We start from the raw sequence: 144,179 nt of genomic DNA on the forward strand, positions 1-144,179 counted from the left end.
CATTTTGTAATTTCTCTCTTTTGTCCATTTAAACTCTGAAATGTTGCAATTCCCAGTCAGCATGTCCATGTGGGCCCCTCATGGGTTAAATGTGGGCTAAGTGGGTACTGAGTGGGTATGGGCTTCAACTGGGCTAATTTCACGGGTCCTACATGATTTATGTAACATGGGCCCCACATGTGAAGCTCATGTGGGCTGGCCATTTAAGGTCCATTCTGATCCCATTTAGACCCCATATGGGAAAACATATGGGGCCTACATCGGTCTCACCCAGTTGGGCATCTGAAACCCAGTCAGAACCCAGGGGTCATATTTGCAGCCCAAATGGGGTACATCCACATGGACATGCAGGCTGGGTTGTAAACAGATATGTGGCATTAAGATGAATTGAAAGGAAAACATAAATTACTAATTTATTACAATTGCCATTAAAAGCATGAGTGTAAAGTGTGCTAGGCTTTACTCATACAGCGAGCATTTGAACAGAGCTGTTCAGTCACTGAGTTCATTCATTCCAGGTGTACAGTATCATTATATTAATGCACACACGGCCTAGAAGCAGCAACACACAGCAGATCTTCACAATCCGCACAGCAAAGAAAGCAGATATGATCTTTGTGCAGACAGAACAGTTATTATTTGAGATGTGAGGAATACAAACAACAGGGTGATACACAGGGAGCACACAGTGGATGATAGATTCAGTGTGTATCAGCATACAACGTGCAGGGACACACATTTGTTTAAAGCCAAATATTTAGAGTTTATGCTTGATTAATGATACGGCATGCTATTTTATTTAGAATAAGAACATGTTAAGAAAATGACTCATGTGAACAAGTTACACTAAGAACACTGCCTGATATGCACCAAGGTTTTTAAGTTCTATAGATAAAATTAAATCAAGAATTCTATATTTATAAAACAGTGAAAGGAGAATATTATATAGAAGATATTCTCTGCTCAGCTGAAGTAAATGACAGCCACAGTTTGAGCATGTCCACTGAATGAAGCACTGTGTTAGTTCATGCTCCACAGCTGTAATCAGCTGATAGCTGCTGATTGAATCAGCACACCTATCAGTCACACACCAATCACGGCCATTCTCACCACGAGGCTCTGGCTTTAAATATGACTCTCACCTACACTGATCCTTGCTACACCAATGCTGTCATTCACACTGCTGCTGCTGCTGCTGCTCCTGCTAGCGAAGCTTGCCTCCGTCAGCCCATCCTCCACCTTTCTGGTTCTGGCTCCCATCATGGTTCAAGGGTCAATCTGAAATCCATGTCTTGCTTTCACACACTCTGCATGGGGGTTTCACACTGTGCTCCCTACATTTCTATTTGTTGCAATAAATGGTCTGATCTCGGATGAGGCTGTTCCTGACTCAACCACATTTGAAGGATCAAGTATGTTCATGAGCAATATATGTAATAAATGTACATATAGGTTTTTTTTGTAGTGCTTTGTTATTTATAGGAATTTATTATAATCAAATTCCAAGTGGTGTTCACTGTTTCAGTGCATCAATGTTGTTTTATACAATAAAGTTTAGAGTTAATCTGTAAAATATCATTTGTCACAAGTGTTTGATAACTGCATTACAAAAATGGTGCATTTTATGTTGATGATTGATTTTTGTTTTTTTACTCCCTAATGTTGGTATTGGCATCAGCCCCAAATATCCAGTATCAGTCAAGCTCTAGTAGAAACAGAACAGAATGTGACAGAAATGTGTTTTTGCATGTAAAGATCAAAGTGGAGCTCACACTAAGGATCTGGTGTTATTATAAACCTAGCGTACTAAACACAGCTCCAGTTCCTCATGTTGTTACTGAAGGCACACACTCTTCCTTTCCCAATACAGCGAGCACTAAACAAGGATGTCCTCTAGCTCCATTTTTGTTGAATATCAAACCACCAGTTCACACACTGTCATTTCTCTATGCTCCAGTGTCTTCGTCAGTATTACCACTAGAAGCCTCCACCTTCACAAATGTTCTGATCCAACACATGAAGGGGCTCGAAGTGAATTCAGCCCTCCTGAAGCATTATAAACCTGGATTATCCAGCTAGACCTACATTATAAATACCTCTCTTCCAGATAGCAGCAGTTGTCTCTGAGTCATACATCTGATTCACCTGCACTTGGCATCAAATGCACTGTGAGAAATAAGAACACTCTACAGTAAATGTAGCATCTGACTAGTGGGTGATGGGTTTAGAAAGCTGGTTCAGAAAGCCTGGCTTAAATAAACCTTACAAACTAAACCTAACTATCAACTTTATTTCCAGCTGTACTACACTACCTGATTTATACAAGTGAGATAATAACATCCATATAGTGTCAATTCTCTTTGTCTGGCATCTTGTTTCATTTCTGTCATTTGAATTACATCATCTTCTTTCACTATAAAGATACAGCCATTGCTCTGAATATATATTCCAGTACATCCAGTACATCGTCCACTGTATTTGGGAGCACATGTGTGGACTACAGTAGTGTGAAGTAGACAGAGCTCTACACTACACTGTATGTTAGTAATAACTGCAGGCATTGTGATTCATTTGTTATGTGGCTAAGAAGGAACTGGCTGTAACACCTGTTGTTGCTGAGCCTGGAAATGAGCCTGACTGGGACCAGGTTAGTCCAGTTAAAGGGATTAGTATCCATGGTAACCAATGCCATACATATTTAAACAAAATATCTGAACCAATAAAGCTCATTGTCTGTCATTAGGAGGATGATGTGATGTTTGAGCTTTCATATCACAGCTGGCACAAATGGGAAATGTTCATTCTTTGTTGAAAATTGTGAGTCACGCCCCCGTCCTCTTTTCCCCTCTGCTCATCTGTTCATCCTTTCAACCCGCTAAAAGGTCATCTTCAAAGCTTGTTCAACTTTTAAAGCACAATGCCAACCCCCCTTCCCCCAAAACACACACACACACACACACACTCACACACACACACACACACACACACACACACACACTCACACACACTCACACACACATACACACACACACATACACACACACCTCTCCACTGTTAACCTGGGGTTACACTACTGTCTCTCATCTTCTGACCCTTTAATCATCATCCTATTTTCCTTCTCCTCTTTCTCTCTGTTCTTTTCTTTATTACTGCTTTATCTGCAGGAAGGCTCACAAACAATATCGCTAGAACACCAGAACCAATTAACTTTACACCACATAAATCTGTGTGTGTATACGTGTGTGTACAGTGTGTGTGTGTGTGTGTGTGTGTGTGTGTGTGTGTGTGTGTGTGTGTGTGTGTGTGTGTGTGTGAATATCTCTGCAGGATCTGAGTTATTGTCTATTCAGCTCTTGGATACGAATTCTGCACTTCACTGTGCAACAGTACATTTTGTGAAAGAACTGAAAATAATAAAATAGTGCAATATTATTTACAAAATGACATGTTTATATATGACACCTTACACTAACAATTTATAAGTCACATTCCTCAAATTGCTACATTACATTTGCAAGGAGTACATTAAAACTTAAAGATGCAACTGAACATAAAAACTTGACTCTTTCTTTCATTCTGTCGACAAATCCTATAAAAACATCCCAAACCAACAATATTCTACTACTTTTCTAAATTCCAAAAACAGCTGGGGACTGTAGGTGTTAAAATATGTTACTCAAAGAGAAGGAAAGAGTATATGTATTGGGGATTATTTCCAGCAGCGGATGAATCCACATTTGGTGATCTAGTCAGTATGTCTGCTAGCAGGATGGTGTGTGTGTGTGGGATTGCAGTGTGTGTTCATGGTACTGTAAAAGGAACATGTCACCCAGTGCTAGTGTGTGGCTTACTGCAACAATAGAGCTCTACACCACAGAGGAAGAAAAATGCACCTTTGAGGTAATAAACATCTAATCAGTGAGCTGAAACAGTGCTGTCTTACATAATGAGTTCTACTGACTGTAGAAGAAATCCACCAGTTTGAATCTATTTGCTGTTTTGGAACAATTGAGCAGCTACAGTGAAGTGTTTAGTTCATGATTGTGGTGATGACTCAGTGTTACTACTCTTATTTAGCAGCATGAATTTTGGTTTTCTCCATGGCAACAGCTGATGAGGCTCGTGGGAACTGTGGTATTTAGTGTAACACTCTTACAACAGCCTTTAAGCTTTAAACTGACATAAAGTTCTGTAATGTACAACATGAACCCTCACATACAGTCACAGTATTCCCTCATAATTCATCTTTATAACGAACTTCTGAAGAACAAATCATTCAGAAATATCTCATCAGTCACAGATAAACATAATTAATCCTTAATGAAGCTCTGAGAGAGCAGAAAGAGTTTATTACCTAGTTTTTTATGAGGAAATAAAAATGTAAAAAAACACTTTATAATAGTCCAATGTATCATAGGACATGAAAACTAAACTATTTCAATGAATTATATTAAATGTAAAAAATGAACATTTTGGGAATGTTGGATGAACATGGATCAAACACGCAACAAAAATATTTTTAAAAAATTCAAATATTTCCTTTTTTGTATGTTCTGTGTCACATTAGGGGAAGTCATCAAATTTCAGGTCAAACTTGACCCTGAATAATATGGAAGGTGTTGTTGTTGTTGAGTGTATACTGATGTTGGTTCATACAGTTTGTTCCTCAGTTTTGGGATCATTTTTAACACAAAATGCACATTCAGTTGCTCACGAGTCAGCATGTGCACCAATAACCATGCACACACACACACATGCACGCACGCACGCACACACACACACACACACACAGGGCTGCACTATAATCTAACATAACAGGCATGTTCCTGGTAGGCCAGCACACCTTGGGGCTGATATAGATTGAATATTTTTAATATCGAAAAAAATATTCCAACCAGCCCTAAAGCAGGGGCAGCATTCTCTATACTGACAATAAGCTGGCTCTATTACATCTCCTCCTGGGCCAGCCCCACCCCTCCCTCTCATACTCTCTGTTTCTCACATCAGATACTGTGGCTCAGAGCCAAACATCTGTGGATGGAGGAAGATCTTCCTTTATTGTCAAGATAGATAAGCATAGAACAAAAAGGAGCGGGTGCGGAGAAGTTGCACTGCATGCCAAAAAAAAAAGAAGAATCTAGATGCAAATGTGCAAAAGCCACAGATATGTTTGGTGCAGGGGCTGCAGCAGTAGCATCAGCCACAGCAGTAACCGCCATTATGCAGCAACAGATGGGAGGAGGAGAGGTGGCTGCTTATGGACACTGTGAGGCAGAGGAACAGGAGGAGAAGCAGGGACTCTCAGGGAGGTATATATGTGTGTCATGCCAGGATACTGATGAAATATGATGATTCATTCAATTGATGACATTGATATAAGATGAAGCTATCATAAAGTGAAACCATCATCTACTACTGGTTCTCACTCAGTCCATCATTGCCAAATAACATAAACATATACTAGCATAAACTATCTGGTGCTTGTTTTTGCAGTCTAGCATAGTTCCCTAATGCTGCACAACTTTGGCTGACTATCCTAATGTTGACTAGCAACGTTAGTGTTTGATTGACCTAGGTTCATATCCTGTCATAATATTATTAAAATGATCAGGCTGAGGGTTCCCTTGTTAAACATGCTTTAAAAGGCTACAGTAGGTTATATCTGGAGCTCTATTATGTTAAACACTTATACAGGGGAAAACATAGTTTCCAATTGTTATGTTGAGTTATGTGGTAATGATTGTCATATGCAGTATATAGTATGGATTAGTGTTATTACTGTCTGTGGGGCGCAATGCATCAACTGTAGTTCAAACTCCACCCAAACAAACAAGCACATACACAAGTCTATCACTCCTCTCTGAATATTAACATAAAGCAAAAAGGTGATGTATTACCTGTATAAACACCTGATGCAATAGTCATCATCAATCAAGTCATTATGAATGTATGAATAGTTGAAATCTGTATGACCTGAATGAGATGGAACAGCTCCATGCATTCATTGAGTAAACACCTATATATGGTATTTAGAGATCATTTATTGAATATAGTTTTTTTTATCACTTATTACAAGAATACTGTTGTGTCAATTTAGAATTTCAATAAAGTTTACCCTTATCTTTACCCTTATAATCACCAGTATGGCTGTCTATTGCTCTTTATTATCAACTCTTTTCTCTTTCCTCTCTTTTTTCCATTAATAAAGAGCAATATTGCATCTGGAGCTGATGCCAATACAGATATTAAGGAATAAAAAAACTCTGATACTGATGTATCGGCCGTAATCTTATTTATACAGAATATACATAAAAGGCACATTTTCTGTAATGTGCTTATCAAACACTTGTGATAAAGGAGTCATGATATTTTAGTTTAACTATTAATTTTATTGTGTAAAACAACATTAGTGCATTGAAACAGTAAACTTCACTATTTATAGGAATTATGAATTCCTATAAATAATACAACTTGAATTAAGAAAAAATATACATATACATAAAATGCTGCCTAACTTAAAAAATAATATTGGTGCATATCAGACAACAAACTGTGATAGGCCAGTATCGGCCAATAATACATGGGGTGGCTGTGGCTCAGGAGGTTGAGCGGTCGTCCTCCAATTGGAAGACTGGTGATTCGATTCCCGGCTCCTCCAGTCCACCTGTCCATGTGTCCTTGGGCAAGACACTTAACCTTGTGTGAATGGGTGAATGACATGTAATGTAAAGCGCTTTGAGTGGTCACAAAGACTAGAAAGGTGCTATATAAGTACAGTCCATTTACCATTTACTAGCTGACCAATACATGTGTCTGGCTCTAATCTGGTCTTAATAGTACACTCATCTTTGCCAGGGAATTCCAACAATTCCAGAACTTATGATCACTTCATCCTGTCAGCTTATGTCATTGTCTAGTAAAGCCAGTCAAAAGCAACTGGGAACACTGGTCCACTTCCACTTCCTTACTACACTCACTGCTTAGCTCTGTAGTGGTTTGGGTGAATAGTACAGGATGTATCATTTCAGGAGACTGCATGATGGTGTGGGCCAAACATGCCAGAGCCCATTTTTTGTCCCAGTCCAAAGTCCAACCCTGCACACACACACACACACACACACAAACACACACACACACGCACGCACGCACACACAAACACACACACACACAAACACACACACACACACACACACAAACACACACACACACCTGCTTTAAATCACAGCAGTGTATAGACTGGTGTCTTTTCCAACATTAATTATGTATCTACCAATCAGTCTTACCACTCCTTTCAAATTATTCAGCAGCGGCATACACTGCTTAATTGAGCCTGACCAGACCTGAAGAAGCAGTCAACCACCACAGTGTGTGATTGACTGTGTGTGTGTGTGTGTGTGTGTGTGTTAGTGGGATTAGTGGAGGAGGGAGAACCAAAGAGACACAGCTGGCTGAGTCAGACACATACACATCATTTTTTAGGAGAACATCAAACTGAACAGTTGAGGTGAGACAGAGTGGAGAGAGAAACCAGTGTGCCGTGTCTTTATCTTCACTTCAGGCATTTAAATGACTAATACATCAGCAGCAGCAGTATTAGTTTATCTCAGGTATTGGTGTATATTAAATTCTCAGCTGAGGCCTTTACTTACTGCAGAGAGAAGCAGACCTATCAGAAACAGGCCTTTTCTTTGCTTTATAAGAATAAATGTACTATGGTTTAGTTAGAGGCTTCTGTGCATTCTGACAATAAAACTCAACACTTTCTGATGATGTATCACAATAAAAGCCTTCCAGTGGCTCAAATTGAATCATGTTCCTGATAGGCTTTTAATTTGAAGCAAGTGTCCAGTTTCAATGATGTAACTTAACAGCACTTGAAAAAAAACAGCAAAGTAGAAGCATTAGTGAGAATTAGTGAATGAAAATGAAATGATTGTGTTAACAGGATAATGAGACAGCAGCAGAGTGTGATGCAATCAGTGCTCTAGAAATGTACATGATTTTTGAATACCAGCCATTTTTTGAGAATGTACAATGTGTCTCTAATAAGTAACAAAAACTGCAGTCCAGACATGACAAAGATATATCTGAGGTCATTTACAAACAGTGTGTGCATTATAAACTACGTGTTGTGTTAATGTTCAAAATGACTGTCATGACTGTTGGTATCAAAAAGTTTCCAGATTAAAGTTCTGCAGGTATTTTACGGTTCACTCTCAATCACTCCATAAATACCAGTGAAACCAGTTTAGGTTGATCTTCAACATGCTTAGTCCTGTCACAATACAATACTACTTTTATTGGACGATATATTGTCTCGGAAATAATCGCATTATTATTATTATTGTCATTTGAAGATCATTTTATACCACAATGGAGGAAACTACTTGAATAGCCTCTTAATGTGAAGTGTGGCAATATTGAGGTCAAAACAATGATCAAGGTCCATGTATTATATAAGTCCATATATAGACATGATGATGTTGATTATTATGTTATTGTACAATAAGTTGATAATTATTGTGACAGGTCTAAACATCTGACCTATGACATCATGACAACAGGATGACATGAACATCTCTTCCATTTTCATTCCGGTTCCCAGTCGCCATAATATCTGGATTGATTAAACTCCAAAAGTGATTCACCAATCTATTTTTACATTAGTAAAGAGCAATAGGCAACGTATTAGGGCTGCAACTAACAAATATTTTAATCATCAATTTTTATTTGATGTTAATTGAATAATCGGATTTTAAAAAACATTATTTCAAATTGACAGTGGGAGAAAGTTCCAACATCCCTGAGCTGTTAAAGTAATATTAAATTACAACAGTTTGTGATTGATTCATAGTGAGTGACGCATTTATCGTGCGACACAACGAATCGATAATGAAATTAATTGCCAACACTTTTAATAATCAAATTTGATCAATTTTATCGAGTTGTTGTTGCAGCCCTACAAGATATAGACAGCAGCTTCATTTTCAGCTGACTCTGTTTCTATTTGAAATAAACATCACCAGCAACACCTTAAATCAGCTGTAGGCAATTCATTATTTTTGAATTGGATAAAATGGGATTGCCTATTGCATCAGTGACATCACTGTACTGTAGTGTGCTGTCTAAGAACTTAGTATTCTTTGGTTCATGTGTTCTTCTTTGCAGTGGCTGCTGGGTAGTGAGTGGGAGGACACATCACTCCAAGACACCATATATGACTGCCAGTGGTTTTTACAAAGGTTTCCATCCAAATGTAGCTCAGGTTTTAATAGAATTTCCAGAAAATCGGCAAAAGAATATTTGATTGAATGCATGTTTACGTACACTGCTTATGTGACTATTTAGAGTTCGATAGTTGGGATGGTGGAGCTGATTTTCAGAATGTAGAAGAAAGAGGTAGAGCAATCGTCCATTTATCGGAAGATTGGCGATTTGATTCCAGGCTCCTCCAGTCCTCATGTCCATGCGTCCTCGGGCAAGACACTTAACCCCATATTGATCCCAATGTCTGCGCCAACTGTGTATAAATGTGTGTGAATGTGACATGTAGTGTAAAAGCACTTTGAGTGGTGAGACTAGAAAAGAGCTCTATAAGTACAGTCCATTTACCATATGACAAGATGATATGATCAAAAGAGTGACAGAGAAAAGATGAAAGAACTATAGAATTTCTGTTTGTTTCATGCTTTCATTTTAAGAAGCTTCAGCTGTCACATACTTCATGCACATCATGATTTATTCACTGCTCTGTTTCCACTGCAGCAGTGACAACACATCACAGTACTGTAGAGACTTCTGAGTAGCATGTACACATAGAGGAATCACAGGTATAGCTCACCATAATACACATTCACCATATGTTCTCTCAGGATAACAAGTCATTCTGTGATGCAGAACATACTGCATCCACACTGAGTCTCTGAATACCTGAAGAGGAACAAATGTCCTAGAAATAGCAAAACGAGTTCTTTTCTGCTTTTCAAAAGGTAGTGAGAAGGAAGTGTGTTTACTCTCTGCTGTATGAAGGGATTTTACTTTCACAGAGGCTAACAGACAGCTGGCATCAAACAGCGTCTACTAAAAACCTATAGTCTCAGCTTTTTTAAGTGCACACACAGCAAAACATGCACCATCATTTAAATGTCAGACAGTCAGGAAATAGACACATCTGCTTCAAAGATGACATCACGTTACATCACGTTACCCCCACAACTCCTCCTCCTCCTCCTCCTCTGTCAGTAGATCGATAACTGTGATATTGAAAGCTGCTGTTAGTTGTTGGAGGCGTTCACTGTCTGATGGCCAAACTGCAGCTAAACGCTAAACCTGCTGGTCAACAGTCATTTCGCTCGCTGGTGCCTCGGATATGATGAGATCCACCTTAAAGCCAAAAAGATGGTGCACTGCACCCTGTCTGCCCCAATCACACACACCACATCCAGCTTCAGCTAACACACACACACACACACGCGCACACACACACACACACACACACACACACACACACACACACAAGGCAGAGTGTTTGGCTGATAGATAGTCAGGGGATTGTGTGGCTCAGATAGAGGACATAACATTTATGAAACTAGGAGGGAAGTAATTAAACTTTCATAGTGAGAAAAAGGGCTCATCAGTTTGTCTCTCTCTCTTTCTGTGTGTGTGTGTGTGTGTGTGTGTGTGTGTGTGCGTGTGTGCGTGCATGTGTGTGTGTGTGTGTGTGTGTGTGCATGGTGCACCGACAGCTGATGGAGGACTATTGAGTTTTCCACTGCCGTTTCTCCTCCTAATGCACCCCACCCTCACCCACCCAGTAACTTCCACATAGAGGGTCAGACTATACTGTTCTCCTTTGATTTAAAGGAACATTTCAATACTACTTTTTGTTCCAAAAGCCAAATGAAAGCACTCTCCTTTACTGAATCTGAGTGAAACATCAAAGTAGCCTCCACATTTAGATTTCTGTTTAGTCACAGTAAAGGACAGAAATGCAGTTCATCCCCAGTGTGCACACACACCCAAACAACATGAACCTGCAGTCTGTAATGCATGCAGATTGATGCATAACTTCAAGCAGTCAAGTGGCATTTATCAAGTAGTTCATTTCATTGTTGTTGACCTGCAGGAATTCATGAATACTATTTTATTTATAAGAAGAATTAAACTAAAAAAGCTTCTTAAAAGTGAATATTTTCTGCTTTCTGGAGTCTACTGTGATAGTAAACTGAAGATCTTTGGGTTGGGGATAATTCAGGTTGAAGTTTTCTGCCATTTTGTAGACCTGACTAATCGATTCATCAAGAAAATAATCAATAGATTTATCGATCATATGAAATGCAGCAGTCTCTTTGTGGAGAATCATCCTGTCCGGAAAAGTCTGCTTCAATAAGAGCGCTGTAAAAACTATAAATCATAGATCAGCATTATTATTGATGATAGTTTTCAGGTAAAGTACATGTGATGAATGAATAATACAAGTTCTATAAAAAGTTCCAGCATGGCTCAATGGTTGCAGTGTCTGTGGTTCATGTCCACCGCTCATTCATTCCAGAGTGGAGCAGCAAGAAGATGCATGAGTTCATTAGTTATTTAAGTGATGAAGCTTTCCATTAGAGTCTCACTGATATATTGGTCAACCCATATTATCTGCCGATATTGACCACAGACATATCAGTATCAGCAAATATGTTGTCTGATATATATTTTATACAGTTATATAAGCAGTATTTATGTACACTTTATAATTTTAGTATATGCATTGTTTTTTTTTGTTATGTCTTGGGTTTTTTTTATCCATAGCTAATTATAATTATTAAATTCCCAGCAGTGTTTACAGTTTCAGTCATTTTATACACTAAAGTTTATTGTTAAACTGTAAAATATCACAGCCTTCATTACATATCTTTGTCACAAGTGTTTGATAACCACATATGAGGGATCATTGCTAAACAATGTGTTTATCTATATATTCTGTACATGTAACTTATAGATTTTTTTTGCCCCCATATATCAGTATCAGCATCGGCCCCTAAAATCCAGTATGGGTCAGGCTCTACTTTCCATAGAATATATTTAACCCTGGTGTACTTTACAGAAAAAGTTCCCAAAGTCTCACACATGCAGTTTTATCTATTTCGGTGCTGTGACCTTACCCAAAAATACTGGACTCTATGTTCAAGATGTTACTGGAAAACAGTTTGCATTGACAGCAAGTCTGCATCAGCCCCATTTTACTACCCATGCTCTTTTTTTTCTTTTTCATTAGAAATGTGCTTTATTGTTATGGCCCATTTAAAATCTCCCCTCTGTTCTAATATGGACGGCACAGATGGCTGCCCTTATGCCACGGGAGCACCTCACCTATGATTGGAAGCAAAAGTTATGGAGGATTTGGGAACCACAACATTAGTTTTTTCAGACATTGCAGAGAGAATATTTTATGACTCCACCTGACTGATCGTGACTATCTTCACTAACTATATGAGCTATATTCTCACATTTCATATCGATCTTTCCATTGCACGCGGTGGCTATTTGCTCCTTCTAATGCTTTAAATAAACAGTTGTTTTTCACTCATTGAATTGTATACTGTCAGCTGTGTATGTTAATAAAAGCTTGTTTTGCCTGGCGGGCCGGTCAGCATGTCCTTAAATGGGGAACTGAGCTCCCTTGATGAATTTAGGACAGTGCTGAAGTGGCAGAATGGGTACAGTAAGTTTTATACTAACCCAAACAAGCTCCTCACCACGGCCTGCACTCCCTGAGCTGTTCCACATGCTCACATATCTGTCCACCACCTAATTACGTGCTCTCCGTTGTTCTCATAGCAGTAAATATCACACTGACGCTGCGTTCAGGCACTTCATTTGGGTCACAATGAGAATCTACTGATACTCAAAAAGATTTGATTTGAGCATCAGATATATTTTTTTGGCCAGACTCTCCCTTTAACTGACCTCCATTGGAATTCTCTGCTCAGTCCATTTCTACAGTGTGCAAACACAGACATTTCTTTGTAACTGAGATTAAATGAACACAATCACACGTCTGCTGCCATGCTGTTTGCTTTGTGCTGAGACATCAGCCGTCACCAGTAACCACGTATTGATCTGCATTCAAAGTGCACTTAGCAGGGAGTGCTGCAGGATTATAGGGAGGAGGGAGCAGGAGGAAGATGAAAGGTATAGAGATGGAACGGGAGGAGAGGAGAGGAGAGGAGAGGAGAGGAGAAAGAGATACAAAGCAACTCCTATTGGAAAATCAGCATTTTTAGATATGAAACTCGCATTTCTTAATAAAGGCGTTGCTGTTTTTAGTGTCCTGGTCACACCTCTGAGCAGCAGACAAACAGAGGCAGTAAAGCTGAACACTATCAGCAGCTACATTATCTGTTAAACAGTAAGAAAGCTGTGCTAACTTAAAGTAATGAGCTGCATTGGTTGATCATGTACCATCTAAACTACTGATAATCAAAAGACTTTATCATAATATTTAACATTTAACATAATATTTATTTAGATCAGTAAAGAGTTGATCTTAATGAGGATCCTCAGTGTGTACCTGTGTGTACAACCTAATCTGAAGACAAACACTGCGTCTAATAATATCATAAATATGTCTCTTTCTAAGATGTTGTTGTGCGTCTACACTTACATAGAATGAACATGTTACACTGTGTCTAATATAAGCAGCTGAAGACGCATTCTAGCAGTGGTGTTTGTTCCTGGTGTGCAGTGAATGCATGGATACAGAGGGTTGGACAGTATTGGCAAACCTGAGGATGGATGTGGAGAATGGAAACTCTGCAAGAACAACCAAATGCTGTTCATTCTCAAACAGCGTACAGGGAATGTTTTAACCTCCACTGCTTTATAAGTATATTTCTTTACATTTTAGTACTTCTGCACCTAATCTAACACTTCCTGTTCTCTTGACAACTTCAGTATAAAAAGGTACATTTCCACTAGAATGGTAACTACTCATTTAATTGGCAACTATTTTGACAATAGATGAATCATTTGAGTCACTTCTAAAACAAAAAATCCAAACATTGATTCCTGTTACAGCTTCTCAAATGTGAATATTTATACTTTGTCTGTTTCATTTCATTGCACATGGAATATATTTGAGTCTGTTGGTCACTGCTGGAATAAACAAGCAATTTGAGAGCATCACCTTAGTTCAATCTAATGAAGTACAAACTAACTGGAGCTGAGTGGTTACAACACATGCCACATAATGACAGTGTCCCTGGTTCGATTCCTGCAAGCAACCTATGCTTCAAGTCATTCCCCTCTCTCTCTCCCTGTTTGGGTTGTGTTTCCACAGTGTTCTCCACCTCTGCCATGTTGTTTACATCTATGCTCCCTTAGCAGTGCTGTAAACCAGTCTTTGCGGGTGACGTAAAAATGCTACCGCAAAGTAGTAGCATTGCTGCAGTTACATTATCCTTCATTCATTGTTCATATAACATGAACTCACATGATACATTTGGATAACGGTCATTCCCACGTTGAGTTGTAGTGAATACCTAAACCACAACCGTAGTAACCTTAACATTGGTTAGCCGTTAACGTTGTTAGCCGCTAACGTTAACGTTGTTAGCCACTAACGTTGTTTACGTTAGTGTAGCAACAGAGCTAACCCAGTACTCCACATTTTAAAATTATGATATAAACGATTGAGGGTTATATCATACAGTGGACATTTTTATATCACACTACGATATATATGTTAATATCGCACAGCACTACCTTCTATTCTTTGTTTTTTGCCAGCACTGTTAACGTGTTCAATGAAATTCAACATGTCCAGTATTCACATTAAAGACACATTAAGACTAACAGAGCAGCACAGTGAGTATGACACACTGGATTTTTGGGGCTGAATATATCGGTTGGCTGATGTATGGATCAGGCTCTAATAGAAATGTACATTACACTGTGTGAGCCAACCTGCTTAAATCTTCTTTTTTAAACCCTTTTAGTCTTTATTTGTTCATGGTTGCTTAATGTGTGTGTGAGCAGCATCTTTTTGACCTCTCTCTGAGGCTGAAACAGGTGCCAAAGATCTGGAGGACATCCTGCATAGTCCCTGTGCCCCTGTGCTACTAAGATGAACACTGAAGGTGCTAGTATACTTCATCTTGTCCAATACTAGAACAGCTTCTGAAATTGTGGCTGACATTTAGGACTGGGTGACATGGACAAAATCACATATCACAATATTTTTGACCAAATATCTTGATACCAGTATTGTAGGAATGACTATTGATGCTTTCACAAAATATTTACATAATACGATTTATGATGAATAATCATCAGTAATGTGGATAAAGGCAGATAATAGAACAGTCTGTTAAGATCAGAACATTATATGTTTAGTGTGATGCAGCCTTTAAAAGCAGGAAAAGACACTTATTCCATATCATCATATTACAATACTCCAAATCTAAGATGATATCTATGAAATATCACAATATCGATTTATTGCCCAGCCCTACTGACTACATCTGTAACTTTCCAAAACCGACATTCTGACATTTACACCCTCTTCAAGCTGTGATTGGTCAGGTGTGTGGAGGTGACAAAGTCTTCTGTGTTAAGCTCTATTCATTCATCATTCTTTATCATTCCTCAGATAATTATAGTAAACTATGCATGTCTTCAAGGAGAGACTGCTTTACACTCCACTGTCCAGCTGGTCATTGCTTGATCATGTACATCTCTTCATGATCATTTGAATCCATCTTGTGTGAAAAAGTGAAAAAAATCTCTTGTGGTGACACAACCAGAAATCAGAGGCACCAAAAAAAGGTTCAGCCTCTAGGAGCCATGAATATCCATACCACAGCACCTGTCTGTGGACAACAGGGACACCTGTACAGCTTCATAGCAGAGGCTGGAGTAAAGACCACCTTTAAGAACATCTGAACAAATGAATACACTAATGGAATTCCACAGTAATCTTCAGGGTAGAGCGGAGGCACTGGTCCATGTGAAACCTCCAGAGCAAACGGCTCAGTCAGTGATAATTAGCAGCTCTTAGGGACATTACAGTACAAATCAATTTGAAGATATTTAATCATGGATTTCTCATAATGCATACATATGTGATATTAGATAACCTTGCATGACCTGTTGAGTAATATATCTGTCCACCTCTAACACTAGTATCCCACTGAGACTGTCCACACAAGTGTATTAGTCCGTTTTCCATGCTGCTGTCATTTGACCGTAATGAAGAAAGAGTTCCTCTCTGCAGTTTTTCTGTCTTTGCTGCGACACTGTATTGTCCTGTCTTCTTGAATGAGTGTTGCTATGGTACTGGCTTTTACTCTTGTCTCTGCCAATACAGTTTGACTCTGATGAAGATGCAGTGCACGTCCTAACGTTAGTCGCTTGCGCCTAATAAAGTATTAAGTAAAGCAGAGTGCTGTGGTGCCTTCCCTGGGTTCAGTTTGTGTGAAGTGGCCCTCACATCCTCACTGTCCTCTGAGCGCCGTTCCACTGCAGCCTTAAGATGCTGTGAGGCCCGCACATCCATCATTTAACCTGAATTACTATCAGTGCCACTGATACAAAAACACTCTGCGCTGACAACTCTAATAGTGCTGCAGCACATTACTGTACTGACAGGACATGATACAGTAACATCACACTAATACTGAGGAAACTATGCATGAGGAATACTGCAACACATCTACAGATCCTACAATTAGACTGATATAATCTCAGCTGATGTGGACAAACAAGGTGTTGATGGTGCAGCAGTGCTTTGGCTACCTGAAGCCCATGTAGAAACTAAGTGGATGAGACAGTCCAACACAACACAGATTACCTCTGCTGAAAACCTGGAAACACCACTAACTCAGTGAGGAATCTATACATCCATTCATCCAAGCGCACAGTCTCAAACTCCAGCAATTAGACATATCCGCTGGAACTAGCAGCAAGGACTTTAAGACATCTCACAATAAAAATAAAAACATGTTTATAGACACATCGCACATTCTGTCACTTTTTAATAATTAAAGACATGAGTTAGACTTCACAGAGTTAAACTGTGACTATATGTGTGTCTCAAATCTCATACTTCTGTTATTACACTTAATATTCTGAGTGCACAAGTGTGTTCACACTGAGTATGGAAAACGCAGTGCACTATAAGTACCTGGATGGTGCACTCAAAACGGTCAAAAAGTTGAGTGTGGAACTATGGACACTTCTGACCCTCAACGGTCACCATCTCGGCTCCATAGCAGAAGGGGAGGGACCACTTTTCAAACAGGAAATGGTGGCTGAGGACATTGTAATGCTAATGCTAATTGTGCGCACCGGAAGTGTACTAATATAAGTGTACTATACAGAAGTATACTATACAGAAGTGTACTATACAGAAGTTTACTAACAGAAGTGTACTATATAGATATGTACTAACAGAAGTATACTAATAGAAGTGTACTATACAGAAGTTTACTAACAGAAGTGTACTATATAGGTACTAACAGAGGTATACTAATAGAAGTGTACTATACAGCAGTATACTATACAGAAGTGTACTAACAGAAGTGTACTGTCTAGTTATAGTAAATTATGAGTAAAAACTAATTTGTCATGAATTCTGTATTTTAAGACTTCAAACAAAAAAAAAAACATGTCTGACTGAAGAAACACGTTAAACCTCACAGCTCCTGCCTTCTAGAATAATTGAACAGATATGAGGACATTTTACTGGGAATATTCACAAACGTGTGTAACCCCACAAAAAACTTAGAGTAGCATTAAACCTAAAGGCAGGACAGAGCTGTAGCAGAGCTGGGCTTCATGCGTCAGGCTCAAGGCTTCTGCTAAGTCGTCAGTAAGGACCAGGATAGTTTCCTGATGACGTCCTCACTGCTGTATATTTCCAACAGGTTACTGCAGTCTCTTAAATCTCCTTCCCCTCTCTTAACCCACTCCACTACAAGGTTAGCAAACCACAAACTATGGGCCATCTCTCTGTTATGTCATTTGAAGCCACTGATCAGCAGGTGTCACTGAGTAATCCCAGAGCAGAATTAAGACATGCTGAACCACAGAGCAGTCTATGGTGGCCTGTAGTGTCAAAATGTACAGTCAACAAGCTACAATTTGAACTTTTAAAACTTTTAACTGAGCTGAAATATGAGCTCACATGTGGGTAAGCTGCTGCATTAACAATAACATGATTTTTTAGGGTTGTTCTTTAGGATAACTTTTTAAAAAGACAATCTACAGTTCACATAATACCTGAAAATTGAAAATGATGGTACCCTCATGCCCAGATTCCTTAGGTCTTTATAACTTAGCAAGTATATGATTAGCTAACGTACAATCAACCAGTTACCAATTAGATGTGTACATGAGTATATAAACCTTCTGTGAACATTAATGGTCCTCAATAAGCATTCCCTTTAACTGATTGATGAGGCTGATGATGAAGTAAGAATAACTTGAATAACTGACTTTGTCTTTTCATGTATGTATTTTAGAAGTGCAACGATTATTTTCATTATTGATAAATCTACTGATTATTGTCTCAATCCATTGTTTGTTTGATAAAATATCACATAATATGAGCCAAGTTGATATATTTGAATATATTGTTGTGTCTGAGTAGTCCACAAGCTAAAGTATTTAAAGATTTAATCTATCAAATCTGCTATCAAAGAATTTGGGTACTTTTGCTTACAAATATACTGAATGATTGACTCATAACTCATATGATGGGAATCTGATGAAAAACACAACCATCTCTATCCTAAAACTCTCATAATACTACAAATGTCAATGTTTTGTTGCAAAAGCCACATCTACCATTCTTAAAAGCTTTTGCAAATTGAATTATGGGGTTTGTATTTAGGGTGAATATGTGGATGTATAGGACCTGCTGATGTATTTGGATGATACTGCCCTCATATTATCTATCAGCTATTGTTTACTGGGGTATTCATATGTGCACCAGTAGAAGATGCATGCTATAGTATGTGCAGGAATTAGATTTGATAGCAGGGTTTGCCAACAGAGCAGCACATCACACTGCCAGCCACAGCTCAGAGTTTACCACACGCTGAGATGCTACTGATACTGGAGGCCTGGTGGGAGCCAGTCTGTGAGCAAGGAGGCAGGAACCTCCACTGCAGCAGCTCTGTCCAACTGAAAACCAACTTATCCATTTAAAGAATGTATTTTAGGAAAAATAAAAAGGTTTTCAAATATTCATGATCTTTTATTTGCAGTTTATCTGGGACTTGGTCCTGGATGAGGTGAACTAAACAGAAACCTTGATCACAGCCACGTCCACCAGATCCTGCTGGGGAATACTAAGCAGTCCAAATCCAGGCTGGATATATAAACCTCCCATATGTTCTGGGTGTGCCTCTCACAGTCAGACATACCCAGAGAGACGCATCTGAGAAACATCCTGATGAGACTCAGTGAAAATGAAAAAGCAGTTCTACATCAGGCTCTTTCTGAGCGTCTGCACCTAGAAACACTGTGAAGGAAACTCCTTTTAACTTCACGTAACATAGATCTCTTTTTTTCTGTCACTTCCAAGAGCTCATGACCACAGATGAGGAGGGAATGTAAACTGAGTCTTTAGGCTCAGCAGCATCTTCACCACAAAATCTGCAAACCAGTAATTATATATTTAAACATGAAATTTAGCACTTCTATAGAGAAGATTTGGTTTGACCATACGGTTTAGAATTTTCACCAATTTCCACAATCTTGCCTACAAAAGCCATACTCCACTGTAAATGCACACACAAACTCACAGAGATACAACGGCTTGTGATGTATTAAAGTGAATCTGAACCACCCAACCCACAAATATATATTAATCAACTGCTCAAAGCCTGACCCGACCCACAAACTGCCATTTCTTTAAAACCAACCATGTTTACTAAACACCGCTAGGCTCAGTGAGCTGTGGCCTGGGAGCAATGCACTGTGGTTGTGTTGTAGAATATGTGCTTTGGACTACCAACAGAAAAAACTAAAGGGCTAAGTTATGTTGTGCTATCACTCTGGAGCTTGTTTCTGCTCCTTTGTTGAGGAATGTCAATTTAGCAGTGTGCGTGTGCTCTTGTCTTGACACTGCGGTCAGTGATGTGAAATGCACCGCGGTCGAGCTAGATGAAGATCTAACATCTGCAGGGTGTTTCTAGTCGGACAGCGCTGTGTTTGTTGTGTTGATATGCTGGTTGTTTGTTGACGTAAGAGAGAGAGCAGTCTGGAGCGCACAAAACGTCACATCTGAATTTTCAGAAACTCGGGCCGATTCCTTCACATAGAAATCTGACCACAGACTATTACAGACAACCAAGAAAGTCAGGGGGGAGGCTCATTTTTTACATTTACTCACTGACAAAAAACAACTCATTCATATACATTGCTTCATCATTCTGGCATATAGATCCTTTAATATAAAATATTGATTGATGCAGTTTTAAATGTAAGTCTACCTGCACCCCAAAACAAAAGACTCTCTAGAATCAAGTCACGGCAGCTTAGTACCATTGCAGCAATCTCCCCTCTGTGGAAGATACTGACAATTCAAACACAAGAAAAACTGCACTGCAACGATGGAATGTGATCAGCTCGGACACTATTTAAATGTCAAAAATGAGGATTTCAGTTTAAATGACATATGAACTTCTGTACACATGAATGCATATATTCAGAGATGTTTATTATAGATATATATATGTACCCCCCCCCCCCCCACCACCACCACCACCACCACACTAACAAAAACAAAAAAGCTCAGTTGCATTCACTTGTGACTATTCACGTGTGACTTCTTGTACAGCAACAGCTCCTCACATGTCCATTACTGATCTGACTTCATTATGTGACAAACAGCACACACACACACACACACACACACACACACACACACACACACACACACACACAGCAGAGAGATGAAGAGGCATCGGTTCACTGTAGAAGCTAATTGAAGTGAAGTGAAGCAGATGCAGCAGGCTTCATACTGCCAGTCTGCACCGCACTGCGCCCCGCATCCGCCCAACACACACACACACACACACACACACACACACACACACACACACCACCACCACCACCAAGCGACTCTACACACAGCCCGCATGCTGCTCAACTCCTCTTTTCTGAGACAATGACAGCAAACACCGGCTCCAACAAACCCCCTCCATCTCTCATCCTCTCTTTCCTTCTTTCTTTCTGTCTATCAGTATGTTTTCACACCTCTTTCCATCCTTCCATCCTTCCAGTCCTCTCTGTCAGCAGGATGCAGACTCGCTGACCAATGACTAGTATGTAGAGGAGCTGTCATCCTTAATGCGGTAAACTCCCCTGCCCACACACACATACACACACACACACATACACACACAGGCGAGCAGAAAGCCGCAGTAACACCCAGCAGCGCGCCGACATAGAGCTGAGAGGAGCAGAAAGATGACTTACAGTCCGCAGGAACTGGATTTCATCCTCTCCTTCTCCTCCTTCAGCCATGGTTAACGTTCACACGGAGATGCTCGCACTGTATCTGCGTGAGGAGTACAGGCTGGCTGTGCGTGCGTGCGTGTGTGTGTGTGTGGGTTGGTGTGTGTATGTGTGTCTGTGTGTGAGTATCAGGCGGCCAAAGGCAACGCAACTCGTCTCTCATTGGCGCGCGCTCACCGAGGGAGGAGCTGTACAGGTGTGAGCGAGAGTGTGCGCGCGAGCGGTTATTTGGGCGGTTTGCCCCCTCTCTCGGCCGTTTAGGTATGGAAGCTCATTAGTGCCAATACACTTTCATTTAAACCATGTTTAAATTGTGACAGTAAGGAATACAGCACAACATATAGGCTACCTTCATAATAATGCATTAGTATATAGTAGGATAGAAATCATGATATAGCATCTTAATATGGCAATGTGTTCAATATATAAACACAAAAGTCTACATTTATTTCATATTTGCTATACACACACACACAAATGTATACATATATATTAAGTTGTCACATAATGATGACTTCATATATAGGTATATAAACCATGATATAGCATCTTAATATGGCAATGTGTTCAATATATAAACAAAAAAGTCAGATATTTCTACCATTAATCATGTGTTGTGAATTCACAGCCTTATAACCTTAATAATGTTAAACATGCTTTGGTTGCCACAAACTTATATTGTAGATCAGTGGTCACCAACCCTGCTCCTGGAGAGCTACTGTCCTGCATGTTTCAGGTATCTCCTCACTCTAACACACCTGATTCTAATTATTAGCTTGTTATCAAGCAGCTGAAGCTTGTCAAGGACTTCATAACAAGTTAATACTTAGAATCAGGTGTGTTAGAGTGAGGAGATACCTAAAACATGCAGTAGCTCTGCAGGAGCAAGGTTGGAAATCACTGTTGTAGACATACAGTACCAGTGACAAAATTGGACACAGAATCAAAAGAAATAAAAGCTGCAAGCAGCGTTGGGCGGGACCTCGCCCCCTTGTGCACGCCAGGCCGTGGCGAAGTGGTAAGGTTTCCATTAGGAGCATATAGATGTCTTCAGGCCCGGGCTTTTATCGGACACTGTAATAAGTAGATCACTCACACACACACACACACACATATACACACTCACACACACACATACAAACAACTCTGTGTGTGTGTAGACATTTAGACTGAGCAACTGAAATTAACTGCCAACACTTTGATGAGTCAATCAGTAAAGGAATTTATTTCCAGTGAAACCTGTAGATATATTTGTAGGTCATGCTCTTGTAATTCGTGTTTGATCTAGACTTTGACAGCATTGTCACTGAAATAGTTGACAGACTGCACAGATATCTAAAAACATAATAATACAGTCAATATACTTGAACTAGAAACAGAAAACTGAGGCACCTTTTCCTCATCAGGTATGATGAGTCATTACAAGTTTTTTCCACTGGGTGGCACACTAAGACCACAAATGAATCAGGATGACTGCAGAGCACAAATGAGCCAGCTGCACACACTCACAGACATTGCCATGGTAGTTAAGGACTTGACAGCATGAGGACAGAGCATGCACAGACAGTATGGAGATTTAAACAGGAGAGGAACAAGGTGCACATGTGGGTCCGCAGATCAAGAAGTATAAAACATAGCCAGACCAAATTATGGCTACATTTTGACGTTTGAATGGAGTCTGTAGCTGAAAATGTGCAGGAATAATGTATATATTTTGAAATGCCTGAAAAATCGTCAAAAATCATACATTTAAAAGGCAAATTGTGCACTTCCTGTTGGATTTAGGTCAGGGGTGTCAGTGCGTGATTTGTAGGTCTTGATAAGACAAATAATTCAATTTTGGTTTGATCTCTCTACGACATTCCTATCAGGTGTAGTGGCCGTTTTAGAGTTTCTAGGTGGCGCTAGAGAGCACATTTTGGCACTTTTGGGGTTAATTTTTCCATTTTATCAAATTAATGGCCAGGCCTCATGTGCGTAGTGAATTTGGTCTGTCCTGGAGCATGTTTAGGTGGTCAAATTTAGGGTCAAAGTGGCATTAGACTCTCCTCCCATTCATTGTCTATGGGAGTGTTTTGGCGAGGGTTTTTGGGCACTTGACCTTTGAGGGATTGTAAAATCCAATCCGGACAAGTAATGAAAAAGTTGTTCAGAACTTTTGTGCAGCAGGGTGTGCTAAGTCAGCTATTAAAGTTTGAAGCCACCACGATGAATGCCCTCGGACAAGATAACGTTTGTAGGAAGCCAAGAATCGTCGAAAATCCCACATGTAACAGTAAATTGTGCACTTCCTGTTGGATTTAGGTCAGGGGTGTCAGCGCGTGATTTGTAGGTCTTGATAAGACAAAAAATTGGAGTGGCCGTTTTAGTGTTTCTAGGTGGTGCTAGAGAGCTTGACGCTGTTTGTTTTTCCATTTTATCGAATTTTTCGCCAGACCTGATGTACCTGCCAAATTTGGTCAGTTTTTCAAGCAGGTTTAGGGGGTCAAATTAAAGCTCAAAGAGTCGGTAGAATAATGGCGCTTTTCCACTACACAGTTCCAGCTCGACTCGCCTCGACTCATTTCTTTTGTGTTTCCACTAGGGTTAGTACCTGGTACCTGCTACTTTTTTAGTACCTGCTCTGCTGAGGTTCCAAGCGAGCCGAGCCGATACTAAATGTGACGTCAACAGACTGCTGGCCGCTGATTGGTCAGAAGAGTTGTCACTGGAGGAGTCATGAGACGTCCCACACAAGAATCAAAGCCGCCATTTTTAAATACCAGCAACAGCGTAACAGCCATATGGCTCAATTTTGTTGCTTTGTGTGTGACAGAAAGCCACATACAGCAGCAAGTACACCATCGCCTCTATGTCCTCCATTGTTTATGTGTTGGTGTCGCGTATAAAACGAAGTCACGGCAGTATCGCCCACGTTGAGTAAATACTTCTTTGTAATGGAAAAGGTCGTTCCCGGAACCAAGCCGAGTCAAGGCGAGCCGAGGTGAGTCGAGTCGTGCTGGAACTGTGTAGTGGAAAAGCGCCATAATAATTAAAAAAAAAAACGACACAAAAACAATAGGGTCCTTGCCTCCAGGCAAGGGCAGGACTCCTCTGGAGTCCTCGCCCTCTTGCCTTTCAGCTCGGTCCCTAAGAAAAACATTTTCCATTAAATCTTCTCACAAATAAGGTCATGATTAACACCTTTTTAGTATAGTGTGTGTATGTCATCTGTAATTTAGTGAGTCTGTGTTTTAGTAATCAAGTTATAAATACAAAAGCAATGTAAAACAAAAAAGATCTTAAAAAGATCTTATTTATTTAATTTTTTTTAATTTCCCAACATTAAGGTATAATAAATGAAGGTATAAATATGTAAAGTTGTCCAGTGTGAATATAATGTGTATTAAATACCTAACGTGTAAGTTTTTAAATGTAATGTAACCCTTGAACTGCAGAGTGCTTGGATTAAGCCTCCATCACATTTTACATTGCTTATATGTATATAATCTATATTATTTGTATATGTTTAAACTAATACAAATCTAAAAATCTGCAGCTCCCAGGTAAAAATGCACATGTGCTCAGTGTGCTGAATGGTAGCTAATAGTCCAAACTGTAGAATGATTATGGAACACAGTACTGAACACACACTAAGGACTACCTAATATTTCAGTGGAATTATAAAATAGCATGTAATACCTTTAAAAACATATTTAATTAAGATTACTAATATAAATCACATTCCTCATTCACAATCATCATTCCCATAATGCAACCTATAGTATCTTCTTTTAGCCCATACCTGCACCACAAGCTGAGTGGTTGTCCTCATGACATTAAACCTGTACAGTGAGGCTGACCTGAAGGGTTAAACTCAGAGAATGAACACGGATGTATGTTGAAGCCGTTCATTTTAATCACATAATACTGTCATGACACCACTGTTATATATTGTAACACCACCATCATTTATCTACAACTTTTTTTTCAAATGTAAGAAAGTACAACTGATTGATAAACTATTAAAGCTTCATACAAAGTGAGATGAGCCGCTGCAGCACATCAGGGCTTTTAAGACATCATGTGAAATGCTCTTCAACCAGCAGCTTACACAAAACTGACATTCAGGTTTGATTTAGATTGTGCCACATGTGTAGATGTTACAGGATCCTGGAACAGGAAGTAGGTAAGTACACTGTTCATACATGATAAATAATGTGTGGATACTGATTTTAGTAGTTTACTTCAAGCTTTTTTACTAACAGGATACAGTAGGTGAGCTGAAATAACCAAGGAACTCAAACAGTATGTTAGCAATACAGTATTATTGTACATCTTTTTTGATCATAGATAGCAGCAGATTTAGATGATGATCCAGTCATTTCTGCTGCATGTAATGATTCACTAAAGATTCAACTGTGCTCAGCTGTCTAAAGTCTTAAATAATGAATAAATCTCTGGCTAAGGTCAACAGGATATGGAAGCCACGTGTAACAAACAGAAAAATTAACGGAAAAGGTCTGAAGTAATAGTGTTAGTTGTAGCTTGTAGTCTTATTCAACATCTTCTATATATATATATATATATATATATATATATATATATATATATATATATATATATATATATATATACATATATATATATATACATATATATATATATATAGTATAGAAATTTTGGTTGGTTATTATCAAGCCTTTGAATGACATATAAATGACTGCATTTTAAATACATTACAAAAAGATTCACAGCAGAGTTTTACTGGCCTGTGGTTGTATGTTTCAAGTGTGTTACATACATATGTATTTGTACTGAGTGACAATTATTAAGATAATGACGTGGAGCATTTCACTTTTTAAGAATATTTTGAACCCTGTTTTTTTTTTTAAATGAATGGAACATTTAAAGGTGCAGTGTGTAGGATTTAGTGCCATCTAAGTGTTAAGGTTTCAGATTGTAACCAACTGAATACCTTTCAAACACATAGGTAAACCTACGGTGGTCACGAAACTATCAAAAAACCTGAAGGTGCCTCTCTGGAGCTACTGTAGGAACATGGAGGTGCAACAAAGCACTCACTCCCTATGTAGATATAAAGGGCTCATTCTAAGGAAACAGAATCGTAATCATTCTTATTTTCAGGTTATTATACAATTAATATTATATTCCATATCTGCAAAGTAGATTCCACTAAATTCTACACACTGCACCAAAATGATTGAAGACTCCATCCTCCAGGTAAACACAATACACAACAACAATAAAATGATCATAAAAAAAGAAAGATTCAAAACAAATAAAAACAGCCTGTATTCAAGATTCTAAACTTTCACTGTCACATAGAAACATAAAGCTTCTTTGAAATCAGTGAGAACATTCACAGACTACATGTGTCCAGTGCTTCCAGAAGGCTTGTAGTGTAGTGTAGGTCACTTTAATGATCCACATCCATTATCAGAGACTAGGACTGCACACTTATTCATACAGTACTGTCTCTATATGGCACTTAGCTTCTACAATAGATCAGCTCATTAAAAAAGTGAGCTGGCTTTGATGTTGTCTTTGTTTAAATGAGATTCTAATGTTTAAATGTTCTTTGTGTTTTGGGCTGTTTACTTTAGTAATGTGCGAGTGCCTTCAATGAGACTGGCTCTCACTGAATCTTTTTAGAAAATAAAATGTCCGTACCATGAACTATCACAGATTGAAAGTTGGCACTTAATGTAAAAAATGTTTTAAAAAAATTTAAAAAATCCCTAACCTTGACCCTTTCATCAGATGTTTTCTGATTCATAAAAACAATAATAAAAAATAAGGTTCTTTTCAAAAAAAAAAAAAAAGCTGATTATATGAAATGATTTGGGTGAAGAGTAACGTGTCACACAGTCGTCTGTGTGTGTGTGTGTGTGTGTGTGTGTGTGTGTGTGTGGAGTCAGGCCATGCTCAGCTCACTGAGTCATACCCACATTACACACTAAAAGCAAGTTTGCTTATTTGTTTGAAAAAATAAATACAATTAAAACGTCAGGAACCACATTGTTGCTGGTATTAAATGACTTTGAAGGATAAATAATAATCATCTCAACACTGAGCTCAATAACTATGATGATCATGTGAACTTGTTTGTGCAGCCATGTGCAGACCTAATCCAATCAATGTTATCATTACACACAATTACTGTGTGTGTGTGTGTGTGTGTGTGTGTGTGTGTGTGTGTGTGTGTGTGTGTGTGTGTGTGTGTGTGTGTGTGTGTGTGTGTGTGTGTGTGTGTGTGTGTGTGTGTGTGTGTGGTATCTGACAGCTTCTTATCCAGGGCTTAGAGACCCTAAATGAAATTTTCACAGACACTAGTGGAACTGTTTGTGACCCTTTCTAAAATGTACAGTAAAAAAACTAAATCAACCAGGCTGTGTGTTATACTGCAGTGAATAACACAGCGTGGGGTTTCTCTCACAGTGACAGCCTGCCTCAGCCACAGTGGAATGGTTGGACTGTAAACTTTAGATTCTCTGTTCATCGCTCTTAAGCTTCACTGTCGTAACCCAGTATGGGAGCCAGCCATCTCTCCACCTCCTCCACGCTCATCTCTTTCCTCCTGGCGTAATCCTCCACCTGAAGAACACAAGGAATCAGAATCTTTATCACTGTACTATGTTTTTTATATATATCTTCCTTCACTGAGAGTTTAATATTTATATATTAAACTTTAATTAGGAAAAAGGATTCAATAAGTATAAAATGCTGCCTATATATCTTTAAAAAAATCATCACATATCAGACAGTATGGACACAGATAGGATATATCTCTGAAAGGCCAATATCAGCTGATAATATCGGTTGATCAATATATGGGTCAGGCTCTACACTATAGGTAGTTTTCTTTATCGGTGGCTAAAAATATACACATACCTGCTCTTTGGTGATCTTTCCTACAGCAAAGTAGGAGGCCTGAGGGTTGGAGAAGTAAAGTCCAGACACTGAGGCGGCAGGTAACATGGCCAGAGACTCTGTCAGACAAATACCTGCACACACACACACACACACACACAATGTTACTATACATGCATAATGGTTAGAAAACACACAAATACACAAAAAGATGAGGTGGAAACATGCAGGAAATGAAATAAAACCGTAGTTCCACTGTTTCATTGTCACTATTTTCTGACTAAATTCTTCTGGTGTTTCTAGAAACATTTGGAATCTTTTTCTGAGCCTGTGAGTGGGCAGGCTTATGTAGGTGTTTGATTGACAGCTGAGCCGGCGGGGGGAACACAGACACAATGGCTGTGCTTCATTAGGTCGTGCTGCTTGTTGCACGGCGGTGAACGCGGGGAAGCTCGGTTAAATGGAGCGAGGCGACGAGATGTATAAAGCAGCGGGGAAGATGCTGAACCCTCCATCAGCTGATAAAACAGCAGGAGGTACAAGTGCTGGGTTAAACTTCTATTTCTTTTCAGAGCTTTAAAGTGTTGGGAGTTTCTATTTGGATTCAGCCACTGTAAGCAATGTGAAATATGTGTTGATGTTATTCACACTCATGTTGGCATTCCTGTTATTTTGTTTTAGGCATTAGTTTGTAGCATTTTGTGTGCTGAATGGACACGGAGTAGAAACTATGTCTGACTAACAGACAGTGTGCAGGTCAGGTTACGCCTCATGTTAACTACTGTATGATACAACAGTGACATTTCTGCTTTATGCATATACTGTTAAAATTAAATGGTTTAACTGACTGTATGTCTATATATTTCACCTTTATTAATATGGCACTTTAAACACAACACAGCTGATCCAAAATGGAAAAACAAACACAATAAAGAGAAATCAGAATGATGATAAAAATGACGAATAATAAACGTACATGGCCACACAGAGCACAAACACATGAAATACCTGAGCTGGAACTTTTATTTATTATTTATTTATGTATTCATAGTGTGATTGGCACAGGTGTGGGTGCCAAGAAAATAATGGCAAAAACATTCTTCAATTTAGGTTTATCTTTGTTTAGTTAATAAAAGCACAGGATGAGTGATTAACAGAGCTCATCTATATGCTGAAGCACTTTTTGTAGCTGTGTTTTCTTGGCCAGAACTAGCTGTAGACACATTAACAATGTATCACCTCATAAAGTTCTTATGCTCACACAAATCTTTCTTCAGGTTTACACACACATTAACATTTGGAGTAAGTGTATGAATGAATGAAGTCTAATTTTCATTCTCCTTCTAGCTGTTTTTTGTTTTGTTGTTGCTGAAAACAGCTGTTTGCTGCTGGATGAGAGCAACCGAACCAAACAAGTCCCAACACCACAACTATGAGCTAAAGACAGTAAAAGTCTATATAGAGCTGGTGATAATTCTGTCATCATGATCTACACCTTTCACGTTCCATCCGTTTCATCCGTTAATAGAAACAGATTAATGAAAAGATTACATTTTGAGAGCTGTAAAAGCATCAGATACATATTTCTTTTAACCAGACTTTTGTGTGAGCCTCAGTATACAAAAATGGAAATAAAATGCATCATCTTTTTTGTGTGCAGCTGATACACATTTTACATATGCAAATGTCCAAATTTAACCTGTGTTTATTATACAATTCAAAAATCAGTATTCAAACATGTTTTATTCATCATATTCTATAAAATGTTCATGGATGATAAAATCGTGATCATGAATGTCTTTTTTCCCATAAATAAATAGAATACAGTCTGTTTGCTCTCTGACTGCTTCATTAAGGATGAATCAACCATTTATTAATGACTGATGAACAATTTATGAATGGGAATTGCTGTAAAGACTAATTATGAGTCTGAATATGAACAGTATTTAATAGGGGTGGGGAAAAAATCGATTCATGTACATATCGCGATTTTTTATGGGGTGATTTTAAAAATTGATTTTTCCCCCCAGAATCTTTTTTTATTTTTTTATTTTACAGGCTCTATTTTGGCCAAGAGTTTTATTTTATTACCTAACAGCACTACCTTCTCAGCACCGCTACAAAAATGACCTGACGTTAACTCTGTTGATCACTTGCTCGATTTCATTAGAAGTTGCTAGCAGCTAGTAACCATATAACTTAGCTTTTGGCTTCATAACACAACCTGCCCCCTCCCTTCATAAGCTACTGAAGTGGGGGGGAAGGGGGGGGGGGGTAAAAGCAGGCAACACAAATCTCCTGGACGTTCTGTGAGTCTCCAGCATATTGATAGCCGCTCCTTGACGCCTGCAAATGAGACACAATCTCCTGGAATCTGGAGCAAGAGATGACTGAGCGTGTGTCTGTGTGTGTGTGACTATCAATGCAGCGCGTGCAGCGTCCTGATAGTGTGTGTGCTGCTGCTCATAAGACCAATCACACCTAAATCTTCTAAAGTGTAGGAGCAGTTCACACTGCATACAACTAGAAAGTGTGTGCTGTATCCTGTGCACGTATGCACATGCACAAAATCACACATGGGTTTTCTATGGCCTTTGCGCATCATATCAATGATATAATGTGACTATGTGGATCATTAACCTTGTTGCAGTGTGCTCCCTGGTTATAGTAAGTGAACTATCAGCTTCTACCTGCTCAGATCTCACAGTCAGCAGCAGCAGACGAGGAGAGCAGCAGCTAGTAGCTACGTATGGAAGCCTAATGATGGAAAAAGTAAAACTGGTAACTACAAAAATAAACCATTATTATTATTGATCTTTTATTTATTGATCCAACAGCTCAGGTCGACTGAACAACAGAAAATACCTCTTTATGTGCAGCATACATGTGTATGTTATTTTGTTAAAGCTATCAGACATTACACTACTTCAGAGAGCACTGAGTAGTCAGAGCACTTTACTTATTATTTAAAACATATTGGTTCATCTATTGAACAATTCATTACATTGACACAGACTGACTGCATTGTTTATGGGAATGTCATTCATGGTTCATCATCTCTAGAGTGTATGATTCAACTTTGTTTTTTAAGAAGGAAAAGACAATTGCAATTATTGATTATATCGAATCGCAATACTTGTAGAATCGCAATTATCGATTATAAATATATATAAATATAATTATAATCATGACACAAATCGAATCGACACCTTAGAATCGTGATACAATCGAATCGTGACCAAAGCATATCATCCCACCCCTAGTATTTAAGAGTTAAAGGTGATCAATATTAAAGTCATATTCAATCAAAATCTATATTTGACCCTCACAGATCTGATGTTGAAGAATCATTGCTATGAGAAGCTTAATCCTACATGGAGACACAAGCTTTCATATTCCATCTGGACTACACTGGGATGTGGTCCAACAACACATCCTGAGCCCCCCCCCCCCCCCCCGCCCCCCACTCCCTTCTATGTGCAGCCACTCAGACTGGAATCTGTCGGTGTGGTGATGACAACACTAAATCTAATGCTCTTCACTTGAAACAGTCTGATGAGTTTGGCAGCAGCTCGGCTGAGCCAGCGTCAGTCTAAAAAGGACAATGTGTCACCATCACAGACAGCTTGACTGATAGTTGTGGAGATATAATGACTGAATGATATTCAGCACACACCCTGCCTCCCCACACACACACACACACACAGCTTATTTGTCAGCCATAATACATCCCCCTGTTGCTTATGTTGTCTGAGCCGAGCAGATGCATTTACATTTTCTACATCTGAGAGGTTGGTGCATTCAGACAGAAGCTGCATGGAGTACATTGTGTGCACTGGGATTTGGTTTGGGGGGGGGGGGGGAGTTTACACATCACATGAAAACACAATGTTGTTTTTTGGTGCACCTTTCAGTCAATTTAAGTAAAACAATTGCCTTAATGAATAAAAGCCATAACACTAAATATTACATCAAAGTGAAATCACACCATAGTGAAAATGACAGCTTCCTGCAACATAATCCATTGTAACAGCAGTCTCACTTGTAGTTTATAGATGGGTCAGTAACAAGTAAGGCTTGGCAAGATGAGTAATTCAAAATTATGTTAAAAACTAGTTTTAAAAGCAGCACTGTCAAATGGTGTAACCACAAAAGAATGATACATATTTATTTCTCTCCAGCTAGCCATGTTGAAAGTGATTCGCTGTGTTGATCCTCTCAACATCGTTCAGTTCCAGGAGAGTTTCTACTACATGGGGAAGACTTGTCTGGCATTTGAAATATTGGACAAGAGTCTCCATGAAGGCACGCAGGTGGTCGAGTGGTTAGAGCGCATGCCATATACGCAGCCGACCCCGGTTCAAATCCCGATCGGAGGTCCTTTGCTGCATGTCACACCCACTCTCTCTCCCATGTTTCCTGTCGGCCTGAGAGAGAGATGTGGACCTCAGACCAATCACATAACAGGTATGTGGCTCTGATCATTCTATCAAAGAGCAGTGAAAACATTCAGAACCTTGCAGATTTGTAACTGTGGCATCTTTACTTCTTCTTCTGTCCCTGCAGATGGTGACTGTTGGTGTGATCCAAACAAAGATCACACCACACAACATCCTGATGGTGAACCACCAAGAGACACAGATCAGAGTCAAACTTATTGACTTCAGTTCAGCTGTCAAAGCTGCTGAAGTTGAGCGTGGCGTCACCCTGCAGCCTATTGCATACAGGTGAGTTATAGGTTCACAGATCCAGGTTGAAGGTGACTGTAATTGATATATTTAATGTTAGTGAACTACAACTTGGCTGATGTGATTTTAAATATTCTTTCTCCAGATGAAAACTATGGTGGAGACACTGTGTCAGCCAGAGGATGAGATCCTAGATGATGGGGACCACACTCTGCTATATTTCAGCTGGAAGCAGGACTCCACAAAGCCAGTATGGAGGCTTAAGGTAAGGAAACTTGCTTGAAACTTGAGAACTTGAAACTTACTTAAAGCAGGCTGGATATTGTTCCCCTGATTTAGTAGAAACTACAAAAAAGTACTTCACATACTGTATGTTCCCTGTTGATTTAGACTGAGGATGAACACAAAGGTGTGACTGGCTTCTGCCTCAAGGTCCAGGTTCAGCAGCCTGAATGACCTTGTGATGGTAAGTGGTCCTCAATAAGCAGACACACTGGAGGTAAAGAATCAGATTCATCTGAACCATAATTGACTTTGTTTCCAAATGCAGCTGTATCCAGAGGTGGAGAACATGAAGGAAAAGATGGCATTTGTTGAGCTGCTGTAACAAATGATGAATCTGAATCCTCAAAAGAGAATCTGCCCAAGTGAAGCTCTGAGCCACCGCTTCATCAACATGAGCCAAGAGGCTGAGGATGATGACACCAGCTCTGAGTGAGTGACCATGTGGTTCAGTTCATGCAGTTTGTAGATGAAACATGATGTTAGATACAAACTATAGTAGATAGACGGATTTTAAATTGATTGAAGGATTCATTCACTCATTCCTTTGTTGTCATTCTTCTTCCAGTGAGACCTCACCTGCTATAATGAGACATGAAGAACCAGCAGCAGTGGACACAGTTGCCATCCTGACCACAAAAGATGAAGACGCAAATGTGCAGCTGACAAAGCGACAAACACACCTCAGAGAGATGAACCAGATGTTCACAGCCTCCACTGCTTCCAACGATGCAGCTTTACCAGCACCTCTTCAGACTGACTTGAATCAAACTGATTCTGCTGACAATGGTCTAGAAGCCTCAGCTACAGAGACCAACATACAAGAAGCTGATACTGATGAAGAAAACACGGTCGTGGACTCTGATGGAGACTCAGCTACCAGCTCCAGAGAAAATCAGAGGAAGCCACTGAAAAGAATGAGGAGGTTCTTTGGCAGGCTGTTTAGGGCCATGTGCTGCTGCTGCTCTGCAGCTGCTCATCAATAACTCCATGCTTTCATTCTCTGTGCAATGTGCAAATAAAAAGAAGCTGTTATAGTATCCGCAGCAGTGGTCTTAATGGCAGGAAGCGCAGTGTTTTTAGTAGCTGGAAGTAACAGTAGTATAGGTGTTTTATTAGTAATGACAGTGTACCACAAACATATACATAAACATATATACATCTTGAATACAATTGTAAAAAGTGTATAAAAAGATCCAAGGCTGGATGTTACAGTAGAGGAAACTGGTACTTAAATGTCACTAAATAAAATGACAGAGCTTTACACTTGATGACCATAACACAGAATGTGGCAGACAGCCAATCTGAAGGTATTTTAACATTATTTTCATGCTATGGATGCTCCTACAGTGGGTTCAGAAAGTATTCAGACTGCTTAACTCTTTGTACACTATTGCAGATTTCACTTTAAATGGATATGGATATCATTTTTTGCCAATTTATCTACACTCAATCCATAATGACAAAGTGAACTGACGCTTGTCAACAGGCTTGATAATGAGCTAATCATTAGAATCAGGTGTGTTAGAGTGGGGAGCTACCTAAAGCATGCAGGACAGTATAACTCCAGGAGCAGAGTTGGAGACCACTGTTATATGAACTACCATTCAGGCTCACATTCACACCTACAGGCCATTTTACAGTGATAAATTAACCTAAGCTGCATGCTTTTGGTCTGTGGGAGGAAGCCGGAGTACCCAGATAAAACCCACGCAGGCACAAGGAGAACATGCAAACTCACACAGAAGGGCTGACAGGTTTGTACCCAGAAGCATCTTGCTGTGAGGTGACAGTGCTAATCACTGCACCACAATGTATAGGTCTGCTCCTTGAATATTTACAGTCCAATCTGCTACATGATTACTTTAATCTAAAAGACAGATGCTTTCAACTTCAAGACATGTTTATCTCTTTTTCTTTCTTCTTTTTTTTTTGCATGATCCCAGATGAGTGATACACAACACACATGCCTCTAGGTTCAGAATCAAGTCACATATGTTCTGGAAAATTTAAATTAACTCATTAATTCAAGTGACGTATGCAGGAAATAATGTGGACTCCTGTGACCAGCAACTTAATGACATGACAGAGAAAAGACATGATGTATTTGTTGGTATTCTCACCAGTTTTCTGCTTTATATCAGCCAGGTTCCACATGGTGATCTTCTCAGTGTGATCAGGTTGGCTTGGGTAGCCAGCAGCAGGTCTGATGCCTTGGTATCGTATCCTGTGAAGGTCTGAGGCCTGCAGTGTCTCGTCAGCGCTGTAACCCCACAGCTCCTTCCGCACACGAGAGTGGAGCTCTTCAGCAAATGCCTGGAGGGGGCAGGAGTGAGTTCATGATGAGAGCTGCTGAGAGTGCTGCAGAGCAATAACCTCTGCAAGCACTGTTGTACTCATGTTGTTCTTTGTTTGGGACTAACTCCTCCACAGTGAGCCAGCAGCATTACTTTCATTACTGTAAATATTCATCATGTAAATACATCAACACACTGCAGTATCATGATATCACAGAGGTCAGGTTTTCCTCTCTGTAATCATTCCTCCTGTTCATACTGAATATTAACAGATCTCCTTCTAATGTGCTTTCAATGGAAGTGATGGAGGATTAAATCCAGTCTGTCCACGCACTCATTTCAAAGTAGATGTGAAGCTTATAGATATAGTAACAAAAAGACTTTGCTAAAAACACTGTAAAACTGAAACATAGAAGATGAAGATTTGACTCATTTGGACACTGAAGCTTCATATTAGCTTCACATCAACTTTTAAATCCATGTTTACACAGAAGGAGGACTGTGGATTTAGTCCTCCATCACTTCCATTGTAAGTACATTATGAAGGGATCTTCTAATGGTCAGTATGAACAGGAGGAATTATAACAGCTGACTGTTGTTATTATCATTAATGCTATGTTGACACACCTCTATTGCCCATACTGTACCTCAGCCAGCCGGTCAGCCAGAGCTTTGACCATGATGCTGTTGTAGTCGTCTCCCTTTGACTGGAACTGCTGACTCAGCTCCTCAGCGCCAAACACGCCCACAGCAAACATACCGATGTAGTCTGCCACACCGCTGTCTATGGGAGCCACGAAGTCAGACATACACAGGTAGGGCTCTGAACTGGAGCTATCCTTCTCCACCTGCAGTGCAAACACACGCACACACACACACACACACAATATTACAGTAAACTATGTTTTAATAAAATGTTCTGTGATTTTCTGTATCCTCACTGTGTCCCTTACCTGTTGCCGTAAGCCGTGGAATGTGGCAATCGGCTTGGTGTCTCTGTGCACCTTCACGTCATCTTTGTACACCTTGATGTCATCGCCGTCGCTTTGCGCACGCCAGAACCCCACCAGACCCCGCCCCTTCAGACTGGAGCTGTCAATCATTCTGTTGAGCAGCCGCTGGGCGTCATCGAAAACTCGCCGTGCCTCCAAACCTGCAGGGAATTTTTTTTTAAATCACACGAGTCCATTCCACAAGTCGTTCTACTGTGTTTGACAGTTTGACAGAGTGTGAACTCGTACCGACTGTCTTGTCTTTGAAGATCTTGGGGTAACCTCTGTTGGGGTATTTTCCTCTCAGCTGCCACACGTCAAAGAAAGGCTTCCAGTCGATGAAGTCCACCAGGCTGTTCAGGTCGTAACACTCAAACACACGGCTGCCCAAGAACTGAGGATGCACTGAAACACACAGTCACAGTAAAACTTCTATGATATTGGACACTCAGTGTGCCGCATCATCTCACCATCAGTGTGACAGATGATACATACCTGGACGGGGCAGAGAGAGCCAGTCTATATGTAAAGCCTTCTCTCTGGCCTGGGACAGAGACAGATAACGACGATCCTGATGGCAAACCAGAGACATGCAAGATGAATGATATATAAGATATGATATACTAAGTATGCTTTACATTAAAATGGATATGCAAACATGTGCAAACCAAATTGTAAAAACTTAAAGACCTTCTAGTCATTGATATCATTAATACAGTTTTACAGATTTAGATGAGTAGGATGGGAAGAGAGGAGATACACATGTTCAGATGTGTGTGATCCACATAGCAATGACAGGAAAATGTGTTTATTATGTTTTCCTGCAGGAGCCAAAAGCTCTGTTTCAAGTAGTGACCATTGTAGAAATGTGTGTTACCGATTATCGGCCAAACCGGATTTGTTTCACAAGATACCAACATAATTAACGGGGTGACTTAAAGTCGTTGACTCAACTTTCACAATAAGAGCACTGTAGTCCCTCCCCTATCAGCTATCAGTGTCATCTTCAAAGTGTACTGCCTGCTGTCCATTCAGTTTGTAATACATCATTACATTTGTTCTGTTTTGGAAGCTAATTATATAATGCACTTTGTCCATATGTGTTATGGAAACATTCCATAACACATATGTTCATTTAAAGGCAGCCTTGTGTGGGTTCGTATTGCTGTAAGTATTGGGACAAAAATGTTAACATGTACTGCAACTGAATATCGGTGTGACAATAAAACTGATTCTCAATCTGAAGTGAAACTGTCACTGGAAGAGTAGATGAGCAGGTGGAGGAGTTCAATGACTCACTGCTCTTAACTTTACCATTTAACTTGTTCCTCTTCTGATGCCTCTGTTACCACTCTTCATAGCTCTAGTACACAATAAAATGTCTATATTTATACTGTCTTTAGAAGATACTCAGTGCATTATTGTTGTGTTAATGTCATTATTACTTTGAAAAAACATCAAATCCAAACACTTTGACAAAAAGATAATTAAAATATAATTAAAATATTATATATAATAAGCACTGAATAAGTATACTAACATCACATCTATTTCACACTCCAATACATACATGTTACATTAGTGTTTTAAAGAGAGTAGAGCAATGGTGGAACTGACGATCAATAAAAGCAATTATAAGTAATATCAAAAGGAATAATCAATTATTTAATGATGATTATGATGTTAAAGGATGTTCATGTGTTGATTTTCTATATTTTCCTAATAGTCAATTAATTTAATATGCAGATCCAAACCAACAATGACTTGATGTGTTAACAAGTATTGCGTGTGTATCAAAGCTCTATTTATCTTATGGGTCTTAAAGTTGAAGTATGTAACTCTGACACCAAGTGTTTAGAAATGGTACTGCGGCCCACGTTCAAAACACTGGAGAGAGCTGTTACTCCTCGCCCCCTCCCTGCCAGAGTCTACTTCATGCGGGTTGCCAGTTGATGGACGTGATCCTGCATATCCTCCTCCGTATCAGCGGGTGCAGCTGAGTGCTGTATGACGCTGTAACCGTCTCCATGTTTCAAAGGCATCTCATATACATACCCTTGTTTTGTTTCTCAAATTGTCACGATGTATTTGAGACATAATGAGGTTTTTTTTGGTTTTGTAACATCAGACATTATCTGCAGTGTTCCTAGCTGCAGCTCAGTGGCACCTGGCAACCTGGCTGCTGAAACACTACTGGCTTGGTGATTGGTAGATAGGTGGTGGGTGGAGCATCAGGCCAAAACACAGAATGACAACATAAACATTACTTGAGGGCAACTGAGCTTTTCAAATGTGAATATTCTGGCTGGACTACTACTGTCAGTGATATCAATGTTTGAAATTAACTTGATTCCTTAATGTCTGATGATATTTAGGGCAATTTTATGATTACTTGGAATATATTTTTTACATACAGCTACTTTAAATGGGATTTGTTGACAATAATATGAACACAGAATAACACCAAATGAATTAAGTAGGTTGTGTTTTTTTTAACTCTTCCTCTTCCAGCAGCTTCCATGTGCTGCAGCTTTAATGACAACTATAAAGTCATGCAGAGGGGATTTTTTTTATACTAAAGGGAATTGAACTTGTTATATGATCCACCCTACAAACTAAATACCAAACATAAGCAGCTTTGTAACTGCAGACATTTTCAAACGTTATATTTCCCCTCCTGCAGCTGTGCACAGAGGCTTTTCAGCAGCTGCTCGTACCTTCAGGGAGTCGTAGTGGTCCTGCCTGATGTCCTCATACTCCTCTTTCAGGTCTTCAAAGTACTCCTCCTTCACATTCTCATCCAGGAGCTGGGAGCACTGGGACAGGTGGGACATACACACAGTCAGGTTTTGATTAATCCAACCAGATCAACACCAAAACACTTTTCAATCTGTAGTAACATAAACTTATATAAACACTTCATTTATCTTTTCTTGGCTTGGTTACAATTACTGGTGGAAAAATGGAAGTTAAAACCACAGTTGCTCTGACTGTCATAGTGTTTGTAATAAATCTAGAGGATCATCTCTCAAGCAGATCATACTGTCGGTTCACTTTGTTTCTTTGTTAGTTACAGTCATATATTCACTTTTAAATACATGTTTACACAGAGGGAGGACTGTGGGTTTAGTCCTCCATCACTTCCATTGTAAGTACATTATGAAGGGATCTTCTAATGGTCAGTAGTTTAGTTTATTTCAGTCATTCAATTCAACTTCACATGTTTAAGTAAATAATCATGTGTCCTTGTTTTCACCATCTCCTTTAGAAATAGTGACAAACAAAAAGGAAAAAAATTCAATTCAATAAAATAATAAAATAAAATAAAATAAAATAAAACAAAATAAAATAAATGAATAAAGAAAGCAGTTTCTGATCAAAAAGGTGTAGGATCAAGCATTTTTACATTAGTCATTAGCTATATACATAATGCAGCTATATAATAATGCTCTGGGCCTTTTCTGTTCATCCACATTTATGTATATGGGACAAATCAAAGAAAGGCCATTTAATGTATTGCAAACTACTATAACACCATCACAGCCAGCACCATTTCAACTCATTTCATCTGATTTACAGAGTGGTTCAGGTAGAGGTAAAGTAGATGTTCTTACCACCACCACGCTTCTGGAGGCATCCAGAACATGGATAACAGGGCAAGTGTAGCGTGGGGCGATCTTCACTGCTGTGTGTGTTCTATAAAACACAAACACACACATAGTAACTTAAAGGAACACTCCAGCATATCACTTCCATATATCAATTACATATGATGAACATATTTCTTCAGTATAGTATTCTATAGTATAGTATATAGTATAGTGTAGTATAGTATAGTGTAGTGTAGTGTAGTATAGTATAGTATAGTATAGTATAGTATAGTATAGTATAGTATAGTATAGTACAGTTGATTTTGACAACAAGCACTATTCTGTGTGTGTGTGTGTGTGTGTGTGTATGTATTACTTTGATGTGGTGGCTCCTCCAATCAGCAGTGGCTTGGTCATTCCCAATCTCTCCATCTCTTTGGCCACATAGATCATCTCCTCCAGAGAGGGGGTGATGAGACCAGACAAACCAATGATATCTGCAGCACATAAACAGTGACATCATCAACTTTCTATAAGACATGTGGTCTAAACTGGGTCATAAAATGTGTCAGTGACTCCAGGATTAATCTTTTAACAATAGGTGTGTCCAATCAAATAGAATAAATGCTGCATGCTAAAAACTGCTGAGCTTTGCAGGATACAGTGTATGTAATATAATGGTAGCCACAGTAATGACAGTAATAGAGCAAACTTTCCATATGTAATCTATGTATTGTGTTCTTTATTGGTGTAATAATGTGGCAAACAAGGATGGACATGGAGACATGGTGACCTCACACACATTAAAAACAACAGACAGAGAATAGACATAACATAAGACAGTTTACTGAAAGCAAATGTAAGACCTACCTTTTTAATCTGGCTTTCAATTAAACTTTATTTGATTTATTCACCTCAGTCACCTCAGCTGTTATTCTATTTTATTTCCTGATTGTTTTCCCTTTCATAACCCAACTTTATATCATCACATTTCCTCTTAGTCATTTTATTATTTTATTTTCTTCTTATCTGTTCTCCTTTTAATACCCCTCCTCACATTTCTGATTTCAATCAATTTATTTTAAAGTGATTCTATTTTATTATTTATTATTTATTTATTATATTTTAGTTTTTATTGAGTAATTATTCATTTCTTCTTTTTGTCTTGTTTGATTTTGGAACAAAGTAAAGCACTTTGTGTTACATTATTATGTATGAAAAGAGCTATACAAATAAAGTCTGACTGACTGATTCACTGACTGAAATTAGATGGTGTAGAGTAGGATGTTACAAGTTTGGTGTGGTAGATTTTGTGTGTGTGTGTGTGTGTGTGTGTGTGTGTGTGTGTGTGTGTGTGTGTGTGTGTATGGTGGTATATAATAATAATAATAATAACAATGAGTATGGTGATGGCAACTATATGTTGAGCAACAATGTCATAGTAATAATAATGAAATACATATAATTGTGTATATAACAGACAGTACAATAATACTAATATTGTTAACCATTAGTGAGTAGTATTATGTTCATATTGCAAAGTTGGGGAGAGGTCCCACCAGACCCCCTTCTATATGTAATCTAAACTGTGCTATAGTACCTGCTTTCTCTTTGATGGCCTCTCTAAGGATCTTTTCACAGGGAACCATCACACCCAGGTCGATCACTCTGAAAAACAACAAACATCCTCAACTCAACCAAAAATACTGAGAAAACATCAAACTGCTGCTAGTGTTCTATGTATTTCAGTATCCTTCACATTAAGAGCACTGTGTAGCAATAATATCATTTTCAACCCCAAACGTTACACAATGTAAGAATAAGTACTAATAGGTAAGTATCTAACACACACACCCATGCACACAAACAAACAAACACACACACACACACACACACACATTAGTGGTATCTATCAGCAGTAATAGTGTTGGAATGGTGCCCAGGTCCTGGCAACAGATCAATACTGCCACTTATCTTCCATAATGTGTCACGGTGCTCTGCAGGGGATCAAAAAGGCGATCTAAGGTGAACCGGTTAATTCTCTGAACCAGTGTCCGTGCCACTCAGCCTAACATTTACCCTCAATCACAGGCCAGAAGCTGATGACGTGCTGGCAGTGTCTCACAGTGGAAAGTTGGGGAGTGTGCACAGAAGCTCCTACTATGCAATCATACTGAGAGTCTGATTTCTGACTGCTGGCTTTACAGCAGAGTCATCGTGAGTGTTAAGGCTGTTTTTGACTAATCCTAACTTACAGTAAATACAGTCTAGTGAAACCAGTATTGCAGTAAAGCAGAACTGTTCTTATTGTGGAATACTGATCAATTAAAAACTAATTTTACCTGAAGTTGTTGCAACCCAGCACCACACCTACGATGTTCTTGCCAATATCGTGGACATCTCCTTTCACTGTAGCCAGAACTATGGTGCCCTGGTAGGGATCCTGCACGTAAAGGAAAAAACACATTAGAAAGGCTGGAATTGGCTTTTTTTTCCTGTTTTTTTTTTTTTTTTTTTTTTTTTTTTTACATTTGTGGATATTTTAGTTTGTTTTAATGTTGATCTCTGGGCTACAAAGTGCACATTTAGGAAAGCAGGAAAAGCTCTTCTCAAACAGCCTAATGTTAGATTTGATACAGATGTGACACTTTGCAACACTCTAATCTTTGTTCAACACAGATCTATACTATGACAAAACATTACATTTCATGTATGACATATTGAGTTGAGACTGACCACTTCCTCAGTTGACCCTGATAATGCCATCATCTCCTCCCTCTCCTTCTCCATGAAAGGAATCAAGTGACCCACTGCCTTCTTCATAACACGAGCTGATTTGATCACCTGCAAACACACAAAGACCTAAGTATTATTACTGTTTCACAATGCTGAAATACACCAGTGACTATAGAAATGTATCATCCAAATCTAAAGGAACAAAACAATGGCAGAGAGAAATATACTAAAAATTGTTCTTGGAATCAAAGGCATTTTAAAAAGTGCAGTATGCTGTATGCCATCACTGACTTTTTAAATATTATATACATATGTATGGGATTTCAGCTTAATGGTACTGCTACCGGCACCGAGGCATGAAAAAATGTATATATTCTTCTCTTTATATATTATATTCTTCTTGCATATATGAAAAGGAGAATATCAGCAGTTATAGAGCAACTTGCAGATTGGCTTTCTTAATCGATTTATTTATTTACCTTTTTTTTTTTTTTTTTACCTCAAAAGACCATTGAGGAGGAATCCTCATTTAAGATGCAAAACAATATAAGGTAGGTAAGTAGAAGAGAATAAAATGATGAATAAATGTAAGTAAACTGATAACATTACGGTGAAGCTGAAAACATTTGCAATCAATTAAAACAAGGTCTGAGACCAGGCTTTTAAACAGCTGTAATAATTTCTACAGTTTATGTAAGTGTTAGGGAATGTTCCATATTTAGTAAAGGCAGTGCTATCATACTCTCCTTGAGACAGTGAAGGTAACTGTTTGTGGTGTTTTGGGGAAAGTAGGACTCACTTTGATAACAGTGGTACAGCATTACTGTGGTAACTAAGGTCAGAGGATATGACTGTCTGACTCCCTAAACACACAGATGGGTCACTGTGTTTCCTTCTTAGTAGAATAATCTCATATGCTGTAGATGAGTATGATCATGTATGGACATAGAGTATTCTTGGTAATAGCTGTGAAGGTTTAAAGACTATCCACAGAGGACAGTTTCCTCAGAATTAAGGTGGCATCATGCATCAGGTGTATTAATAATACTCGTCAGTGTAAGTAATGTATGATTTATCTAGTTAAATGAGACATAAAGACAGATAATCAGACAGTGTTTTAAGCAGCACCCTAAAAAGCACTTTTTTCCGCCAACATTTGGTCATCAGGACACATAAGTAAGCCTGTCTGTGTGTGACTGCTGCAGTACACTGTGTGGTAGTAGTATGTAGCAGGTACTAGTGAGTCAACAGCTGTTTTGCATTTTACCATTTTTCATCATCTTGAATAATTGTGTTTGTGTAGGTCACACAGACTCCAACCTGTCAGGACACTGAGTCTATTTCCTAACAGCTAGTTTTTATACCTGGCAGCGTTTTGTGGAGGTGTGAATGAGAGCCAATAGGAATTTAATGAGGGTGCCAACTTCATCTCGCCATGTATTCACATCTTGTGATGAAACTGATGAGAACATTTATTAGAGGATGTGAGCACACCTCACACTCATGATGGAAATCCATTAAAGCAAAATCAATTTTAGGATCCATCAGTGATGCAGCCTGTGAGGGAACAAAACACACTTCCTCTTTCATCATATCATTCAACTTTTCAGCTCAGCTCTATTCTGCAGGAGTGACAGCTGTCTCTCTGTGGACCAGCTGACTATATCACTGTGCTTCATCTGTGCTGCCATGTCTGAATAAAGCTGTAACCAACATTTACATAGAGGACCCCTCTGTCTGAGGGACAAAAAGCATCACTTTAACAGACAGAGACAGAAATCTTAAAGGGGTTTTATAACTCTTGGTATGTAGTAACACTCTGGCCATCATGCAGTAACTGACCAGATGAAGGAAAGAAAAGAAAAGAAAAAAGTAGAAGAGTACATTAAATACAATAGAGTCCTGTTGTCCTGGGGTCAATTTTGATGCGGGGGGTATAGCTTCATTTAAATAAGGCCTATTGACCATAATTCAACATGTGTAAAACCTGTGGTAATAAGTTGGAATGAAGATTGGAAAAAAAGTTCTAACACAGTACTGGTTGATCATTTATACCTTATGTTTTATAAACAGTCAAACTTCACCAGGTCATTTTGAACCAGAAGGACAACAGTTGCACAGTTAACAGTAAGATAACAGGAGGGTTACTAAACTTTTCAAATTAAAACCCCTGCCTACCTCCGTCTCCCCCTCCCACACAAAAAACAGTTGAATCTAACTTGATTGTCCCTCCCAGCTTCCTTACAGAGTAGATAGCAGTGAAGCCAACAAAAACACCTATTACTACTATAGTGTATCATAACATATCAGGTATGGAATTAATCTGCAGATGTTCCATTTCAAGATGAGACCAAACTTCCCTATGGATGTCAGTTTTTGAGGCATGAGAAAGGCAAAAATGTGACCTAGATCAGTGTAGTTAGGCCTTGTTTTGGCCTTTCTGACTGCCAGAAATGACTTTTGCTGCAGTTGTTGATCACTTGCAGCCCTTACCAGCTGGAGTGAGGAGACAGCTGTGAATCACTGCAACCATGTGAGCTCCTAAAACATACACTCATAAATATGCACAAAAGTATTGGGCTGATGGGTCCAGTAGTATACACACACATACACCCAAATGCATGATCCCCTCCAGGCTAATACCTGAGAGATAACAAATCAACCTCTAACCAGATCAGATCAGGATACAGTCCATGTGTCACTGGGCTGTGATGACACAGATAAACACATCAGAGCAGTGAGAGCTGAGCGCCTCAGAGTTTCATCCTACCTGTGGTAAGAACATCTTCCCAGCACCAAAGAGATCTCCCACCACCTTCATGCCGTTCATCAGGGGGCCCTCGATGATGTGAAGGGGTCGGGTGTAGCGGTCCACCTGGGTCCGACACTCCTCCACGTCCTCCACCACATACTTCTCTATTCCCTGATGATAAAAAGATGGAGCGTTACAAAGGGAAACAAGAGGAGTGAATGAAAATAGAGTATTGATGAGCCGTTACTGCTGTATGTTGTACAGAGAAATGAAAAATAAAAGCAGGCAGGTTCACTGGTGGTGTTGATTCAGTGTGTTGATCACAAGTATTTCACACACTAGTTACTGTGATGTTTCAGTATTTACACACCAAACTGACCCGAGTGACTGACATGTTGAAGCAGCTTTTATTGAGCTGTGGCTGATACACACTGTATGAGCACACATTTGTTGTTTTTCCACTGGATGGAACAGAGGATGATGCTTTGTTTGACTCTGGGACTGACACACAGTCTGAGGACAGTGAGCTTGGTGAGACTTAATGTGACTGATGAAGAGTTTCTGGGACTCAGTAAGCACACAGCTACACTCTGTATCAAATATGTAAAGTTAATGTGTTCTTTTAAAAGGTTTGCGATGGTCAAGTGAACTAAAGAGTGAATGAGGAGAGTGAGCAGTGCTGGCGAGAACAAAGCTGTGAATCAGATAAATAAAATATTATTTTATTGTTTGAAGGCGGTAACGTTCTAAAGCACAAATAAACACACCCACACCTCCACACAACCCTGCGGGAAGGTGCAGCAGTGCCAAATTTAGTAAGAATGCAGAGCTTCATCCTGTCTGCTCTGTGTGTGTGTGTGTGTGTGTGTGTGTGTGTGTGTGTGTGTGTGTGTGTGTGTGTGTGTGTGGCTCAGCTCAGCCCAGACCTCAGTCAACACATATAAACAGACCTGCTACTCTTTATGCATCCAAGACACAGAGAGAAGAGGAGAGAGACAGAGACAGAGATGCAATCTGGTTGCTACACTATGATTCCTGACCTCACACCTGCACGCTGTTATTGGCTGGAGGCTACACATTCACTGACCATAGGTTAACGTCCAGAAACATCCCAAACACAGCAAAATAACAAGAAAATAAGAAATAACACGCAGAGAGCAGAGTCTCTGTCACCATCACACACTTCTAGTAGGTCATAAATGATGATTTGAGGGAAATTACTTTTGTAGTATATTCTGAGTATATACATTGCATTTTTTTGGAAAATCCCGTATATTACACCTTAACTGATCTTGACCATTTATAGGGCACTCATTGAAATACTATAAATTCTATAAAATTCAACCCAGAGAGGTATTGGGGAGTAGTACATGACGAAATTTAAAATTTTTATGTTCCAAATTAAGGTCAGTGAAGTTACCATATATGGTTCCTCACCAGTCTAGGGTAAAACATTTACCAAAAAGTCTATATATAAAAAATCCACATGGTTCTTAAATCTCACAGAGAGGCCTGGTGAGGCTAATTTGGATGTTTATGGGATTTACCAAATGTAGTCATTCACCCAATAAAGGGTTAAAAAAAAATATATAATATTAATATAAATTATAAATATAAATATAAAAATAACATGTTTTTTCACTTGAGCAATAAAAGTATGATTTTGCTGAGTAATAAAGAGCAAACACATCATTCTGCAGTCATTATTCTCAAGTTAGACAAAGGTGTAGAATGCTCCATGAAGCTTTAATGCTTTAACATGTCTCTGCAGGTTTATGTGTTCCAGACAAAGAGAGCAGAGCTTCACCACTGTGTTTGTTTACTCATTAACGTGAGCTGATCGGCCTTAAACTAATTCTGCCTCCTGCTTCTGAGTACACTAGTCAAATATCAGAAGGATTCAGTTCAGGGCTGAAGAAAGTCAGACATTTCAGAGACTGTTAATGTGTATCAATGTGTAATATTTTTCATATTTTCTTCAAATTAATGTGTGACATGCATTTCTGGATAAAATAGAAACACGTGAGACTACATCCACAGTAAGTAGGCCACATGCAAAACACTGTTTATATGATTACTGCATCTCATCTGATCTATTCATCAGATGTCTCACCTTGACGAGAGCATACTCCAGCCTCTCCTCCACGTTTCCTTCCCTCCATTCGTCTGTCTGAACCACCTTCTTCCCTCCTTTCATGTTGTTCTGTTAACAGTGGAAACAATGTTAAAGACCGTGTAAAGTGAATTCAGACATTTTCTTCTAAACACATTAAATATGTCATAAATGTATTTATGAAAAATGTGTAAAAAGCATTTCAATCATTTAGATTTGAATTGTGGAGCTAGGCTTCACAAACTGTGTTTCAACATTTCTGTGTTCAGGATTTAGTGGGTGGGTCTGAAAAATTATGATTAGCATAAACCCGCCCCTGCTGCTGTAGAGGTATAAATACATTCAGCACACACTACTACTACAGTTAGCCAGTTAGCTGAGTTAGCCGCCGAATTAGCCGCCGAGCTAGCATCAGAAAGCTCTCAGACGTAGCGTCCATGTTTCTGGTAGAAGTGGTGACTTTGATTGACAGGTGACACTTGGTAGGGGGCGGGGTTTCAGCAGACTTGGCGGGCACTCCCACAGCGTTTGGGAGCAGAGAAAGAGGCTGATTTTTACACAACTTTGAAGCCTAATTTCATATATTTGGTGATTTATTTAATCATTCAAATTTGGCAGGGTGGTTAACAACACACTTTTCTGTGGTATGTCAAACTCAGAACACATATTTATTCTTACTTTACACTGACTTTAACCAAACTATAGCAACTACAGCTTGCTATACTGCATTTTATGTGTGTGTGTGTGTGTGTGTGTGTGTGTGTATACCTGTGCGTAGGTCAGTAGTTTATCAGTAGCTTCAGTGTCTCTGTTCCAGATCAGGTTTTCACACAGTAACAGCAGGTCTTTATCGATGTCATCGTACACCGGCAGGTTCCCAGCGTTCACTATGCCCATATCCATCCCATCCTGAGAGAGTGACACTGTTAGCATCCACACACAGGCTGCCTACTTCTAAAGGCTGATTTATACTTCTGCGTCAGAGTGACACCGTTGCTATGCCGTCGGAGTGACGCCGTCGTTGTCCTTTCGAAGTTCTGCGTTGAGGGAACGTGTTGCTTGGGGGTGTGTCTGTATGTGTATGTGTATGTGTGTGTGTGTGGTTTCAGAGGAGTCTCTATCTGTATCCGTTTATCTTCTGGTCACAGTAGCATGTAGCATTGCGCTATGTGCTCTAATAACAGAAAACACCTTTTGTTCATTATTAATAAATAAAGCAACTGCCGGAGGAACTGACGCTTTGACCGGACCAATCATAGTCCTTGCAGTCCGCCTTGCCGGCCGTGACGTGTAGTTTGGAGGTGCACGTCAGGCTACGGCGTAGGACGACGCAGAGAGCTCTGCGTAGGTACGCCGTCGTTCCGACGCAGAAGTATAAATCAGCCTTAACGCCTTGCATTCATAAAAAAATCAGTATGATTTATTATGACTATTGCATTCATTTCAAAGCTCTTGTCATCATTCCTTTAAAATCAATAGGGATTATTAGCAACATCTGACCTCCATATAAAGTGATTCAGATCATCTGGATAAACTGATGCTTTGTTTCCAGCCTGTGTGACTGTTCTGTATAATATTAGCAGTGATGAGAGTGAAGCCTGTGGATGGAACAGTGTGTTTACCTTGATAGCGTGATAGAGGAAAGCTCCGTGCATGGCTTCTCTTATAGCCTCCATTCCTCTGAAGGAGAAGGACAGGTTGGACAGACCTCCACTCACCCTGGCTCTTGGTAATGTCTCCTACACACACACACACACACACACACACACACACACACACACACACCCACACACCCACACACACACACACACACACACCATGTATTATGGAATGATTCAAAATCATTCACACAAAAACAATATGTCATACTAAAATGTTTCTGATAAGAATGAAAATGATGCTTTCCCATTACTCAAATCATAATATGGATGGTTATGGACAGCCGTGACTAATACTTGATCTATCTTACCATAGATTAAATGTTTAATGTATGTATATTACTTTTAATAATCTACCACTTGTTCTGTTGTTTTTTCCTAGTTTCTTATTATATAATTTTATATTACACTACATATACACTATTTTTATTTCTGATTCTCTGGGATGGTGAGGTGGGTGAATGGGGGGAATTATAAAAATGGATTGTATTATGGACTGTATTATAAACTTGTTATGTTGTTGGAAAAAAGGAAAATAATGTTTAAAAAAAAAAGAGATAATTATGATTTTTAGAGCATTACATTTTATTTTGCTCAGTTAATATAGGTTAATATGCAGTAATGAGCTCATGAGAGTTCCTGTTATAATTGGCATCCAGTCATTTGTGCATATACTGAAGCAAGCAAAGCCAGGAATTTCTTTGCCCTGAATCCTGCCTGTCAGGTAATGCCCCAAACAGGCTATGTAGAGCTCCAAACAACCTCCATATATGAAGAGGTTGGTTTCAGGTAGGAGAAATGAGACTGCTAAGGGAGTAGTCTGGAAGTAAGAGAAGCCTAATGGTGTGAAAAGAAAAAAACAACACTCAATAATTGTGTTTCTTCTTGTTACTTCACTTTGATGTTTCACTGTGCAGCATCATGTATGAGCCAAGATGTCTCCTCCTTTACTGTAAAGTTTATTCTCAGTGGACTATGATTGTTACACAGTGACAGAAACTTTGCTCCTTCTGCAGAGGAATGTGGAAACAAACTCATTCTGTACAGAGAAGAGAACACCATCCAAGTGTAGGAAGAAGAAAAAACACATTTTTTAGTGTAAAAACAGACATTACCTTGATCAGCTTGGTGGCCCTGATGAAGTTAACAGCATATTGGTTATGTTCCTCCATGCCCGTGCCGATGGTGAGGATGTTGGGGTCGAAGATGATGTCGTTGGGATCGAACCCTACCTTGCTGACCAGCAGCTTGTAGGCTCGAGTGCAGATCTCCACTTTACGCTCTGTGTCTGTGGCCTGGAGAGGGTGGCACATGTGTCAGGAGGATATGTGCGTGTTTTAGAGTGTGCGACTGACTGCGCGCGTGAGTGTTTGCCTTCTCACCTGTCCTTCCTCATCGAACGCCATGACCACCACGGCAGCTCCGTAGCGTTTCACAGTGGCAGCTCTGAGCAGGAACTCCTCCTCCCCTTCCTTCAGACTGATACTGTTCACTATACACTTCCCCTGACAGCATTTTAACCCAGCTTCAATCACTGAGAAGTTAGACGAGTCGATACACAGAGGAACCTGGAAAGGAGACAAGCTTTGTGAATTAGTAACAGGTTCATATGCTTAATGAGACACTTTCAGGAGAAACTATGAAGGAGAAGGTAACACCAGTTGGAAGTAATGGTTAATGTTGTATCTGGGGTCAAAGTGCAGACAAGTTTTAAATCTGACACTCTGAAATCAGTTTGTATTCACTGGCTGGGCGTACACACCAGCTTCTTATCAGACACAAATCAGATTTGGCAGCTAAGTATAACCAATGACTGTGGTGGTACCAAATCTACAATAAAGACTAGTCACTCAGTGTTTGCATTGCTTAAGCCTACCTATCCTATCAAAAAACACTTTCTAGCTTTATCAGAAGTTTTTGACTACAGGTGACCAATACATTTGAGAGCTTTAAAGACCATGTAAAGTGAATTCTGACATTTATATATCACCCTAGCTCTACATTCAGTCATATCTCATGGCCTTCTATAGTGATTAGAATTGACTTAGTTGTCATCACATAAGTGTGGAACTGTCCTCACATCATAACAAGTACTGATACATGAGTGGTTTTATCGTTACCTCTGTTTTCCCTTCGACAACAAGCCTTTTTTACAGCAGACGTTTATGAAATACGACAAGTGTGAACACATGAATGATGGCTGGAATTCATTTCGCTGCTTCAGTGTCAGGGTCCTGATATTGGACCCACACATTTCCACACTGTCATGATTTACTGGGACACTTGTATAGAACATAGACATTGTTTATGTTACTAGTAACACCTGTGTTTTTGACTACAATGTACATGGCCAGAGATACAGTTGAATATGTTTTGTTAAGTTTAAGTTTAAGTTTGAATGTGCAAAGTTACCCACATGCTATAGTCTCATTTCAGCGATCTAATGAACCTGAATAACCTAATTTTGGTCAAAAATATTACAATATATCGTAAACTGGATAGAACAGTTTATTGTATGTGTTGATTTCCCCTGTCATTAAACTTCATACCCTTGAGATATCTGGCTCAGATGCAATGAAGTTACAAAATCGGGTCATGGCTGCCGGCCCCTCCAGCATGCCCTCATCCATGTTTATATCCAGGACCTGCGCTCCCATCTCCACCTGGGTCTTAGCGATGCTTAGAGCCTCCTGAACAACACAGAGGGAAGAGCATACCATATAAATAGGTGCCTTGCCTTTCACCTACTCTCATAATTTGACCGTAAGGAATACCGTGTGTCTCACCTCGTAGTTTCCTGCCATGATCAGCTTGGCGAACTTGCGTGAGCCGGCCACGTTGCAGCGCTCGCCAATGTTTACAAAGTTGGTGTAAGGGCCGATCCTGAATGGCTCTAAACCTGGAAATCAAGGAGATATTTCACCATGTTAGTGTCCTGCATTTAAGATAAACAGGGATTACTAGCAGGGGGAAGCTCTCTCTTAGCAGGGAGTTGGGTTGTCAGCTTCAATATTGGGCTGCTTTAATTGCTAGTCATTAAAAACTAACAAAATACAAAAAAAATACAGCCTATTAGAAAGCAACTGGAAATAATGAGTCAAATGAAAACTGCATTAGAGTTAAATATAAAATGAGAGCAGCAGAGTGGAGTGTATGACATGACTGCATTCAATTCAATTATTACCACTATTTGGCCTATCATCAGAACAGGAGCTGTCAGTCTGGATGGACTCTGCTTCCTTTACTATCTGTTAAAAGGAGGACAGTCTGCTATGTTGAGTATCAGTGATTTTGATGCATGTATCAAAACAACAGGTCAAGTGTTGACTTTACATTGATAGAAAACATGAAAGCTTCTAATTACAACATAATAAATACCTCCTTATTAAACAGGAGACATTAAAATAAAAGCCTCTTTCTGATAAAAATAGAGCCAACTGATATATCAGTCAGCCAATATTATCAGCTAATATTGACCTATAACAGATATATCATATCAGTGAATATGTTGCCCAATATATAGCAACGTTTTTTCAGTTTTTATTCATAGCTAATTATAATTCAATTATAATTATAACTAAAATCCCAATTAAGTTTACTGTTTCAGTGCACTGATGTAATTTAATTATAAAAAACATTATGGTTAAACTGTAAAATATCATATTTCCATTACATATCTTTGTCACAAGTGCTTGAAAACCACATTTGAAGGATCACTGCACAAAAATATGTGTCTATCTACATATTCTGTATATATGATATTATCGGCCAATATATCCATATCAGAATTTCTTTACTCCACAATATTAGTTTCGGCCCCAAAAATCCAATTGGTCAGGCCCTTAATATAAATCAGAATTTTATGCATCTCAAATTATCTGATTGACATTAACAATCATCAATTTACATGCACCATCAACTAGAAGAACCAGGGTTGAAAATGTAAATGACTGCAATGAGCTTCATATGGTGTTTGAGACTATTTTTATCCCCAAGCTTTACATCACACTTGACAGGTGGTGACAGGTGGTAACAGGTGGTTTTAATACCTGAGAGCAGTAAGTAGTCTTGATAAATATCAGCAGCAGGAACTCTTGGCTGGCAGTGTTTGACTGCTTCACATATGGCTCTGTATGAGGAGGGAGGGTGAGAAGGATTTAGTTTTTTAATATATTGTAAAAAATGAAATAAAACCATTCTTTTTCACTTGTGAGACACATGACAGAGACCTGATGTGTTCTGGAGTAGTCCCACAACAGCCTCCCACGATATTCACTAGTCCGTCCGTAGCAAACTCCTGCAGACAGAAGGAGGAAGCAGAAACTTAGCTGCAGCAGTGAGGGGGCCAGGCTCAGCTCAGGTTACTTGGCTAAATTAATTCTAACTGAATTTAAGCAGTATTCTCTCCTCTTCTCAGGAGGTCTGGCAAAACAAAGACACAACTGTTCTATGAGGCAACAAAAAAAGAAAAAAACACACATTCAGACTGAGGGGAAAAACTGTATGATGTCCAACATTAGTTTAAAATGATTCAAAGTGACTGATTCATGTAAATAATTTAAATACTTCAACATTTTTTGCTTGTTTAGGTAAAATATGAGAAGCTGGATATCACTCTGTGTGTATGGCTGTGAGTCAGGATGTGGTTAGCCAAAAAAATAGTCCCAACACACAACTTCCTGTTGAGCAGTATTTGACATTGTAACAAAACACTTAACAACAATATACATGCACCATGTGCTGTGTTACCACTAATGTTATTATTGTGTTTTTATATTATTATATCTAATGCTATATCATAGTATTATCTTTAATTTATATTATGTAAATTACAACTTTACACTTGCCTTATATTTGTGCCTATACCTACATACTTCACTCATATGGTGTGTGATATTGTAACGTATAATGTATTTAGTTCACTTTAGTTTGACTACACATTTTGTATTTATTGGGTAGTTTTGACAGTAAAGAGTGATGTGAAACATGAGACGAAGAGAGAGGGCATGACATATCCCGACATAGTCATCATTATAGTTGATAACATTATTTCAAGAGAACCTTTAAATTGGAGGCTGTTACTGCTGGAGTTTCGTCATACTCTCCAAATGTGTTGGGAAGACCTGACAGAAAGAGAACACAGAGATCATGACATCATCACATTATCCTGGCTGGCTTTGTATGATGCAACCTAAACTAGGCCAAAGGTGTGTGTGTGTGCTACATCTGCTTAGAAAGAGCAGGAGGGTCGAATCAATCAAATGTAAGGCACACTTCTCCATTCCAAAGACCATATAAAGACTAGTTTGAGTTTTTTGTGACATGTGTGTAGTGAGACAGTTAAAATAAAATGTTCACTTCTTATTGGTCAGCTATTGAGGTCTGACCCCTTACACAACTCCAGAAATCGAAGTGTAAAAATGTATTAATCATTTATGCATCATTTAAGTACAAATCAAAGCAATCTCTCATTTGTCATCGTTTTCAATTATTGATTTACTAGATTTTTAATTAAACACCTAAAAAGTTAAGAATGACTGTTTTGGCACTTTCAGGCCTCCATACTTTCAGTTCACCTACTGTTGTTAGTCATTCTAATGAGCAGTTTGAGCATAGAAATTCAAACCTTTGTAGAAAAGTGAATATTTGATTGTAAAATGTGGGTTGTTAATAATAATGTAAGCTGTTCCAGGTCTGTACAGTGTTGAAGATGTAGCTGTTATTAGTGAGTGTAACGTACCTGCATTGGGATAACAGATAATGAAAGCTGTGGTACTTTTTCCAATAGCCTCAATGAAGGGCCTCATCTCTGGGGCCCCCAAGGCACAGTTTAGACCAATACTGCAACACACAGAGGCACAAAACCAGTAAGCAAGTACAAGTCTGACCAGTAGTGGAACACAGTGACGTCAGTGGAATGTACAGTAACTTACCATAGTGGTTTAGCGTGTGATACACTCACTACAAATGCCTCTCCTGTCTGACCGGACAGAGTTCTTCCACTGCGGTCAACTATGGTCCCTGAGATCTATACGATGAGTGGGAGAAGAGAACAAGAGCATCATTTAAATACAGTATTTCTTCATCTTTTTGGCCCAAGAAAATAATACACCTCACACCCCATGAATAATAAACCTACAAATATGGGTCTCCTTTCATAGCTCTTTTCAAAGAGCAGGTCAATGGCAAATAAGGCAGCCTGCAGAGAAAAACATGAGATAGTGACTGAGGTTACATATTATATACTGTATACAGAACAATGCATGGTATATTATCATTTGTAAGAAGACAATAATATGAGTAGATATAGCAGTGTAATCATTAGAAAATTAAACTCAAATTGAAAACAACCAGCTGTACAGTGGCCCATTAACTACAAAATAATATATCATCATCATGGACTTTCAACAAGTTTTCAGTGTGCATGTAGTCCCCAGGAATCTGAGCAAGTATTTACTAGAAGACTATCAATCATGTGAGGTTAACTGACACCAGATGAGAGCCACCTTAGCGTTGGCAGTGTCAAAGATGGTTTCAACCATGATGATGTCTGCTCCTCCATCTAATAAACCTCTGACCTGCTCCGAGTAGGCTTCTACCATCTCATCAAAGGCTGTGGAAGACACACACACACACACACACACACACACACACATAAATTGTAACTGTTTGCATGGTGGTACCATTCATCTGGATTCCATCTGACTACTATATACTGATTGATATTCACACACAAAAGCATGCATTGTTTCTCATTGAGTCTCACAGTGAGATCTAGGACCATCATTTTTTGATTGACCAGTGTCTGTTCTGACTGTCTTTACCTCAACTACTGGCCCAATCACATAGAAGTTTGCCTGAGATATTCTTGGCCTCCAGAGGTTGAATCCCCCAGTAGATAAACCCTCACTTAATGCCCTCAAACTGCCAACTCTGTACACAACTTATCTCAAATGTGACATTTTGTTGTGTACATCTCACTGTTAAGTCAATCACTATTGCCTCACATTGTTCACTGTTCATTTCCTAATGAAGCACAGAGACTGTTTAAAAATGTGGAATGTGATCTTACTGATGTTCCTGAAGTCAGGTTTCTCCACAGACGGTGACACAGACAGAGTTTTATTGGTAGGACCCACTGCTCCGGCCACATAGCGTTTACAACCTAACAACACACACACAGAGAACAGTGTTACACACATGAGGAAACCCCCCCACAGTCACGCACAAGAGGGGCTATACATGTACCTGACATGCTACTGTAATACTACTGATGAACTAACCAGTTTGTTTGGTGACATCATCGGCTGCCCTCCTCGCCAGCTCCGCTGAGACCTTGTTGAGGCGATAAGCCTACACACACACACACACACACACACACACACACACACACACACACACACACACACACACACACACACACACACACACACACAGAAGTTTCAGATTTCTTTATTAGTCATTTTTCATTATGCACTTTCATACAAGCAACAGCAACAAAAAATAGTATAAGAAAAGAAAACATGAATGAATGAATGAATGAATGAATGAATGAATGAATGAATGGGCCTGAATGCAAAGTCATAATTTAAAATAGTTGTAATTCAAGGATATAAACACACATTATATGGAAGACTGTGGCTGACAAACCTTTCCATGTGTGTATGTGTGTATAATTTACATGTGTAACAAAAATCTAAATTGTGAAATCCAATGTTACATTTTTATTTTTCAAAATTATATTCCTGAAAATTGAAAATTGCTTTCAAAATAAAAGACTAAATAAAAACTCAACTGGAAAATACATTTCACCATACTTTTATACCATAAATGTGATGAAATTAAATGTGAGATTGACTTTTCAGGCACAGATTGTGCAAATTTAACTAGAAAATAAAACTGCAATTATTTCATGATTTAACCTCAAGTGTAATTAGCATGCACTAATGGTAAATGCTAAAAGGTCAAATTCAATATAATGATTTCTTAATCATATTATATATAGGCTGTCAGCTATCAAAATCTTCCCCAAGTGTTTGCTAAAGGAATCTTTTTCCAATGACAGCTGAAGAAATGACAGTGATCAGTTCTGTTCAGCCAGACTTCAGAATAACATCTGCATTTACTCAAGAGAGTCACTCTGTTGTATTACTGCAGTGCAAACAGCAGAAACATAGATCTGCTCTGTTCCTTCATTAAGGTTTAGCACAACTGTTTGGAGAGAGTCTGTGTTTCAGCCATCTCTGCCAAGTGTGAAGATAACAGCGAGGTCACAGCAGAGTGTACAGCTGTCCATAGAAAGGAGTAAATAAGGGGAAGAAGTGGTTCATTGGGTTAATGAGTTAACACCAGTCTGTGTACTTGACCTTTGTTTCTACTACACTCAGTGGTGTAGCAGTGTCATCATCACATCATACCATATGTTCCAATCCATAGTCAGCTTGAGCGATGGAGGTGCTGCTGAATGTGTTGGTCTCTATGATGTCAGCACCGGCCAGCAGGTAGTCCTTTAAACACAAAGCAGAGCAAAGGTTAGACTTCTCAAAATGTCATTCATTTGATTTGCATTGGACAAACGGTGAAACTAAAAATAACTTCATGTTCTTTAGCCTTTCATTAGCTTTTCTAAGTCACCTCCACACTGATGCACTACTGAACTTTTAAAATGTTCTATTTTACTTCATTATATATTCTATTTTTTAGCTACTTTTACCATTTATTATTTTTTACCATTTTACAATCATTTGAAACAATTTTTTAATTCATCATCTTATATTACATTAATGCACGGAAGAGGATTAGGGCCACTGTGGAAACAATTCTGACTTTAAACTTCCCACAGTGGACCTAATCCTCTTCCATATTAATGATTCTATTTCTTTCCCCTTTTTTTGTTTTTGTTTGTTTTTAAACTATTGTTTATGCTCCTTTACAGTCCTTTTAATGTGAAGAGTTTGGTGTATGTCATTTATCTGGTTATCAAGCACTTTCTTAACCCTTTTGTAGCTCACACCAAGAAAATGTTGTTAAAAGGTATTTAAGAAATGATTTCTTTGCTTTTCCTACTGTACCACTTTGTGGCCATGACAACATAAAACATGGATTGTTTTTCTTATGGACCCTAGAATTGATGGTTGAGCAGACTTACAAAGGGTTAAAGCATTTCTTCTTTCTTGAAAGGTGCTACATAAATACAATGACTATTATTGTTATTACCAAACCGAGACCAATTAGACTGAATCAAGGGTTCCCAAACTTTTCAGCCCCCAGCCCCAAAATCATGTTTCCAGACACTTGCAACCTCCACTATCCATGGAGGTGAATACAAACCATACACACACTCTGCACACACACACACACACACACACACTAGTAGGTCTATCCAAACACAACAGCCCTATTATTATTTTATATGTAAGGGATAATGTGTTATTTTATTTTGGAGAGAGCAGCTCTGGACACCTGAGGGTCCGTACATCTGTAGCTGAGATGAGGGCTTTGTGCTGCTTTATTACATATCTAAACCCCCCGTTGCTAGACTTAAAAGTAGCACGATCTATGAGGTCAAGCTTTGAGAAATGTCGACATACCCCAGCTCTTATCGCTATGTGACTGCCACTAAAGTAAGCTTTACCGTTGGAATTTTGTCAATTTGTAACTGTCAAAGTTTGTTGATATGTTCTTTTCTGTCTTTTAACCTCTTTAGCTTTTTCTGCATGGTTTTCTTGTTCTCTCTTTCTTTTCTTTACTGGAAAAAGTTCAGCTAATAACGATTAAAGGGTTTAAAATGAATATAAAAAATGTTTAATTAATTATTAAATTTGGATTGATATGATTGGATGTGATTCTCCAGTGTCTGCATCCATTACAACATTCTGTTATTCAAAAGCAATGGTTTGTTATTTCTAAAGAATACTAAGAACCATGTAATTAAGTCATTTAATCTTGGTTCTTAGTGTTAAACTCACCTCATGAGATGGGTGGCCACTATGCATGAAACACAGCAGTCCATTCTGGGTTTAATTTAGGAGACAGCTGCTCAGAGATCATCTTCCACATTTAGTTGCGATCTGATATTTAATGTGTCAGTGCTGATAAAGTCAACTGAAATCCAGAACTCAGTCAGCATCTTGGAATTAAATGCTGTCTTTAAAGACCGTGTAAAGTGAATTCAGACATTTTCTTCTAAACACATTAAATATGTCATAAATGTATTTCTAAAAAATGTGTAAAAAGCATTTCAACCATTTAGATTTGAATTGTGGAGCTAGGCTTCACAAACTGTGTTTCAAGATTTCTGTGTTCAGGATTTAGTGGGAGGGTCTGAAAACCACCCGCCCCTGCTGCTGTAGAGGTATAAATACATTCAGCACACACTACTACTACTACAGCCTACAGTTAGCCAGTTAGCTGAGTTAGCCGCCGAGTTAGCCGCCGAGCTAGCATCAGAAAGCTCTCAGACGTAGCGTCCATGTTTCTGGTAGAAGTGGTGACTTTGATTGACAGGTGACACTTGGTAGGGGGCGGGGTTTCAGCAGACTTGGCGGGCACTCCCACAGCGTTTGGTAGCAGAGAAAGAGGCTGATTTTTACACAACTTTGAAGCCTAATTTCATATATTTGGTGATTTTTTTAATCATTCAAATTTGGCAGGGTGGTTAACAACACACTTTTCTGTGGTATGTCAAACTCAGAACACATATTTATTCTTACTTTACATGGACTTTAAGGTTTGCTCACTTGTGTCCTCCATTAGTCTGAATTGCGGTCGTTACAACAGATGGTGATCTTATCCAATCATATTGTTCCAGAGCTGTATCCTCAAGGAATGACTTGTTATAGTGTTCCAACGAGGGCTTGAAGATGGGTACTAATAGACTTATAACCATTATGGCTAAAATAGTATATAGTATATAGTATTTTTTAATCGTTTTTAAATGTTATTCAATTTCTCATCATCATATATTTCTCTTTTGCTGTAAACTACATGAATACTACCAACTGTAAAACACACTTATTTATCCAGATATGCAGAAATAAAACTAAAGTCATACAGAAAAAAGACATTCACACAGGATTGGCAGTGAAGTTTATTTTTTGGCCTTGCAACTGATTTAGTGTTTACTAACCAAGACATTTCTTAAGTATTAATGGCGTTGTAAATCATTAGAATGAAGAAGGAAAACCTCTTTTACTGTAACAAAGACTAAAGACTACCTACTAAACTTGGATGAAGTACCTTGTGTATGTTATAGATGACTTCAGGCTGAGTGATACTGAGCAGGTCGTTGTTTCCCTTCAGTGACAGATGATGCTCTTTAAACTCGTCCGCCCTGAAATGTTCCTCCTCGAGCTTCTGCCGCTGGATCATGGTTCCCATACCTCCATCCAGGACCATAATCCTTTGCTGCAGCAGTGCTCGCAGCTCCAACTCCATTGGGCAACTGCATACTGGGGAAAAAAGAATAATCAGATTCCATAAATGAATAAGTAACAGACCCATTTTACAGCACTCGTCATTCATAATTTAAGTTGAAAATAAATAATAAAGTAATAACATATAGTAGAAGAAAACTATTTGAAAAGAGCAGGTAACAAAACAGTCTCACAAGTTCCATGTACTTCCATAGTACTGGTTACAGCTTTCAATCATAACACATGATCATTAACACAACAAAAGTGTTCCCAGGTGCCAAGTCATGTTATGTGATTAAAAGTCATCTGACATGATCAAAAGCTCCAGATCAGCTACTGAATGGACTTTGTAGTGAGTTCATGTAGTCCAAGTCAAGAATCCAGTTTGGAAATTGAACATCAACAACTCTATAACAATTGGCAAAATCCACCAAGTGGGGAAGATAATGTGGTGATGTGTAAAAGCTCCAGAACATCTACTAAATGGACTCTGTTGTAACATAAATAACAATATATTGGCTCATATTCATTTTCTTGCCCAAATACATTACATTAACAAGCACTTTTGATAGGATGCTTTAAATTTGATTATTAAAAAAAATGTGACCAAGTTATGAAGAGTACTTGTAACAGAGACACTGTTTCTGTACAGTAATGTCTTCTTACTTATCAGCTGATGTGTACAACAATACATCAATGATAAACTAATATCACCTGATACAACTGATTTATTATACATCACTCAAACCTCAGACTGCATGGAGACACACAATAGTGCTGCTGCTTTCATTTAATTAACTGTTGCATCAGCTCACAGTGACACGGGACCTTCTAGCTTCATTGATGATTTTCATTGTGCTTCTCTCCTCTATCCTTCCTCTCTCTCCTCTATCCTTCCTCTCTCTCCTCTCAACCCCAACCGGTCGAGGCAGATGTTCTCCCACTCTGAGTCTGGTTCTGAGGGTTCTTCCTGTTAAAAGGGAGTTTTTTCTTGCCACTGTTGCTCATGTGGGAATGTTGGGTCTCTTTAAAGTTAAAACCTGAAGAGTTTGGTTTAGAACCTGCTCTATGTGTAAAGAGCCTTGAGATAACTTTGTTGTGATTTGGCACTATACAATCAACAGTCCATAACCCAAACATATACATTTAGTTTCCTGTCATAGAGGACTAAAGAAAACAGAAAATGTTCACATTTAAGAAGCTAGACTCAGAAATTACTTCCTCAAAGAATGACTTCAAGTGATTCATCGATTATCAAAATAGTTGGCAAGTAATATAATAGTTGACAACTAATCGATTAATCAACTTATCATAGCAGCTCTACTCACATTCTGATATGAAGTGACACTAAGTGTGATAAACTGACTGTATGACAAACACAAAAATCAACAGCAATGATGGAATCATAAAAATGATTGTAAATCACTCAGTAGTTGTTAAGTTGTGATTGAGCACAGCTTTGTTGTGCTCCTTATCATTCATGGTGATGGTTGGTGGAGCCAGAGCATGGACCACGCTGAATGCAGAACAGAACCATACAGCTGTGGTATCACTAATAAATGCTAATCACTCTCCAGATGTGGACAGTGATTGTCAGTGGGTTGGCAGCTGGGTGCTGCTGGGTGCTGCTGCGGGCTCACACTGTACTGTCAGGGTGTCAACATACATGTTTAACTTTATGAACTCTTCTGTCATATTGATGTGTACTGTTGAATCTGTTAAACTCACACAAAATGTCACATCCGGTTATATGTAATAACACTAGTTAACGAGTATAACTTGTCTCACACACAGAGAGAGAAAGAGAGACATGTGGTGTAACAAGTAAACTGCAGTCAGATCAATGAGTGTGGACTCATTAGGGTAACTTACAGCTAACAGCTAACAGTAAACGGCGAGAGAGCAGAGTATATTTACCCGCTTGTGAAGGGAGCTGATGAATGACGTTAGTTGGAGACATGTTGTGAAGGGTCCGCCTTGAGAACAGCCTCACGGCCCGTCTGCAAACTAAACGGTTAATGTTGCAGGGCAGACCTTTGCTACCAGCCGGCTCATGTGGAGATTATGTAGTTTGTGCTCCGCCACTGGCGACAGCTACACTTCCGGTCAGACTCCTTCAGAATAAAACCACCGCCATTATGACAGACAAAATTCTGATTCATGCGTTTCCATTAAAACGGCGTTAATATTACCCTTATGACAGGGTTAATGTTACAATATAACCCTTATGACAGCGTTAATGTTTAAATATAACCCTTATGACAGCGTTAATATTTCAATTATATTACCCTTATGACAGCGTTAATATTTAAATATAACCCTTATGACAGCGTTATTGTTTCAATATTACCCATATGACAGCGTTAATATTTAAATATAACCCTTATGACAGCGTTATTGTTTCAATATTACCCTTATGACAGCGTTATTTCAACACAGCTGACATTTCCCCTTAAAGCTGTTATTATTTCAACATATAGTAGCTGACGAAACGTCTTTTGAATGTATGAGCTTAATAATGAAACATTCCAGATTTAACATCAAATAGTCAAAGTTATGAGTTTTCAAACTTTTAACCGAAGTGAACATTCTGAGATAGAAAGTCCACCGTTTCACTTTAGTGATCATAATTGTGACTTTAAGTCTTTTTTTTCTTCCTATTTTACTATTTGTCTTTGTGAGGTAACATTTGAACCAATTATTTTAACTTACTTCACCATGAATGTTTATTTTTATCTTTTTTCTCTCTCTTCCTGGCAGAAATGGCTTCCATACAGGTCTGCCTGACACTGCCTTACTTATCCAAGTTAAAGGTTTATACATTCATTAAGTATTCTTTTTTTTCAGTGCGATTCCACACTTACAACACAGTAGACAGTGTGTGTGTGTGTGTGTGTGTGTGTGCGTGTCAGAATGCACATGAGAATTACCTGTACTGAGATGAAAACTATGTGGTATGAAAACAGCTGTGCCGATGGATGCAGCTTCAAATACTATTCATACTGAAGTAATAAGTGTTTTATCTGCATTCATAAGTTACACTTTGGGCTTTTTGTTTACTACTACAGGAAACACTACATTACTTTATTACTGTACCATCCTCAGTATTATTTTGAAATATCACTAATAAATAGGAGATACTGTTGAGACTCTCCCTCTCTCTCTCTCTCTCTGATTAGTGACTTGGCATAATACCTTCATGACATAACAAGAGCAGTCAGTTCTCACACACACTTAACAAAAACAGGAATAGTGGAGATAGTGATGCATCAGACCCTATCAACATGTTTGATGCAGGAGGGGAAGGTTAAAGAAAAGGATGCTTTAACCTCCAAAGAGCTAAAATCTAACGTGTAAAGTTAATTTAAGAGATTAAACAGAGAGAACATAGAGAGAATGGACTCCAACAATTCAATATAACCATTAATACAGTGAGAGGCAGCTGTAAGCATCAAATGGTCATAATTACTGTTTTATTAAAACAAAATCCAAAAGTCACATAGGCTTAGGCTTTACAGGTGAGTTTCAATATCAACATGTTTAGAAAAATACAAGAAAATAGAAACACATGCTAACAGTCCAAAGAGCAGACCCAGTGTCTCAGTGAGAGTCCACATAGGTCTGCCTCATGAGTCCAGATACAGTGAGTTAGTCGTCCTCTGCTGCCCCCTTCAGACTGGACCTCTGCTTCTTCTGGTCCTTCTGGCCCATGACGCGGTACAGTTTTTTACGCGCCTCCTTCTGTCTCTTCAGCTTGGCCTCCTCCTGTTTGTCCTTCTGCTGCAGGAAGTCCTTGTGTTTGGCGTGCTGAGCCATGTGGGCTTTCTTCTTCTTGAAGTTGTGCACGGCGCTCAGAGCTTGGATCAGGGCTGCCACCTGAAGGAATGGGAGGAGAAATGCAACGCGTTACAGATAAAGTCGTTCTTAAACAGCTGGTCTTGTTTTCTGAACACACCCTGTGTTTCTGTAGTGAGATCAGTATGTATAGAGTCAGGGTTTTGCTCACCTTCCTCTCGTGGGGCTCTCTGATCACGCTGGGCCTCTGCAGGTCTCTGGGGGTCTTTCCTTGGGCCTGCTGTTGTTTGGGTTTGCTTTTGAAGGGCAGAGCCTTCTGCAGCTCTTTGGGGATGTGAAGGGTGTTGAAGCGCCTCTGTGCCCTGACCACCGGCTGGAAGGGAAAAGGATGGAAATGCATACGTTAACTCAGGATGTTGGGTTAATGTGTGAAATACTGATCAGTCCAAATTCAGCTTTAGTTTTACAGTCAAACTCACACAGACATACTGAGCCAATCAAACACTCATACCAGCATATAATCTAAGCCTTACATTTCTGATTTCCTTTAGTTTTTTTCCCCCCAAAGCTTTGTCTTTAATTGTTCATGAGTCTGCATTAGTAAGTGTTTTTCATCGTAGTCTACATACTCCAGGTAACATAAAAGGCATCTGGGATTTTTTTTAATAGACTTTTGATGGATTTGAAATGGATTTCCTTATTAAAAAGATCAATATTCAGTCAATGAGTGACATCTGGACAAACTTGGTGCTGGATCTTTACCTCGTTTACACCAGCAGTGTGGCAAAAGCAGAATTATCACACTGCATGTGTTCAGCCACAATACTGATGCGTACTCACCACAGCTCAATCTCATTACATTTTTTTGTGATCAAATTTGTATTTATTTGTTTATGATTGACAGGAGGGGAGATCTGAATGTTGTGACATTGTAGTTAGATGCTACACAATATGGAAGTGAATAGATTTGAAGCCTACAAGGACATTTTGGATCACAGTTAGACTCATAAAGCTGGTGGAGACTGCTGTAAAACTGAAGTGGATCTTTAACTAATAATGACTTTTAAAAAATGCAATTGAAACGACTACTGCAGTTACATTATGTTCATTATGTTCTAGTTGTGCCTCAGCTCAGCCAGATTTAGTGCTATTTATTCCGTTTTTTTAGTTCATAAATTTCACCTCTTTAGCCCATAATTTATCATATTCATATCCTTTACTTTTAAAACAAATTCTAGACTTAACAATGAACATATCCAGTACTGTTTCCTCTCTGAGCTCATCCTTTCTCATAGAGCAGAAGAAAACGAAAAAACACTATGGGAGTGTTCAACAAGTGAAATAACTTGAATGTGGTTTTCTGTACAGGTAGAGTCACATTTTTGCAGCCAGTATATCAGCAGTTCCCCCTCAGGGTCCCTGGTAGGTAGGTCACATCGTGCCCTTTAGAAAGTGCTGCATTAGCATTAGCATTAGCATTGAACCCTTCTTCTATTATCAGATGTCCTACCTTGTACAGAGAGTCAGTGTTGGGCTTGTTGCGGATGCCCAGGTCATGTTTAATCTGGCCCAGGGTCCTCATGCCCGCCCAGCCGTCCTTCTGTCCCACAGGCAGCAGCAGAGAGGTGACGGGGTTGTAGAACTGAGGAACAGTGAGTGGATACCAGGAGCGCAGGAACACAATGTCTGCAGTGCACAGAACACATCAACAGCTTGGTATGAGACACAGCTGTGCACAAGATATTCTTTATTGTCTAATTAGTAGTCTTTTAAAAAAGTGTTAACAATGATATTTTAAAACTTTTTAACAATATGCATGAAAATAGAAAAACCATAAAAACATATGAGTAAAATAATAACACAATAACAACAAGTAAAACACAAACTGACCACTCATGAGCAGCCGGTCCTCAAAAGTTGCTCTGTAAGCTCCTGGAGGTGTCGACAGCGCCTTCTTGATCTGACCTCTGACCCCTGACACTGTTCGTACAGAGGCACCTTCAAATTTGGCCACTTCCAGCATGGTGTTGAACATGCCCTGTGAACGAACACACACACACACACACACACACACACACACACACACACACACACACACACACACACACACACACACACACACACACACACACACACACACACACACACACACACACACACACACACACACACTTCACATTAGGATCCGATCCAAAAATAACCACCATAATCCCTGCTGTCTACTACAGCTGCACATAAATGTTAGGACAGTTCATGGTGATCACTTTCACATGATTTTAATAGAATTTTTATCTCTAGATATACTTTCACTGATAGAAAGTAACAAGAAAATGCTAAACTACAAAAAAACTGACTATAACAATAAGCAGAAGGTGATTTCCAGTTTAAGATAAAAACGATCAAATGTCTACCTTAATGAAGCTTGTGTTCTTAAAGATCTTATAGGGGTAACCGATGAGTTTGAGCTTCTTCACTATAGTCACTGACTTGTCCAGATCCAGGACGACTCCTGTGGCTGCAATACGGAAACTAGCCTGCAGACAGAAAAGAGGGATTCATGAGTCAGGAGCTCTGTGAGTTATTATGAGAATTCACATTTTAAAACAATGACCAAAACTGGCAATGCTCTAACCTTTGTTAAAAACTAATTTAATGAATCATATACTTCATTACATAATCTGAAGCAGCATCATACAGTAGAGTGTAGTATCTAGATTGAGCAAGTCTTACTTTAGTTCCTGCTACTGACTGCACAGCCAGGAAGCCGGTGCCTTGTGGTGTGATGGGACCTTCAGAGAAAAAGAGAGAGAGATTATTCTTTATTCTTATCATTATAAATTACTTCTGTATCAAAGCTATGAAGAAAGAAATGACAGATAAATAAATATATGGATGTATGTTATCTGATTATTTTGCTGTGATAGTCCTCATAGCTGAGAGTAACAACAATGGCAGCCTGATGTGAAAAGTGCTCTAATCGTGCTCTTATGATTGAATCTGCTATTTTAGCATATTACATATATCAGTGTATTTACAAGTGAAGACTATGTTCATTCAGAAGTTCATTCAGAGTGGCGCCTCTTTCTGACACAATATCTTTATACATGTTCTATGTTAAAGCTGCTGTAAAAACAGAGCATCAAAGCAAAAGTATATTACAGTATTTGCATAAAGATAAGCACAATATGCAGCAGTAACATAATGTAGAGGGGCTTTGTTCTATAGCAGGGGGTCTAACTCTTTTTCATTCAAGGGCCACATACAGTCCAATTTGATCTCCTGTGGGCTGGACCAGTAAAAAGATGTAAGGAAGAAAGGGAGGAAGGAAGTACAGAGGGAAGGAAACAATGAAGGGAGGAAGGATAGAAAGAAGTGAAGATTGATAGGAAAGAAAGAAGGAGGATAGGAAAGACGAAAGGAAGAAACGGAGGAAGGACAGATGGAAGGAAGGAAGGAATGACGGAAGGAAAGAAGGAGGGAAGGAAAGAAGACAGGAAGAAAGGGACGAAGGAAGGAAGGAACAAGGATTAAGAAGGAAGGAAAGGAAGAAGGGAAAGGGGAAAGGAAGAAAGGAAAAGAAGACAGGAAGGAAAGATGGAAGGAAGGAAGGAAGAAAAGGAGGGTAGGAAGGAAAAGAAGACGCCTCGGCAGGCCGATTCTGGCACACAGGCCGCATGTTTGTCATCCCTGTTCTATAGCATGGAAGTATAAATGAAATGTCTCTATAAACCTGTGAAAACTCATACTATCACTGCTGATCTGAACCTACCTACTACAACATTCATCTACATAAAAACTGAGCTGGACTTCATCTACAGTGCAGTGTGCTTTCCCTGTCTTACCCCAGATGGAGGCTCCACAGTGCATGTGCTGAGGTGTGTATTTGAGCAGGCGGTGGCGTCCGTTGTGGTCCTCGATGTGGTACAGGGGGATGGTCTGGAAGCGACGCCAGCCTAGGGACAGGATGAGGGGGTCCCGAGTCTTCAGGATGCGATTGTGCCAGCGGTGTTTCTTCAGTCGCATCTGACGAGCACGCACACAAACACACAACAAAATTAGATATGAGCTCACTGTAACACAGAAAAACAGGAAACGTTGCTTTATTTCTCATGACAGGACAGACAGTACACACACACACACACACAGACACACACACACACACAAGCGCACACACACACATAAATAGGTTTCATAAGAGCGTCTGACAAGTGCTGAAGCCAACAGCATTATCTCAAGATCACAAGTTAATGATCTCATTATCTCACCATATCAAAGTTGTTATTTCATGATAAGCTAACTTTATTATATCATTCAAATCCATCGTTGTCATTTAATGACAGAACTACAGCAGCAACTTAACACAGGGGTGTATTCAGCCACACAGCTGAACAGAGTATATTATGAGTAGGGATGAACATGTTATTTCCGGTGATGAGCTCTAACATCTGAGTAGTGGATGTTGTCATTGGCTCTTCTTATTGTATTAAAACACTGTAATAGGGTTGACACAAGCGTCCCTTCATTCCTCTGAATGGAAACAACAATCCCTGTCCAGGTCATGGTCATGGTCACATTTACCATACAGACAATTTGTGCCCTGGGACCAGTGTCCATAATATATCCATAGTATGTCTGAAATATGGACAATTACATGGTTTCCACCCCACAGCAGCATTATCCAATCAGAATAATATAAAAGTTGTTGACTGGCTGTTTTATTTGTCAGTTTGATGGCTTGGCATGAGCTTCAGTGCCAAGGGACCTCTGGGGGTCCTAGAATTTCACATGGAATCACAATAATCCATGTAGTCACTGACAGTACAGTAACAGTAATAAACAGAAACATGCTCTATTGTTTGGCATGTCTATATCTAGTTCATTTTGATGTGTCTTCATGGAGCAAGTCAAAGTGCTGCTGCTGATCCTTTCTAAGCCGCTGACTTTTTAAATTCTTATTCTAGTGTAAAATTTCTTTCAATGAACAGTTTTGATGATTGTGCTGTTTCAGTGCATGGTTAATGCTGGTGAGACACACACAGGTCCACCTGTAGCCATTTTTTACAGTGTTGAGAAGGATGTGATGGTGCAGCTGTTGGTTAAGATGACTTCACTTACTGATTGAGCAATAAATGAACCTAATTTAGAATCTAGCTCTGTCAACACCAGTATAACATGTATAAGTATGTGATTGAGACTTGCAGATGATATACAGTATTTCCTGGCATCTCTGTACAGTTTGAATGACAGCTCCCACTAGCCTACACTAAACAGACAACACAACTGAGCAAATTAAACAAACTTCATTTAAAGTCTACCCAATGGTTAAAACATCAACAACCTCACAGCACATCACAGTTAGTGAGAGCAGATCAATGACATCACTACACATACCTGCAGGTATCCTACGTTGCCTTCGCTGGAGCCCAGGCCTCCGAGGATGATGGGGTAGTGAGGATCGAAGTTGGTGACAAACTCACAGGGAAGAGAGGAGATTTCTAATCTGACGTACATTCCTGGTCTGAAGCCTTCGTACTGAACTCTGGTCTCATCTTCCATGTCCTCAAACTCTGCTCTGTTCAGCTGAGGTAGGAATGAAGACACATCAGAGTTTACTTCATCATTTTCTCTATGATGGCTCTCATCACATGATTGACTGCTAGCAGCTGTTGTGCACTACATCTGTACAGATCATGTGGTACCTCTGCCTGCTTCTGCATCTCCTCCTTCAGGTCATCGAAGTATGTAGCGTCTCCGTCGTCATACTCGGCGTCGAACCGCTCCTTCAGCCGCCGCTTCTTATCTATGCGCTTCTTCTTCTGGACCTCATCGTCATCCACCTTCATGAGAGTCTCTTCGGCTTCATCGTCGTCATCACCGTCTTCATCATCATTCTCACTGTTCTGCTGGGCACAAGAAAAAAAACCATCACTACAAAAGGTATTTGTGTGCAAGCAAAACCTAGATGTTGTTAGATGTTTAAATATGTCCCATCTTTTGTTGAGTCCTTTAAGCCTGACTTCTGCTGTTATAAGTAGAGCCTGACCGATATTATTGGCCGATATTGGCCTATCACAGATATATCCGTACCCGATATATGCCGATATTTTATTTATAATATGATATTTTAAATATATTATAGATATTTATAAAGGCAGCATCTAATGTAGATTTGATCCTTTTTCTTTATTTAAGTTCAATATATACGTACATGTTTTTTTCTTATATGTGATTTTTGTTTTAGTTATTTATAGTTATTTATAATTATTATATTCCAGTGAAGTTTACTGTATCAGTGCACTGATGTCATTTTATACAATAAAGTTTATCGTCAATGGTAAAGTATCATGGCCTTAATTACATATCTATGTGTTTTTAGGGGATCATTGCAAAAAAATGTATCAAAATATGTAAATTATCGCGTGACATATTGATATCAGGATTTTTTTACTCCTTAATATTGGTATCAGCGTCGGCCCCAAAAATCCAGTATCAGTCGGCCCCTGGTTACAAGCATACAGGACGTACCTCCGCCTGGTTCTGCTGCCCAGTTTGACCCTTATGGACTTCTCCTGTTTCCAGATCTTCAAAATCACCGTACAGTTCCTCTGTATAAACAAAACAAGTACACTGTTAGTTTAAAGACTCAACATGATTCCAGTACTATTCTTAACTGTATGTCCATGTCCATCTTTTATTCACTGAACAGAAGAAGCATGAGTCTATCATCATATTATGTTTGTTGTTGCTTCTCTACTTACCGTCCTCCTTCAGCAGTGTAGCAGCATCTTGGCCCTCCTCCCACTTTCCTGTTACAAAGCAGTCTTTGATAGAGTTCATCATCTAGAAGGGGAAAAACATCACCAATCAAATTTCATTTCTCTTTTTCTATGTGTTTTCATATGAAGAGCACACTAGCATAAATGTGAAGGTAACAGCAGTGTGTTGGCGGCTACTCTCACCTCCTCCAGATCCCAGTTGTGGGAGGCGTCAGGGTTGAAGCGGGAGCAGTCCTGAGAGTTCGCCTGGAACTTTTTACTCTTCTGAGGGCGGCTGACTCGAAACAGCCCTCCCAACTCCTCCTCATCTTCATCTTCCTCATCCCCTGCAACAACTGAAGAATATAGAAAATAGATTGTTTGGCTTAGTAGACGGATATTTTTTCCTGTCTGCTGGCATTGATCATGAATGAGCGTAGAAGTTTTTGGCACAACTTTACCTCCTTCTAAAGTCTGAAGAATTTGTGAATTGATAACAAATAAACATTTCAAACACACAAAAGCTTAGTAAATGACTCACATCGTGTCAAAAATATGAATATGGACTTGAGGATGCTATCCAAGCTGACTGCTTTGATTCACATGATCTCCACCACTCTTACATCATTAAAATATATACTAAAATAAACTATGCACGGTATATTTAAAAGCAAATGCAGTCTTGGGTTGCATCTTGAAGCCTGTGTAAAAACATTATTAATTACCTGAACCGTAAACCAGTTTTCGCAGATTGGGAGCAGCTTCTTGTTGCCGTAGAAATGCTTCTGACGCTTTCTGCTGCAGACCCTCCTTCCAGCGCAGAGCCCCTGTGGACACGAGCAGGAGGAGAATGGAGACATATTAAATCACTGCTGTTCCGATACCTTCACCATCACAACATGGATCTTTGCTGCAAGCATCTGAGCAGCTTTATATTACACTTGCTACCTGAGTGGAACGAGTAGTAACTGATAATAGTTACTAATAACTCTCCATTATAAGGATTTGATGCTTTTATTTCTCATTTATTTGAGGAGTTTAGATTGTTGTTTGAATAAAATAACACCTGACAAATATGAGAAGTAGATTAATGATGAATAGAATTTAAACAGAAGAAGGAAACCTAATAAAGTGAGCTCACTGCAAAATGAAAATTAAATTCTCAACTAATAAAAAGTAGAAACATGTTTCAACATTATATTTACCCAGCTCTTCCTCCTCCTCACTCTCACTCTCTGCAGCTTCACCATCATCCTCTTCTGACTCATCATCATCTTCCTCCTCTTCATCATCATCACTGTCCTCTTCATCCTCTTCAGAGCAGTGCCCAGAGTCTCCTGCTCTCCCCTTCTGTGCCTCTTCATCGCTTTCCTCCTCGCTCACCTCCAGGTCGTCGTCGCTGTCAGCAAACGCCGGCAGCTCAGCGCTCTCCTCTCCGTCTCCTCTCTTTTTCTCCATCTTCTGTTTCTTCACAGGTGGAGCTCCACCCGTCCCGTCCTTTTCTGATTCAGCTCTGGCCTTTTTGATTAATGTAGAGAGGTTGTCTATGTCGCCGTCTTCAACGTCTTCCTGCTCCTCTTGGTCGCTTTCTTCGCTGTCGGCATCCTCGTCGTCGCTGGAACCGCTGCCGTCATCTTCCTCATCGTCCTCCTCCTCCTCCCCAGTGAAGACCACCTTCCTCCTCTCTCTCTGGGTATTGGGATCCCAGACACGCTCTTCCTGAAGACCCTCATTCTCTCTAACACACCAAAAACAACATTTTAGATTTCCCATTTAATAGTGTTTATAAGACACATCACATGGCTACAGTCTGTATCATCAGTTTCTATTCAGAATGTGTACTAAGTTAGATACACACTCATCCATATTAAATATGTTTGTAATAATAACTATACAACATACTACTACTATAATACTACTATACTAATACTACAATCATACCACTATATTAATACTACTATAATACCACTACTATTATACTAATATTACAATAATACTTACACTATTATATACTATACTACTACTACTATTACTACTATAATATCACTACTATTACACTAATACTATTAATACCAATACTACTGTAATACCAATATTACAATAATACTTATACTACTATACTAATACTGCTATACCAATACCACTATAATACTACTATACTAATACTACTAATAATAATTATACTACTACTACTACTACTACTACTACTATAATATCACTACTATACTAATACTAGTATAATAATAATAATAATAATATTATACTAATACTAGTGTAATAATAATAATACCAATACTACTATACTAATACTATTATAATAGCAATACTAACACTACTATACTAATACTACTATAATACTAACACTACAATAATAGTAATACTACTGATCAGAAATAAGGTTTCAGTATGCTGCAGGTACAGTGTGGTTACTGTTCATCTGTGTATACATGCTGCAGATCACTAACCAGATTCCTCCCTGTCCTTATTTCAGATGTAACAGTGATAGAAGCTGCTGCAGCAGAGTGACAGTGCAGTGACACACAGACACAGTAACTCTTCCTCACAAGGTCAGTGTGAAACAGTCAAATGTTCAGTGGTACCAACAGTAATTTGAAATTCTAAAGTCTTATAAAACCCCCTGGTAGCAATTTTAACATTACTAATTAAAACTTAAACTCCCTCCAAATATCCCTCCTATCCCATTACAAGTTATGCTAAACCCACCAAATACCTCTATTTCATTTAGCTCGTCTATTTCTTCCTTGTTCTCCTTGTCTAATCCCCTCTTATTCTCTTTTGTTCTCTTATTCACTCTACAGTCCACACACACACACACTCAATTATATTATGGTATCTGTTCACTAACCCTTCCTCTTCCATTTAGTGCTAACCATTGGTATAGTATTATTGTAGAGTCTTAATGATGTATTGAAAAGTCTTAGTGCTGTCACCTTTTGTTAATCACCAAATTGAAAAAAAGAAAGTTTCAATCGGCCTGTGGGAGGAATTAATTGGAAGTAAAGGATGTATATCTCTGTGTGTGTAATGATCTCTCCTTCAAGCTGCAGCTCTGCTGTCTGAGCATCACACTGTTATTTTTTTTGGGACTATTTCTGACTTTATTCTTCTGTAGATTTATTTCAGTTCTTATGACAGACACATGAATTTTTATGTAAAGTACAATATGTGTTTAACTATTAATGTCCCCAGTGGCCTTCACATATCTAACTGTGTCACAGAAGAGAAGAAGAGGAGAAAGCTGTTAGGCGTCTCACCCGCTCTGCTGCTCCATGTCTGTGGCGTCCATGGAGGCCGAGCCGCTGAACAGAGACACTTTACTGGCTGCTATCTTAGCATCCAGAGTGGAGTGTGTGTCGATGAGAGACTGGACCAGCTCTGTGGTGGGCCGCACCTCCTCCTGAACCACAGAGGAACAAGACAATTCAAACCAGGTTCAACTTATCTGACATATATAAAACACATACAGTATATTTGTGTGCTGATGCATGTCATACTAATGTCATATTAACCCATACTCAATACTCAAAAAGTGAATTTCACACCTGGAACTACATTTTTTAATGAGGGCAAATACTGGAAATATAATAAGTTTGTACTATCTAGAAAACCTTTGAACTGAATGAGAATCCAAACTTTTGACTGGTACTGCACGTGTTTATCTTTGATCACAAACTTTTCCTTCAATTGTAGATTCCAAACATTTCATTTAGGTTCTGTGTCATTTCAGAGATTCAGACATTCATTTATCATAAGAAAAGTAGTGTGTAATGAATCATTTTCTGTTTCAAAATTCCATATTTCCTCAAAAAAAAACTAAATTAAAATAAGCATGCAGAAATATAAAACATGTCTACAAAGGGAGCAGAGACCAAAGACCATTCTAAATGAATACTGACTCAACTCAACTCTATAATAAGTACCAGATTATACAGAGTCTTTTTTTTACAGAAAATAACTGACCCAGAAGATGTAGTCTTTAGTTATACCAATTTATGTCCACACAGCTCAGCCATATCCCTTCATCTATTAATGTTGTCAAGATTCATGATAAGTAATGTGCAGAGAACATGGACCATTAGACATTCAGTTCAGTTGAGTTTCAGCTACCAATCAGGATTGAAAATCTAATGAAGTCACCTATGATGTAATTATTCTAGTCACATTATTACTGGAAAAAGTGATCAGTTCTGCTAATTCAGGATCTTTGATAGTTAGTGTCTGTCATTTAACATAAATAGCTCCAATTTAAAGATCCTGGTATAAACTCTCTGTGAGCCTTAGAAAAGGCTCTAAACAAATACACACACCTGCTGCTGATTGACGTGGTTGGCAGGAAGATCGATGTACACAGCGTCTTTGTCGTACACAACCCCACCCACACCGGCCATGGGTGCATAAAGCAAACGCTCCTTCTCATTCAGCGCCCTCTTCTTCTGAGCGTCCGGCAGTGGACATGGGTCTGGCAGGAAGTTCACATCTCCCACCCCAAAGTCTCCAACACCTGTAAAGAAGAAACAACACCCAATATATGACTTTACATGTTTCTATGTCAGAGCTTTTAACAGCATGATGAGTAGTACACACATGTTTTAAGTAACTAGCACTGTGCTCATCTACCTGGAATGTGGACCTGGCCTTTGTTTTTCAAATGTGTCCCTCGCAGGTAGCCGTAGAGTGACACTGTCCGGTCACACTTGGGGTCTGTTCTCAGCATCTCAGGGTCTGTCAGATCCTCCATACTGTTTACATGCACAGGAGGAGGATGTAGAAAAAGAGTGATGAGTGTGTACAAAGGTAAAACATGCAGGTACACTCAGAGTAATGATAGCATGTCAGTGATCCAACAGGAACACTGACACATCATAATGAAATATTGAATTCATTCATGTTAGTAACATCTGTGTTTACCAACCAAAATATCTGTTTGACAAGAGCTTCTTCTCAACCCTCCTGTTGACTTCCTGTTGACCATGCAACTTTTGTCCTCCCAGGTATAAATGACTATTTTAAATTTTAAATTAGAAACTAAACAGTATAAATTATCACTCAATTCTGTGTTAGACCTTTTTAGGTCCAACTTATTACCCCAAGTTTTACACTTATTTTTAGGAAACATTTTGGTCAGTTAAAGAAACAACGTCTAATTTTTGAGTTAATGCCTGTTGTCCTCAGGTTTATTTTGACTTGTAGCTGCATCCTGTGTTTAAATGCAGGAAATATCATGTAGTATTAACAAAGTACTTATGTCCAGTTGGTCATCAGTCATTGATAAATACACCTGACCTGAAGCTGACCAATTAAATGAACCAAAATACAGAATAAATATTAAAAGTTCTTGAACAGAACATGCTGTGAATCACAGTATGATCAAGCCAGCTGTTCATCTTGATATTTGCTGATACCACTCTCATATTTATCAGTTAAATATGAAGCACCACCAGCTTAGCTTAGCATAAAGACTGGAAACAGATGGAAACAGTTAGCCTTGCTCTTTCCAAAGGAAACTAAACCCACCTAATAGCACCTGTTAACATGTTATATTAACATGTTACAACTTTGTTTGTTAAATCTACACAAAACCTGACATGTAAAAACTAGTTGCAATGGAGAGTGAAACTATTTCAGGACCTGCAACAGTGAACTCCTTTCCCAAAAAGTTGAATTATTCCTTTAAACTCTGTGTTCTTAAGTCTTTTACTTTGGTAACTGGGTGAGAAACAGATAAACCAGTAAACAACAACTATGATTTTTTTTGTTTACCTTTAGAAATGACTAGGTCTGAGTACACTATACAATTAAATATTATGTAGAAAAGATGCTTCAGTTGACAGAGTAGATGAAACATATGTGAAGCGTTCCATGTGGTGTGAGGTTGTCACTCACCGGTCAGCCAGCACATAGGGGTGAGAGGTCTGCCACACCAGAGGACGAAACTTCATGACAGAGATGAAGCGGCCGAGGTTCTTCACCTCCTGAGTCTGATACTCTCCATACACCATCCCAGACAGATAGAAGAGCTTGGCACCCTGCAGGTTTCACACACAACATGTACTCAGGGGGGTATTCCAGAAAGCGGGTTATGTGGAAAACTCAGAGTATGTTAACCCTGAGATGAGGAAACTCCGTGTTATCCGTTCCAGAAAGACAGGTAACTGAAACTCTGAGTCAGTCACCATGGTAACTGACTCTGTGAACATAACCTGCTCGCTGGCAGGTTCTCTTTAAGGAACTCTGAGTTTCTACCTGTCTCCTCCTACCTGAAGCAAGCTACCAAACATGGATGGTCCTTTTCTTTTTGCAATCTGATAGATATCGAGGCAGAATTAATCGCCACATTTTAATCTTAAAATCAATGACTCCAATATGTATAATAAGTAAAATAGTGTAAAATGTTAATCTAAGCAGGATATTAGATGAGAGGACATATGTTTTAAACAGCTTTCTGTTGGGGGTTTAAATTACTACATGTTGAAATAGCCACTGAATTAATATTTACTTTAATAGCCTACGTCATCTATGAATAAAATCAAAGCGAGGTACAATCATAGTCCAGCAAAATGTGCCTTACTTTTTTGAATTATGTTTCGTTTTCATTTTTAGCTGCTTCCAAATACGTTACACCACTTTTCCACCTGTATTCTACCATTTTAAGTGAGGTAAGTCAGTGGAGTGGTGCATTAAAACATTGACTTGGGCAGCAGTTTTCTCCCATGCTGCTTCTCTGGCCTGCAGGGGGAGCTCCAGTTACAGTGAGGTTAGCAAGGTATTGGGGCTCCATTGATGATGGCTTTTTATAGTGGTCGCGCACGTGCCAAACTCAAGGTGGACATACTCAGAGTTGATTGAACAAATTCAGATCAGCTGTTCTGGAACCGGATATTCAGAGTTTCCCATCTCAGAGTAAGTCAACTCAGTTCTTTTCTTTTTCTTTTTCTTTTTATATTTTTATTTTATTTTCTGCTCTGTAGCATGTTGAAATTGTTGAAATGTAAAGTGCAATACAAATTAAATGTATTATTATTATTATTTGTTATATAGTCTGAATGTATGTGTTTGGCTCAATGAAAGAAAATGTGATGTGTTGTCTACCTGGTAGACTTCAGTCCAGAAGCGATGTTTGAGGTTCTTCTTGGTCTTCCTCAGTGTCTTGTTGTTCTTGAATGAGTCCAGGTGAGTCAGCACGCCCATGATACGAGGGAAGCCGTGTACCTGACAGATGTTGAGAAACTCAAAAGTCTCCATCTCGAAGCCAAAGCTGGCATCTATCAACATCAAGACCTGCAGGGAAGAAACACACAACACAGCTCATTTTATTGATTACGTCTATTACAGATGCTGACACTTCCTTCAAGCACGGAATAACAGAAGAATTACAAACTTTAACACAAGAGTAAAGCTGGGACAATATATTTAGCATTTATTCATATTTTCACATGCACATCATTATATTGCAAATGTATCCAAGAAATGTCATAATCACAGTGTAATGAATTTTGTTCTTTTTTTTGTAAACCTTCAATAACTAATGTAGTGAATATTCAATAACAATTAGCTTGGAATCATTCATTAGAAAACAGAGTACGAATCTAATGTGTTCCCATTGGAGGTTATTAAAGCTATCCTGTGGACTCTTTGACCTCTGGTGACTCTGCTAATGTTTTATAAAGGAAATGAATTCAGTGTGTATGTCAGCTTTCAAGAATACACTCTGTGTGTTTTGTTGAATAAATGTTTTATAAATGTTTGTTTAGAAGCAAACTCCAGCTGAGCCCAGCTGAGCCTCATACACCAGCTGAATAATAACAACAATGTGACTTATTCTGTATTCACATCACACAAGTGGGAAAACAAAGCTCTGTCTATACCTGTAACTATTCTTCACAGCATAGCACAGCATAGCATAGCACAGTATAGAGTATTCTCAAAAATAACAAACTGTAAAGCTGACTATATGTACACAAAAATACTTAAATACTGTTTCACATCTAATATTTAAATGTAACCATTTATACATCCACACTTACCAGGTCAGCTACTTTTGCCAGGTCGATCATTGTATTGATGTCATTGTTACACTCCATGAAAGTGAGGCGTCGCTTCTTACCTGAAAGAGTTAAAAAAAGAGAGTTACACATATTAAACATATTAGAGACTTCAGCAGGAGCAGCATATAGGAAGGAGGAGGAGAGGAAGGAGTGAAATAAAGAGTGCTGATAGAATGCAACCATTGGATTAGAAGAAGTTCAATGAAAACTTAAAGGAGATCTTTCTGCTTTAATGAACTACAGCCTACACATCACATAACAGAAACCATTGTAACAGTGTAGAAACATCCAGACCTACCAGAGACAATGGTAACAGGTCCTCGTATGTCCCCAAGCTTTTGCCTGGTGAAGTTTTTAATCAGGCAGCGGATCAGGGTGGTCTTCCCCACCTTTGGGGGCCCAACGACTACAATCACAATTGGAGGGGGTTCCAAGGGAGTCCGGTCCACCAGGGGGATGTGGTGTTTTTTGGCCTTTATATCTTGAGCCCTGCACACAAATACACACAGAGTAGTTTCACACACTTTCTTCTTTTGCTCATATTGAAGGACTTCACATGAATTAACCTCAGTTATTATTATGATGTATGTGTATGAGAACAGCTGATAGAGACCTGTGGAAGGTCTTGGCCATGCGCACAGCGGACTGAACCGCGAAGGCTTTTGGGTTGCGTTTGCGTGCATCTTCTTCTGTGGTGCCTCCCTGCTTCCTGAGCTTCTTCCTCTCTGCCTTCGGCCCGCTGTGCTTCTGCTGATGTCGCTTCTGCTCTTTTACTTTCCCGTCCATCCTGCACACTATAGCACAAACACAATAACCATCATTCATGTGTCGGCAGGTGTCAGTGAGAAATACACCACCACCACCACCACCACCCCCACCCCCCTTTAATTACAAACATACACTAAACACATACAGGAACTAATACTATACAGACAGTTCCTTCTGTTGCAAGCATCTATTGGTTTCTATTCATTTCCATGTGGTATGAGTTATTATTACATATTATTTAGCAGATCTGTAAAATGTTTGAGTCTACTTTAAATATTGTCAATGTTAGATTATCATTGGACATAACACAGTTATATATTCAGATTGATTTGTAAGCTCTCTGCTACTTCACCTCCTAATGATAATGTTGCTTTGCTGGCTGGATGTTCAATGTGATGAACTGCACAATTAAAGCATGTGTCAAGAGTCTATCAATATATCCATATTGTTCAATCAGTGAAGGAAAAGTCTGAGGATGTCTGGAATGGTAGAAAAGTCAGTCATCATGGTTTAAAAAGGATTAACCATAGCGTAAGTTATACATCATTCATAGTAAAGGGGCTGGAAATAAAAATAGGTAATAATAATAATAAGGTAATTAGATTCAAATGCAACTGTTGCTATACTACTTTATGTATACTTTACAATATTATGAATACTAGTAAACTACTAAATAATCACCAACTATGTTGATAATCAGTTAATCATTTTGAGCCATTAAAAAAAATAAAATAAAAAATTGAAATTCTGAGATTGCTGCTTCTTCAATGTGAGTTTTTTTGGTGTCTTTACTCAATGTGTTGGAGTTTTTTGTAGCTTTTTAAAAATATATATTTTTATATGTTTATATGCATATATCATACAAAACCATATACATTCCGGGTACATATAGCAAATACAAAGAAAAGTAAATGTATATGTATATGTAAAGAAAATGTCCATATTACAACTAGTAATGAACACTAGTGGGGGATGAGGATCTATATATATAGAGTTTTAACATAACACAGTGTGTTACAGTTTGAATTGCTTGTGGTTTTAGGGAGCAATGAATTGAATGCTACATGCAGTAAAGCAGAATGGTCTCTCACCTGTATATTTATATTTATGGATATGAAATTTGGCCATTATAATAATAATAATAATAATAATAATAAACAGATTGATCATGTACAAAATATTTTTTCTGTGTGTTATTTTCCACGAGACTAAACAATGTGTTTGGACTGTGGACAAAACAAGATATTTCATGACGTCACGTTGGGCTTTAAGAAACACTGATTGATATTGTTTATTATTTTCTGTCATTTTGCAAACCAAACTAATTGAGAAAATGATGGACAGATGAATTGATAATGATAACAGTCGTTAGTTGCAGTTGTAGTTGATTCCATATCAAGCAGTTTACACAACTGTGCTTCAATTCAACTCTTTCATCTTTTCTACACTATAACATTCAATAGGAAAACAGCTGACAGTGACAGACAGCGAACATGCACAGACAGATGATTAAACACTGCTTACACACATATAGAGTGTGTGTGCTAAACACATGAAACACAGTGAGATGTGTTCACCATAACATCACATCTATGCTAGCTCTGCAGTTCCCGCCACATGCCTCTGTTGTCTGTGGCGTATTCACAGTGTGAGCAGAGAGCAGCAGTAACTGAAGCTGAGCTGCTCACATCACTTCATATTCACATTAACAGTAATATTTAGTTTCTTACCTGGTTACAATGCTGTAGCAGCTTCTCACATGTGTACTGTGACCCCCGGCCCGGAAGTGTAAGAAAGCGTCACTTCCCCACACACAGTGGTTCCTGCCAGCTAACAGCTTTTTGCAATGTCGCCCCCTGCAGGCGGAGGATCACATCACATGATAATAGGATAGGATATCTCTCTATCTCACTGACACAAAATATGATTTAAAGGCACGAAGGTAAAGCACCATGCGTGATTCTTCTATGAGAACCTCATCCTGCCGTTTATTAATATTCAGACATTTAGACACACACACACACACACACACACACACACACACACACACACAACTACTACTACTTCTGCTACTACTACTACTGCTACTTAAAATATATATGAATCCTGGTAATATACACAGCACTGTGGTACAAACACATATAATGACTTGAAGATTTATAGCAGAGGGGAAAAACTTCCACTAACAGATGGATCACAGAGAGTAAAGAATCCACTTTGGAGGGAGATTGGGGGAGAAAACAATTTTCCAAATAGCCAAGAGAGGGCAGCAGTGCCATGTAATATATTGCTTTTTCAAAATGAAAGGTGAGAGATGAGGTTTGGATAATTCACTGTAATACACGGAGAGTGGTGCATACAATCACAGATCAGATGTTGGAGTACCTTACAGAAAGATGTTACAACACTCCTGTCCTCCACCCCTGATCCTGTCAAAAGAACCTACACTTGATTGGACCAGAAGAGGATACAGAAGAAAACATAGGAGGGATAAAAGACAAAAACAGAAAGTTCCAAAGAGAAGGAACAAGATGTAAAATAAAAAATAAATAAATAATCATTTAAAAAAACGTGGGGGATAAAGGAGAAAAGACACAAATGGTGTAAATGTCTTGTGTAAGTGTTTGATGTGTGGTTGGCAGGCCTTCACAGAGAACGTGGGACAGAGCAGAGGTGACACATCTGGCAAGCTCTGCTGTTTCCTCAAAGCTGCAAATCTGGTGCTTCTACTTTTTCACTTCTGCATTATATGTTGACCTTCCAGCTGCACTTCAGGGGTTTTTTCTTGTTATTTTTTTCACACAGAACAATTTCAATTATAAACTTCAGTAGAGGTAGGTAGAAAAACAGCATCTCTCTGCACTACTGTTGACCACTGGGCTGATCACAGAGCTTCAGTGGACTCGCATCCCTCCACACTCCATCATTGCAATATACAGCACCAGTCAAAAGTTTGGACACACTTTCTCATTGATGTGAATGGGAAAGTGTGTCCAAACTTTTGACTGGTACTGTATATAGATAGATTTGTATTGGCATTGCAAGTATACAATTAAACTCAGCCTGAGCAGTCCAATTGCAGGATAAAAATATAAAATAAAATACACATAACACTAGTACACCACACACACACACACACACACAAGCCCAAACACATCTCACCCATACCCATGACCACACACACATTCATATCATACCTATACCCATAAAAACTTTAAAATAAGTTTTAAGAAAAGTTTTAAAAGAAGCAAAATATTTAGCATGTCTGAGTTCAGCTCCAGAGTGTGGGGGCTCTAACAGTAAAGGTCCGATCACCCTTTGTCACCAACTCAGCAGGGCTCCATCTGTAGATCTTAGAGGTTGAGGGAGGGGGCACATACCATGTCAACAAATCTGAAAGGTAACTCGGAGCAAGATGTGTAACGCCTTAAAAGTGAGTAATAAAATCTCTAAATCAATGCGAAAACTCACTGCGAGCCAGTGTAGGGAGGCAAACATAGGGGTAATGTGCTCTTCCTTTTTGGCGCCAATGAAACAAGCAGCAGCATTTTTTGGACTAGCCGGAGATGGTGAAGGTAACCCTGGCTGATCCCAGAATAAAGGGTGTTACAGTAGTCAAGCCGAGAATACAAAAAAGCATGTATTACTTTTTGAAGATCAGTAAAGAATAGAAAAGACTTGATTTTGGAAATGACTGGAAAAAACTTGAACTGACAACATTATTGACTTGGTTATCAAAATGGAAGTGAAGCAAGATTTAATCTCTATCTCTAAGATACAGTGATCTCTGCAAACATCTCCACATCTGCAGCATACACAATTTCTCAATGATATCTGAGTTGTACCACTAGATGGTGCCATTAGACAATTTACATTCCTCTTCGACTATGGCCCAGCTTCAACATCAGGCTACAATAATTACCACAGAGATGTATTGACACAAAAGTGACAAAGGGCATGCTGTGGCTAGCTACATAGAAAATGTTATTTTTATCCAGCGTTTGATGTCAACAAGCCAAAGCTGTGGCCTGACCTGAACCTGAGTCTTTTATCTCAAATCGCTGTCATCATCATCTTTACTGTCATCACTGTTATCATTACCATCATGTTATGAAGAGTCCAATAAACTGTGAGCTGCCCTCCTGTTTTCAAAGCCTTTGAACTCCCTCTGTTTCACCTGAAGTGGTCGTTGTCCTTTGGATTATCCATTTTCACCTTCCTCCTAATAATGCTAGTAATATCATCATCATTTGGTTTTGCTACATCTGGCATTTACTCTTCATCTTGCCTTCTCATCTTATCTCAGAGCAAGAGCCAAACTACTGACAATGCTATACATACTGATAATTATCATGTACTGTTAATAAAATGTATTGAATTTGATTTACTTGTCTTTTCTTTTAAAGGTGCAGTGTGTAGAATTTAGTTGCATCTAGCAGAACTGGACTGGGGAAAAAATTTTAATTACTGTAAAACTGTCCTCTGTCCTCTTCCTCAGAGCCCAACTTTATTTGCCTGTTTTATTCGTGTTTGTTGCTGAAATACAATTAGGAATCTGCATAGGGTGTCTTATTTTGAAAATTGGCCCAATGATCTACGCTGTTTCTGTGTCTGACTTTCTGCCTTTCGAAGCAGCTTCTGTCAAAACTAGACTAGGCACATATTTTTAGGAGCAGAGAGCCGGTTTTGAGACGCTTCTGAAAGGCGCCACGTCATACCCGCTGGGATCACAAGCTTTGACCAGATTGGCTGCAATCAGTTTCAGAGACGGAATGTGTCCGGTGGGATCAAGCCGTACGGAGTTTTTGGAACTATGAATCATGTAACACTGCTCTAGTGGCATCCCACAATAAAAACATAGAAGTGGAAATGAGCGTAATAGGTCCCCTTTAAGTTTCATCTCAACAGTATAAGACGCCTTTGGGAGCAATAAAACCACATTCCGTAACACACATGCAAAGAAAAACACAACATTCACACACACACATACTACTCTTCTTTCCAAAATAAGATATTCAATATGAGAAGTGACTGAATCTATCAAAAATGTTCTTCTTTTTCTTTGTAATTTTTTTTTTTTTTTGAGTCAGAGGAGAATGTGCGAGGAGAATCCAAAGCTCTGACCCTCTCTGAGCAACAGCATCATAAAATCTGAAGTTGCTCCATAAAACATGATTAATGGTCAACAGTATTTGTTTGTGTTTAAACATCTGCTGAAGAGTCTGAGACTTTCTATAATGTGAACCAAAGAAGATAAAGAAGATAAAGAAGGGTGGAGGAATGAGAGAGGAAGTAAACAGAGGGTGAGGGATGAGAAAGGAATGGAGGGTGGAATGAATAAAGGTGGGAAGAAGTATGTACAGTATGGGCATTATATATATCCATGCATGTTTCCAGACACAGAAACACAAATCCATTTATCTGTCTGGTAGATATAGATATGATGGGTTAGGGTTAGGGTTAGGGTTATGGGTTTATGGGTTAAAAAGCAGAATGTATTTGACTGATGCTGCTGACAGTATTTGCATCTACACAAGTAAATGAGCTACATTTGGATGGTTGGGTCGGACACAAAATGTAAAAATACTCCAACTAAAGGAAAGGTTCACAATTTTCAAGTCTGTCTTAAACCAAAAGTCAGGAGCCCAAATTAATATTAAAACCTGTTTTTCTTGCTGTAATCATTCCTCCTGTTCATACTATTCTGAGTTAAATCAAGTAGATATCTTCCAAAGTTACATACTCAATTCTTTCTTTGAGTTAACGTCCTTCCACTGCAGCTGAACAAGGAAACACAAACACAGAGAGGGAATTTTTCTGTATACAAAAAGACTGTAACTTTATCCACTTGATATGACTAACTCAGACTGCTGAAGGCATAAGCTTCATGTCAATCAGGAGAGATCAGAGAATGAGGCAACAAGTTCTGTGTACAGTAGTTTATTATACAGATTATATTGGTGATTAGGTATTGTCAAAAGTTCTTGGTGCTTGATTTTGAATTGAAGGACTTCAGTCCTGAGCGGCAAGATAGACCCCCCCCCCCCATGGAGTCCAGATACTAGTGGTGGCGGCTGTGATGTGATGAATCTGTGAAGACTGGGTGGTGATGGGGAGGTGATGGGTTGCACAAAACAGCATCAAGAAAGTACTAAAGCAGAGAGGGAGAAAATATATTTTAAAAGACAGCTGTAATATGATGTTATTGGTGCTATTGGTTAGATGTGACCGGTTGATGTGAACAGCTGACGTCTTAATTGTTTCCCAGAAATGACAGCAGGGAAATTATGAGCTGTGAGATGGATCAGAATATTTTAGCTGAGCTTAAACTTTTGAATATCACTTCCATCACTTACACTGAAAGCACATCAGGAAGGGAACTTGTATTACCAAGAAGGAAAATCTCTTATGCACATTTGGGCAACTGGCTGTTGTTTTAAGACAGATTTGAAAAATTGTGAAGCTATCATTCTAATGTTGCTTGCATGTGGAGCTACCTTTAAAACTGCATTAATTCATATTTTTTAGATGAAGAATTGATCAAATGAGTAATGTCACAGGAGTCTCTTGTAGTGACATACCCACAGATAATGATCACTGACCCAGTAGCTCAGTTTCTCTGGAGCTTTTTTGCTCTTTAGCTGATTATTGTGGTTTCAGCTCTCATCAGCATTGTTTCCTGCAGCAGCAGTCAACTTGGCAGGCTGAACAATATCAAAGCTGTTTTATTTCCAAGTGGGGCATTTGATTAAGATAAATTATACAACTTTGAGTGGCTTCCTCTGACATTCACTTATTTGACAGTTAGGTAGTTGCGGTGTAAATCGCCTGGGGAAAATGCAAATATATTCATCACCAGAAGGAACCTCAAACAAACAGTTTATACACTTTAACCATTGTTTGTATCATCTGATGTATATTACGTGACATCAATCTGTGCTTGTAGGTCCATAGGGACTTTCCTCTGTCTGTGGGTGTATATGCAAGTGTGTCTGTGCAGTCATAATAAAATAGGCCTGGCTCCTCTCACTCTGGACTAACTGACGGACTGCTGGTCTACAGAGTCGGAACGTGCTTAACAAAAGAAATTCATAGACAATTAAAAGTCGGTGGCTACGAAATGGAAAGTGTTTGGACCATTTGCTCAACATACATTCTTACTGAAAAGCACTTGGGTTGGCATTGTGTCTTCTATCGACAGCTGGCAATCATCATGTTCTTGAATGCTGCAGTGCAAAAAAACTCAATTTTCACTGTGCCATGACCCCTCAAACAAACAGTACCAAAAAAACTGTGTTTGTTCACCACAGGAGCATGTTTACATGCACACTTTTATCCCAGTATTGAATTTGGTCATATTTGGGTTATAATGTCAGTATTATCTGTTATTTCTGCACTAACTGAGTTGGCTCAACAGTTGAAGATAAAGCTAGACTAGTTTTCATGATGGGCCTCCATGATTGAAGGCTCTTCTATGTCCAGATTGCCCATATGGTATGGTATGGTGTGGTACAGATTTTAGAAACAGGAACATGATGTGTCCAAACAAATACCCATGATTCTCCAGAAACCTGACAAGAACTACAAATTCAGTTATGGGACAGGTTTGCAATAACCATACTCATAATACTCAATATACCAACTTCCCCTTGTCTTGTTGTCCTTCAAAAGAAATTGCTTTATGCTAAACTCCTCACTTGTTGCAATCTCACTCACTCCATCTGTATCTCTATCATCTGTATATCTGTGTGACAGACTTAACAGTAATGTCAGTGTGAAATAAAAGAATGACAGAACTGACCATGTTACATACTTAATGGTGATAAAGGTAGTGCTGAATCCAATAGAATTCCAAATATTGAGCTGTGACAGGATAGTGTTTCAGCAGGATCTGGCTCAAGTTCTAGGGCGTGTACTGTGAATATATCTGATTTCCCCTGCAAATAACTTGGAACTTGTTTTTCTATTGGGAATTTTGTGGTTGGAAACTTCTCAAAAGCCCATGTTTTAAAATGTCAGGATCAGGAAGTTGGAACCAGCCCGGCAGCTCTTGAACCATGTAACCCTAACACTAACCCTAACCCTAAACCAATTAGTAAAAAAGTGATCTGAGCTGATGATCTGCTGATGGAGAAGCTCAGGGTCCCACAAGTCAGAGTTCACCCTCAGCACTGTAACGTGAAGAAAACCTGTGGGGAAGGACATGACTCTTCACTCTTCTTCTCTAATGACTCATGTGTTCATATAATGTAATGTATGTGTATGAATTCACATGCACATTGCCATGTACTGTAAATACACATACAAATGATTTTAAGTATGATTTATTTTAAAATGTTCTGTTATTAATTAAAGCCACAAGAGCATGTCTGCGTTTGGCTCCCCTCAGTGGTAGAATGAGAAATGACAGCAACACATACTGCCTGAAGCCTACTTCGCAACCAGGGCAACCAGGGCAACCAGAAATGAAACACAAATGATACATTCCAATTGTACTCAGAGGTTGGAATTTCTGAGTTCCTAGTTACAACTGGAATACTCCCCGAAGTTGGATCTCCGACTTGGAAAGTGGAACGTACCCCACTGGCCCTGATCTCAAAATCCAAGATGGTAACCCCATGTATAAACAATATGAATGTTGTAGTAACATCCTGTTTATTAGTAGTTTCTTTGTCTTATTGGTGTCTCATTAAACACACAGTACTGTCCAACTTCTGTCTGTGGATATGTTGCTGCTGTTGTAGTGTGATATTAAACTTATAGTGTGATAATTTGAGATGACCTGTCTTTTCCCTTTTTGGTATGTGAAACCTGGGGACATCTCTCAATGTCCTGATGGTTTTGAAACACATGCTGTGCTTAGGTCAAAGGTGTAAAGTCAGGTCAGGTTCGGTCTTTTTCTGAACTGACCAGTTATTGAGAAGGGGTTTGTTTTTAGATAGAAGAAACTTTATAAGGGGAAGCTACAGCTGAAGAAGGGAGATAGATTCAGATTGGGACCAGGACTCTCAAGATTGGAAGTTTGTCACTGTCCTCTTTTGTAATAAAACCTTTAAAATATATAGTGAGACGTGTCAGCGGTGGTTTCCAACACATCAAGAATGTACCTATTATTAAAATACACTTCACTGTGTTTGCGTGCGCAAAATACAGCGAAATGTGTTTTTATCAAATAGTATTGCTATCAAGTCAGAAGTTCACATACACTAAGATTACTATGCCTTTAAAGGATTTGGGAAAGCCCAGATGATGATGTTATGACTTTGGAAGCTTCTGATTGACAACATTTGAGTTAATTAGAGGCACACCTGTGGATGTATTTTAATGCACACCTCAAACACACTGCTTCCTGTGCATGTGACATCATGGGAATATCAAAAGAAATCAGCCAAGATATCAGGAAGAGAATTGTGGACTTTCACAAGTCTGGTTCATCCTTGGGCACAATTTCCAGAAGCCTGTAAGCCATCATAGCGCTCAGGAAGGAGATGGGTTCTGTGTCCCAGAGATGAACGTGTTTTGGTGCGAAATGTGCATATCAACCCCAGAACAAAAGCAAAAGACCTTGTGAAGATGCTGGCTGAAACTGGTAAGAGAGTGTCATTATCCACAGTGAAAGTCCTGTACAGACATGGGCTGAAGGCCACTCAGCAAGGAAGAAACCATTACTCCAAAAGCAACATAAAAAAGCCAGATTACAGTTTGCAAATGCACACAGGCCTTCATTTTTGGAGACATGTCCCGTGGTCTGATGAAACTAAAATTGAACTGTTTGGCCATAATGAGCATCGCTACATTTGGAGGAAAAAGGGGAAGCTTGCAAGCCTGAGAACACCATCCTAACTGTGAAGTACGGGGGTGGCATCATGTTGTGGGGGTGTTTTGCTGCAGGAGGGAGTAGTGCACTTCACAAAATATATTGCATCATGAGAAAAGAACATTATGTAGAAATATTGAAGCAACATCTCAAGACAACAGCCAGGAAGTTAAAGCTTGGGTGCAAATGGGTCTTCCACATGGACAATGAGCCTAAGCATACTGCTAAATTAAGTGGCTTAGGGACAACAAAGTCAATGTTTTGGATTGGCCATCACAAAGCCCTGATGTCAATCCTATAAAAAATTTGTGGGATGGGCTGAAAAGGCATGTGCGAGCAAGGCGGCCTACAAACCTTACACCAGTTACACCAGTTCTGTCAGGAGGAATGGACCACAATTCCAGCAAACTATTGTGAGAAGCTTGTGGAAGGATACCCAAAACTTTTGACCCAAGTCATACAGTTTAAAGGCAATGCTACCAAATACTAATGAAATGTATCTCAACTTCTGACTTTGAAGAAATTCTCTCTCTCATTATTCTGGCATTAAGTAAATATAAATAATTTTGGTCATCCTAACTGACTCAAAACAGAAAAAATTTGGTCCGATATAATGTCAGACAGTGTCTTTTTATACAGTGTATGTAAACTTCTGGTTTCAACTGTAGCTTAAGTGGGAGAATACAATACACTCAAAAAGGATTTTTCTTAATACATCTATGTTTTCTGTATGCATAACTTGTGAGAATTGACGATGCCAGTATTTTGACACTTTTCCAGTCTGAACACCTTATACACAAAAACACAACTGTAACTTTTTATTCTCCTGTTCTTAACTGTCTTATTCTATTTTAGCATGATTTTATTTTCAATGTAACACTTCTAATTGTATTTAAATGTCTCTATTTTGCCACGTGTTGCTTTTATATTCTGTCTTAATGCTTGTTATGTTTTATGTAAAGCACTTTGAATTGCCTTCTTGCTGAAATGTGATATACAAATCCATTTGCCTGGCCTTGCCTTGATTTATAGTATGGACTTGGACACAATTAAGGGTTCAGCTGTAATCTCTGCTAACTGAGTGTACCTTAATTATTTTTTATGACAGGTGTTCTTTTTGACAATGACTGATAAGAAGATAGTTTAATCTTTTTTACAGATATTCTGCAATCTGTATACATTTGCATGTTAAATTCTGATACCGGTACAGGAGCTAGAGTTCCTCACTTACTTTAAACTAGAGGAGAGTGAAGGGAACATACTGTATGTGTATGGGGAACTGCTACAGTGGCAAAAGTGAGTCCCATTCAGAACAAGGCTGAGTACAGAGAGAGAGAGAGAGACAAAGAGAGAGAAGATCAGAGGAAAAAGATGAAACTGTTTTACACCACTACCCCACTCACTTCACACACACACACACACACACACACACACACACACCATTAAAGTGAGCTGATGAATTGGTCCACTTTGGTCCATGGTGTGCTGTTTGTGGTGGAATGATCCGTCATTTAGTAGAGATGACCTGATGTTATCAGAGAGAGAGAGAAAACAGAGATGAAGAGATGAATGAGACCATAACAAATCCATAGCCAATATTTCCACATCACTGAGTCTGGCTGTTGCCATTTCAACAGTAAACACACATACATGGCAGCAGTGTGTGTGTGTGTGTGTGTGTGTGTGTGTGTGTGTGTGGGTGAACAGAGCGTGAGAGTTGCTTTAAACAAACCGCTGAAGGAAATTCCCTCCACAGTGTAGAACATCAAAAATGAGCATGCATCATCATTAATATATTGCAACACTGTTCTGTGTATCTTTTTTTTTTTTTTACATTTTAAATATCAAGAGTTTCATCAGTGTAATGTTTTTGGTTTAAGGTCAGGGGGAATTCTGCTGTCTTTAACAGTTAATATTGGCACTAAACACCTGAGGTTGAAGGGAATGTCATCAGTTTTGCAGGTATTTGGTCATAAGCCAAAGTGAGCTGATAAGATGTATTGACCTGATGATGATGAACTATTGCAATTCAGTCTGTCTCAAATGTTAATACATTTCACTCTGAACCACAAACGGCCATAAGCTCAACAACCAGCAGACCCCCAAATTTTAGAAAGGTTAATTTTCTATGAAATATGAATGTTTTTAATAAATGTTTGTGCCATTCCATCTAGTAGATGTTGAGATATTTCACTAGATAATTGAGAACTTTGACTGGCTGGCAGCAATAGATAGAAATCATAGAATCACAAGTCATTAGGACTCACTGAACCCACTAACCCACCACCGACTGACTGTTTTCCCCAGAGCACTACAGCTTGTGTGACTAATAATAAGCTATTTAAGACCCAAACAAAAGTATTTCAAGAGGAAAATAGGACTTTTTGTATAAACTTATATGCATTCTGTGCAGTCTGGTGGAATTAGATAACTCTATTGCAGATGGATACATTGTAACAACACATGGAAACATACAGTATTTTGTGTAGTTTCACCCTCAGACAGACGCTTCTGGTCTTCACTTTAGGTCAAGTATGAACTGCTGTTACTTCATTCATTTGACTAAATTTACTCAGTAAAATTAAATGTTTTGTATACTGAAATAATAAAAAATTAGATTGAAACTTTGGGCATTTCTACCAAGATGGGATGACTCAAGAATCTAGAGTCAGAGGACTCAAATGCACAAATCAGTGACTTGAGGAGATATTCAAAAATGCTTTAATAGCAATGATTAGAAACACAGAGCAGAGGTTTCACCGGGGCGAGGCAGAGGCAAAAATCTGAATCAGAATCAGACAGGGTCAAGACACGAGGAAACATGAGAAGAACAAAAATGATGGAACACTCATTACAGGTAGACAAGGTGATCTGACAAAGGGGAATGGGGAGACACTAGTTCCACAGACACAAGGGAGACAATTGGTGCTTTTCTGCTATGCAGTTCCAGCACTACTTGGCTCGGTTCCAGGAACGACCTTTTCCATTACAAAGAAGTACCTATTCAACGTGGGCAGGGTGGGCAGGGTCCGTGAAACTGCCGTGATTTCGTTTTATATGTGACACAAACACATAAACAATGGAGGACAAGGAGGTAGTGGTGTACTTGCTGCTGTATGGGGCTTTCTGTCACACACAAAGCAAGAAAACTGTATTTAAAAATGCCGGGTTTGATTCTTGTTTGGGACGGCTCATGACTCTCTGACATTGACGTCACATTTAGTATCGGCTTGGCTCGCTTGGAACCTCACCAGAGCAGATACTAAAAAAGTAGAAGGTTTCCCTAGTGGAAACGCAAAAAAAACGAGTCAAGTCGAGCTGAGTCGAGTCCAGTAGGGTTAGAACTGTATAGTGGAAAAGTGCCAAATGAGACATGCAACACTAGGTAATCACACAAGCGTGAAACACTGGAAGACAGGAAGTGAAGTGATCTGAAACAAGACAAAAAGGTGAGTAGGCTATACCAAGATGAAACAGGAAATAATGTAAACTGAAAAGTAAAGATGAGACATGACATGCAGATGTTGTCCACGTGACTTCAACAATCAATAATAAATCATTTAATTATTGGGTTGACCCCTCTCTATAAATTGCTGAATCTTACAATACTAAGTGTACCTGTAGGTTCCACTTTCTACTTTGAGTTTTGATTTCTTCTCACAGCAGGTTTAAGATGACTTCAACAATCTAAGACACTTCTACTCACTTCCCACAGCATCACATTGTCCTTCATTGTGCCCCTGCCTTTTTCCCACACCCATTTGACCAAAGCAGACATGTCATGGAATAGTCAAAATTAAGAGGATATATTTAGCAGCATGACTTTCGAAATCGGTGCACACACACACACACACACACTGACAAGAAGGACTTGTCAATCATCTGTGACCTATGAGCTGGACTTCATCAGTCGGCTTTCACTTCCTCATTTAGTTGTCTGTATTGCCTCATGACACATACGCACTGCTTCTGTTTATGTCATTTACAAAATCTGAAACTTAAAAACCTGCCACGTTGACTCCATTTAAGGCAATGTAGCTGCTTGGAGTATTTCATCTTTTGAGTTTGCATTTCACCTGCCACTTGTCCTTTAGGGATTCAGTAGGCTTGTGATGAGTGCAATGTGTCACCCACATACATCTCAAGGCAAAACAACTTTTTTCACCTGAATTCTACGTCTTTTGTGTACATTTGTAGTCACTATGTGATGAATCATACATTTTTAGACTGTCACCTTGAAGGCTTTTTATATAGTTTACATTAAAAAAGTGATGGAAGCAGATGTGTGAGGAATGAATAAAGGGAGTTGGAACCCTACCTTATCTTAGCATCTAAGCACATCTGGCATAATGCTGTGTAAAGTGTATGTGATTGTGTGATAGTGTTATTCATAAAATTAGGTGATGAAGGTTCAGGAGTCTGTTGGACGGTCGGTCAGGTATTGAGGATGTTTTGAGAGTTTTATGCATTTAAAGTTCCTCCATCTGTCCAGCAGTCTTTACAGTATCTGTGGCTATAACACAGGTTGATAGATACAGTCATTGAGCACTGGTTGTGGTTTAATCTCTTTACATGCACATGGTACCAAACCTGGCATCCTCACTGGGACAAGTCTCCCAGTCACCACACCATGTTTTCCTCAACATAGCTCCCACCAAAACCACAAATTATTATTTTTTAACATCCCCCTCCACTCATAACATGTGTTTCAATTGGATGTTTAAGCTTCACCTTAGAGAAAATGGTAAATGGTACCCTACCTACCCTACTATTTTGACCACTCAAAGCACTTTAACACTACATGTCACATTCACACACATTCATACACTGACAACAGGGGCTACCACACACCGTTGGTGCAGCGATCGGGAGAAATGTGGGGTTAAGTATCTTGCTCAAGAACACATGGGCATGTGGACTGTAGGGAAACAAACTGCTGATCTTTCAATTAGTGGACAACCTGCTCTACCACCTGAGCCACAGCCGCCCCAGTGACAATGAGAAAAGAATGATGTATGTGGAGATTTGATACTTGAAAGCTGTTTTCACATCCAACTGCTGAAGAGGGGAAGTGAGCTCACTGAAAATCACAATGAAATGGGTCGGTCTATGAGCAGGATTTGTGACATCACAACTTTTTTGGAAGCTGATCATGCTTCAATATGCAACTTATACAAGTGTGATGTGGACAGTTGAAGCCTCCAGTGCACAAACACTGAGAATGGACTTTACAATGAAGTAGGAGATTTCTTAGGAGGCATATTTATAGATTCTAGATTTTTAATGAAGGAGAGGAAGGAGATTACATTTTCAACAATTTCTCCAAGGAAATTCAACTTTTTTTGTGGAAAAATATTCAAATAAAATGATCAGGAGATGATCTTTACATTTGTTTTGTGTACAGCTTAAACAAATGAGTTACATTGTGTTAATCAGTTAGGAATGTTTATTTTTTAACTTTGTACAGAACAAGGCTAACCGTTTCCCCCTGCTTCCAGTCTTTATGCTAAGCTAGTCTAACCACGTCCTGGTATAGCACAGACATAAGATTGTCAGAGAGAAACAAAATGTTGAACTATTCCTTTAAATGTTACACAATCTGATTTTATTTTTAGTGGTCGTGTATTTCTCAATCAGTTTCAGCTTATAATGAATTTCCTGTATGTAAATTATGATTATTAGTACTATGATATTTTCCATGTTTTACAAATTGAGCTACCACAGCCTCTAAAGGTCTATAAAACTGCCTATGGATTCACACTATTATAACTATACTATTGTGACCACAGGAAATGAATCACAGGAGACATTTGTGTGCATGTGTATCAAGTCTTTGTGTAGTGGGGACATTATTCAGACATTATACTGTATTATCCATTCAATAATTGAGCCTCCCTCTTTAAAAGATCACAATATCTATTTCCTGTCTGAGTCATGATCTGTTCACATACTGCACACACACACACACACACACACACACACACACACACACACAAACACACAAGCTCAGACAACCTCGACAAACACATAGCGTGCTCTCTCTGCCTGTCCTCCTGCCTATCACTCTCATGTTTTAAAGTCATTAAGCACATCTCTCTATCACTTCCTCTTTCTTCTTCCTGTGTTCCTCTGTCCTCATTTTCATCATCTGTTGATTGCTCTCCTTTGCTCACCATCTTCCCTGCAAAGCTTGGTCATTATAGTAATTTCAAGGTTCTTTTTCTGGTCGCTGGAGTTAGACTATCATTATGAGTCCCAGAGTTAAAGTTTGTGAGTAATCCTATTAGTCTGGAAAAACAACACGTCTGCCTTTACGGAAAGAGATGTTTATTACACTCCATGATACAAATGTGTTCTGATCAAATGTACAAAATGAATTGTCTCCTCGTGTGACTTGTACAAAGTGTGACCGATGGACTGTTTGTGCAGTCTGTGTTTATTCAATACAACCAATGTGTCGACTTGTGCAGACGTTAGCTGTAGCTAGTTAGCAACGGTTCAACAAACTGTGTGTTCGGTGTGTGTGTGTTTTAGTAAAGAAAGAGAGAGAGAAACACACGTAAGTCTAACCTGAATGAAACCCACTACGGTGAGCTGAGACTTGTTCAAAGTGGAATCACAAGAAAACAACAAATGTTTCACAAATGGAAAATTGGGTTCTTACAGTTCTAGCCAGATTAGCCTTGATCGCAATACCAGTTGATAAAGACACATTTAGCTGTTTTTGCTCATACAAACAGTGCAGCAACATATCCACAGATAGAAGTTGGACAGTGCTGTGTGTTTAATGAGAGAGACACAAATGAAACAAAAGTGCTAATAAACAGGATGTTACTGCAACTTTCACACTGTTGATGTACAGGGCTGCTATCTTGGATTTTGAAGGGGTTGTGGGGTATGTCTGACTTTCTGAGTCGGAGATCCAACTTCAGGAAGTGTTTCAGTTGGAATTTCTGACTAGGAATTCCAACTTCCGAGTACAACTGGAACGCCCCAATATCCTTGCGTGATGATGGTCTTAGTACGTGAGCAGATGTGTGTGTGTCTGTTCTTTCCACTGAGTGACATTGAGCTGGTCCAGGGCTACAGTGGAGCTTGTGATCGTGTTGATCTTGGCTCATCAGCTGGTCTATGTCTCCTTCACATCTCTGTACAGAAAGTCCAACACGTGCAGCGTTCAGAGGAAGATCAGAGGTCATCGACCTCAAGAAATAAGAGGGACTTGGTTGCCTTTATTTCTTAAAACAACTGCATGACTGGAAGTAACATTAACTGTTATAAACTAATGGCGAATTGAATGTACTTATATGCACTTTTTTAGTCTTTTCGACGACTCAAAGCACTTTTTACACTATCTGTCAAAATTCATCCATTCACACACATTCATACACTGATGACAGGAGCTACCACACAGGGTATCAACCTGCTCATCAGGAGGAAATTAACCATTCACGAACATTCATACACCATTGGTCCAGCCTTTAGGAGCAATTTGGGGTTAAGTATCTTGCCCAATAACACATGGACATGTGGACTGGAGGAGCCATGACTTAAACCCCCAATCTTCCAATTATTAGACAACCTGCTCTACCTCTTGAGCCACAGTCGCTCCTGGGGCTAATAATTACTTGAGTATGGAACAAAACACCATGGCCAATGGTAAGGCATGAAAAACATGGTCTCTTTTGTTCTTTGGTTCTTGATGTCAGCGATGTCTCTATCAGCTATCAGCTTTACAATTAGCAGCCCAGAGAGAAAGAAAGCAGTGTGCTCACAGCTTTTATTGATACAGTAATGTCATAAGTTCCAGGCCACACTGACCAATGTTAGCTGGACATTGAATCCATATGTGGATGTATAATCCAGGTGTAAAATACCTGTGAATTGTGGGAAGATGGAAGATTCTGGGAGACTGGGTTCAACAAATTCCTTTGTTGTTCAAGAACACAGAGCATGCAGTCTCAGTCACCAATGATATATTTAACCCAACAGGATATGCTTTTAATGGTCCAGGTATACACACAATACACAAGTAATTATGTGAACAATTATGCTGATGTTGCAGTCTGTGTGTGAGAGAGAAGAAAGCTGTGGGTTTAAAGTAGGAAAGTAGTTTTTTATAGACTGATCTGATATGAGAAGAATTTCCTTGACGACTTAAAATTGGCTCATTCACAGTGTTTCATCTTTTATTAAACTGATTGTGCAATGAAGATTGAGATAATACATTTTTCATAGTTGTGTTAGAAGGAGAACAAGATGCATCTCATTTCACTTTCTGCATGTTTTCATCTGACAGCATTCATTTCAGTCTTGTGTTGCACTGAAAGCGATAAAGACATGTTTCAGGTCTGATTTTGTAAAATAACTGTAGTGACTGTTATGTAAAAGTGACTCACTTATTCAGACATGAGGCCAACAGGACGTGAAATTGCTATGGGATTAAAGGACGGGTTCACAATTTTTTAAAGTCTGTCTTAAACCAACAGTCAGGAGCCCAAATGAACGTTGAAACCTGTTTTTCTTGCTGTATCATTCCTCCTGTTTATACTGACCATTAGAAGATCCCTTCATAATAAACTTACAATGACTAAATCCACAGTCCTCCCTCTGTGGAAACATGTATTTAAAAGTTGATCTGAAACTAATATGAAGCTTCAGTGTCCAAATGAGTCAAATAAAGTCTTCTATGTTTCAACGTTAGTGTTTTTAGTACCAAAGTCTTTTTGTTACTATACTTCCACCATGCTAATGCTAAAAACACAGTAAATGTGTCAGATATCACTTGATATGACTAACTCAGACTGATGAAGCTCAATAGAAGCTTCACATCTACTTTGACATGAGTGTGTGGACACACTGTGGATTTAGTCCTCCATCACTTCCATTGAAAGCACATTAGAAGGAGATCTTTTAATATTCAGTATGAACAGGAGGAATGATTACAGAGAGGAAAACCTCTTTATTGTTCATATGGACACCTGACTGCTGCTTTAAGTTACACTTGAAAGAATGGCAACCTATCTTTTAACATAAAGAAATATATGTCTGAAAGGTGCCAAGTTGGCTTCCGATTAAGGGTTTTAAAAGGAGTGCTAAACATCATAATAAAAACTTTAACACAGTTTTAAACTAAAAATGTTTATTTTGCAGTTAAACCTGGACTAAACAAACATGAGGAGTCCAGACTTGTGAAATCTTAAATCTTTTTGTGAAAACAAATAAAAGACGTAATTTCACTGTTTTTTCCTTTCCAGACCACATTACATCTGAAACAATAAATGTACTTTACTTTCATTCTATTTGTGAAAACAGCAGAAGTTGTGGTTTTATTGCTTTTTATATCCACAGGAGTAGCTCCTGTCTGTTGTCCCGTGTGATTGCATTTACTTCTGTCGTTGCGTCATGTAATTATAATAAAGTGCTTTTTGTAAAGTCTGAACTGTGTTAATATAAGCCTGCTTTGCTCCAGTGTGACATCATGTGTGAATTCTCTGAGATTTTCTGGATTTGCCTTCTTTTGCAAGCTCAGTCATTTCAGGAATGTCCAACAGGAACCAGGGGACCAAGGATCCCCCTCACCTCTCCTCTACTGTCACCCAGTCCACAAAGACCTGTGCAGGTCCCTGTCCATCCATCCGCCCCTCCATCCTCTCGTTCATCACCCATCCGTCCATCCACCTGTCAGGCCGTGGCGGGACCCAGCGCGGCCAACAGACGTGAGCTGCCGTCAGGTTGAGTCTTCTCTTACGAGGGCCCCTCTTGGAGCTGTCCAAGGGCCCCGTCGGAGCCTGGAGTGCCGCGCCAACTCAATCTTAGTAGTGGACAAAGTGAAGAGAGCGGGAGCCGTCCCATCAGTCTCCATTATGGGACAGCGTTGTTGCTCCGCTGTCGTGTTCCTGTGGTACTCCAAGGGAGATGCTGTCTCATACATCATCATGGAACAAAGGGCCTGGCCTAGGGGGTGGGGAGAGGAGGTGGGAGGAGGTGGGTCCTTCCTGCTCCTGAGACACACACATACACACACACACACACACACACACACACACACACACACACACACACACACACACACACACTCCAACCCCCTCCTCAAGTTCCACAGGCTAGCCTTTGGTGTGTGTGTGTGTGTGTCAGGGGGGGTTCTACTCAACTTGAGGTTCATTTCAAGATTAACTTCCAAAATGAGAGAATCCTGAAAACTCTGTAGCACAGCCAAGGTTTGCTTCTCAGATAATGATTAAACAATTACCCATACCTGGCAAAATGAGTGGAAAAGAGTTCTGTGGCAACAACTCATCATATACTGTGCAGAAAATATAAAACATACATGAAATTGTTATGTTAGTTAAAATTACGAATATGTTCACTGCTATTATCAATATTATCATCTAGTGTGTTCATGTTTTTCCACTGATTAACGCTTTTTTTGGTGTCTTACTCCACAGCAAAAAAAATATCCCTATTTTATGTAGCAATAGCAACAGCAATAACAACAATAACAATACAGTTGCTGACTCATGCCTTTTATTTTGGAATATGACCTTTTTAAAGATGAAGCTTATGTTATGTTGGTTAATATTGCTGTGAGTTAGTAACACTTGTTTGATCATGACAAACACCCTGGTTGAGTCTACATTATATAAAGTTGTTAAGACATAAATTGGCCAAAAGGTGACTTTTATTTTTGTAAAAACAGCTATGAATTTTTCGTGTGACAGGGCTCTACCACTGCCAATACAAATATATGAATATCCACTGCAGTTTGTTAAATATAACCTTTTTGCATACAGTAGTTCATGTAACAAATGTGACAGGTCAAAGGTCAAGGAGGCCGATATTTTTGTAGCTATTGTGTATTAAGCACTCCAGATGTGTTATAGTTATATTTATAGAAGTGTACAGTATTTGTAGCTTGTGTCTTGTTTGTAACTTTAAGCAGCAGGGCAGGGGTTGAGGGTCTATGTGAGAGAATCTACAGTAGGAGAAGCCCCCTGGCTGTTGAATATGGACATTAGCATTGAAATGGGCAGCTGAGTTGTCACTACAGTATAGCTCCAATCAGCTCCTCCCCCACTCACTACTGATACTGACACTCAAGTCAAGCTTCTTGCGGATATGTGGTGTATGAGCATGTGTGTGTGTGTGTGTATGTGTGTGTGTGTGTGTGTGTGTGTGTGTGTGTCTGTTATGCAAACATCTTTTCCAGTGAGATTTTACATATTAACCACAACTGGTAATTGCTGCAATTGGTTGAAAATTACACGTGGACCTCAGTATATTGTTTATGTTGGAGCTGAACAGAGGCTCAGCATTCACACTCCTCTCTGCAGATATTATATAAAATAGTAATTTACCAAATTACCTTTTTTAGGAAAAAAAGAAATAACAAAATAATGATATAACATATAATAATTCTAATGGTTTGGAGTCTGTAAGATTTAAGTACTCACATGGGATCAAACTGTAACATCTCTACTATTGATTGAACTTTCCATCATAAAAATAAACACCATTTTCCCACATCACACTCTTATATGCTACGGGAATAAAACGTTGTATAAAGCCTGTTGTGTCTCAAGTGGGAGCTGTGTGAAATCTGATAAATTGCAAATAATAATAATCTTTTATCTTTATTGTCTACCATTGTGGAAATGTGCCTTCGGCTTCACAGGTTGATTGGTTGGTAAATCACAATACATACAATAATAGATAACTCAAGATACAGACAGAGAACAATAACAGATGTGGTGTCAGTCTGAATGATGTTTATGAATGAAGCAAATTAATGGCATTTGATATGAAAGACTTTTTGTAAATGTTCTTGGTTGCTGTAGTGCACCGGTGTCAAATTAATTAAGGGCTACATGCAGCCCAATTTGATCTCAAGTGGGACAGAAAAGTAAAACCATTGCATAATAACCTACAAATAATATATAATATATGATATGTAATATAACTTACTATAATACAACATTGGGTCTCAGTCTTTTACTGATTATTTTGCACTGCTGATTGACATTTTGCAACAAGTTCAACATATAAATGATTTAAATATGTATTTAATATGTATTCATTGTTTTTTCAGATAATTGTATTCTGTTCAGGGCCATCATACTTTGCATAATATATCCAGTGAGCCTGAGTAGACCCCTTGGTGAACTGATTCTGGCCCGCTGGCTGTATGTTGGACACACCTGCTGTAGCTGCTTCCTGAGGGCAGTTTTATCAATTCATTAAAAAGGGGGACAAACAAGATCTTCATTTGTCTAATGGAGTCGTCAGCACTCGCAATAATTATGTAAGCAGCGGAAGGAAACAGCTGTGTTTCATTCTAGGTTTGAGACTTATGCGGGTGTGACCTCTATTAAACAGCTGACAGAAACCTGCTGATTAACAGCTGTTACAAAACATCAAAACAACATCATACTAGTAGGAAAAATGAAGGGTTAGGGTTTGGGTTAACAACTAGTAAGTAACCATAAGTGACCAATTGGTGTACACATTAAGAAAATGCATGTATGTATATATGTAAACTCATCATGTGTAGAACCTCCATAGAAAATAAGTAATGTATGCAACAGGCCTCTATTGGAGAAGTACTCTCTCCCATCTCCTCCTCTCAACAGTAGCCTAAAAGCCTCAATACCCATTAACTGTTCCCTGCAGACTCCATGGCCTTATCCTTATTGCTGATGATACCACTCTTATGTTCAGACAAAAAAAAAAACCTCCCCTTTGATCATGGTATTACAATTCACACAGTTCAAACAGGGAAAATATCCAGAGGAAAGAGAGCTTTGAAAATGTGAAGGCCTAACATAGAAATGTCTTATTTTACACAATCACTTAGTAGCAACCTTTCTGCCAACAATGAGGTCACTACAACACTTCTAACCTACAGAGAAACAGGTGAAAAGGTAGTTAAGACAACAGAGTGTTGTTTAACTCTGTAGAAATTCAGATGGGTTTACTCTCACATACAAAAAAAGACACTGATTCTCTACTTGCCTCTACTCTAAATATAATGGTAGAGTATTGTAGAGTTGAGAAACCCCTTAAATGCTTCTAGTTCCTCAGGTGTACCCTTATCCTCTAGTGGGTCTGGAGTCAATCCCAACTGCCATTGGGCAAGAGGTTGGGTACAGCCTGGACAGGTCACCAGTCCATCACACAGCTAACATACTGTATAGTAGACAAACAGCCAGTCACAGCTACAGGCAGTTTAGAGTGACCAGTTAACCTAAGCTGCATGTTTTTGGTCTGTGGGAGGAAGCCAGAGTCCCCAGAGAGAACCTCCACATAGAAGGTCCCCAGCAGGCCAGTGGGCCCCAATCTAGGACCCTCTTGCTGTGAGGCAACAGTGCTAACCAGGGGCGCTGAATGGGGGTGAAAAGTTTGGACCCATGGTTTCTAAGGGCCTATACACCCAACATTGAGTGGTCTTTCAACAACAAATATGTATTCCGTGATATTAACACACTGTCCACACCAAAACCTGGGTTTAAGTTTCATACTACTAAACCACAGACTCATATGAGACCAGGAGTACAGTAAAAACATTAGTTGTGTTAGTTGCACCACTTCTCATTGCATACTTGAACTCTGAATTAAGTATATCGGTGAGCCAACTGCCAAAGCTTTTTATATCAGGTGACATATTTAGTGGGTGTATGAAAAACACTATGGCTGAAAGTCTCTTCTGTCTAGTAACAATAGTCAGTCTAAGCTCTGGGATAGACATTAGGCTACATGCATGTTTTGTGTGATTTTGAATGACCAGTAAGCTCCATGTATGTATGTAGCAGTAATGAAGTACATACACAAAAAACCAATAGCAAACAGATAATTAATGTATAAAGTGGTAAAAGTAAAGCAGCCGCAGGATTTCCTCTAGTTCCACACATATAGAGCCACAACAGCATGAGACACGCTGGAGTTTACACAAAGCTTCAGTAATAGTCTCTATCAAAGCAGCTACAACAGTGACAAATGGGCTGGTTCCGCCCCATTGTGTTACACTTTACTCATGCTCCTCTGAGTCCTGATTGATAGAGATGCAGTTGATTTTATCATTAGCTTTAGATGTGAACACATGTGCCTCACAGAAACAACCGGTACTGATCTCACTTTACTTCTGTACAGCTGAGGTCAACACTATGAAAGCCTTATGACTTTACCAGTGCAGCCATTCAGAACAGGTATAAACACTTTTGCTTTTGGATTTGATATTGTAACACTTACACACATTTATACTGGAAGCTGTCTTGTGCAGACACACAACCTTCTACTAATTGTCAGCATTATGGGAGTGTGTTCCCTCCACAGTTGTGTTTGATGTCCAAACAGAGAAAAACCTCTCAAACAGAAGGCCGTGTTCATGTGGGTTGTTGTTTCAGGTGCCAGTGAGATGATGAAACACAATCCTACAATGAACAATGTTACACTCTCTATCCTTTGCTTTGGATTGTATGAATAAAAATACCTTTTTTCCTGAAAAGGGGTTGAAAAAGAAGGAAATTCAGAAAGAGCTAGTTATCTGCCCAAACACTGCACACAAGTTTATAGTACTATAAGACTGAAGTTTTCAACGCTGGAAAGTTGTCATGACCAGTCTGCTACAGCATGACTCTGGATTCTCTTGTAGAAAACATGGGCCAAGTTTGACTGTTTTTTTAATACGTTTTTTGTTGAGGTCCTCTGTGTTGGCTTCCTGCCTGCATCTACACACAGATCTTACTAAAATGAATGAGGAGTCTGCAATTGTTTGTAATGTGTGAATATGACCATGGTTACTCACTTTCTGAGAGTTCATCAACACAAATCATCTACACTAGTTCATCTACACTAAGCCTGCAATATATTTTAGAAGAGAGTGTGTGTTTGTGTGTGTGTGTGTGTGTGGGTAGCATTGCCTGCCATCATTCCTAATTCAGGGATCTCAGTTGGGTGGTCAGGGTCTGCAGCCCAACCATGAAAGACACAAGGAACATATTGGTGTGTGTGTGTTTGTATGTGTGTGTGTGTGTGTGTGTGTGTGTGTGTGTCTAAGAAAGAGAGAGAGAGAGAGAGAGAGAGAGAGAGAGAGAGAGAGAGAGAGAGAGAGAGAGATAGAGAGAGAGAGAGAGAGAGAGTGATAGATGAGATAGTAAAAGTCCTGCCAACTTGCGGCAGTAAAACACACATTGAGGCTGGATCAGTGATGAGACCATACACTGGAGATTAAGAGCATCCATTTATCTCAAAGTTACCCTCACAACACCAACTCCTTTTTTTTTTTTTTTTCAAATCATGACATATTTTCCACAGACCAGACATATTTGTAGTTCAATCTCGCAACAAGGTCCATAATAGTAGATATCTTCCATTTCGGTTGTGTCACATGATCTTTCACCACAAATGAAGTTTCCTTGTAGTCATGGAATTGTAGATGTTCAGATTTCTTTTTTCCGGAGACTGAACCTTTTCCTCAATCTTTTCATTTGTTGTATTCTATCTTTAAGCTTAATCTCATATACACACTAAATTCATTTAATGTGTGTAGTACATACTTTGAATAAATCAATCAATCAGAAATGTATTAAAGAAACATATAAACAAAGACAAACCTCATAAAGTATGTATATAGGAAAGGTTTAGCTTTGTTAGAAAGAAATGGAAAGAGGAACTATTGAATACATCCACTGTCACGCCTATATACTGTAGGTAAGCACATGTGTGTGTGTAGTAGTTATTATACAATGTTTCAAGAAAATAGAAAGTCAAGAAAATAGATGGCAGATTAACTCATAATTAAAATATTCATCAGTGGCAACAAAGCTTCCATGAAGTATGCAGAGTGCTATTTCATGAAGCTTCTGCTTATTTTCCCAGTTTAACTGAGAACAATGGAGAATACATTAACCTAACAAAGGGAGAACACAAGCAGGACTAAAGGTTTCCACTGACTCACATGGGACATATATGTGGGAACTTCACAAGCCTTTCTTATGAATGAATGATTCACATTGAAATATACAGTATATTACAGTATGACGGACTCCAAATATGTTTACATCTGCAGTCTAATGAGAATACTCTTGTCGCAGAATGCACCTTTACAATGTACAGAACAAACATTAGCATTTTGCATGTGATGATTTTGTGTAAATGGCTTGTGTAGGCTCACAGTCTACTGATGAACCTTTGAAAATCCCCAGAAAACCTCTGACTGAAGAAAGAACAAACATTAGCATTGCGTCGTCTCTCGCTGTTTCTCCTCAAGTTATGCAGACATTTTTCCAGCGAGCTAATGAATTTTCATCTTTGGCCTGGGTTGTTAGCATTCTTTGACGGACAACAGAGTTGGCTTCTTTCTCAATGATGGCCTGATTCAATGAGGCCACAGGGGGCAACAAATAAAAGACTCCTCATATTCTCAACAGTGGAACACATCGCAAAATAATGACAACTCTGATGACAGAGAACAGGCTGCGTATTGACTGAACACAAAGGCCATGTTGACTGCTCACACTAAGTGATCCATAAGCAGCTGTTATCATTGTCTCATTGTTTCAATATGCTGATTCCAGAGGACAGAGGAATGTGTGTGTGTGTGTGTGTGTGTGTGTGTGTGTGTGTGTGTGTGTGTGTGTGTGTGTGTGTGTGTATGTGTGTGTGTGTGAGTGCTTGTTCAGTTACTCTTGTATATTTGTGCATACTTGAATGAGAGTGTGCATATCCACCTGTGCTTCCACCTGCATGCATGTCCGTACATGAATATAGCATTTCACATATGAATGATAATATCTGTCAATTGTGCATCAAACGTGCGTAAGCGTGTGTATGTGTGTGTTTGTATATCGCTATGCAAATCGTGTAAAGCCGGAGAATCACTTGCTCCATTCAGAGTTCCTTGGCTGCAGCTCTGAGGAAGGCATGATGAAGCTTGCTTGACTTCTCTGCAATGTCAGTCATGCACATTTTAAACAGCCAGGGAATAATGTTGGCTTTATGTCCCAGAATCAGCAGCAAATGCAAATAAGATCTGAGACAAACAGTCGTCTTTACTACTTTGTCCTCTGTGAACACTTAATTCAAACAATATTTTCTCATGCAACTTAAACTCAGGGTGGGTGAGATGCCCTTTTAGTCAGGTCTCGACACATAACTCAGGAAAAATTGGAAATGAGTTTACTTTTTCTATCGATAAAAAAGTTCTATTTTTGGCTTTTAATCTGTTGTTGGTTCAGTGATAAAGTCTGCTTCTTTTCTCCACTCTGCTGTCTGTACTCTACAGGTATAGATTTGCATAGCATCTCTTGTCTCTGATGTGTGGAGTCACTTGTCAGTGTATATAATGAATTGCATGTTTAAAGGTTTTTAATTTTTTCCAACCTCATCCTAACTTATTACAGTAAGACTAGTCTTTGATTACACTGCACTGAAGGACACTATAGAAAAGAATGCTGCAATTAAGGAATCATAGACAGTTAGTGCAATATTTTTTATTTATTTTAATTATACATGTGCAATACATCTACTGCTGCAGAAGTGTGTGTGTGTGTGTGTGTGTGTGTGTGTGTGTGTGTGTGTGTGTGTGTGTGTGTGTGAAATATCATTATATACATGTACAATGATAATAAACTATTCTATTCTATTCTATTCATTTTTGAGTCTGTCAAAACAGGATGATGACCCCAGTTCTCCTTCTGCTACTAATATACACTATGAAGGACAAGATGACAAAGTCTTTGTTTCTGTACTAACCATAAATGGACTGCAAATTATTTTGAAATATGACGACTAAAGAGCTGACTGCTTGAATTAACTTCTCAAATGCTTTCAGTGGACATTGGAATTAAAGCAAAGGCCAAATGTTGCGCAATCAGAACCCAACATAGTAGTTGCACCCTGTAGATGTAACTACTTGGAGTGTGTGTGTGTGTGAGCGTGTGTGTGTGTGTGTGCGTGTGTGTGTGTGTGTGTGTGTGTGTGTGTGTGTGGGCTCCTGTATAGAGTTATGTAGTTTATTTATACTACTCCAAATGTTCTTGATAAGGAAAAGTATCAGTGTAACAGAGGTCAAATGCAACTAGGTACATTTATTTAATTAAGAAAAAAAAAACATTAATACAAAAAACCAAACTAATACATGCTAATTTTTTCTTTTAGATTAAGAAAAGAAAACAACAACTTACAAAAGAGAAATATGCAGGAGTAACCAATAAAACCTATAAGGGCCCGTCGAGTGGCCCTCTTATGGTGAGATATACAACATAGAAACTTCAGAGTAAAGAAAAACAAATAACTGAGGTGTTACAAGTCTAACAAGACAGGTGATAACTTACCAATGCATAGGATATGATAATGACAGTGATTATGAAGTTGCATTACTTCTATATCTAGAAAGAAAAGCATGGTTCATTTCTTAAATGATTTTAGAGTGGTGGAATGTCTAATATGATCTGATAAATGGTTCAGATAGATAAAACTACTCATAGTCTACATCAATAGAATGCTACATACACATGAATGCATCAGCAATAAAAATGCATTCATATATAATAGTGTAACACTCACATTGATTATTGAGTACTCTTTCTTTTTCACTTTGAGTCCACTTACTTTTCTTTAAGTAACAATGCTAATTCAGGTCTGTATTTGTATATGTGCTGTATTTCTTTCATTTTAAACGTTGGAAACAATAAAAGATAAAACATTCAAAGAGGGGTAAATACTGTACAGGCATTATATTTGTATATATTATACATATCACACAATGAGTACATTTACTTTTAATCCTTTAAGTACATTTTACAGATACTGCTTATGTACTTTTACGTAAGATTTTGAATGACTTTATTTAACTTTTACTGGAGAATATTTTTTTAAAACTCTAGTTCTTCAGCTGTAACTCAACCAGGTAGTTTACTGCTGTTTAATAGCACATGTGACATCAACAGTGCCTCGAAGAAATGTTTCTTCAGCTAAAAGGCCAATCTAATCTGTTGACAGCAAAATACAGAATGTTAGAAATGAGTAAATTCATAGTCTACCTGTCTGTCTGTTCTCTGAGATTTCAAATGGAATCTAATTAGTTCACCACATGCCTTATCTAATGAAGATGGGTCTCTAAGCAACACAGTCTCATCTTCTAGTGGAAGATACTGTGCTTGTGTCAACCAAACAGAAATGTGTATGCGTATGTGTGTGTGTGTGTGTGTGCATGTGTGTGTGTGTGCGCTCAAACTCATAATGAACTGGCCTCATTATTTCTCAAGAGGGTATTGCTGGCTTTGTGTCTCCCTCACAGAATGCATCATACATTAATGTAACACATGCACACAAATGCACTGAGTTACTCACACAGAACTGAAAGAAATTACACACATGTAAAGAGGTACTCAAAAATAAACCCACACACTACTGTTCCAGCTGTTTATTGGCACATACGAGCACACGCACACACACGCACACATGCATATATGTGATGGGTAAAGTACATGTGCTCTGAGGCTGAGGGGATGTTTGTGATGCTGGTGAGTCAGCGCTGTGTTTTACAGTGTTTGATGAGGCTGACTCTGCCCCATGTGTTGTTGTTGGGTTAACCATGTTCACTTCCTCCTGCTCCAGAAGGCAGTGACAGGCGGGAGACACAACTGCAGTTTAATAGGTCAACACTTGTTTGGTTTCATGAATGATGCTTGATTTGCATGACAGATAAGAATTCATTGACACTCAGAACATCAAACCTACTTTACAGAAAAAAACAGACTTTGAACCAAATTACAAACAAACTTTGACTCATAGCTGTGCAGATCCATAAATGGCAGTTGGGCCCTCTTATCAGAGGATACTTCCTCCCTACTGAGCATTACTGAGGCGTAGGACAACATTCAGAGCACTGACCATGCCCTGTGCCCTTAAACCACTTGTTGCTATAAACTGTGGTTTGCCTTATGGATTGGACAAGAAGTCATACTTAAATGAGAAAATACGTAGGAGGAAACTGTTCCACAAACAATTCATGTGAGTTTCTGCTGTAAAACCTCAGTGATTAAGGTTTGGTTAAGTTTAGGCGATTAAAACTACATGATAAAGTTTTAAGAAATATTGTAATCATTAAGAGAACCCAGCATTGACTTTTGGAATAAGATGAGTAAGATAAGATGCAAATCTTTTGTGTTTGTCATTTTACAACTATCAACCTCCACCTCCTTTTTAAAGATGTGTTTAGATTGAACATGACTTTTCACCTTAGATATTCACTCAAATCTGGCAGGTCATCACATTTGCCAATTTGTAATCTGTCCGTGTTAACATTGCCCAATGAGAATTTGCTTTCACCCCTTAAAAAGGTTTTGTGGCTGGAACTGATGCTGATAACACATATGGTAGACTCCAGTGATGAGTCCATGACAAGGTTTGGTTCTGCTATATCACAGAAAACAAACCAACCAACAACAACAAATAAGCACTTTCTCTTCTTCTTTTGCTTTGATTTGCCCATGCATGTTTTGAGGTATCTGCTGGTGGTACTCACTGCGATAAAGATTTAAAAGTCAACATCAACAAGTCTTTCAAGAATCAATCTCTACTCTTCTACAGTCTCTAATAATACACAAACTTCACTGTGAACACTCACTGAAGAAGTTACATCACAGTTGAAATCAACACTGATGTTGGACAAAATAGATCCAAGCCTAGTCTTGCTGACATGCTCCCACCCTTAAAGCTGGCAACATCTTGCACATAAATGCTATCTATTCACTATTCACTGTGTGTAATGACTGAGCCTCAATGTAACAACAGATTGTAGCAATACATTTTAACAACAAAAAACACATTATTTCATGTATAAGCATAATTCCCCAAAATGTAGAACTATTCCTTTAATGGAACAACTATTAGGGTGAGTACTGTTTAACAAATGAAAGCAAAGATGAAAACGTTTCTGTTATGATCTCTGGAACATTTTACAATGCATCAAATCTCAGTATATTGTCTGTATTGTAGTGCAGGATAACAACAGGTAGGTGTGTGTACAGGTGTATTCCTCTTTAGCCATCACAGGAGTGGATCATATGAATGACAGCTACACATAGGTGATTTCAAACGCTGGTTCTTTTATGTATATTTCACATATTGAATTGTAAGCAATGTAAAAGGGAGAAGGCAGTTTTAAGAAAACGTGATAGAGGATGTGATGGGGGGCGGGGAGGGCTGCGGAGTTCAATGGCCTATCTGGCCTTCCCCTCTGCATCCCTCGGCTGTTCCCAGGACTTCTAGGAAATGTAGTCTCACCGTCTGTGTCACCATCTGATCTGTTGTTGTTTTTCATGTGTCAGCATAAACCTTAACTTAGCCAAATCACGAGCCAACTCCTGTCACATGATGTGAAATCGAAGCGTTGCGCGGGTCACGTTTATTCCAATCACATCACATTTAGATTTTTTATCGTACTCCATATCCCATGCTGCTTTGCGTTTTGTGCGCAGACTCGGTGAGCGCCGATGAAGAGGTGAGACTGGAAAATGACTGGAAGGAGGCTCACATCTGGAGGCGAAATTACACTTTACCACCAAGAAATGCGTTTTGTTTTTATTAAAGTCGCATTTTTATCGTTTTTTTAACGTGGAGCTGCCGTCTCCGGACGACATTAGGTAACACTAAAGGAGCTGAGAGTCATTGTAACTCGGTTTTTTATCCGCGTCGGAGAAGTGTCAGAGCCTCACAGCGATAAGCCGTTAGTTTGCTCAGCAGCCAGAATGCCGCGGGACAACAAAACTCCTCTCATCCAGAAAATAGCAAAACAAGCCTTCATCTCCCTTAAAGGCGCGGCCCCATCGGCTAACGGGGAGAACAACCCTGCCGAAGGCTCACAGAGTGAACTCATCTCTCTGGTGACCGCGGTCAGGGCGGCAGATCTAAAAATTGCTCCCCGGAAAACCAAAGCTGGCTCCGGGCCAGCGGGGCCCCAGAACCCCCCGGTCACCTACATGCACATCTGCGAGACGGAGGTGTTCAGCATGGGGGTGTTCCTGCTCAGGACCGGTGCCTCCATACCGCTGCACGACCACCCGGGCATGAACGGGATGCTGAAGGTGTTTACTCTTCCTCTCTCATTTGTTCTTTCCTCTCTTTCATTTTATGTTGTGGCTAATGATGAGTTTGCTTAAGCTACAGTAGCTAGGAAACAGCACATAGCCAACGCCTACATGCTACTACACTGACTGAGACATGACTTTAAATATTTCACTGCCTCAACAAATATTCATTAAATAAAGGGAAGACAATTTTTTTTAGATTAGAAAACAAATGATCAAACTTAATTTTATGTCTGTGAGTTGTAGCCTACATATATAATCAGGCTCCCATTACACAATCACTGCTTTGCACACTCTGTTAACAGCACGTGTTTTTACTATGTGTAACCACCACTCTACATACACAAATATGTGCTTTTATACTGTGTGATGATGCCTTGAACATAAACCTGGCTATGTATAGTAATAAGTTAGATATCAGGGCTTGTTTACCAGCTTTATTAAAGTCAGGCTTTATTATAAATCCACAATGTGTGAGTGAAATCTCATTCCTCCAGAGCCACGATGTATCCAATCCAAACAAATCCACTTTATATATATACATTTAAATTAAAACAATTTCAACAAACACAAGGTTTTCCAAAGTGCTGCACAACAAGATAAAACATAATGCATAGATAACACAATAGAAGCACAATAAGTAATTGTAATGTATGTAATATATGTATATGTAATATATATAGGCAAGAGACAAGTGTGCACAATGAATCCAGAATAAAAAGACTAAACCAATGTACCATTATATGCAGATGTTAACATTGACATTATGTAACATTGAGGCATTTGCACTACTGATGTACAATACAGAAGCAGGTTCCTGTGATCATGTGAAGTTTTAAGACCTGCTTTAAAGTTATTGTGCTCACATAGTGTATAGTCACATTAAAACGGTGTATAATTAAATTGCTGTAAAGTAAAACAAGTTGAGTGGTATTCCAGCATTGCATTGGCCTTAATAGACCTCTTAATACTTTTGTGTATTGATACAGAGGTGTACGGGGGGGGGATTTAAAAAATCAAAAAGAGCACTTGCACTGAATTTAAGGACACTCATATAAGCCAGTAACCACAATCTGGAAATTGGAGTCCGAAATAGGATCAATGCATCAACATCTGCACTGTTTCTGACACTGGTCATTCCAATTGGGGCTACAGCTGATTATTCAGTATTCATTCATTCACCACTGGTTTTCTTAAATCATTGATTTGGTCTACAAAACATCAAAAAACAGTCACATTAAGACTCATATGAGAAGCTGGACAGTTTTATTGCCTGACTGAAACGCTGTAAAACTATAAACTGATTCAAAATAGTGTCAAATCATTGTCAGTCAAACAAATGTGATTCTTGTTACCCCCTCTCCCCCCAAGGACACATAATCACAGTCCCTGCGTCATCTCATTGTGGCACTCCAGCATGGACATGGGAGCACAATTCTGTGTGTTCCCTCAAACAAAACACATGTTGTTGGTCAGTGTGTGCCTGCAGCAGGAGTCAGGGGTCAACAGTTTTATTTGTGATTTTAAAATGGTCCGTTTGGAACGTTCCCATCAACCCTCTGCTGTAGATTTAAACAGTAGATAGGAGTAAGTTATAGGTTGAAGAGTGTAGGTCTAATAATAAAGAGAAGAAAAGCACATGCAGGACTTTATTAACATACTGTAGGTTAGTGCTTAGATAAAGATGCATGTCAGTTAATAGTCAGGACTTGGATTGGTACCAGTACCAATCCAAGTCCTCTTAAAGTGACACTGATACCAGCTGAGTCCTTCATTAGAGTCTCATTCTACATGTAGTTCTCTGTGTAGTGTAGACTCACTGTAGAGTGTTTAGGTGACATCTTGGCTGCTGAACTGCTAATCACACTAACTCAAATTCACCATGACTTCACCACCACAGACAGGTTGTAGTTACAGGTTGTAGCTGCTGTGGCAGTGGACCAATCACATGTCACATTAACTCCAAGAACGCTTGTGTTGATTGGCTGTGAGCAAGTCCATACAACTAGTCATATTTACTAGCTCTGGGTGCAAAAAGGATTGATTGTAGGTATGGATTGACAGAAGATGTTTCCATACTACTCAGTATTGATTTATTTTAGCTGAAACCAGTTTCCAGTTTATTTTCAGTGTAAGTCTACTACTCCATTGTGGATCAGGTCTAATGATGCTTTGGGTCTGTTTGGATTGTTTCTGGCTGTTCTCAGGTCAACAAATTTGGTGTCAGTCTTCCTCTTAAATTAATATGCACATTGGGTTTGGGTTGATGTTCCAAGTGTTTGTTTATTAATAATAGTTAATTTAAGTTCATTCAATCAGCTGACTGTGTTAGGATGTTAGGATGTTAGGATGAGGCTCATGTAACATAAACCACATGGCAAACTGGAACACAGTACCAGACCATAATAAACTGCACTCTCAACAGAGATGCTAAGCACAGTTTTACCTCAAGAGTCTATAGATTATCTTTATATTTTACTTATACATTTATAAGTAAAATAAATACTTGTTGTTTTTTGTCATGAGTGACAGGTTGGAATAAAGACAAATATGTCTTGTACACTCACCTAAGTCTAAAATGGGAAATAAATGATCAAAAGTGGCCATATTTATTTTCATAAATCATCCAACTGATGCTAAAATCAGTCAGTCTTATTTATTGTATTATTTATTTTAAGCTGCATGTTAATACTGTATGTTTAGAGTTAATAATAATAATAAATAAGATGCATTTTCTTTATAAAGCACTTTACATTTGCATCATATCCTCTGTTTCTGTGTGACGTTCAGGTTCTCTACGGTAAAGTTAACGTCAGCTGTTTCGACAAGCTGGAGAACAACCTGACCGTCGGCGCCCCCCTGCCTCGTTTCAACCCCCCCGTGTCCGCGTGCCAGACGGCCTCCCTGCGGCGCTCCGTGCTGCGTTCCGTGGCCGAGTACTCAGAGACGAGCGGGCCGTGCCTCCTCACCCCCGTACGGGACAACCTACACCAGATAGACGCCATCGAAGGGCCGGCCGCTTTCCTGGACATCCTGGGGCCTCCGTACAACCCTGACGACGGCCGGGACTGTCACTATTACACAGTGCTGCAAACTGTGGAGGAGGAGGGGAAGACGGACGGGAAGGGAGACGAGCGGGAGAAGCAGGGAGAAAAGAAGGAGCAGGAGGAGATGTGGCTGCTAGAAGTCCCTCAACCAGAGGACTTCTGGTGCGGAGGGGAACCCTACCCAGGCCCTGTAGTCTCTTTCTGAATACAGTCTGACCACAAAGGGGCCACACTGCAGTACACAACATCCATCCAGCCACATGTGGAGTTTCTATTTTTGCATTGGGAAGTCAAATATTTGGGTGTGTATTACCTGGAACTCAAAGGGAGATAGTGCCTTGCTCAAGGATGCTACTGCAGGGAAAAAGCATGCAGAATTGGGGAATCGGAACGGTCACAGCTTTGACCTCACAGACACCCAACACAGCGTACAGACCACTGAACCGCCTTCCACAAACCTTTTAAATAATCTAATCTGAACTGGGGAGGGGGGGGGGGTTGTCGACAAAGGAATTCACATTCCCAAATATGGTGTTTTATTTTTTGCCTTGGACCATTACATCGCCTCGTGCACACATGAATGTCATCAGCCAAATGTTATGTGAATGATGGAGTGTCATTAGGATCCGTGCTGTGTGAGGCTGTGTGAGGCCTTCTCCTCATTCTTCTTCTTCTTCTTCTCCTCCACTCCACTGCAGAGGACTTCCAGATCGTGACGCGTCTTAATGCCAAAGCCTGTAACTCGAGTCATACCTGCCTTATTTGTGAATATTGAATGTATTCTTTTATTAAGAGTGCCATTTTCTATCCTATACACTCCTTTTCTTCTTCCAAAGTGCACACACTACATTTATATACACTTTATTTGTTTGTGTGTGTTTGAGTTATTCCACATGCTTCATATACAGATCTGGATTTTACTGCTAAAGAAAAAGCTGATCAGCAGTTTCTGATGCATTATTCCATTATTATTATGACTCAATCCAGAGTGTTTATGGTGTATGTGATGCATCATTAAAACTCAGTCCAGACAGTATATGTTGCTAGGATACAACCAACACACTTTCTTCACTTACTTTCTTCACTAACTTTAAAATGTAGCTATGATATAATCATTCCACTCTGTATGTTAGTTTACTGTAGCTCACTGCTTATTATCTCCAGCCTGCCTCGGCTCACGCACACACTCGACTCCACACAGCTCTCTGTGTCAGTGTCACAATGATTCTGTTACTGATGTTGAATGTACAGTATGTGGACCAATAAAAAAAAAAACAGATGGGAATCATCATGGAATATTTAATTTCATGCTGTCTGATAACACAAGTCCTCTATCATTCTTAATCTAAGAATCAGTCATGTTCAATACAACAACCTCTGTACCTCTGTACAAAACTTCATGCACATTTTGACTTTTTGATATGTGAGAAACACTAAGAATAAGTTCAAATATTAACATTTTGTCAGTTTCACCATTATTAAAGTTTTTGGTTTTCCAGTCTTCATGAAGTGAAGCATCTATCACAGGTGATCTGAAGGAAACATAGAGATGTAATGATGACATGTATCTCAGCCTGATCTATACACTCACCCTGAACAGTCCAGTTTCACAAACCAAATTCTAGCTTATAGCTAAAAGTTGATCTGATACATTAACAATGGCTCAGCTTTAGACCTGTCACTATAACTACTTTTATTGGACGATATATTGTCTCAGAAATAATCATGATAATCGATATTATTATCATTTGGAAATCATTTTACACCACTGATATAATGATAATATAGTAAGCATAATAATGAGAGTGGGTGCTACACATAGCATCTTAGCTGCTAATATGAAGTGTGGCAATACTGAGGTCAAAGGTCAAGTCCATGCATCTTTTTTTTTTTTTTTTAAGTCCATGCATCATACGATAAGTCCATATATAGGCATGATGATGCTGATATTGTTAATGTATGATAAGTTGATAATGTAATTATTGTGACAGGCCTACTCAGTTCCAATCATAAGTATCATACTGGTGAACCATCATGTTTACCAGAGTGATGAATTTGGATAAACATTAATGTTACTTATTAACCTGTGCTTTTGTCTATTGGCATATCATGATGTCATCAGTGTTTATTCTGGCTAAAACATTTGTTTTTTTGTATTAATACTGTGGTGGTGACACACAGTGCTGGAAAACATTCAGGTGTGTGTGTCTGTTGATCGATGGAGAGGCTGAGCTAAAAATGTCTCAACAATGAAAATGATGGATGTTTGAGGTACATTCAGACTCATTTTTACTCATAAATGATGATAATGGTATGAATAACTTGTTTGAAAACTGTATAATTGTTTGTATCCCATATTCACCACTGTAAAAAAAAAACTAAAAAAAACTACCCTCACTCATTAAGCTGGAGTAGAATTATGACCAAAACTATGAAAATAAGACTCAGGATGTGTCAGTGCTGCGTATTTTCTACTACAGCGAATCTAAAGGAAATATTGGATGAGCATCTAGCTGGTTTTTAACTTGTAACTGACCAATCTACAACAATGTACATGTATAGGATAAATATAGTTATAGTCTGTATTTTGCTGATTGACGAATCACATGACCAAGAATGAACTGATCTACTAACAAGTATTGTATGTTGTATTAAAGCCTCATATATATCTCATTTCTGTCTGTTGTTGTCCAAAAACTATTAAAAACACATCAATGAGCTACACTGTTGCACTGGATGACATTACTATGAACACACACACACACACACTAGTTTATGTTTACTCAGTCCCACACACACACACACACACACCATCCTGCTGCCAGAAATATTCACAAGAGCACCAAATGTGGATTCATCAGCCAATAAAAATAGTCCCTGATAAATGTACCGTTTCCTCCTGTTTGAGTTGAAACTAGTGAGTAGCTGTTTGGGAAATTACAGAGCATGTAAGACAATATTAATATCTTTTTTAACTCAAGGTCCACCTACTAGCTTCTTCCGGAGCTTTCAGCATCAGATGGAGTTTGAACCGTTTCCATAGAGATAGCTTCAGTGTTAGCCTCCCCTCCCACATATGTCATCTGTTTTACTCATTTCTAAGGCTTCCATGCTTTGATCATGTGATGACATGAAAGCAAACTGCTGATCTGCTGAGAAAGACTAAAAGATGTGGAGGAAAAAGCTAGTAAGTGGCCTTTGAGCTGAGATAAGAATTCCAAGGTGTGATCTGTTTTTAAAGATTTATTCAAGATTCAATCTATCAATTAATCTTTATTTATATAGCGCACATAATTACAGTCATATACCTAGATGGACCACAATAAGTATAAAAAATAATATTTCTAACTTCATTCAGAACCAATGGGTCTATGCTTTTATTTTGTCATTCTTTACCTGAAATGTCAACTTGTCAAATCCATCCTACACATTTGACCCAAAATCCATTCTGGTGTCATCATGAGGAGGAGGAAGGCAGCATTTTACATATGTTCACATCAAGGTTTGGAACTTAGACCATGTTTGACATCCAACATCGTGACAGTATTAATAAATTAAAAAATCCCCTTTAACTCTCACATACTGTTCATATTCAGACATATCCACAGTCTCTCAAATGATTAATGAATCAGTTTCAGGTAAGATGTGATTCATCCTTAAGGAAGCTTTCACAGAGCAGAGATACTTCAGTAGCGTGCGGTGTTGTTTCAGTCAGAGCCAGCACCAAAATCCAACTCCCGCCCCCACCCCACAAGAAAGTATTGTATGCCGATACAGCCAACAGAGCAGCCGCACACATATAGGCCTATGTCCTACAATACATACACATTGCGAATCCATGTAAGGCCACTATTATGCAACAGTAGCTACTTAATGACACCAACATGACAGCTGATCAACATCCGCAACGCATCAAGACGCCACTGTGCAGCAGCGCCATCAGATCATGTGACTAAACGTCAAGAACAGCACATACTGCCCGACTGCTCTGCTGTCTGCCTTAGAGGAAACTTCTAAATCACTTCAAAAATTAAATCCATTTCTAGAACAGACACAAACATGCTCCAAAAACGGTTCTAAAACAAAGAGTGAGTGAGTGAGAGAGAGAGAGAGAGAGAGAGAGAGAGAGAGAGAGAGATTATTAACCCTAACCCTTACCTGACAGCAGCCCTGGTGAAGCTGTTCAGGCTGCTAAAACCACTGCTATTCCATGTACCTAGCCTTGTACTGAAGCGCAGACATGGCTAGCAGAACAGCTTATTGTGCGCTGAGCTAGCTGTCAATCAGTCATACCGCTGCTAGTTTCCCGCCGTAAAATGCCGCACAAAGCCTTTGTTGGATAGAGAGAGTGAGTCCATTTTAGGCGTTGGTCTTCCTCTACCAATAATTTCCATTTTTTTTCTTCAAACGGGCGCCTTGAAAAAGGCACCGGAAGATGGTCCGCAATCATATCTTTATCTCCCGATCTTGCTGTTAAATCAACCGCCATCACCTTTCCAGAATAACAGACAGTGTCATCACGCACCTGCCCCATGGTCCAATCAGCCAAGCTCATTTGAATGAAGACGCCCAGCCCATAGGCCCAGACCATAGGCCCAGCCCAGCACTAGAAACTCTGTCTGTCAATAACACATCAACATTTTATTGGCTGATGATATGGTCACTCAACATTATGCACCCAATAGAAGCGTCCAGGTCGATCAGAGGCTAGCAATGCAACTACTGCTGACCCCAGCAGAGGAAAGGAGCTGTGATGCTTTTATAGGACATAGGAGATTTGAGCTCCACAAAATATAATCATTCATTTTCTGGATAAAGTTGCATACTGAACAAGTAATTGACTCCAGATACATTTCAGAATGACCTTTTAATTATGGAAAAAACATTTTTGACAGGGCTAGCAGTGTTAGCCTTGCTGCCCCACTACACACCATTGTGTTTTTTTTAATTTTTGGTTAATCAAACTATACAATCACATGAACACAACACGTTCAATTAATTCTATAAAATATGAAGAATGCAACATAATTTGTGGATGTTTTAATTCAATATGGGTCAAACACTCAACAAAAATGTACATCAGAAGCTAAAATATTATCACTTTTGTATATTCTGGGTCACATTAGGAGAAGTTGTCAACTTAAAGACTCAAAAAAGCAGTATTTACTGCTCTCAAATGTCAAAATGGGTCAAATTTGATCCTGAACAGTATGTAAGGGTTAATGCAAATACTGATACATTGAGTCTAATGTAAAATAGGTGAATAGAGCATATTTAACAATAAAAAATACTGTCTTTAAAAAGCTGCATTGTGCAAAAATGTCGAGCAAAACAAAAAACTCCACATTGCTTCCAGTGTATGTATGTATGTATGTATGTATAGGAGAAAAATCATCATAATGAATAATGCTGTTGGTATGAATCTCTACATGAGTCTCTAGAGAAGATAAGAGAATAAAAAAAGCCTGCAGACTGAGAGAGGATTCACCTCCCAGCAGGACAATGACCCTCAAACACAGTCCAACTCAGACAGAGACGGCTTCGAAGAAATGATGGAGAAAAGGTCAATGTCCGGACAGGCCAAGCCTTCTCCCACACTACAGGACAATGGAGGATTTGTGGTTGCGACCGTTAGTGTGTGGTTAGGCTCTAACTTGATTTAGTGAAATCTGTTTAAAGGTTAATATTTAACAAATATTTAGATGTGTGAGGACTTGACTGGAAATCATGTCTTGAACCTTCCGGCAGCTGCATGTGCTTGAAGAGACACATTTGTTTGCTTGGTTTTAATTTTTTTCTTGTATCATACTGTCACTGTGCTGTGCTGACTGTGACCCTATCAGCCAGCTCACACGCTGTGGCTCACATTAAACGCAATTATCCTCAATTTCCAGAATAAAGTCTATCAGGCCGATCTATCAGTACGAGGAATACTTGTGGTGCAGCTGGAACAAGAAAAGCCATTTGTTGGCAGCTTCTAGTAGAGATGTCAGATATGTGTAATGTTCTGTCATCACTGTAAGAATCACCACACACATGCTCTTATTTAGAGCTTATTTGATCCTGATAAATAGGCAGGTACATCAGTAAAATGATCATATAAGATAAATGCACACACTGCCTATCATGAACCATAAAACAACTCAGCCTATAGGACAGTGAGTGAGTGAGGAGAGAAGAGGGTGAAGAACAGTAGCCTTCTTTGTTAAATCCATGACTGTATATGGTATCTGTCACTAGTTATGTGGTCACAGTTGTTGGCGTCAGAAGAATAAAGATGTTACAGATAGGCTTCACCACTGCTGCTGCTCAAAAGCTCAAGTCTGGCACTTTTTTTTGGGGGGGGGGGGGATTACATGAGATCAAAATCTAGTTGATGTCAGTGCCAGCGGGACAGAGACAGGTCATGGATGTGTGAAAAACAACTACAAGGCTACACAGTATCTTTTTTTAATGCAATTGACATAATAAAAATGCACAGAGCTTCATCAGCCAGTAAATACACAGTATGAAAACACATCTGTACACATGCACCAAAGGCTGAAACAATCAAATCATGAATTCGTCATCGTCATCACCTTCAGATAGAACATGGAAATAGAAGCAAGAGAAGTTCAAACAGGGGAGAAGAAGCCTGTACTTTCAATTTCCAATTTTCAGTTGTAATTTACCGTAAGATTCTTGTGATATATATATATATATATATATGTGTGTGTGTGTGTGTGTGTGTGTGTGTGTGTGTATACTGTATTATATTTTTTCCTGTGGCTTTAGTATAAAGACTTTTTTTTCAAATTGTGAGTCCAATGCATTTGAAGGATGTCAAATATAATTAATAGCAAATACTTTAAAACTAAAGTTTGTATATAGTGCTACTTCATTCATTCTTAAAGCTCCTCTGAACAGTGTGTCTGTGTCACATATTCTCTATGAGCAACACTGTAGCATCACAATCTGATTTAATACAATCTATAAAACGTCAGATAATTAAACTGCTGTGATTATAAAAATGTGATACAATATATATTGTATTTATAAATATATGTATTTTACATTTGCATATGAACTTAAAACCTAATAAAAACGTACTTTCAACCATCACATACTATACAGACCGCTTTCTTTACCTTCTTTCTGTAATGTTTTGATAATAATGGAAAAAAGCCACTTTTTATTTAGCTGCACTCTAATGATTCTGCTCCTTACCATTTACCGACACTGACTTTAATATCAAATAGTGTCCACAGATGAAAGTGAAACTCCTGATGGAACTTTTCTCTAGTAGAGGGCCAGTGATATTATTTATTCATATGCAACCAGTGTTAGTCCGTTATGACCTTTCAACATAATGACTTTGTAAAAATGGAATAAACTGTCATGAGGAATGACTCATTAGATGATTGTTCATGTGAAACACAGCTGGAGTTTCAATCAAAATGTATATTCAAACTGAAGCTCTGATGATATGCAGTGAAACATCATAATAATGTAACACATCTAAACCTTCAGGCCTGTTCTTTAATTCCTTATCAATTCAACGCAGCAAACTGATGGTTTTGGATAGTCCGCAAAATTAAAATGCTTCTGTTTTTGTGTACATAAAGTCTAGTTTACTCTACAGCATCACTACATACTCATTAACATGATACCATGCTGTGATGAACTTTAAATGCACGAAGGTAAAGCACCATGCATGATTCTTCTATGAGAACCTCATCCTGTTGTTTATTAATATTCAGACATTTAGTTAATGGAATGAAAGCAGGAGACCACAAACTACCCACTGCTGAGGTGTGACTCACAAAAGATACAGACACTGATATAGACAACAGCAAAACACATGCACACACACACTACACACACACACACACACACACACACACACACACACACACACACACACACACACACACACACACACACACACACACACACACACACACACACACACACTCAAATATTAATTTGCTAATAAAATGTGTTCTTTATAAAGTTTGGAACAATGAGCAGCTCATTTCTATTAACTCTCAAGGTAAAAGGAATACAATGTTTAGAATAAGTGTTTACTTATATAAAATCTCATTTGAGACACACACAACATCACAGTTGAGGCAGAGGACGCTGCAGTGTGTTTTCTGTAAATTTGTAGGTTTTTAAGCAATGTGCCACGAGCTTACATTCCTGTTCCAATATGTTTAGAATGATTATATTATAGAATACATTTAAGTCAAGAAAAAAGATGAATTATTTAAAGTGGGGGGGAAACATACATAAAGGATTCAATTTCTCCATCAAAGTTTTAGAGAGTGGAGAAAACATTTAAACATCATACTGGGATATAAAATATTAAAAGGTTAAAGTGTATGGAGCGCACTGGGGGTATTTACATGAGTATTTCTAAAATCCTCACAGTCCGGCCTGAATTCTAATAAAACATGCCACACTGCATTAGAAATAATTGGAAATGAAGACTTGATCATCTTGTTTTGATTGGGGTCAACCGATTTTTTTTTTTTTTTTTGTACATATATTGTTTAAAGAATCAATACTGAGACAAACGCGGACTTGTTCTATTTTTGCAAACAAACCTTTTGCATACTAGATTTCCATACACAGCCTGTTTATAACCTGCTGTGACACCTAAATAAAAAACGAGTGGGTGAAAACTCTGAGTCAGACAAGCCGTGCATGACGCAACGTGGGATTTACCCGATAAAATTTCCAACATCAACATCTTTACAAGTCTTTTTTTTTTCTTCTTATAAATGCAGATAAAATAATTGTCTTCCCCACTTTCACACTTTCACACTTTCACAGCGACTTTTAGGTTCCATGAACGCATCATGGGTTGTCACTGCCTGTCTGTGTTGTGCTTTCGTTATGAGTAATAAACCAAACTGATACAGGATATGTTTATCCTTCTTATACATTTAATAAGTCTCAAAACACACATCACAATAAAAATGTCAGGTCGGTATGAGTTCAACATATTTACACTTCAACATTGTTTTTACACGTGAACCACAGTTGCTTAACACTTGGAGTTACACGAGACGAAATGTGTACAAAAATAGAATGTCTTCCAACTTTACATATTAAAGGACAAATATACATTGCATTAGAAGCGTCCTTGAATCAGTCAGTGTACAAAAACACACACAGCAAGGCACTAAAGGGGAAATATAGTCATCAACAAACATGTTAGAATGAACACTTTGTCAATTCAATAACTTAAAACACAGTATTCTTTTTAAAACGTTATTGCAGTTATTTCACATTGGAACCGTTCCCCTTTATATTACAACCGTCCTTGTATATTCTAATGAATGAATGGCTATATTTACGTGTATGTTCAGTAGACTGTGCAGGCAAAGTGCATTCGTATCCGCCTTTCTTTCAGTTCTGGAGCAGGATTAGGTTTATGTGCGTAATTGCGCACAACTGCACAGCTGCGCGCACCGTGCAAGCTCTTGTTTCTCCTCATCCTGATACTTAGGCCACTGTCTTTAGTTCACAACTGTTTCACAATCGTTATTTGAGAGTTCTTTTCTTTTTAGGGGTTAGTGTGACTCGAGCAGCCATGGTGACAACAAACTTTTCCCAACTATGAACAAATCCCGTTGGTTGCACTGATGCCGCCAGACTGCCTCTCCAGTGCTGAGCTGTTGGATGAAGAGGAAGACGAAGAAGAGAGAGTGGAGGACTTCCTCTCCTTTTGCCTCAGGTGGATTTTAGTGTGTCTCTTCCTTTCGTCGCTCCTGGCGAACTTGCGGCCGCAGTAGTCGCAGGCGAACGGCTTCTCTCCCGTGTGCGTGCGGATGTGCGTGGTGAGGTGGTCGCTGCGGCTGAAGTTGCGCATACAGATCCGACACTGGAATGGCTTGTGTCCAGTGTGGATGCGGATGTGTCTGGTCAGTTCATCAGAGCGGGAAAACCTCCGGTCGCAACCCTCTGCGGGACAGGGGTAAGGTCGCTCGTGGATGGGCGTCTTGCTGGGTCTGTTCGGGTACTTTCTGGGCCGCAGGATCGGCCTCAGAGGTAGGTTCTGTGGGCTATATGCAGAGGGGATCCTCGGCGGCCCTACCTCTGAGCCACCGCTACCCGGACCCCCCAGTGTAAAGTTCCTGATAGTGTTCAGGGGCGTAAGGGGTGGAGGGACTCGGAATGTGTCGAGTGGACATGTACCGAACGGTTTCCGGTCTTGGATACCTGCTGTGTGCATGTCTCGTTGGCAAGCCGGCTGGAAGAAGCTCGGGTAGTCTGGGATGATGGGGAAAAGCGCGTCTGAGCTGCCGGGCTGCTTGGGAGAAGAGTATGAGGGTGGCGGGTAAGAGATGGGGCAGGTGGAGGTGGACAGAAACGCAGAGGGGTCCTGGTACACATCCCCGCAGCCAGAAGTGGAGTAAGGAGGCGGGGATGAGTACAGATGGTGATGATGGTCCATCTCTGCCTGGCTCTGATGCGCCATGGTGCAACTCAAATTTCCGCTGGAGAAGTGATTGGGAGATCCTGAGGATGCCGGGGAGGAGGACGCTGAGGAAGAGGGAGGAGGAGGAGGAGGCGGCTGGGCCATGTTGAAGATGCCCGAGACGATGTTGATAACTCCCTCGGGGTTCCAGTTACTGGGATACTGAGAATCGATGGAGAACTTTCCCATGTAGGTGAAGGTCTGGTTGCGGTGGGGCGCGGGCTGAGAGAAGCCGCTGGAGTAGGAGGAGAGGTCCAGAGAGCGCTTCTCTACACTCATGTCTGCACTCATCAAGCCATCTGAAGAGAGAGAAACAACACAGGTCATTAATGAAAGAGCTCTCTCTCTCTCTCTCACACACACACACACACACACAAAGATGAATTATCACACTAGACAGGAAAGTGTGTTTTAAGAGTGAAAGCCGCAAAGTCTCTGTTCCATTACGCACTCTAATACCAGTCAATGCCATTCAAAGGAAAGTCAGAGAACATTGTGACATTACAAATTAAATGTTCTTTTTTTTTTAACTAAATGAAGCAGCTTGTAAAATGATTTGGAGATACATTTCAAACGAGTGAAATAAACCGAAAGTACCGAAACTTCTTTCTTCAAACATGCGCTCAAAAAAGTATGAAAGCATCAGTCTCTCATCTTACCTGCTGTCACATTAAGCTGGTCGTAATGCGCTCCTAAGTCTGTGTTGGGGAAGATTGCCACAGAGGTCGGCAAGCTGGTGGAGATGTCATCCACCGAGTACACACTGTCGGCTACAGGATGCACGAAGCCCCCGAGATTCACCGGCACTTTCTCCAGAGTTTTAGCCGTCATTGTGGAGAAAACACTGCCGCGTCTGCTCGCTCTCCTTCTTCTTGTTGCTCTCTTGTTCTGTTTTTATCTCTCTCCAAAGGTTGAGATGAATAACTATGTGTTAGTAACCCTGCCACGCGTGGGTCACCTCTATCAGTCAGTGCGTGTGAGAGGATGAGCTCTGTGTTTCTGGTACGCTTCATGCGCTCTATGGTGACAAAGTTAACACAGTGTCAAAGTTACTGTTATTGCGACCGGCGGGCCTGGTGGAGGATGTATATGGGGAACCTTGTGAATACAATCCTACGTCACTAACCAAATATGGAGTGAGAAGGGAGGGCAGACAGAAGCGCAACGGCTGCTGATTGGCTGGGAAGCTCCGTGACGATTGCAAAGGGAATCACTCAGTGGAGTGGAGAACCCGCTGCTGCAGAACAGTCAAAGCAGACTTTTTCCACTGGCGGATAAATAAAGATAAAAGAGCTTAAAATGACTTAAAAACTAAATACATCACAATGTGCATCCAAACAACTCATTAATTAACCTTCATATAAAATATGATAGATATATATTGCATTTAATCTATTATATCTTCTATCTAATCACCCTCTGATATCAAAAGAGGAATTCCGGTTTGAGCTTCTTAACCCATAAAAGGTTGAATCCGGTGTGAAGGGGAACACCCCCCAAGCTCCTTATTTGGTTTTGATTCCGGAAAAATGATCATCGGAAAGTGACCAGTTTTACCATGCTGAGAGAGACAGAGAGAGAAAGAGAGAGAGAGAGAGAGAGAGAGAGAGAGAGAGAGAGAGTCGCTCTGGCATAACCACAATCAAATGAGAACGGACAGGGGAGCGGAATTTATTCCTTTGAGTACGATAGGCTTCATGAGCTCGGAAACTTTTGTCAGTCTGATTTGACTATGCTCTAGGAAATAATAGATTTGGTTTACTGAGGAGTTAAATATAGTCATTTAGAGATATTTATAGAGCTTGGCAAGAGGAAACCAATATTTATAGATGCGGTGGTATTGGTGGGCTATGTGAAATAAACACACAAAATGAGTTGTAAAGATGATAGTGGTGGTGGTCCGTAATAAAGGATGGAAGAAGATGGTGACTGAACACGGAGAGGAAATGTTTCATTCATTTCAGATTTTTCAGTTTTATTTAAGGGACATCACCATTGTATTGTTTAATGATATTTATTGTCATAATTTTCTTAATTTAAAACCTCTGAAAATGCATTGAGGGAGAACATAGGCACAGCCATACAATGCATGCAGCTGAGAGCAAATGGTAGTAAAAGAATACATCAGTTTTAAACAATAAATGAATAATGCAAAAAAGTCAAAGTGTAGGATTTTATTTATAATGAGATAAATGAAAACATCCACCCATACATATGTACATGCACTGATATATACACACATGCATTCATACATAAATAGATAGGCCTACATAAATAAATATATAAATACATGAGAAAAAATCATTTTAAAACTTAAAAGCAATTATGATGTCATAACTTTGTCTTTTTTTAAAAAGTGATTCCTCTCTTAATGTGTGGTGTTCCTACACTCTGTTATTGTTTATGTTTCCCTCATAAATACTGTCATGTTCCTTTACAGTGTTGGTTGTGGTTATTTGTTTATTAGCCCACAGAAAATTGTGTGCCCTCCTGTGGACTCATGAGGAAGTGTCTCTATTATCTCTTTCTTTCTTTCTCTCTCACTCACACACACACACACACAGAGAGACACACACATACAGGTCATGGATTCGCTCTGCTTTGTTTGAGCTTGTAAAGTCCCTCCGTGGGTGGAGAAAGTTGACAGACAGAAAACAGAAAAATATTGGGCACCTAAAGTGGAATAGAGTTTCCATCGTGTATGTATGTATGTGTATGTGTGTGTGTGTGTTTGTGTGTGTTGTACATGCACAATACACATTTATCACTGTCATGTTGTTACTTAAATATCGGTTCATCACTGAGGTTAGGGTGTCAGTCAGACGTTCACTGCATATTTCAGAATAAAAGAACAGAGACCCTGCAGCAGCTTACCTGAGCCTGGTCACTGCTGCTATTTTCAGTTCAGATCATTGTGGCAGATTATGTTTGGCACGTAGCTGTTTTCCTGACATCAGAAGGTGGGTTGTGGGAAACAACCATATAAGATTCTAATCACCAGTCTAGATCATACTGCTAAAGCTGCTTGACATTCCAGCAGGCTTTCTATCTGATCATGTAGTGCTTGTACGTGAGATTTTTTTTTTTTTTTTTAAAGATTTATTTTGATGGTTACTTGGTTACTTTTTTGATTGTCAGTGAAAAAGGACAAACGAAACCAAACTTGCGTCATCTGCTATTTTCAAGACTGTGACCAGCTTTGTTTTAATATTGTATCATCTGTTTGATGCTTTCTTCTATATACATTTTATCTTTCTATGTTTTATTTCAGTTGCCTCATGGAAGCTTTTTCCAGGTTTCAAAGTGCCACAATTACTAATACTGTTTCACTTTGACTGTTGCCTTTACCATCAGTGCTCGCTCTGCATCTAATAGTTCCACTGCTACTACTGCTAAAAGTGATTAAACTGAAACAAAGTTCAATATGTTATCAATTCAAACCTGTGTCTTTACACCTAACATAAGGTGTGACCAATGGAACAGTTAAGTGTGATTTTAAATAGCTTCAAAGTGTCATGTTCACACACACACACACACACACACACACACACACACACACACACACACACACACACACACACACACACACACACACACACACACACACACACAAACACACCTCACATGAATCAACACACCAGTCAATAAACAATGTCAATAATAGCTGTATTCATTTAACACATGCCAGCAGAGTGAGTGAGTGTGTGTGTGTGTGTGTGTGTGTGTGTGTGTGTGTGTGTGTGTGTGTACAGGACATGATGAGCAGGTGTTGCAAATGATTAACACCATCATTTTAAAAAATGACGTCAAAGCTGGAGTCTGCTGTGTATATTAAATATGCTTACGGTGAGCAAAGGATGTCCCACTGTGCTACTAGTTATTCCTAATGAGTTACTTAAGTTGAATATTGCACATCATAACACATTATGGGCAAAATGAGCAGTATGAAATGAAAACAGCACAGTCATCACTCTATTAATGGGCCTCAGCTAGAATAGGCAGGAGAGGATGAATTGTTTCTATTTTTTTGTTACCTTGTGAGAATGACGTACTAGTGTATAGACACCCAGACAGTGAATAGTGATATTAGACTGGATAAACTCCAGATTATGGTAAAGGGACTGTACGTATAGAGCTCTTTTCTAGTCTTTTTGACCACTTAAAGCACTTTTATACTACATAACACATTCACACACATTCATACACTGATGACAGGAGCTACCACACAGGGTATCAACCTGCTCATCAGGAGGAAACTAACCATTCAGACACATCCATACAATGTTGGCACAGCCATCAGGAGCAATTTGGGGTTAAGTATCTTGCCCAAGGACACATGGACCTTTGGACTGGAGGAGCCGGGAATCAAACCACCCATATTCAATGGCATCTTTCAAATTTCTATCTGCACATATCTACAGAACGATCTTGGTTATGGTTGTAGAGGAATTTCAACATCGGAAATAAACTTTAGTCATCTATGTAGTAGAAATGTTAAAATGATTAAGGAAAATGATGCCCTATGTCCAGAGATGACAGAGGAAAAGGTTGATTACCTTAAAGAAGAAAATCCTGCATCAACCAGAAAGCAGAATCCCAGGCCACTTGTTTTATGGATACTTTCCACATGAACTTCTTCTGCAAGTGAAAGCATATTTGCTTTCCATAGCAGAGACAAGCTGTCATTAACCAGTATTACATCTCCTTATAGAGGCTTATGTTTATTTATTTTTTTAAAGATTTTATTTACCCTTTATGCAGTCCATTTTTATTGTATTAGTGTGTAAGAATCACACACACACACACACACACACACACACACACACACACACACACATGGACACACACACTGACTCCTATTTATTCAGATTTGGTATAAATAAAGTGAGTGAGACAACTAAATGTCTTAATGATGATTCATCTTGTTGCACTCAGGTTGTTCACATGAAAAGTGAGGGATGTTACAGATGTTACAACCATATGTGCTGCGGTTGGACACTGATGTTGGGTGATAAGGACTGACTCACAGTCAGTGTTACAGTTCATCCCAAAGTGTTGGATGGGGTTGTGGTGAGTGCTCTGTGCAGACCAGTCAAGTTCTTTCACACCAAACTATGAAAAGCATTTTTTATGGAGCTGACTTTGTGCATGGATGAAAAGTCAGGAGGACCTTTCTACAAACTGTTGCCACAAAGTTGGAAGTAGACCTGTCACAATAAAGATCAACTTATCGCACAATAACGTAATTATCAACATCATCATGTCTATATATGGACTTAATGTATCATATGATAATATTGTCACACTTCACATTAGCAGCTAAGAGACTATTCATGTCACATTGGTTAAACAAGTAGTGTCCTCCATTCCTCACTGTGTACATCCTGAGTGGAGACTGTAGAAGAATTAAAGGGAAATAACTCTGTCACTAACCATATTGACAGTCTGTGTAAGTGTAGCACCCACTCTACAATCTCAAACCCCCTTGATTTATTATTATATTATATTATATTATCATTACATAGGTGATATAAAATAATCTTCAAATGACAATAATATCGTTTATTGTGATTATTTCTGAGACAATATATTGTCCAACAAAAGTATCATGACAGACCTTGTTGGAAGATGCTATGGTCTAAAAAATCACTCTCTGCTCTAGAATTATAATTTCCCTTGATGGGAAGTAAGCAGTTCAGAGCAGGAACAGTACTTTGATCTTGATATAACAAGCCTAGTTTCCTCAAGATAGTGATCTCAAAAGATGGCTCTTGCTTTTTTCTTGATGTTTTTTTTCTTGATCGTCACAGCTCATACATCCGATGTGATAATCTTCTATAATTAGCAGACATAAGAAAGTTATGTCATTGCTTGCATTTGAGGTCAGTACATAGCAGTTATTGTAACCTCCTGCAGCAGCAACCCAGGGAAAATCCCTGTAATGTCCCTTGAATGTACCTACTGTATAGTGACTGATAGTGTGCCTGTGGTTATCAGGGGTTGATCAAGATAGACAGGCGCCAATAATACTAACTTTATACCACATATTAGAATCTTTAGAATCTATTTATTTATTTAATTATCACACTTTCACAGTTTGAGATATTAATATTTTCCAATCTCAAAAACAACTTTTGTATTGACACCACAACATACTTATTTCACTGACAACAGTTTCATATGAGACTATACAATCTTTTTTTATTTCACTAATGTAACATTAAATGTCTTAGTAATGTCTATTTGATTGCCACAGACAAAAACCCACACTGGATACAGTTTGCTTTTGTAGCCCACATACTTTCTCTATGTGGGAGTACCGCAACTGGGGTGTGTACATGCAAATGTGTGTGTGTATGTGTTTGTGTGTGTGTGAGTGGGGTGGAGAAAGACAATGAGTGTGCAACTGTCAAAGTGGGAAAGCTGTTTGGTTTATATTTAAATCGTCTTCAACTGACAGATCAATAAACAGCAGTGACCGCCCCCACATATAACACATACACTGTTGACTTTCAATGCACATATATGGAGGACTGAAAGGCTTATTAAGGACTTTCAATGCCCCATATATGAAACAATATTCAATATCACATATCTGCCAGTGATGGAAGTGTCTTTCCATTCACAGTTTTACAAAGCAGTCTGAACACCTGACATGATGTTTGATTTAAAGTGCTCATTGATGGTTTCAGTAAATATATCTCTTCATCAATAGATTACATGTCTTTATTAGGGCAGGAATTTCCTGTAAAGATTAGCTTGTGAAAGGTTGTAATAAATGTCAGCAACTCCAAAACCACCAGAGGTCTCTGGAATGAACCTCAAAGTTCCCCTCCACTCAAAAATATGAAAATTCTTCTTGGTCCAACACTTAGATATTTGAGTCTTATAAAACTTACTTCCGATACAGTTGTATCCTTTAGTTAAAAATGATATTCTAGTTAGTTAGTTAATAATATCATATGTCATTCCTTCATTAGAGACACCAGCTTGAGGTTATGTACCTCCACCAACCAATCAAGTTGCAGTTTACACTCATGTCTGTGCAGACTCATATATTCAGACTCATATCATATTTGTAGTATCTAATAAGATGAACAGAATTCAATAAAAACTATTATTAGTATTTTCCTTGTATATGTTCACATGGTTGATTAGTAAAGCAGATTCTGATAGAACACACTGTTAAGCCGTGACAGCAGACGGTGCTTTAAATATGAATGGAAGCTACATTTGTCCTATTAGACATTGTGTGAAACTTTGTCATAACTAGCGTATGAATTCTTGATGTTTTGTAAGGTCATAGTGACCTTTGACCTTTGACCACCGGATTCGAATCAGTTCATCCTTAAATCCAAGTGGACATTTATGCAAGTTTGAAAGAAATTCCCTCAAAGTTCTCTTAAAATATTTAGTTTTTGTTTGTCTATGAGGGTGAGATGTATGGAAATACGGACAGACAACCTGAAAACATAATGCCTCCAGTCATGGCTGTCACCAGCATGGAGTCATGACAAAATGCTGCTGAATAGCTCTATGGAGCATCTGGGCACCTGTAACTGGTCACTCAACACACTTTTTTAGCATCTGGTCTGAAACCCTTTTCTAAAGCTTGAAAAACTTAGATACTCCACTAGGGGATCAGTACCGGTATTCTTTTTTTTTCTTGATTGATTTTTCCATTAGTTTCATGCATTCATTGACAATATATGTGCCTCACTCTAATACTGGTATCTTATTCTTCATTTAATGGTATTTGTAAGCTCTTATAATCTCAAATCTCCCTAAAGTTTTGCAGGCAGTCTTTTAGGGTGTATCTGATTTTCTCAAGTTTCAGAAAGTGCATAGTATCTCAAATCCATCTTGTAAAGCTGGGAGATGTTTCCTCTTTCCAGTAGAGAAGAATGAGATGTCTTGCAATCAGGGACGTGAATGCTATGACTATACAAGCTTCGTCTCTAAGGAATCCAAATAATGTGCATATGGGGTTGGGAGTGATATCTTTTTGAAACAATTTACTGTAGGCACTGAAGATGTTGACCCATAATGTGCTGAGTTTGGGGCAGGACCAGAGCATGTGTATATAATCTGCTGGTTGGCTTTTACAGTGAGGACATAAAGGGTTCACATCAGGGAATCTGTTCGGCAGTTTTGCCTTGGTCAAATGTGATCTCTAGACAACTTTGAGTTGTATCAGGCTATGCTTCCTCTCCAAGGTCTTTCTCCCATAGTTTCCTAACATCTTGCAGTGAGTGAGGAATGATATCACATATATTGTTATAAAGAGTGGAAGTCAGACCCTTGCGATGATCCAAAAATTATGATTCAAGCACGTCAGACGCTTTTGGTGTGAACGCAGCTTTATACATTCATGGATTTTGATGGCACACTTCAGCTATAACAGTGGACACTAGTGCATCATCCCATACACTACCACTTCATCTGCACTAACTTTTTTGGTTGCATATTATTATAATGTAATGTAATGTCATTTGATGATGTCTTAAGAGAAATAAAAACACTCATGAAAAAGTCAAAAAATCATAATTCATGCATGAAGGGGTTAAATATACATGAATCAATGTGGAATACTCTATGTTCTCTATGTCCATACAGGTACTGTATAACTCATATTGTCTCCCTCTACCTTCACCTTGAGAGTTTTGGGACTACTACATGTACCACGAGCATCATTTAGTTTGAACTTGGGAAATAAGAGCTTTTATAAAAAGCAGATAGAGTATATAATGGTTAACTCACATGAAGGACTGGACAAAAAAATCATACACTCCACATTTGTAGTTGAAAGCCTTTACACTGCAGGAAATGCACATTGCTTTCAACAGGGATTTCAAATAGTTAATACGATAACAATGACATATGAATATGAATCAATTTGATGTTTGAATGAAGTTGCCTGATCTCTAACAACAGCCTATTTCTGGATGTTTGGAGCGTTGCCTGTCCTCAATTTACTCAATATGCACCATCATGTTCACCAGGTGGACCACTGCCTCTAACATTCTCTCTTTATTTAGTGGGATAATACCTCACCCACATCACTCCTACCCAACTTCATGCTTTCAGTAGTTTCAATACCAATACATTGTGCTTAATAAAGCAACAATAGAAAAACAATCCTGAAGCAGAACATTAATCCCATGAAAAGCCTATCATCCAGCTTCTTGTTCCACCACAGTCAACATTAATCCCAAGTAACAGACTCAAATCTTCTCTCAAAATACATATACAATAGAACAATTCATATTTATGGATGTATATTTATATATACATACACACTGTTTTTCATTTTTGAAAGTCAGTGACTGGTGGAATATTTATTCAAACCTGCTTTTAACAGCATTCATGTGTTAGGTCCATTTGTGAATGTAAAATTAGATAAAATTACATGTGTATATTCTTGGAGAGTTAATATTGGAAGAACACCAAAAAACAAACTTACATTTTACAATAATATGCACAACACTATAAAAAATATCAAGGGAAATGTATGCAGCATATGTTGTGCTTTGTACAATGACAATAAAGACTTTCTATTCTATTCTATTCTATTCTATTCTATTCTATTCTATTCTATTCTATTCTAAAGTTGACCAAAGTGCTGTACAAACGAATAAATAGATAAGATAAGATAAGATAAGATAAGATAAGATAAGATAAGATAAGATAAGATAAGATAAGATAAGATAAGATAAGATAAGATAAGATATTCCTTTATTAGTTGCACGATCGGGAGATTTACAATATTGCAGAGTGGACAGTAAAAAAGCATCAATATAAAGAATAAAAAACAATAAATAATAAGTACACAAGCAATAGTAGTAAAAATGCATAGAAAATAATAGTAATGTTCTTTTTTTGTTTTTTGCCGCCCTCCTCCTACTTGGTAGACAAGTAGGAGGAGGGTTATTGTGTGGCCATATATACAGACAGACAGACAGACAGACAGACAGACAGACAGACAGACAGATGAAGAGACGGACAGACAAATGGATAGACAAGGAGGTAGCCTAATTTGGGATTTATGTGTATATGCTGCACATGTATATGTGTGTGTGTGTATAGTAATGTTCTTATCTTTTATGCAGCATGACCACAAGCTTTGGTGTGTGATGTGTTAAAGAGATGTCATATCACTAGAACAATGGTACGGGACAGTCAGTTAGGATCCTTTGTCATGGTAGACATAAACTGTGACACAGTTCAGTTTCAAGACATTTTGACAAATCATTTTAACCAATTACCTGCCACATCATTTTAACCTATTACCTGCCACATCATTTTAACCTATTACCTGCCACAGCCACGCAATGCTGTGGTGGAAAACTGCGATCATTTCACGCATTTCTGTGAGATCAGGCTGTTTTTTATGATGCTACTTTTTATCAAACTAGTCTGGACAAACCTGTGACAACAAATTCAAAGCATTAAGCTGTCACTTTGACCCAGAGCTGCTTTTACAATGAGCAGCACCTCCTTCAATATCCTGCTCAAAGACACTTCAACAGGACGGTCTTTCTAACATCACACCAGTGCCTACCGGAATTCACACTAACACCATTTTTCCTTGAGGTGGAAGATCATTCTACCCTTAATTCTGAAAGTCACTGCTCCCACATCCACAAGCCTTTTCTTGAAAGCAGCTTTTCCTTCTACCATGACTGTAAGCTTTGTCACATCACAGACTGACAGCTTTCATCGCCCGTTGTGTGAAAACATAAAAGCAAGTGGAAACTCTCTGATATCGGTCCAAGATAGCAGAGAAGAAAAGAGAAAAGAGAAGCCAGAGAAACACATAAAGAAGAAAAAGATGAGTGGGAAACCTCTGTTATACAGACACATGCCTTGTGTTGTAAGGCCTGAATGACAGCTTAGTGGGGGGTAAAACTGTCTTGCCACTGTTTTGCATAACACTGCTAAGTTATAATGTTATTCAAGAGATTTAAAATACACACCAAAAACACTGTAACATTTTGTTTTGTAGACCTACTGTATTTCTGTTCTGCTTATAAGTGAGATAAGTAGTTACCTCAGTCAGTCTTAAGTCTGTGCGTGAAGATCTGAAGTCAGGATGTGGTTAGCCTAGCTTAGCATAAAGGGGGAAATCAAACCTGGCTTAAATAGGTTATATTTAACCGGTTGAACCTACACTGTGTTTTTCGATGTGTGTGTGTGTGGGGGGGGGGGGGGCTCAGCAGCATGCAGTGATAAAATATATCAGACATTGGATACACACACAATACTTGTAAACAGGAGGAGCTCAGAACTATTTTGGAAATGTATAGCCTTATTCTTCTGAATGAGCACTGTGGATGGGGGATCTTCCCATGATTCCCATCATTACAATTAAGTATGTTGTACATGGACATCGAATGGCCTCGAATTAACTTTACCATGCACCAAGTTTCTGCTGCAATAAACCATCCAGCAGAGGTTCACCATAATGCATGCATAGCCCACAACTGGAGGTACACCACAAACACACAGGCACGTACATGCTGGCTTCCTGTCCTTTTCTTTCTTTCTGTTTCATCTGTTTTTATTTCATCTCTTTTCAAACATCTGCATCCAAAAGTAGTGATATTAAATAAATTAATCACAATCTCATATATATATATATAGCATAATGTACACCTAATATGAGGAGTTCAGCAGGTGTTTTTTTGTAATGTCCCCTGTTAATTTAAATGGTGTCACTATATGTTCTGTGTGTATTTGCAGACAGTAAAGCCTCCCACCCTACTAATATGAACATGTAGCCGCCCCTGTAAAGTTCCAGAGTAAAGTGTCATAGCTGTATTGTACAGTCATCGTCCCCATCACCATCCACCTCTGCTCCACACTTACCCTGCAGAGCTGCTGTGGTCTGACTTATCTACCATCACACTGTTCCACTGTGGAAATACTGCTGCTTCTTATACACTGCTGTACTGTCTCCCTCTGTCCTGTCCTGTACTGTACTGTCTCCCTCTGTCCTGTCCTGTACTGTACTGTCTCACTCTGTCCTGTCCTGTACTGTACTGTCTCACTCTGTCCTGTACTATACAGTCTCACTCTGTCCTGACCTGTACAGTACTCTTTCACTCTGTCCTGTACTGTCACTCTGTCCTGTCCTGTACTCTTTCACTCTGTCCTGTCCTGTACTGTCTCCCTCTGTCCTGTCCTGTACTCTTTCACTCTGTCCTGTAGTCTTTCACTCTGTCCTGTCCTGTACTGTCTCCCTCTGTACTGTCCTGTACTGTCTCACTCTGTGCTGTTCTGTACTGTCTCAATCTGTCCTGTCCTATATTCTTTCACTCTGTCCTTACCTGTATTCTTTCACTCTGTCCTGTCCTGTATTCTTGCACTCTGTTCTGTCCTGTACTGTCTCCCTCTGTCCTGTCCTGTACTCTTTCACTCTGTCCTGTCCTGTACTGTCTCCCTCTGTCCTGTCCTGTACTCTTTCACTCTGTCCTGTACTGTCTCACTCTGTGCTGTCCTGTACTGTCTCACTCTGTGCTGTCCTGTACTGTCTCCCTCTGTCCTGTCCTGTACTGTCTCACTCTGTGCTGTCCTGTACTGTCTCCCTCTGTCCTGTCCTGTACTGTCTCACTCTGTCCTGTCCTGTATTCTTTCACTCTGTCCTGTCCTGTACTCTTTCACTCTGTCCTGTACTGTCATTCTGTCCTGTCGTGTAGTGTTATTCTGTCCTGTCCTGTCCCGTTCTGTCCCTGTAGTGTCACACAGGAGTTGATGAATGAACAGTAATGCTAAAATCAATCTTATAACCATTCCATATGTGTCCATTGAGCCACAGTGATCTGTAACCACCAGACAGCTCACCTTATAGTCAACATCAGCCTGCAGCTGTCTGACTTCCTGTTCATGGTGCAGTTATTGTCCCAACTTATTGCATCCATAATGAGCTCTGCTCTGTTCTGAAACTGTTCCAAAGTGCAAGTGAAAAGTAGGGTGACTCACTACTCAGGTCCCAGGCAATGAAATATTTGCATTAAATGATGTATTTAACCTTTTGAACCTATTGAAACTTTTCATCAGCACCTTCACACACAGTCATTGCTGTATTTCTTTCCTGATCAGAAACATGCATTCATTCTCACAGGACAGCAGATACAACAGAATTATTAAAGGTGTCTTCGGTGAATTTAAGACATGGTTGCATACAAAGGTAATAGAAAAGCAATGTAAACTGGGGTGAAGACATATTTGAAAATGTCTCAATTTGCTAAATTTGTGCTTACCCACTTACCCCTGAACCTACAGGGCCGATTCCACTGCAGGAACTTCTGGGTAATTTTACAGGGCAGTGACTGTTGGCGCGTGTCTCCATAGCAGGAACTGCCACTGAAGGACAATCTCCTAGAACTTTTACAGGGGCAAAACGAGTCCCTGCCTCGAGGTATGTACTCTGTGTGGCCCCGAAAAATCCATGGGCACCAAAATAAGAGCTATGCCCCAACCCAGCAGAAGAAGACTAGTAGTAGAAGATGGAGATGGAGAAGAAGATGTAAGTTGACCTCGTTGTTGTTTTCTTTGTAGTGCCTCATCTCGGTGACATCACCCTAACCCTCAAAACTCTTTTTGAGCATCACAGTCTCTCCAATATTGTATTTTCACAATCTGATCCATTAGATCCCAAAAAATGAAATAAAAAGTCTCAAAGAGCTGTGTCAGTAAATTCATTGATGCCATTCATGCTAAAATACCAAAATACACTCTTCAAGTGGTGGAGCCTGACCAGCATACCACACACACACACACAGGGAGGCAGAGGGTGAACATTCCTCCTTGCTGATGTATAATCACTCTGTGAGTAAATTGCAGGAGAGTCTGACAGAGACATTAAACAAACACACACACACACACACAGAGACACACACACACACACACACATACACACACACATTAATGTGACAGGTTGCTTGACAGAGCATCTAAGGCCACACTGATAGCCCAGAGTCAATGGGAGAACCCTTTCAAAATACTCCTAGAGCCTCAGCGCTGATAATAATGACATACATACACATTCACACATTCACTGATACACACACACGCACACACACGCTGTCATGCCATAATGAAAGCTGTGACTAATGAGGCCATCCCCCATTTTACAGGCCATATTTATTGTGTCCCTTGTCAGTAACCGTAGATCATCTGCTGCCTCTGCCAGATCCTGGAGATGAGCGCAGACAGGGAATTAACTGTCTGTTAACATGCTAATTCATACACACACACACACACACACACACACACACACATACACACACGCACATACACACACGCACACACGCGCGCACACACACACACATGTTTTATTAGAGAAACAGAGGTTTTCCATAGTTACCTAACCTGGACATCACAGCTTGCGTGTATGTGCACATGTGTGTATCACATTAGATGCAATGATGTGGGTATATAAAAGTATTTCCACAGAGATACATTCCCTTGTTTTCTTACATCCTTAACAGCACAGATAAATCCTCTCATTTACTTCCAACTCACTGTTGATGCTTTGAAACTTGTGTATGTGTGAGAAGCTAAGTGTGAGAGTCATTTTAAGTCGTTTATGGTTGGATATAACTTTTAAACAACAAAGCCTGTCTATAAGTGAACAATTTAATCATTTCCACAGTCTAACTTCCCATCAGGCCTTTAAAAAATACACTTAATCATCACTGCTCCTCTTTAACAAAGCAGTCACCAACTATGACCCCTCAACAATAAGCATCATATGATGAACCTTGCATACAGTAGGTCATTCACAGCCGTGTGTTCAGACCACAGTGAGGCTGCTCAGTCTAAAAAACATAAGATGCTGATTGTGTAAGCAGCCCATTGACAATAGCTCAGCCACAACAAAAGCTCCTAAGATTCTCCAGAACACTGCGAGCGTTTGAAAAGCCCCGGCGTTAATAAGCCTCATCTGGATGTTTCGCATTTTCAGGAATGTTTCTCGTCCGCCTCCACAAACTCAGATGAGGAAACAGTTTGGCTGGGACGTCCTCAGATAATGCGGCCTGTTTTTCTCTTGTCTCGCCCACGGGCGCAACAATGTTTGCACACTGTGGCAGGGAAGTGAGAGATGAGTGAAAGCCCTGCCAGATAAGAGAGCGGGAGAAGAGAGGAGAGGAGAGGAGAGGAGAGGAGAGGAGAGGAGAGAGGAGAGGAGAGGAGAGGAGAGGAGAGGAGAGAGGAGAGGAGAGGAGAGGAGAGGAGAGGAGAGAGGAGAGGAGAGGAGAGGAGAGGAGAGGAGAGGAGAGGAGAGGAGGAGAGAGGCTGTAGTGAGGATGGAAAAGACTGAGAAAAAGGGAAAGGAGAAAATGCAGAGAAAGAGGAAATAGAGGAGGAAGGAAGGAATGAGGAAAAAGGGAGGGAGGGTGGAGAAATGGGAGGGATAAAAAACACAGAAGAAGCAGCAAACAAAGGGAGGAAAGTAAATGAGAGAATGGAAGGAGCAAGTAGAATTACAGACAGATAATAGGAAAGAAGGAGAATGATAAGGAGTGGAAGGATAAGGGGAAAAGAAAAAAAAGATGAAAGACGTGAGGATGAATGGAAGCAGAGGAAGGAAAAGTTGAGAAATGATGAAGAGTATTGGCACAAGATGAAATGGAGGGAGTAGAGGAAGAGAGGAAGACTGAAAGTAGGAGAGAAGACAGAGTAGTAAGTATGGAATGACGGAGTGGAGAAGATAGGCAGAAAAACAAAGGAGAAAGAAGAAATTAAGAGAAGGGACTATAGAGGAGGGAAATGGGGGGAAGGGGAAGAGAAAGAAAAAGGAGGGAGGGGTTTGCTGATGAGGCCTTTGGGGGTTTTATGGCCGAACGCTCGGTGCGCCCACACGATGCCGGCCGCTCGATTGCCAGCCTTTTATTCCAGCGTCGGCTCCACAGTGAAAGCAGCGGGGGCCTTCGCTCCCCTCCAGCTTCCTCATCACAAGATCAATCAACATTTATCTTCACTGCTCTTACATAATCCCTCTGTGTTCCTCTGTCTCTGTTCAACAGCTAATAGTTCCAAACCCCAAATCTGTGTCATGTTCCCTCTCTTTATTTTTGCTGTTTCATCTTTTCTTCTCGGTGCTGCTGTGGGTGATGAAGTTACTGGACTGAAGAAAAGTAGAAAAACAAAATGTATTTTCTACTTTTTATTTAATGGGGAACTCTGGGATATAAATTCACTATTGTCCAGATACAAGTGAAGAAAATGAATTCAACTTCCAATGAATGAATGCATCTGTTGTTTCATGATTCCTAATGAGAATTAATTAACAGCAATACAGAAATGAAATCACATCATGTATTTCTTATTTCTTCTATTATTTATTTTAAATTAACATTTTCCAGAGATTTACTTCCTGTATCACACTATATGGACAGCACATTCTAGATGCTGATACCCAAAACTGTGTGAATGTTTAATTGTTGTATAAAGAATACTATTATGAGTACACTTTCAATCAGGGGTGTCAAACAGCCAGAATCGGCCCACTGAGGGGTTTAATCCAGCCCACTGGATAACTTTGCAAAGTATGATGGCAGGTTTCAGTAGAAAGTTCAACTGTGGGGTTTACTTTATGAAAAACACTGCTTCAAAGAGTTTTTCACCCTGACCACATTACAATCCTCTGAATACGATCATATTTAAATCATGTATATATTGATCATCAATCAGCAGCTTCTGAGGCTGTTCATCTGTTTTGCAAATACAGTTTATTATAGTAAAGTTATATTAATATGTAATATATTATTTATAGGTTGTTGTGCAATGGTTTTACTTTTTCAGCCCACTTTAGATCAAATTGGGTTGAATGTGATTGAACTGAAATGAGTTTGACACCCCTGATTTAAATATAAGTCAGTGTTTCCTTAATTTTCTTTAAGGTGTCCTGTGCGGTGTTGTGTGTGTGCGTGTGTGTGTGTGTGTGTGTGTGTGTGTGTGGTTCTAATATGAGATACAGTACAGACACATGTAAACGCCCACTTAGAGATTAGTAGTATTTAATAGTTTATATGCAGTTGAATTCCAGACAAATTCCCTGTGATGTCGTCATGACAACACATTTGAACCCAACTAAATATTCTTCCATGTTAATTCCTTTCATGTAGACTGATGGAACATTTTCACAACATCAAATGGCAAATTTTTTTGCAGCAATTCATAGGAAGTAATTGACAGGAAATGCACATATTGAACACTGCCTACATTTTCTCTAATGTCAAATGACATAATCATCTCCAGGAGTCTTTGATATGAATTTACATTTACATAGTTCTCAGTTCTTTTCTTGGAAATGACTGAAAACTATATTCACTTTAATTCAGTTCTATTTATATAGCACCAAATCACAATAAAAGTTATCTCAAGGCACTTTCCAGGTCTTAAATGTACTTAATTTTATTATATAGGAAGGTATTACTAAAATAACTAAAAACACTGGTTATTTTTAATAGTGGACGCTTTGACAAGATGATATATAGAGTTTTTTTGTGTGTTGTGTCTGCAGAATAGTGCTGACCATACGACGGCTCATATAAATGAAACAAACATGTTGAAACTCTTGCTCCGCTCGCTCTCTCCCCTCCTCATGCTCTCTCATTGTCTCTCTACCTTCATGTGCTCTCAGGGCCCGTCACTGTCCACCCACATCCTCAGATTCCCCCTGTCACCCCGCACTGCCAGGACACCCCCAACACACACACACACACACACACACACACACACACACACACACACACACACACACACACACACACACACACAGAAGACGAGAGAGAGAGAGAGAGAGAGAGAGAGAGAGAGAGAGAGTGAGAGTGGTGAGGCTGACCATGTGGGAGACGGCTGCCTGTTTGGCCGGCAGATTCTCTTTCTTCTCCTCAGGCCGTGGGAGGTTTCTGTTTTTCTTGGTAATTTGGCGTAGGTGGCTCTTTCCTCTATTGAGGCTGACCATCAAAGGAATCTCAGAAAGAGGGCACTGAAATAACATATGACAGTGGAGAGGAGAATTACTATAATCTGATTGTTGCTATATTAGAATATTGCTTTATTGGAATTATTCTGCTGTTGGAATTAAAGGTGAAAATCTGATGATAAAAGTATTTTTGGAGAAAATGATGGACGGGAAGCTTTGTGTTTTTTTTATTGTTTTCCTCCTTTCCTCACTAATACCTACAAATATACAAAAACACTTACAGTACAGTACAGTACGTTTTTGGCACATCATTAAATTGGCAGGATATGTTTAAAGCAATGGAATTAATTCCACTGCAGTTTGCTTATACTGTCAAATATTATTAAAACTGATTACTACTCTGACTTTGAAAAATGTTCCCCTAAAAATAAAACATTCATGTGCACTAAAAACTTGAAACCCACACACAGAAATACGTGTGAATATTATTAAGAAAAGGAGAAAAATTCCCCCCTTTCTGCTCCATCTA

The 144,179-nt window shown here is 39.1% G+C and overlaps 4 protein-coding genes across 5 annotated transcripts; 1 reads left to right on the forward strand and 3 right to left on the reverse strand.

The window, feature by feature from the left end:
* Positions 1-27,980: 27,980 nt before the first annotated feature.
* mtr (5-methyltetrahydrofolate-homocysteine methyltransferase) lies at positions 27,981-62,948 on the reverse strand. Its single transcript, XM_053341816.1, has 33 exons — positions 62,829-62,948; positions 60,736-60,947; positions 57,915-58,004; positions 56,781-56,850; positions 56,570-56,662; positions 56,004-56,110; positions 55,637-55,696; positions 55,431-55,525; positions 55,238-55,338; positions 54,559-54,620; positions 53,727-53,794; positions 53,547-53,626; positions 52,284-52,396; positions 52,047-52,187; positions 50,880-51,065; positions 50,613-50,792; positions 49,462-49,578; positions 48,608-48,748; positions 47,840-47,929; positions 45,745-45,897; positions 42,975-43,082; positions 42,581-42,681; positions 41,839-41,906; positions 40,615-40,735; positions 40,263-40,344; positions 39,366-39,464; positions 37,144-37,219; positions 36,898-37,053; positions 36,610-36,809; positions 36,304-36,504; positions 35,483-35,675; positions 28,411-28,523; positions 27,981-28,113 (listed from the first exon to the last, which is right to left on the reverse strand). Exons 1-33 carry the CDS (start codon positions 62,869-62,871, stop codon positions 28,024-28,026), a joined length of 3,810 nt encoding a protein of 1,269 aa, XP_053197791.1. The 5' UTR covers positions 62,872-62,948; the 3' UTR covers positions 27,981-28,023.
* Positions 62,949-64,367: 1,419 nt separating this feature from the next.
* bms1 (BMS1 ribosome biogenesis factor) lies at positions 64,368-82,072 on the reverse strand. Of its 2 annotated transcripts, none has more exons than XM_053341818.1 (23): positions 82,026-82,072; positions 80,141-80,321; positions 79,826-80,016; positions 79,507-79,586; positions 78,572-78,760; positions 77,366-77,508; positions 76,100-76,221; positions 75,790-75,983; positions 74,737-74,879; positions 72,667-73,199; positions 72,187-72,288; positions 71,666-71,817; positions 71,465-71,546; positions 71,232-71,311; positions 70,406-70,606; positions 70,098-70,286; positions 68,549-68,729; positions 67,437-67,495; positions 67,118-67,240; positions 66,597-66,744; positions 66,217-66,392; positions 64,918-65,079; positions 64,368-64,787 (listed from the first exon to the last, which is right to left on the reverse strand). In XM_053341818.1, exons 2-23 carry the CDS (start codon positions 80,311-80,313, stop codon positions 64,560-64,562), a joined length of 3,651 nt encoding a protein of 1,216 aa, XP_053197793.1. In that variant the 5' UTR covers positions 80,314-80,321; positions 82,026-82,072; the 3' UTR covers positions 64,368-64,559. The 2 variants fall into 2 exon arrangements, with proteins under 2 accessions (XP_053197793.1, XP_053197792.1); XM_053341817.1 differs by having other exon boundaries at positions 70,406-70,609.
* A 29,113-nt stretch (positions 82,073-111,185) lies between these two features.
* adoa (2-aminoethanethiol (cysteamine) dioxygenase a) lies at positions 111,186-117,155 on the forward strand. The gene is made up of 2 exons (XM_053341728.1): positions 111,186-112,197; positions 114,991-117,155. The coding sequence occupies exons 1-2, from the start codon at positions 111,862-111,864 to the stop codon at positions 115,450-115,452; spliced, it is 798 nt and encodes a 265-aa protein (XP_053197703.1). The 5' UTR covers positions 111,186-111,861; the 3' UTR covers positions 115,453-117,155.
* A 7,012-nt stretch (positions 117,156-124,167) lies between these two features.
* On the reverse strand, positions 124,168-126,658 carry egr2b (early growth response 2b). Its single transcript, XM_053341305.1, has 2 exons — positions 126,375-126,658; positions 124,168-126,014 (listed from the first exon to the last, which is right to left on the reverse strand). The coding sequence occupies exons 1-2, from the start codon at positions 126,544-126,546 to the stop codon at positions 124,852-124,854; spliced, it is 1,335 nt and encodes a 444-aa protein (XP_053197280.1). The 5' UTR covers positions 126,547-126,658; the 3' UTR covers positions 124,168-124,851.
* Between the last annotated feature and the right edge of the window lie 17,521 nt (positions 126,659-144,179).

Source organism: Scomber japonicus, chromosome 20 (genome assembly GCF_027409825.1).
Source record: "Scomber japonicus isolate fScoJap1 chromosome 20, fScoJap1.pri, whole genome shotgun sequence".
Taxonomy (NCBI): domain Eukaryota; kingdom Metazoa; phylum Chordata; class Actinopteri; order Scombriformes; family Scombridae; genus Scomber; species Scomber japonicus.

Coding starts and splice junctions, on each gene's coding strand:
- bms1 (XM_053341817.1), bottom strand. CDS start 80,313: ATGGACGGGAAAGTAAAAGAGCAGAAGCGACATCAGCAGAAGCACAGC. Junction 74,880..75,789: donor ACCACGTCAATCAGCAGCAG/GTGTGTGTATTT, acceptor TCTGTGGTTCAG/GAGGAGGTGCGGCCCACCAC. Junction 71,818..72,186: donor AAAACTGGTTTACGGTTCAG/GTAATTAATAAT, acceptor TATATTCTTCAG/TTGTTGCAGGGGATGAGGAA.
- mtr (XM_053341816.1), bottom strand. CDS start 62,871: ATGTCTCCAACTAACGTCATTCATCAGCTCCCTTCACAAGCGG. Junction 45,898..47,839: donor TGGAGTATGCTCTCGTCAAG/GTGAGACATCTG, acceptor TTTTATCATCAG/GGAATAGAGAAGTATGTGGT. Junction 35,676..36,303: donor TGGCTGACCGGCTGGCTGAG/GTACAGTATGGG, acceptor TGCCCCCTCCAG/GCATTTGCTGAAGAGCTCCA.
- adoa (XM_053341728.1), top strand. CDS start 111,862: ATGCCGCGGGACAACAAAACTCCTCTCATCCAGAAAATAGCAAAACAA. Junction 112,198..114,990: donor GCATGAACGGGATGCTGAAG/GTGTTTACTCTT, acceptor TGTGACGTTCAG/GTTCTCTACGGTAAAGTTAA.
- egr2b (XM_053341305.1), bottom strand. CDS start 126,546: ATGACGGCTAAAACTCTGGAGAAAGTGCCGGTGAATCTCGGGGGCTTC. Junction 126,015..126,374: donor CCAGCTTAATGTGACAGCAG/GTAAGATGAGAG, acceptor CTCTCTCTTCAG/ATGGCTTGATGAGTGCAGAC.